The sequence below is a fragment of the Halichoerus grypus genome, chromosome X, assembly GCF_964656455.1.
Source record: "Halichoerus grypus chromosome X, mHalGry1.hap1.1, whole genome shotgun sequence".
Taxonomy (NCBI): domain Eukaryota; kingdom Metazoa; phylum Chordata; class Mammalia; order Carnivora; family Phocidae; genus Halichoerus; species Halichoerus grypus.
Window position 1 is genome coordinate 62126341 of NC_135727.1, and position 144179 is coordinate 62270519.

Below are 144179 nucleotides of genomic sequence, written 5' to 3' on the forward strand. Positions count from 1 at the left end.
AAATACCCAGTAATGCAATTGCTGGGTCATAGGGTAGCTCTATTTTCAATTTTTTTAGGAACTTCCATACTGTTTTCCAGTGTGGCTGTAACAGCTTGCATTCCCACCAACAGTGTAAGAGGGATACCCTTTCTCCCCATTCTCACTAACATTTATTGTTCTTGTCTTAATTTTAGCCATTCTGACTGGTGTGAGGTGCTATCTCATTGTGGTTTTTGGTTTGTATTTGCCTGATGGCTAGTAATGTTGAAATTTTTTCATGTGTCTGTTAGCCATTTGTATGTCTTCTTTGGAGAAGTGTCTGTTCGTGTCTTCTGACCATTTCTTGACTGGATTATTTGTTCTTTGGGTGTTGAGTTTGATAAGTTTTTTTATTGATCTTGGATACTAACCCTTTATGTGATATGTCATTTGCAAATATCTTGTCCTATTATGTAGGCTGCCTTTTAGTTTCATTGATTGTTTCCTTCACTGTGCAGAAGCTTTTTATCTTGATGAAGTCCCAATTGTTCATTTTACTTTTGTTTCCCTTGCCTTTAGAGACATGTCTAGTGAGAAGTTGCTATGGCCAATGCCAAAGAGGCTGCTGCCTGTGTTCTCCTCTAGATTTTGATGGATTCCTATCTCGCATTTAGGTCATTTCTCCATTTTGAGTTTATCTTTGTGTATGATGTAAGAAAATTGTCCAGTTTCATTCTTCTACATGTGGCTGTCCAATTTTCCCAGCACAATTTATTGAAGAGACTGTCCTTTTCCATTGGATGCACTTTTCTGCTTTGTCAAAGTTTAGTTGACCATAGAGTTGAAGGTCCATTTCTGGGTTCTCCATTCTCTTCCATTGATCCATGCATCTGTTTTTGTGCCAGTACCATACTGTCTTGATGATTACACCTTTGTAATATACCTTGAAGTCTGGAATTGTGATGCCAGCAGATTTGGTTTTCTTTTTCAACATTCCTCTGGCAATTCAGAGTCTTTTGTGGTTCCATACAAATTTTAGGATTGTTTGTTCCAGCTCATGGAAAAATATCTAAGGTATTTTGATAGGGATTGAATTGAATGTATAGGTTGCTCTGGGTAGCATAGACATTTTCACAATATTTATTCTTCCAATCCATGAGCATGGAATGTTTTTGCATTTCTTAGTGTCTTCCTCAATTTCTTTCATAAGTGTTCTATAGTTTTTAGAGTACAGATCCTTTACCTTTTTGGTTAGGTTTATTTCTATGTATCTTATGAGTTTTGGTGCAATTGTAAATGGGATCGATTCCTTAATTTCTCTTTCTTCAATATCATTTTAGTGTATAGAAGCACAACTGATTTTGGTGCATTGATTTTATATCCTGCCACGTTGTTGAATTCCTGTATGAGTTCTAGCAATTTTTGGGTGGAGTCTTTTGGATTTGTCACATAAAGTATGTTATCTGTGAAGAGTGAGAGCTTGGCTTCTTCTTTGCCAAATTGAATGCATTTTATTTCTTTGTTTTTTGTCTCATAGCTGAGGCTAGGACTTCTAGTACTATGTTAAACAACAGTGGTGAGAGTGGGCATCCCTGTCTTGTTCCTGATCTTAAGGGAAAAGCTCTCAGTTTTTTTTTCCCATTGAGAATGATATTCACTGTGGGCTTTTCATAGATGGCTTTTATGATATTGAGGTATGTTCCCTCTATCTCTACACTGTGGAGGGTTTTAATCAAGAAACAATGCTATATTTTGTCAAACGCTTTTTCTGCATCAGTTGAGAGGATCATATGGTTCTTGTTCCTTTCTTTTTAATATGATGCATCACATTGATTGATTTGCAATATTGAATCACACTTGCAGCCCAGGAATAAATCTCACTTGGTCGTGGTGAATAAGTCTTTCAATGTACTGTTGGATCCTATTGGCTAGTATCTTGGTGAGAATTTTGGCATCCATATTCATCAGAACTAGGGGTCTGTAATTCTCCTTTTTGATGGGGTCTTTCTCTGGTTTGGGAACAAGGTAATGCTGGCCTCCAAACAAGTTTGGAAGTTTTCCTTCCCTTTCTATTTTTTGAAATAGCTTCAGAAGAATAGGTACTAGTTATTTTAAAAATGTTTGGTAGAATTCCCCTGGGAAGCCATCTGGCCCTGGACTCTTGTTTGTTGGGAGATTTTTGATTACTGCTTCAACTTCCTTGCTGGTTATGGGTCTGTTCTGGTTTTCTATTTCTCCCTGTTTCAGTTTTAGTGGTTTATATATTTCCATTTCTTCCAGATTGCCTAATTTGTTGGCATATATTTGCTCAAAAAGTGTTCTTAAAATTGTTTGTATTTCTTTGGTGTTGGTCGTGATCTGTCCTCTTTCATTCATGATTTTATTAATTTGGGTCCTTTCTCTTTTCTTTTGGATAAGTCTGGCTAAGGGTTTATTGATCTTATTAATTCTTTCAAAAGAATCATCTTCTAGTTTTGTTGATCTGTTCTATACTGTTCTTCTGGTTTCTATTTCATTGATTTCTGCTCTAATCTTTATAATTTCTCTTCTCCTGCTTGGTTTAGGCTTTATTTCCCTTTCTTTCTCCAGCTCCTTTAGGTGTAAGTTTAGCTTGTGTATTTGAGACTTACCTAATTTTTTGAGAGAGACTTGTATTGCTCTGTTCCTCCCTGTTTCTGTAGAATTTCTCTGTTTCTTTCTGATCTATGTTAGTTTTGGGGTCTCTCTTTGCTTAGACTATCCCCTTTAATATTTCTTGCATGGCTGGTTACATGGTCACATAGTCTTTTAGTTTCTGTTTCTCCTGGAAGCTCTTTATCTCTCCTTCCATTCTGAATGACAGCCTTGCTAGATAAAGTATTCTTGGCTGCATGAATTTCTCATTTAGTACACTGAATATATCATGTTAGCCCTTTCTGGCCTACCAGGTCTCTGTGAATAGGTCTGCTGCCAGTCTAATATTCCTACCCCTGTAGGTTAAGAACCTCTTGTCTGGAGCTGCTTTCAGGATTTTCTCTTTATCTCTGAAATTTGCAAGCTTCTCTATTATATGTTGATCTATTTTTTGTTTGTTTGTTTATTTGTTTGTTTTCAGATTGGTCCTCTCTACCTCTTGAACTTGAATGCCTTTTTCCTTCCCCAGATTACAGTTCTCAGCTCTTGTTTGCTCAAATATACCTTCTGTCCCTCTCTCTTTCTTCTTTCTCTGGGACCCCAATAATTCTAATATTGTTTCATTGTATGGTATTGCTGATTTCTCAAAGCCTCCACTTATGGTCCATTAGTTGTTTTTCTCTCTTTTCTTCAACTTCCTTCCTTTCCATCAACTTGTCTTTTATGTCACTTACTCTCTCTTCTGCCTCATTTTTCCTAGCTCCTAGAGCTTCCAATTTAGACATCTCAGTTAGAGCATTTTTAGTTTTGGCCTGATTGGATTTCATTTATATACTAAGAGATTCTCTAGTGTCTTTAATGTTTTGTTTTTTTTTTCAAGTCCAGCTAGTAACTTTGTAATTGTTATTCTGAACTGCAGCTCCAACATTTTACTTATATCCATGTTGATTAGATCTGTTGCAGAGGGTATTACCTCTGGTTCTTTCTTTTGTTGTGAATTCCTCCTTCTAGTCATTTTGCCCAGAGAAGAATGGATGAACTAGTGAACAAAATAAAAAATATCACCCACAATCCAAGCAAAATACACACTAGATAAATCCGAAGAGATCAGAAACAACAACAACAATAACAACAAACAAACAAACAAAAAAAAAAGTTAGGGGTGGAAAGAAAGAATATAATCTCCCAGGTGGACAAAACAGGGAAGCCCACTTGGTCCTGGGAGTATTTTGTTCTGTTTGTTAGAAGACACTAAATCCCAAAATTGTAAAGAAAGCAAAACTTATATACATACAAAAATTAAAATTGAATATAGTGAAAGGAAGCCAAAAATGAAGAATATATCTATAAATGCAAATGTAAAAAATGAAAGTTAAAAAATACTTAAAAACAAAAAGTTGATAAAATAAGATACTGGTTGAAAAGGAAAAAAATAAGAAAAGGAAAATTTTAAACTGAAAGATAAATCAAATCATGAGGAAAACAATGTTGAATTCTATACAGTATTTTCCCCTAGCCCTGGAGTTTTGCAGTCCTGTGTGTTCTGTAAACTTTGTGTTCACCTGTTGTTTCTGCTGGTCTTCTGAGGGAGGGACCTGCTGTGCTGATTCTCAGGTGTCTTTGCTTGGACAGAGTTGCATTGTCCCTTGCCAGGAGGCTGGGCTCAGTGTGAGCTGCTACAGGTTGCTCAATGTGGGTTTTGTTCCCTGCAGGCCTTCAGGGCATCTCTAGAGGATGGAAACAAAAATGGCCTCACCCCATCTTGAGCCCCCCAGAGCCAAGAGACCACAGTCCCCTTTCTTCAGCAAACCCTCAGGGACAAGTGTCTTCACTTTTGTGTGTCCCAAACTCTGCAGACTCCTGTGGTGTGCACCCACATGGATCCTCCCATGGGAAACTAGAGGTTCCCTTTGTAGCCCCCCTGCCCCTGCACAGAGAGTGGTCACCTGTTTGGGCATGTTCCCATGCCTCCCCTCCCGGGGAAGGCAGAGGGCCACTGCTTTTCTGTCCTTTGCAGTACACCCACACTCTGAATGGTTTCCTGCCATGCACATTCTCCTGCCGCTTCTCCTGGGGGAAAGGTGGAGGGCCTAGCTTTTCTGCCTTTGCAGGACCCTTCCAAGAAAACTGTTACCTGATTATGTTGTAGTTCATGTTTTATGGTGAGCTGAGCTGAGAGCCCCCTCCCAGGATCTGTGACCCTCTCTGGTATCCCCTCTCCAATGTTTGGGAACTCTGCTGGCTCAGACACCCTGTCTTTCTGTGACCCAGGGATCCTGAGACCACAGTTTCCCACCTAGAATTCTGCCCTGCTTCACCAACTGAGCATGTTTCAGGCAGGTACATCTCTCCCTGGAGCAGATTTCTAAAGGTTCCCATATTTCGCTCTGGGGCTATATCACTTTCTGTAGCTGGTTTACAAAGGCTTCCTCCCCTGCCAATTATCTTCCAATATATCCCCTCAGGTTCACTTCTCCACACCTCATACCTTGCAAAAAGTGGTCGCTTTTCTATTTGTAAAATTCCAGCAATTCTTTTCTTACATCTCAGTTTGAATTCATAGGTGTTCAAAATGATTTGATGATTATCTATCTAAATTCATGTGACCAGATTAAATCATGTCCCCTACTCTTCCACCATCTTGCCTCCCTCCTCTCTACCAGACATTTTAAGAAGAATTAATACCTATTCTCAAACTATTCCAAAAATACAACAGGAAGGAATGCATCCAAATACATTTTACAAGGCTAGAATTACTCTGATACCAAAACCAGATAAGGAGACTACAAAAAAAGAAAACTACAGGCCAATATTTCTGATGGACATAGATGCAAATTCCTCAACAAAATATTAGCAAACCAGATACAACAATACATTAAAAAGATCATTCACCATGATTAAGTGGGATTTATTCCTGGGATGCAAGGATGGTTCAGTATTTGCAAATCAATCAACATCATATAATACATCAACAAAATGAAGGATAAAAATCATATGGTCATCTCAATAAATTCAGAGAAAACATTTGACAAGATTTGACATCCATTCATGATAAAAACTCAACAAAATGGTGTTAGAGGTAATATATCTCAACATAATAAAGGCTATATATGAAAAACCCACAAATAACCTCATCTTCAATGGTGAAAAACTGAGAACTTTCCATCTAAGGTCAGGAACAAGACAAGAATGTCCACTCTTGCCACTTTTATTCAACATAGTATCGGAAATCCTAGTCACAGCAATCAGACAAGAAAAATAAACTAGAGACATCCACATTGGCAAATAAGAAGTTAAACTATCACTATTTGCAGATGACATGATACTATACATAGAAAATTCTAAGGACTCCACTAGAAAACTACTAAAACTAATAAATGAATAAACTAATAAATAAATTCAGTAAAGTGGCAGGATACAAATTAATACCCAGAAACCAGGAGTGTTTCTATACACTAACAACAAAGTCACAGAAAGAGAAATTAAAAACAAAACAAAACAAAACAAAAACACCACTTACAATTGAACCAAAAGAATAAAATACCCAGGAATAAACTTAAGCAAAGAAGTGAAAGATTTGTATTCTGAAAACTATAAAATGCTGATGAAAGTAATTGATGATGACACAAACAAATGGAAAGATATTCCATGCTCATGGATTGGAAGTATTAATATTGTTCAAAATGTCCATATTACCCATGCAATCTACAATTCAATGCAAGCCCTATCAAAATACCAACAGCATTTTTCATAAAAGTAGAAAAAAAATGCTAAAATATGTGTGGAACCACAGAAGACCCTGAATAGCTAAAGCAACCAAGTTGGAGGTATCACAATTCAAGATTTAAAGATATACTACAAATTTTTAGTAATCAAAACAGTATGTTACTGACACAAAAATAGACACATTGATCAATAAGGACCCAAAAATTAAACCTACGTTTATATGGTCAATTAATTTATGACAAAGGAAGCAAGAATATACAATGGAGAAATCACAGTCTTTTCAAAAAATAGTGCTGGGAAAATAGGACAGCTACATGTGAAAGAATCAAACTGGACTACTTTTGAACACCATACACAAAAATAAACTCAAAATGTGTTAAAGACCTAAATGTGAGCCTGGAAATCATAAAAATCTTAGAAAAGGACACAGGCAGTAATTTCTCTGACATTAACCATAGCAGCATTTTTCTAGATATGTCCCTTAAGGTAAGGGAAACAAAGACAAAAATAAATTATTCGGACTACAACAAAATAAAAAGCTTTGTACAGTGGAGGAAACCAACAAGAGAACAAAAAGACAACCTACTTTGACATAGGAGAAATAGGGAAAGATATTTGCAATGATATAGTTGTTAAGGTGTTAGTATCCAAAATATATAGAGAACTTACACAACAAAACACCTAAAAAGCAAACAATCCAATTAAAAATAGACAGAGAACCTGAATAGACATTTTTCCCAAAAGACATACAGATGGGCAACAGACACATGAAAAGAACTCAACCTCACAAATTATCAGGGATAAACACATCAAAACCGCAATGAGATATCACCTCACATTTGTCAGAACAGCTAAAACCAAAAAGACAAGAAACAAGTTTTGGTGAGGGTGTGGAAAAAAGAAACCTTTCTGTGTTGTTGGTATTGCCACTGTGGAAAACAGTATGGGGGTTCCTCAAAATATTAAAAATAGAAATACCATATGATCCAACAATTCTACTACTGGGATTTACCCAGAGACAAAAAAAAACCCACTAACTTAAAAAGATATATTCAGCCCTATGTTTATTGCATCATTTTTTATAATAGCCAAGACATGGAAGCAACCTAAGTGTTCACCAATAGACAAATAAATAAGGAAAGTGTGGTCTATATACAAAATATTACACACCCATAAAAAAGGATGTGATTGTGCCATTTGAGACAATACGGATGGATCTAGAGGCTATTATGCTAAGTGAAATAAGTCTGATGAGAAAGACAAATACCATATGATTCCACTCACAAATGAAATCTAAAGAAAACAAAAACAAATAAACAAACAAAAAGCAGAATCAGAACTATAAGTACAGGGGCACCTGAGTGGCTCAGTCAGTTAAGCAGTTGCCTTTGGCTCAGGTCATAATCCCAGGGTCCTGGGATTGAGCCCCATGTCGGATTCTCTGCTCATCAGGGACTCTCCTTCTTCTCCCTCTCCCTCTGCCTGCCACTCCCCCTGCTTGTGGTCTCTCTGTCAAATAAATTTTAAAAATCTTTAAAAAAAAGAACTATAAATACAGAGAAAAAACTGATGGTTGCTAGAGGGGAAGGAGGTGGGGTGTTGGGCAAAATGGGTAAAGAAAAGAGGCCTCTAGTGATAGAATGAGTCAGTCTTGGGAATACAAATCAGAATGCAGGTAATACAGTCAATGATATTGCAATAGTGATGGCACAGACTGTAGCTATACTTGTGGTGAACATAGCATAATGCATAAATGTGTCAAATCACTAAGTTGTACAAGTGAAACTAATGTAATATTGTGTGTCAACTCTACTCAAATTAAAACCAAGAAAAAGAAAATCATAAAGAAGAGAAAAAAGTTTTTAAATTCCGTTTCCCCCTACACTAAGATTCCCTAAGAAATGTTGACATTGAACAATATAATCAAGAACCAATTTGCATTGTTTGGTGAAAAATGGAAATCTTCATGAAGGTTATATATTCCTAAGGGTAAATCAGCTCTAAAATGGAAAATAAATTAGCAGGTATGATTCACAAACAAAAAGATACCAAAATAATGTAACAAGTAGCAAGGATTATATTTTCCAGGCAGATTTCATGGAAACTCTTTATAAAGCTCGCCTTAGTATTCAGACTTTTACTTGCTTTTCTTGTATCTACAGGCATATAGTGCTAAACTGACAAAATGAAAGATTTCAATTTAGGAAGATTTAATCCAACATTTTACTTTAAATATATATACATTTATAATTTATAATTTTATATATTTATATTATATAAATATATATAATTTTATATATATAAAATATTTTATATTGTGTAATATAGCTAATATTTCATAGTATATATATAAAATATATATTTATTATAAGGTAGTCTAGTAGATATAAACACCTCAAAAATATCATTTACTTTTTTTTCAATTTTTTATTTTCTAGTTAGTTAACATATAGTGTGATAGTGATTTCAGGAATAGAATTTAGTGATTCATCACTTACATATAACACCCAGTGTTCATCATAACAAGTGCCCTCCTTAATGCCCATCACCCATTTAGCCAATCCCCCACCCACCTCCCTCCAGCAACCATCAATTTGTTCTCTATCTTTACAAATCTCATGGTTTGAAACTTGGCTGACGAAGTCTGTAGAACATGCAACTCGTGATCTTGGGGTTGTGAGTTCGAACCCCATGTTGGGTGTAGAGAGAATTTAAAAATAAAATATTCTAAAAAAAAAGAGTCTCATGATTTGTTTCCCTTTCTCCTTCATTTTTCCTTTCCATATGTTCATCTGTTCTATTTCTTAAATTCCATATATGAGTGAAATTATATGGTACTTGTATTTCTCTGAATTAATTATTTTGCTTAGCATAATACATTCTAGCCATATTCATGTCATTGCAAATAGCAAGATTTCATTCATTTTGATGGCTGAGTAATATTCCATTATATATATAACACATCTGCTCTATCCATTCATCACTCAATGGACATTGGGGCCCTTTCCACAGTTTGGCTACTGTTGATAATACTGCTTTAACATTGGGGTGCCTGTACCCCTTTGAATTTGTATTTTTGTATCCTTTGGATAAACACCTAGTAGTGCAATTGCTGGGTCATAGGGTAGTTCTATTTGTAACTTTTTGAAGAACTTTCATACTTTCCAGAGTGGCTGTACCAGTTTGCATTCCCACCAACAGTGTAAGAGGGCTCCCTGTTCTTGGCATCCTTGCCAAAATCTGTTGTTTCCTGTGTTGTTAATTTTGGCCATTCTCAATGGTGTGAGGTGGTAACTTACTATGGTTTTGATTTTGATTTCCCTGATGATGAGTGATGTCGAGCATCTCTTCATGTGTCTGCCAGCCATCTGTACGTCTTCACTGGAAAAATGTCTGTTCATGTCTTCTACCCATTTTTTAACTGGATTACTTGTTTTTTGGGTGTTGAGTTTGGTAAGTTCTTTATAGATTTTGGATACCAACCCTTTATCAAATTTGTCATTTGCAACTATCTTTTCCCATTCTGTAGGCTGCCTTTTAGTTTTGTTGACTGTTTCTTTCATTGTGCAGAAGGTTTTTTATCTTGATGAAGTCCCAATTGTTCATTTTTCCTTTCATTTTCCTTGCCTCTGGGATTGTGTGTAGTAAGAAGTTGCTGTGGCCGTGGTCAAAGAGGTTGCTGCCTGTGATCTCCTCTAGGATTTTGATGGGTTCCTAACACACATTTAGGTCTTTCACCCATTTCAAATTTATTTTTGTGTATGGTATAAGATAGTGGTCCAGTTTCATTCTTCTTCATATTGCTGTCCAGTTTTCCCAACAGTATTTGTTGAAGAGACTGTCTTTTTTCCACTGGATATTCATTCCTGCTTTGTTGAAGATTACTTGACCATATAGCTGTGAGTTTATTTCTGGGTTTTCTGCACTGTTCCATCGATCCATGTGTCTGTTTTTGTGCCAATACCATACTGTCTTGATGACTACAGTTTTGTAATATAGCTTGAAGTCCAGAATCGTGATGCCTCCAGGTTTGCTTTTCTTTTCCAGGAATGCTTTGACTATTTGGAGTCTTTTGTGGTCCCATACAAATATTAGGATTGTTTGCTAAAGCTCTGTGAAAAATGCTGTTGATATTTTGATAGGGATTGCTTTGAGTGTGTAGATTGCTTTAGGTAGCATAGACATTTTAACAATGTTTGTTCTTCCAACCCATAAGCATGGAATCCTTTTCCATTTCTTTGTGTCCTCTTCAATTTCTTTTTTAAGTTTTCTATAGTTTTCAGATTACACATCTTTTACTTGTTTGGTTAGATTTATTCCTAGGGATTTTATGGTTTTTGGTGCAACTCTAAATGGGATCAATTCCTTGATTTCTTTTTTCTTTTTTTTGCTTCTTCGTTATTGGTGTATAAAAATGCAAGAAATTTCTGTACATCGATTTTATATCCTGCAACTTTGCTGAATGCATACATTAGTTCTCATAATTTTTGGGTGGAGTCTTTCAGGTTTTCTACACAGAGTATCATGTTGTCTGCAATGTATGAACGTTTGACTTCTTCCTTGCTGGTTTGGATACCTTTCATTTCATTTTGTTGTCTGATTGTTGAGGCTAGGACTTCTAGTACTATGTTAAAGAGTAATAGTGAGAGTGGACACCTCTGTCTTGTTCCTGACTGTAGATGAAAAACTCTATTTTTCCCCATCGAGAATGATATTAGCTGTGGGGCTTTTGTATATGGCCTTTATGATGTTGAGGTATGTTCCATGTATCCCTACTTTCTTAAGGGTTTTTATTAAGAATGGACACTGTATGTTGTTAAATGCTTTCTCTGCTTCTATTAAGAAGATCATATGGTTCTTATCCTTTTATTAATTTGACGTATCACATTGATTGATTTTTGAATATTGAACCACCCCTCCAGTCCAGTCCAGGAAGAAATCCCACTTGATTGTGGTATATAATAATTTTAACGTGGGACGCCTGGTTGGCTCAGTCGTTAAGCGGCTGCCTTCAGCTCAGGTCATGATTCCAGGGTCCTGGGATCGAGTCCCACATTGGGCTCCCTGCTCCGCGGGAAGCCTGCTTCTCCCTCTCCCACTCCCGCTGCTTATGTTCCTGCTCTCGCTATCTCTGTCTCTCTCAAATAAATAAATAAAATCTTTAAAAAAAATAATTTTAACGTAATTTGAATTCAATTCACTAATATTTTATTGAGAATTTTTGCATCCATATTCTTCAGGGATGTTGGCCTGTAATTCTCCTTTTCAGTGGGGTCTTTGTCTGGTTTTGGAATCAAGGTCATGCTGGCCTCTTAGAAGAAGTTTGGAATTTTCCTTCCCTATAAATATTTTGGAACACTTTGAGAAGAATAGGTATTGACTCTTTTTTAATTGTCTGGAAGAATTCTCTTGGGGAGCCTGATATCTGGCCCTGGACTTCTGTTTGTTGGGAGATTTTTGATTACTGTTTTAATTTCTTTGCTGGTTATAGGTCTGTTCAAATTTTCTACTTCTTCCTGTTTCACTGTTGGTAGTTTGTATGTTTTCAGGTATTTATGCATTTCTTCCATATTTCCCAAATTGTTGGCATATAATTTCTCATAATATTCTCTTATAATTGCTTGTATTTCTGTGGTGTTGGTTGTGATCTGTCCTTTTTCATTTGTGATTTCATTTATTTAGGTCCTTTCTCTTTCTCTTTTCTTTTTGGTAAGGCTGGCTAAGGATTTATCAATTTTATTAATTCTTTCAAAGAACCAGCTCTTAGTTTTGTTGATCTGTTCCACTGTTTTGTTTTTTTTTTTTTCTGTATCATTTATTTTTGCTCTAATCTTTATTATTTCCCTTCTGCTGGCTTTAGGCTTTATTTGTTGTTCCTTTTCTAGTTCCTTTAGGTGTAAGGTTAGGTTGTGTATTTGAGACTTTTCTAGCTTCTTGAGGTAAGCCTGTATTGATATATACCTCCCTCTTAGGATCTCCTTTTATGCATCCCAAAGGTTTTGGACCATGGTGTTTTCATTTTCATTTGCTTCCATGTATTTATATTATTATTATTATTTCTTCTTTAATATCCTAGTTAACACATTCATTCTTTGTTAGAATGCCCTTTGACTTCCATGTATTTATGGTCTTTCCAAATTTTTTCTTATGGTTGACTTCAACTTTCATAGCATTGTGGTCTGAAAATACGCATGATATTATTTTGATCTTTTTGTAATTGTTGAGGGTTGATTTGTGGCCCAGTATGTGATCATTCTGGGGAATGATCCATGTGCACTTGAAAAGAATTTGTTTTCTGCTGCTTTAGGATAAAGTGTTTTAAATATATCTGTTAGTTCATCTGGTCTAGTTTGTCATTCAAATCCATTGTTTCCTTGTTGATTTTCTGCTTAGATGGTCTGTTCATTGCTGTGAGTGGGGTGTTAAAGTCCCCTACTACTATTGCACTATTGTAAATGAGTTTCCTTATGTTTATTTTAATTGATTTATATATATTTGTGTGCTCCCAAATTGGGGGCATAACTATTTACAATTGTTAGATCTTCTTGATGGATAGATCCCTTAATTTTGATATAGTACCCTTCTTCATCTTTTGTTACAGACTTTGTTTTAAAATCTAGTTTGTCTGATATAAGTATGGCTACTCCATCTTTCTTTTGATGGCCTTTAGCATGTTAGATGGTTTTCTATCCCCTCACTTTCAAGCTGCAGATATATTTAGGTCTGAAATGAGTCTCTTGTAGGCAGTATATAGATGGGTCCTGTGTGTGTGTGTGTGTGTGTGTGTGTGTGCATGCATGTGTGTGTTTTATCCATTCTGTTACCATATGTCTTTTGATTGGAACATTTAGTCTACTTACATTCAGAGTGATTATCGATATATATGAATTTAGTACCATTGTATTACCTGTAAATTTGGTGCTTCTGGTGATGTTCTCTGTTACTTTCAAGTCTTTGTTGCTTTTGGTCTTCTTTCCCACTCAGAATGTCCCCTTTAATATTTCTTGGAGGACTGGTTTAGTGGTCACAAATTCCTTTAGTTTTTGTTTGTCTGGAAAACTCTTTATCTCTCCTCTATTCTGAATGACAGCCTTGTTGGGTAAAGTATTCTTGATTGCATTTTTTTTCCCATTCAGCACATTTAATATATTATGCCACTGTCTTCTGGCCTGCCACGTGTCTGTGGAAAGATCTGCTGTTATCCTTATTTATCCTCCCTTGTAGGATAAGGACTTTTTTTCCCTGCTGCTTTCAGGATGCTTTCCTTGTCTTTGTACTTTGTGAATTTGACTAGGCTATGTCTTGGTGTGTGCTTGCTTTTGTTGAATGTGATATGAATTCTTTGTGCCTCTTGGGTTTTGATGTCTGTTTCCTTTCCCAGATTCAAGAAGTTTTCAGCTATAATTTGTTCAAATAAACCTTGTGCTCTTTTTTTTCCCTCTTCTTCTGGGATTCCTATGATATGAATATTATTACATTTTAATATGTTGCTGAGTTCCCAAGTCTACCTTCATGGTCCATTACCTTTCTTTCCCTCTTCCTTTCAGTTTCATTATTTTACATAATTTTATCTTCTATATCACTGATTTGCTCCTCTACTTTGTCCATCCTCATTGTGTTTGCATCCAGTCAGCTTTGCATCTCAGTTATAGCATTTTTAATTTCAGCCTGACTAGGTTTTAGTTCTTTTATCTCTGCAGGAAGGGATTCTTTAGCATGTTCTAAGCTGTTCTGAAGCCCAGCTAGTGTCCTTATGATTGTTATTTTAAATTCTGGTTCCAGCATCTTACTTATATGTTTTTTCTAAGTCCCTGGTCATTACTTCTTACCATTCTTTTTTTGGGGATGAATTCCTCCATCTTGTCATTTTGTATGAATCACTGTGTGTGTGTGTGTGTGTGTGTGTGTGTGTATGTTAGAAAAGCCTGTTATATTCCTGCTTCTGAGAGTAATGGCTATATTTAGAAGAGGTCCTATACTGTCCTGGGCCTGCTGCTTGATGAAGTGTTTCAGAGCGTGCACTCTGCTTTTGTGTTTTGGTTACTCCTTCCCTCAGGTCAATCTTCTGCACAGTTTCTCCTTGCCTGCAGTGGGGAGTGTTTGGACCTTTTCCACTGTCTGGCAAATTTTACCTAGGTGTCTTTTGGTCTGCTTGTTAAAAGAAGCTTGATCCTGGGGCCCTTGGGTGGCTCAGTCATTTAATTGTCTGCCTTCAGCTCAGGTCATGATCCCTGGGTCCTGGGATCAAGCCCCACATTGGGTTCTCTGCTCAGCGGGGAGCCTGCTTCTCCCTCTCCCTCTGCCTGCCGCTCCTCCTGCTTGTGCTCTTTCTCTCTGTTAAATAAATAAATAAATACATAAATAACTAACTAAATAAATAAAATCTTTAAAAAACATTTTGAAAAAAGAAGCTTGATCTTATTTCCCCTAGAGCTGAAGCTTTGCAGCACTCTACCATCCATAGATTTGGTGTGTGCAAGGGGTTTGTGCTGGTCTTCTGGGGAAGGGTCCTGCTGTGTCGATTTCTCAGGTTGACTTGCTCTAGTGGAGATATACCTGCAGGGCACAGGGTGGGTGGTTTGTGTAAGTGGCTCTAGCCTCCACTGGGGGCTCTGTGTTGCTCACTGAAGTTGGTTGGTGCTGATGGGGGAGATGCAATGTCTTGTTCTCTCAGTCTCATAGTGGGGAGTTCACTCCTGCCCCTCTTCATGAAACCCTCAGAGAAGAACAAACTATCTCCCCTCTAGTGTCCTTAGCTTCCATCAGATCCCTACCTTCACCCTGTGTCCAAGCTCACTGTCTTCTAGGCAGCACAGTATCCCTGTGTTTTATCTCAGGTCCATGGCTTCAAAACTCCAAATTTTAAGGACCTGCATGACACGGACTCACAATGATCCTCTAGGAGAAGGTCTCACCACACTGTGTCTGGTGCTGGTCTGTCCCAGAAAAGCAGTCACATGACCATGCAGGGGTTCAGAATTTATGGTACATTGCAGCAAAAAATGCTGGCACCAAGATTTGCTGCTATTAGTAGGTGTCTCTGTTCCTATGGTAGTGAGCAGGGCAGTACATGGGCTCCTGCCAGCTCTTTTGTCCCCAGAGAGACCATGCCACCACTCCCAAATGCACTCCAAGACGGGGAACTGTTCCTCCTTGTGGGACCCAGAGGATCCTCAGATGACATTGTCTGCTCCTGGGCCTCAGCCCTCCTTCCCCCTTAGCAGGTGTACTGCTAAGCCCACCAGGCACAACCTTGGCAATGGTGTAGACTTCTAAAACTTCAGACTTTGAGCTCTGTTGGGTTATAAACTTGCAGTAAGTAGTCAGCCACTCTCTTTTTCCCAGTCAATGGTTTTGGGAAAGAGTTTTTCTTGAGCAATCCCCTGTATGCTTTCACTTTCTCTCTCTCTTTTTTACTCTTCTCTCTGTGATTAGGACTCCCTCTTCTCTGCAGCACCCACAATTATTTTCTCCCCCAAATGAACTCTGCACAGCTCCTACCTTTCACAATGTGACCATTTTTCTACCCCTAGATATGCAGTTTGTTCTGTCAGTCCTCAGATGGATTTCTTGAGTGTTCAGAATAATTTGATATTTATCTAGCTGTGTTTGAGGGATGAAGCAACCTTATGGTCCCCTACTCCTCCACCATCTTAACTCTGAAGCCAAAAATGTCATTTACTTTGGACAGATTCTGTTTTTGACATTGTTAACTTATTTGATAGTAAAAAAAAATCCAGTGTAGTAAACATCGTGTCGTATTGGTTTTAGGTGTACAATGTATCAATTCAACAATTTCATATATTTCTCAATGCTCATCAAGATACGTGTGAAAGATGCTTTTTAACACTATAATTCATAGGTCTGTATATATAGTATGTAGATCCTTATATTTTGAAACTATTTATATAGAACAGAAAATATGTTTTGATTTTTCAAAATTTCATAGTAGCAATATTATGAGATTTATTTCTCATATGAGAAAACACACCAATGAAAGTATAATTCCAAAGATATTATAGTATCTTATTTCATCTTGTGAAAATTTGGATTGAATGGAAAATAGATTATTTATTTATTTATTTATTTATTTTTTAAAGATTTTATTTATTTATTTGAGAGAGAGAATGAGATAGAGAGAGAGCATGAGAGGGGGGAGGGTCAGAGAGCGAAGCAGGCTCCCCGCTGAGCAGGGAGCCCGATGCGGGACTCGATCCCGGGACTCCAGGATCATGACCTGAGCTGAAGGCAGTGGCTTAACCAACTGAGCCACCCAGGTGCCCTGGAAAATAGATTATTAAAGACAAACTATAGAATGCTTCACCGGAAGGGAACCTGGGTGGCCCAGTCAGTTAACTGTCTACCTTCAGCTCAGGCCATGATCCCAGGGCCCTGGGATTGAGCCTGGCATCTGGCTCCCTGCTCAGCGGGAAGTCTGCTTCTCCTTCTCCCTCTGCAGCTCCCCTGGTTTCTGCTCTCTCTCTCTTTCTGTCTCTCAAATAAATAAATAAATAAAAACTTTAAAAAAATGTTTCATTGGAGACAAGGTAAACTTGAAGGATGAAAAGTGGGTTGACATTGTTTTCAATAATCCACAGTCATTATTTTTTTTATTTTTTTTTAAAGATTTTATTTATTTATTTGACAGAGACACAGCGAGAGGGGGAACACAAGCAGGGGGAGTGGGAGAGGGAGAAGCAGGCTTCCCGCAGAGCAGGGAGCCTGATGTGGGGCTCGATCCCAGGACCTTGGGATCATGACCTGAGCCGAAGGCAGACGCTTAATGACTGAGCCACCCAGGCGTCCCTCCACAGTCATTATTCTGAGCATGTAATAAAACTATAATATTGTATTAAACAACTGAATTAAATGTTAATTTCTTTCTCTTGTTGCATTTCCATGTCATGAATAGCAATGTTTTCAAAAATTATAAGGGAGGTATTTATAAGACTATGAACTGCTGGAAGAATGATTCACTTTTCATGTTGGTAGTATTATGTCTCACACTCCCATTTATAATATCAAAATAATTCACCATGATTAATGTTAGGATAGTGAGCCAACAACAGCAATAGTGATTTGCCACTTATTATTTGTTATTATCATTTAAGAACATTGCAATTTAGTACTATTACTTTTCTCACAATTTAAATGAACTGAAATATAATTTTTGGATGAGTAAGTATAAAAAAAGTCCACATAGAATTTTGCAAGTAGCATCATCAGCATTTAATAAAGCTCAGGAAAAGATATTGACAATTTTTTTTTTTTCGCATTTTCCAGAATCTATTACAAGGCATCCTGTTTTCTGTAGAGTGCCCCATGGCCTATTTTTGTAGACAAAACAACAGAATAGGTCTTTGTGCTATTCTAGTGTGTGTAACAAAATTTAGAATCCTAAAAAGGAAATTTAGAAATTGCATTCAAATTATTTTCTTTCTGTTATTTTTTCTTTTCTCCTTTCACACCTTCTAAAACATGTATTATTCATCTAAAATTACTATTATACCATTTAGATACTCTAGGAACACATAAATTATGTTTCTAAAAGGACTGAATTTATTTTAAAGCATTGCATCAAGTTTGACTCTCAGTAAACAAAGCCGTGTTCATTATATGTTGATTTTGGCAAAGAGCACAGACTTGCATATATCAAATGATATGATAAAGTAATTTTAATTAAAACTTTTTTTAAGTTTTAGTGTGGCATTAAAGTACAATATGTATATCTTCTGGGTAAGGAATTTAGGCCATAATGTTTCTTGTTTTCTTAGAAGTTTTCATAATTAAAATTTTAAAAATGGACCCTTTTATCTGATACTTGTGCTATTCACTCGAATAGAAGCATAGAAAAGATTCTCTCTGCTTAGATTAATGAAGTCACACAATATATGATTAAACTGAAACGAACATATCAAATATCTAAGAGGTAGTGACATTCATGATCACAAGTTGTATTAAAAGGGGGAACTGCTAAGATTTTTTTAGCAAAGACCCTACAAAAACCAGTCTTGGGCACTGAGTGCTGACCTATCTTATAGCAGTTAGTTAAAAGTCTGAGCTCTTTGCAAAAGGATGCCATTTTAAACTTACATGCTAGCCTACATTCATAACATATATATGCATGTTTCACTGGGGCAAGCAACTTAGAAACATGATTGCATCATAGCTGTGTAGTTAAGCAAGGAAGTTGTCAACTGAATGCATCTACTTTTTGTAGGAGGTCATCTGTTCTGATCACTGAAATGTATAATGAAAGGCTACATTTAGAAGCCTAGAAAACCTGTGGTTTACTACATAGAAGTTTCAATTACAAAATAATGGGAATGTTATAATTACCATAAGAAATTACAGTGTCTAACATATCATAATCTTTACCTGCAGCTACTTTTTAATCACAATAACATCACATCAAAAGGGTACATATTTTTGTTAATTAAAATTAATGAGGCAATTTAGGAACAAGAGACAGATTCTTTCTTTCACTCTGTGTTTTAAATTCTTCAACATAAAGCTACAGATATACTTAAGTTGTGATAATAATACCAAAAAAGGGACAGATCTTTGCTTTCTAAAATCACTGAAGTACATAAAATGCCTTGGAAGATAAAAATACTATTCCATGACATCTAAAAATTTTATGTGCACCTCCCATTCTCCTCATTGTAATATTCATACTTTAATTATGTATTCATTTTGATTGTTTGCATGTGAAAAACCAACTAGTCTATTATTTCAACATTAAGCTGATTTCTCTTGAAACCAAGATAATTTTAAAAACAATAGAGACTCCTTTTTCGGGATGCTTAAGGCAGAATGCTTAAGGTTCATGCTTGCTGCTTTGCCTGAGCTTCTGCTTCCTGAAATGAAAAACAAACAAAACAGATATATTTATATATCATGAAGTGGACATCTATGTACATTTTGGATAAATTATATTAGTTCAAATTATTAAGAATATTCAAAAGCAAGGGTGCCTGGGTGGCTCAGTCTGTTGAGCATCCGACTCTTGACTTCCACTCAGGTCATAGTCTCAGGGTCCTGGGATCTAGTAAATCCTGTGGCTGGCTCTGCGCTCAGGGGGGAGACAGCTTCTCTCCCTCTCTCTCCCTTTTCCTCTGCCCCTCCCACCACTCATGTGTTCTCTGTCTCTCTTTAACATAAATAAATCTTTAAAAAAAGAATATTCAAAGACCTGGCAGGCCAAAAAGGACTGGCATGATATATTCAGAGCACTAAATGAGAAAAATATGCAGCCAAGAATACTATATCCAGCTAGGCTGTCATTGAAAATAGAAGGAGAGATAAAAAGCTTCCAGGACAAACAAAAACTAAAGGAATTTGCAAACATGAAACAAGCCCTACAAGAAATATTGAAAGGGGTCCTCTAAGCAAAGAGCGAGCCAAAAGCAACCTAGATCAGAAAGGAACACAGACAATATACAGTAACAGTCACCTTACAGGCAATACAATGACACTAAATTCATATCTTTCAATAGCTACCCTGAATGTAAATGGGTTAAATGCCCCAATCAAAAGACACAGGCTATCAGATTGGATAAAAAAACAAGACCCATCGATATGCTGTCTGTAAGAGACTCATTTTAGACCCAAAGACACCCCCAGATTTAAAGTGAAGGGGTGGAAAACCATTTACCATGCTAATGGACACCAAAAGAAACCTGGGGTGGCAATCCTTATATCAGACAAATTAGATTTTAAACCAAAGACTGTAATAAGAGATGAGGAAGGACACTATATCTACTTAAAGGGTCTATCCAACAAGAAGATCTAACAATTGTAAATATCTATGCCCCTAACATGGGAGCAGCCAATTATATAAGGCAATTAATAACAAAAGCAAAGAAACACATCGACAACAATACAATAATAATGGGGGACTTTAACACCGCCCCTCACTGAAATGGACAGATCATCTAAGCAAAAGATCAACAAGGAAATAAAGACTTTATTTTTTTTTTTATTTTTTTTATTATTATTTTTTTTTTCACAAACCCTTGTGTCGAGGGCTGACTTTCAATAGATCGCAGCGAGGGAGCTGCTCTGCTACGTACGAAACCCCGAACCAGAAGCAGGTCGTCTACGAATGGTTTAGCACCAGGTTCCCCACGAACGTGCGTTGCGTGACGGGCGAGGGGGCGGCCCCCTTTCCGGCCGCGCCCCATTTCCTGGGACGAGGGGCTCTCCACACCGGACCCCGGTCCCGACGCACGGCGGGGCACGCCACGCCACGCGGGGCGCACGCGGCGGCCCGCCGGCGGGGACGGCGGGGGACCGGCTATCCGAGGCCAACCGAGGCTCCGCGGCGCTGCCGTATCGTTCCGCCTGGGCGGGATTCTGACTTAGAGGCGTTCAGTCATAATCCCACAGATGGTAGCTTCGCCCCATTGGCTCCTCAGCCAAGCACATACACCAAATGGATATAAAGACTTTAAATGACACACTGGACCAAATGGACTTCACAGATCTATTCAGAACATTCCATCCCAAAGCAACAGAATACACATTCTTCTCTAGTGCCCATGGAACATTCTCTAGAATAGATCACATCCTAGGTCACAAATCAGGTCTCAACCAGTACCAAAAGATTGGGATCATTCCCTGCATATTTTTGGACCACAATGCTTTGAAACTAGAACTCAATCACAGGAGGAAAGTCAGAAAGAACTCAAATACATGGAAGCTAAAGAGCATCCTACTAAAGAATGAATGGGTCAACCAGGAAATTAAAGAAGAATTAAAAAATTTCATGGAAACAAATGAAAATGAAAACAAAACTGTTCAAAATCTTTGGGATACAGCAAAGGCAGTCCTAAGAGGAAAGTATATAGCAATACAAGCCTTTCTCAAGAAACAAGAAAGGTCTCAAATACACAACCTAACCCTACACCTAAAGGAGCTGGAGAAAGAACAGCAAATAAAGCCTAAACCCAGCAGGAAAAGAGAAATAATAAAGATCAGAGCAGAAACCAATGAAATAGAAACCAAAAGAACAGTAGAACAGATCAATGAAACTAGGAGCTGGTTCTTTGAAAGAATTAACAAGATTGATAAACCCCTAGCCAGACTTATCAAAAAGAAAAGAGAAATGACTCAAATAAACAAAATCATGAATGAAAGAGGAGAGATCACAACCAACACCAAAGAAATACAAAGAATTAAAAGAACATATTATGAGCAAATACATGCTAGCAAATTAGATAATCTGGAAGAAATGGATGCATTTCTAGAGATGTATCAGCTACCAAAACTGAACCAGGAAGAAATAGAAAACCTGGACAGACTTATAACCACTGAGGAAATTGAAGTAGTAATCAAAAATCTCCCAACAAAAAAAGCCCAGGGCCAGATGGCTTCCCAGGGGAATTCTACCAAATATTTAAAGAATTAATACCTATTCTTCTGAAACTGTTCCAAAAAATAGAAATGGAGGGAAAACTTCCAAACTCGTTTTATGAGGCCACCATTACCTTGATCCCCAAACCAGACAAAGACCCCATCCCAAAGGAGAATTACAGACCAATATCCTTGATGAACATGGATGCAAAAGTTCTCACCAAAATACTAGCCAATAGGATCCAACAGTACATTAAAAGGATTATTCACCATGACCAAGTGGGATTTATCCCTGGGCTGCAAGGTTGGTTCAACATCCACAAATCAATCAATGTGATACAATACATTAATGAAAGAAAGAGCAAGAACCATATCATCCTCTCAATAGATGCAGAAAAAGCATTTGACAAACTACAGCATCCTTTCTTGATCAAAACTCTTCAGAGTATAGGGATAGAGGGTACATACGTCAATATCATAAAAGCCATCTATGAAAAACCCAGAGCGAATATCATTCTCAATGGGGAAAAACTGAGAGCTTTCCCCCTAAGGTCAGGAACACGGCAGGGATGTCCACTATCACCACTGCTATTCAAAACAGTATTAGAAGTCCTAGCCACAGCTATCAGACAACAAAAAGAAATCAAAGGCATCCAAATCGGCAAAGAAGAAGTCAAACTCTCACTCTTTGCAGATGATATGATACTTTATGTGGAAAACCCAAAAGACTCCACCCCAAAACTGCTAGAACTCATACAGCAATTCAGTAAAGTGGCAGGATATAAAATCAATGCACAGAAATCAGTGGCATTCCTATACACCAACAACAAGACAGAAGAAAGAGCATTTAAGGAGTTGATCCGATTTACAATTGCACCCAAAACCATAAGATACCTAGGAATAAATCTAACCAAAGAGGCAAAGGATCTGTACTCAGAAAACTATAAAATACTCATGAAAGAAATTGAGGAAGACACCAAGAAATGGAAAAATGTTCCATGCTCATGGATTGGAAGAACAAATATTGTGAAGATGTCAATGCTACCTAGAGCAATCTACACATTCAATGCAATCCCCATCAAAATACCATCCACTTTTTTCAAAGAAATGGAACAAATAATCCTAAAATTTGTATGGAACCAGAAAAGACCTCGAATAGCCAGAAGAATGTTGAAAAAGAAAAGCAAAGCTGGTGGCATCACAATTCCGGACTTCAAGCTCTATTACAAAGCTGTAATCATCAAGACAGTATGGTACTGGCACAAAATCAGACACATAGATCAATGGAACAGAATAGAGAGCCCAGAAATGGACCCTCAACTCTATGGTCAACTAATCTTCGACAAAGCAGGAAAGAATGTCCAATGGAAAAAAGACAGTCTCTTTAACAAATGGTGTTGGGAAAATTGGACAGCCACATGCAGAAGAATGAAACTGGACCATTTCCTTACACCACACACAAAAATAGACTCAAAATGGTTGAAAGACCTAAATGTGAGACAGGAGTCCATTAAAATCCTAAAGGAGAACACAGGCAGCAACCTCTTCGACCTCAGCCACAGCAACTTCTTCCTAGAAACATCGCCAAAGGCAAGGGCAAAAATGAACTATTGGAACCTCATCAAGATAAAATCTTTTGCACAGAAAAGGAAACAGTTAACAAAACCAAAAGACAACAGACAGAATTGGAGAAGATATTTGCAAATGACATATCAGATAAAGGGCTAGTATCCAAAATCTATAAAGAACTTATCAAACTCAACACCCAAAGAACAAATGATCCAATCAAGAAATGGGCAGAAGACATGAACAGACATTTTTCCAAAGAAGACATCCAAATGGCCAAGAGACACATGAAAAAGTGCTCAACATCGCTTGGCATCAGGGAATTCCAAATCAAAACCTCAATGAGATATCACCTCACACCAGTCAGAATGGCTAAAATTAACAAGTCAGGAAACGACAGATGTTGGCAGGGATGCGGAAAAAGGGGAACCCTCCTACACTGTTGGTGGTAATGCAAGCTGGTGCAGCCACTCTGGAAAACAGTATGGAGATTCTTCAAAAAGTTGAAAATAGAGCTACCATACGATCTAGCAATTGCACTACTTGGTATTTACCCCAAAGATACAAATGTAGGGATCCGAAGGGGTATGTGCACCCTGATGTTTATAGCAGCAATGTCCACAATAGCCAAACTATGGAAAGAGCCCAGATGTCCATTGACAGATGAATGGATAAAGAAGATGTGGTATATATATATACAATGCAATATATGCAGCCATTCAAAGGTATGAAATCTTGCCATTTGCAATGACGTGGGTGGAACTGGAGAGTGTTATGCTGAGCGAAATAAGTCAATCAGAGAAAGACATGTATCATATGACCTCACTGATATGAGGAATTCTTAATCTCAGGAAACAAACTGAGGGTTGCTGGAGTGGTGGGGGATGGGTGGGATGGGGCGGCTGGGTGATAGACATTCAGGAGCGTATGTGCTATGGTGAGTGCTGTGAATTGTGCAAGACTGTTGAATCACAGATCTGTACCTCTGAAACAAATGATACATTATATGTTAAAAAAAAAAAGAAGAAGAAGAAGATAGCAGGAAGGGAAGAATGAAGGGGGGGAATATGAGGGGGAGATGAACCAGGAGAGACGATGGACTCTGAAAAACAAACTGAGGGTTCTAGAGGGGAGGGGGGTGGGAGGATGGGTTAGCCTGGTGATGGGTATTAAAGAGGGCACGTTCTGCATGGAGCACTGTGTGTTGTACGTGAATAATGAATCATGGAACACTGCATCAAAAACTAATGATGTAATGTATGGTGATATAACATAATAATAAAAAAATAAAAAAATTTGTAATAAAATAAAAAATGACTTAAAGAAAAAAAAAGAAAATTCTGATATTATAACCAATCCCTGTGAAAAATAAACCATCAGTGCTTTCTCACTATATAAGGCTGCTTTATAACTATAGACTCCTGAGCCTCATTCTATGCTTCAGTTTGAGTGCTCCCAGTTTGCAAACTGTCTTTTTGGTGTATGCACAATAAACTTTGACTGATTAAAAAAAAAAAAAAAGGAATATTCAAAAACAAACAAACAAAATGGCTCCCAGAGAAGACTGTTTAAAAATTCTTAATAGAAAAACTATAAAGTGTACCTGGGTGGCTCAGTCAGTTAAGGTCTGCCTTAGGTTTGGGTTATGGTCCCAGGGTCCTGTGATTGAGCCCCGCATCGGGTTCCCTGCTCAGTGGGGAGTCTACTTCTCTCTCTCACTCTCCCTCTGTGTTTATGCCCCCTCTCTCTCTCTCTAGCTCTCACTCTCTCTCAAATAAATAAATAAAATCTTAAAAAAAGAAAAAACTATAAAGTAGAAACTTATGTTTAGAAGCAGATATAATAAAAGGCTGCTTAATCATTACTAATTGTTTGAAAGAATTCCATAAAAGCAAGAGATTTACAAGTATATTTCATATTTTATTTAAAAGTAAATGATTTCCTTTCTGTGTGATTTTTCACCAAAATTGAGTGTTCAAAAATATTGTCACCTAAAGTTAATTGTTTTGTTTAATTAAATTTGAAATTACTTGGAAAATGTACTATTTGTTAAAATATCATTGCTTTTAAATTTTACAACGTTAGGCAGGAAAAGAGATCAAGGTGTTTTTCTTCTCCTCTGGGCAATGAGTATCTCTAGCATAGGAACTCTGACCTATTGATGTTCTCTGGCACCTACCAAACATAGTACTTGACATAAAATACACTTCAAGGAAAGTTTGCGGAACTAAAGATGGGTGGTAAAAGTGAGTTTGGTGAAAGAAATTTCAGCGTTAGATTGTAGAATTCATGTATATTAGACAATATCATTCTAAACATGTGTCATAAGTTGAATACTTGATAGTCTCAGGACATGTGTGAACAGTTGAATACTCCAAAATGAGCCTCTGATACTATGCCCAAAAAAAGGGGGAAAAGCAAAAAAAAAAAAAAAAATGATGTTAGATTTTTACAAGACAAAAAAGGTAGAAATGAAAGAAAGAAGGTCACTGAAATTCATTTTTAATACATTTTTAACAAAACAGATGTAAAATACTATTGACTTACCTTCTAAAAACCTTCAGAAAAGAAAAAAAAAAAAAAACCCTAAGCTCTTTTAAAACTTGAAACTTAGTGTTTGGCTGTCAAAATGAATATATCTTAGACCCACATTAGACATTTTCTTTCATTTTATGAAACAAGATTCCAAGAATTTCCTCACACAGAGAATGAATTTTACACTAAGACTCCTCAAAGGTCTAGCACATATAGTTGGGGAAGTAGTTATATAAAAATGTGAATATGCCCTAATGTGAAGTCCTTTTTCTTATGCACATCTAATGCCTCTGAGTAACTAGTATTTTGGAGACAGCCTAATTCCCTAAAGTCACATCCTATCAACCTTTGCTGTAATTAGTCATAAACCTTTAGTTCTCAGTTATCCCTTTTAATGGAAGAAATTATTAGCACAGACATCCAAAACAAAAAGGCAATTCAAAATTCTTTATGATTTATCTTTATAATACATCATATTTAAAGTAAATTATTTACTTTTCTAATTACATTTTATCCATCAAATATGTAAATTGTGCTAAAATATTTGTCACTACACAGATGTAAGTAGCCAATATTTATAGTTCATGGATTATCTAACCAACCAGAGAGATTTGGAAACAGGCATATGAGGTATCCTCCCCCTCTATTCCTAATATAAACATCATTCTATAAATACACTGATTTTGAGTCAGATAATCCTGGGTTCAAATTCCAGCTCTGCTACTCAATTATTATGTAACCTTGGAAAAATTACTTAAAATATCTGAGCATCAGTTTCCTCCTCTGTAAAATGCCATTGAGGACACCTAGCTCATAAAGATGGTATAAGGATAAAATGAGATGTATGTGAAGTGTCTAGCTCAGTGCTTGGCTCATTGCAGGCATTCATTCTCCTTTCCTGCTTTTCTCCTCTCCACTTTTTGCCTAATACCTAGGACCGACACCACAGCTAAGTGATATTAATATAAAATTTCTGTTGGAGATGTAGTAAAATAGGATGGGCTTAGTGGAAATAAGAATGCTTCAAATCTCACAGCAGAGGCAGATTCCATTGCTCCTCCCTAAAGCAGGGTGGTTCAACCAAAACAAATGAGGACATTTCTCTAACCAGCATTCTCTACTCCCTCAACATACTAGTGAATACGGATTAATGATTTTTCTCTCAACATGAACATCACCAGATTTTTACTTTTTAGTATAAATACATTATTTTCTTTCATATCTGAAAATTGTCAACTCCACTATAAAGAAATGCTAGTGCTAAGGAATGATCTTTTGTATTAATAAGAGAGAGTAATTAGTAAATAAAAATATGCCCTATTTTCAATTCATCCAATATACAAAATAATATAAAAATTGTCTTCCACAGGAGGATTCCTTGTTTTATGGAAATATTTGTCATAAGGTACTTTTAAATATCAAGTTCTCCACTGTACTGGTTTCGAATAATTTTTAAATGTAAAGAGAATGTATGCTAATTATTTGGAAAGTGAAGAAAGGAGAAAAATATTCACGTTTAGCTATGGTTAAGCTCAGTCTCCTAACATAATTAGAATATTAATTATACAGTAAAAACAACTATGTACCTCATTATAATGTATCTTTATACCAACTCATTTTTTATTTTTTGAAAATTTCTTTAAAAAATGTATTTATTTATTTGACAGAGAGAGCGCGCACAAGCAGGGAGAGCTGCAGGCAGAGGGAAGAGGGGGAAGCAGGCTCTCCACTGAGCAAGGAGCCTGATGTGGGGCTCAATCCCAGGACCCTGGGATCATGACCTGAGCTGGAGGCAGATGCTTAACTGAATGAGCAACCCAGGCACCCTTACAAACTCATTTTTTAATGAAAGCACTAGTTCATTCAGTGAATAAACCATTTTTTTTGACCCTATGGACGTTTAACTTGTTTTCAAAGTTTCAAGATTATATAACACACTGAAACATACTTTTATCCATAAAGTTCATTCAGTATTGAATTATTTTGGTTGACCATACTGTTAGACATTTAACTTGCTTCTAAAGTTTTAGGATTGCAAATAATATTTTGATATATGTTTTTATCCATAAAGCTTTTTCCATGCATAGAATTGTTTCATTAGACTACAATACCCAATGTAAAATTACTGGGTGAAGGTCCTTGATACCTATTTGCCATTTCGGTTTTCAAAAGGGAACACTAACTCATACTACCACCAGTACTATGTGAGAGCATCTATTTCGATGCATCCTTCTTAGCATTGAGTGTTATCATCTTGTTTTATCTTTGCTAATTTCACAGATGAAAATTGAATCTCATTTTATCACATGTCCTTATTTTCAGTGCATTTTTCCAATGTGGGTTAACTAGTTGCATTTCTTATTTTGTATTCACCAGTTCTTCCTGGAAAGCTTATTGTCCTGTTAAATTAAAGGGGAAAAAAAAAACTCTGAAAGCTTAGCTGAAGAATAGAAAAATCATTCTGTTATCAAATTTATCACTTTTCATCTTGGCAAAAACCTATTAAGTACTAACATTCAAAATCTCCTTATCACCAAATAAAAGGCACAGCATAGGGAATATAGTCAGTGATATTGTAATAGTGTTGCATGGTGACAGATGATAGCTACACTTGTGAGCTTAACATAACTTATAGAGAAGTTGAATCACTATATTGTATACCTGAAACTAATGTAACATTGCGTGTCAACTATACTTAAGTAAAATAAATGAGACAAAACAAAACGAAATCTCCCTATCACCAATCTACCCTTCAACTCCACTGTCAATTCCAAATCTCTTATTATCCCAGTCTATCCACTCTCTCTTTGATAACATCTATTGTTCTTTTACTTTATTCCTACTCCTAGGCTTAAACAAGGATGGGGAAAAAAAAAACAAAACACTATAACCAAGCTGACTGGCTCCACTATGAACTCATCAACTCTAACTTTAGCTGGACCTTCTATTTTGCCCATACTTCCATTCTCATTCTTAACCTACTGTTTAGCATATTTTCAACAACTGAATCCATTCAATTTCCTTAAAGTTCTAATATCTTAAATTTCCCATCACTCCTAGCATATGACCTTACACTAAAGATATGGCATTTTCAAATGTGACCTTCTCTAACCTCCCCACATATTAAAATTTCTGTTTTTATCCTTCTCTCCTCATTCTCTCCAGTCTCAGAAAAACCTGCATGTCTTCTTCTTTTCAAGACTAACTCCTCCCTTCAATCACTCACTTTTTTTTCCTCCATGGCATTTGTTTTATTTCACAGTCACTCAGGTTAGAAGCCCTAGAGATAGCTTCTTTACGTCCACAAACATCTCATAAGTTGCTATGTCTTATCATACATGAGTTTTCTAGATCTCCTAAATTCATCTTTTCCTTTCCATGGTTGCTGTCCCACTTTAGGCCCTCTCCATTACTTTTCTGGACTCTTAAGGTACCCTCTAACAGGTTGGCTTATCTCTAATATCTCATTTCTCCAATGTTTTACAATCCATACTACTGCCAATTTTCTTAAGACATAGATCAAACCACATCTTAAAAATGCAGAGATAATCTTATAATTGTATTCCCCCATTTCCTATCGTGGCTTTTGGATACCTAGAGGATAAAGCTGAAAGTACCTAATACAGCATTCATAATTTAGTCCAAACTTACCTAGCCAATCTCACATCCTCTATTTAATATACCCTATTCTGGAGACATGCTGCACTACATTCTGCTCCCTGAACATACCATCATGTGAAGCTACATCCCAATGCAGTGGTTTCTGTTGCTGCCTCTGTGAAAGACATCTTAGTGTCATTTCAGTATTTTTGAATCCCTAACAGCTCAAATGTCATTTCCTCTGTGAAACTTTTCCCAAATTCCTTATAATAATTTATTATTATTTCCTTTGGACACCTACAACACTTTATTCGGGACATACAGAATTTACCATAATATGTGTTGGATTATAATTATCTGTAGACATATTTGAGGTAGAATTATTGTATACTTTTCCTTCACTAGGTTAAAAACACTTTGAAGGTAGTGACTATGCTTCATTCTCCGTATTTGTCCCACCATTAATGTCAAGTTAGTGCTTGACAATCAATACTTGCTGAATGAATAAGTGAATGAATAACTCCTAATTTTAACTGAAGGAGAGGGAGTAATCAGTCACAGAAAATAGATTATCCTTCCTTTCATACTTCCTCTTATATGCACTGAAATCAATGACTTAACTTGGGTTTTCCTAACTTGATAAAACAAAAATGTTTTACCTAACATATCTTATAACTCAAATTAGACAAAGCCTAAAATAAGACATTTTATCCATGGGAAAAGAAATTCCAGCAAGGAAGCAGAATTACACAGTGACTCAGAAAACAATGCTAGTAAATGTTCTCTGCTGAAAACATGAGCAATAACAGACTCTCAAAATTGGAGAAGGAGCTGGAGTTCAAAGAATCTTTTTAACATAAAATTAGTTGCTAAGAGCAAAAGATAAAATGATAGAACAGGGACATACATTCTGATAAGCCAGCCTGTGTAGAAAAGATCTATGGTAAAAGGCAAAGATACATTTAATGCCCACAGCTTTGAGATATTTTATTAAATAGGCAATTTAATTTTTGATTCTTTTCTTTATATGGTCTCCCCTGGAAACACTTCCACTTGAAAAATTAATTTGTTGTTGGCAGGGAGAAAGCCCCAAATTTAGCCAGCAATTTAGTGACCAATTTTGAAACTCAAATGCTTTTAGTTAAAGCATTTGCTTTCACACAAGGACAATAGATGCTGCCAAGAAGATTACTATGAACTAAGATGAGTTCTGTTGCTGTAAAACCATGCATGACAGCTGAAATAATGGAGTCTTTAAAATTGGTAACCACTTATTTATGAATGGGTCAATGAGAAATTTGCTGCTTTGGGTAACTTGATGGGAAAGTCACTCCACCTACCTCCTACTCACATACTTTATGTATTTGATTATGCACATCTGTCTGCCCTACCTGGGATTAAGTGCATGCAGAGAAGGAGGATTTCCTTTCAGCTATATTACACTGCCTCTAGCTTAACCTGAATACTTAATAAATGTAGAAATCTCACTGACTAAAAAAACCCAGCGCAATAAAATGGCTTATAATGCAGGAAAAAAAAAAAGGAATCATACCTTTGAACCAGGTGGGGCTGTCAAGCCTAAAAAGGCATAAACTGCATTATTCTCTCTGGCTTCAAAGAAGGCGTCATAGTCCTTAATGAAAAGAAGGCAATAAGAATTAGCAATATGCAAACAGCAAAGGAAATAAAAGAGTAAATTTATTCAAAATGAACTCATTGGTCAACTTTTTCGGGGTCATACAGGCTATCTAACTTCCAAAATGCTAGAAACTTGGAAAGAGTAGTAAAGAGGCAAGACATATTAGATCCCATTTAATGCGGGTTAGAATATATGCTGTTCTGTGAGGCAGAAACTGCAAAATGACTTATTCCATATCACATAGCATTTAAATCTGTCTGAGGCCAAGTAGCTTTCTCCACAGCCCAAAGCAACCAACTATTTGCCAGTAAGAGGTTGGTTATTTTTGGTAGGAGATTGTTGTTCCTGTTTCCCATTATTTCTCTTTCATTATTGATTAAGGTAGAGATATTCTCAGAACCTACAGCACACCAGATATTAGCTAGGCCATGAGAGTAATAAATCTGTACTGTTTTTGGAGGAAGGGAATGAGATTTTCATGAAATATGATCAGAAGAACAAACAAACCACTAAGATGTTTCAATTCAGGGATCCAAGAAAAACCTCACATGACTAAATTTGGTTAGGCTTCCCACTGTCATCCTCTAAGTCACCAAGCATACTTTAGAAGTAACAAATAGAATTGCCTAAATTTAACTATGACATATAATCAATAGCAAATGTACTTAGAAAACACAGCCATTCGCCTGGGTGCTCAGTTGGTTAAGCATCTGCCTTCAGCTCAGGTCATGATCCCAGGGTCCTGGGTTCGAGCCCCACGTCGGGCTCCCAGCTCGGTGGGGAGCCTGCTTCTCCCTCTCCCTCTGCCTGCTGCTCTGCCTACTTGTGCTCTCTATCTCTCTGTCAAATAAATAAATAAAATCTAAAAAAAGAAAAGAAAAGAAAAGAAAACATAGCCATTGCCTATACTTTGTTTAATTTAAAACACACAGAAACAAGTTTGGCATTTTGGCTGATTTACTGGAGGTGAAAAGCACTCATAATTTGCTGGTTTCTCTAGAGATCGTCTCACCAATAGATTTTTATCAATTACAGGGTTAAGTCCTGGCACTTGGAGGATCTAGAAATATAAAGTTTAGGTATATGTATGATTTCTGGTACTTGGAGGATTTCTCAAGCCATTGATGACCCTAAATTGGAACCTCACCCCAAGAAACATCAGTTTCTCTTTTATTTAGGGATTCTTTTAGCACAGTCAGAATTGTTTGGCACCACTTGAATCTCCCCAAGGATTGACTCAAAGCATCTTAGTGTGTTCCCTACATGTTGGCAAAGGAATAAACCCTAGATTGCGGGCATTTATGAACAGCCTTCTATGAGCTTATTCCTCAAAAGTGAAACTAATCGGATCTTGATAACAATTTCATACCAAGACACATGAGACCTATAAACTACTCAAAGTAAACAAACAATATACATCATTTCTACACTCAACCACTTGGAAGTAATCTCAAAATGCTAGTTGAAAGAGTTCAACAGTCACAGAAGAGGTATTTCTTACCTCTTGTTCAAAGTAACAAAAATAACTCTTTAAATTCATGTGAAAGAAAGCAGGTTTCAACTACATTGAAATCTGATCATAAAATGCTACTCTACTGATCATAAAATGTAACTCTAGTCTATTTCAAGTGTTTTGGGATCAAAGTACATTATCACTTTTTGGCCCTGGACTTAGAAAATACAAACAGGTTTGTAACTCTGAGACAAAAGAACATCATCAGTTTCTTAATTAAGCCAGATTAATTAACTTAATGAGCAAATATGTATTGAGCACCTACTACATACCAATCTTTTTTGGTGCTAAGAATACAAGAGTAAACAAAACATTAAAATCTTCATATCTATACATGGCTCAATCCTAGGGAATGCAAATTTAAAATATTTACAAAGAGTAAACAAAATAGGTTGTGACATAGTCTGCTTCTTCTATAGGAATTCACTTGAGGAAAAAATAAAGATATTTTGTTTACACCTCTGGGATTCCAATAACATTAATCCAGAATGTATTCTACCATATATTGGTATCATATTAATTATTAATTCATGAAAATGCTCTAGTTCTTCATATATATAGCATAAGCTCTTTTGGAACCAAGATTATCCTTATAAATGTTGTATCTACTATAACAGAGCCTCATCTATGTAGTGGTCACATTCCAGTCTAGAAATAAGGACGTAAGTCATAGTTCAGTGGTTCTCAACAGGATGTAATTCCCCACCCTACCCCCTGGGACATCTGGCAAAGTCTGGAGATATTTTTGGTTTTTCACAATTGGGAGGGTGCTACTGGCGCTCACAGACAGAAGCCAGGGATGCTGCTAAACATCCTACAATGCACAGGGCAGCCCCCAACAACAAAGAATTGTCCAACCCAATATGTCAGTTGTGCCAAGATTGAGAAACTTTGAGATATTTTAAACAAGAGAATTTAATATGAAGAATTTATTTACAAAGGAACTGATGAAAGGCAAACAGGAAATGGCAAGGCAACCCAAAGATTAGCAATAGCAAGGAGCTGCTACCACAGCTATAGGGCTAAAGGAAAAAGTGCAGAAGATGATATTACAGAACCCAGGAGCTGGGATACTTGGTACCACAAAAGAGACACAGCCACTGTCAATGGACACCTCCAGAAGCAGGAAGGAGGAGAATACCTTGGCTTTTCCTCTCCTCTATCCTCCACTCTTCCAACCAGTTCTATTATTGGTCAAACCTAATAGGTAGCCAGTAGGCAATAGAGACTGGGAAATGTAATTTACTGAGGTCAGCCCCAACCCCTGCCAAAATACAGAATGTAGGAAGAAAAGAATAAGATGGGATCTTTGTATAAATAGGAAAATGAAATATATGGTGGTTTAACAGAAAAAGTAAGAGCTTTAGAATAAAACAGATTTAGCAAGTCAGTTAACCTTTTTCTAGGCCTCAATTTCTTCATCCATAATACAGGAATAACAATACTTACCTCATGGGATTAGTATGAGAACTAATATAATACACATAAAACATGTAGTACAATAATTGACATATCATATGTTTTCTATGAATGTTTACTATATACCCTTCTCCCTAAGAGTCTGTATAGGGACAAATCTTAATTTTTATTGTTATTAAACTCCTAACTTAGTGCTTGGTACACAGCAGGTATTCAATAAAAATTGGATTCTTTTTCCATTAACAAATATTTGTTTAGTTAATTCTCACCTCCTGCCCCTTCCTTTCCAGCTCCCTATTTCTCAGTGATACCTGATTTCTAGAACTTTTTCCATTCCCTTACAGTGTGTCTTCTGAAGGAGAAATAAACCAGGTCAATGGGGTTTCTGAAATGTTACCCTTATAACCTAAAATGTGTTTGTTTTTAAAGCCAGATGAATTAAAATTTCTGCTTCAAAAGAAAGTTAAGACAATATATGTTGGCTTATATTGGGCTGGATGGCCTCTGAGGCTTCTTCCAGCTCCTGGGATACAGCATTTGCAGAAATTTCAATTACAGAGGCATGGAGGTTTCATCATCTAAATGAATAGCCTAATTGCCTTTTCCTTATCTGCAGAGTACGTCATTACACATTGGTCCTGTTAGCAACAACAGATGAAATCTTCAGGACCCTCCTCAGAATTGAAAAATTCAGTTCACAGAGAAAATATTTTGTGCCAATAAAATTCTCAATTTTTCCATGCTCCCTCCCCTAAATTTTCAGAATTGGCACACAAAAAAAGATTTCCACCAAAACGTGTCCTCTTACTTCCATATAAACCTATGAACTAGAAGATTTGGATTGCTGGCTCTAATACATTTGTTCCTCAGTCATGCTAATTCTGAGGACATAGCAGTGCAAACAGTTCTTTACTGGAAATTCGTATAACCCTCACATATGCTTTCTGTATTGTCTCAGCACGTAGATATGGATTCATAATCACACTCCAATAGTTTCAGGTGTCTGTGATTCTTTCCACACCTCATTCCCAACCAGCTCCTTAAGAGAAAAAAACTTTTATTTATACTTGTACTTGCCATGGTATCTAGAAAGGCCATAGGCTGCAAATGTTAAATATACAGTGACAGAAGATTAAAGGAAACTACCCTATGGTTTAAATAAAGACTAAAGATGGCATACTTGAAAGCACCGGTCACAAAGCAAAAGCCCATTTTTGTTTCCCTTGTTGCTTACATGAGTTCAATTAGGTAACTTAACATTTTCTAAAAATTCATTAATAATGCCAAAATAAATGTATTACTGGTTTCAAGTAGGAAATAAGATATTACTCTTTTTAACTATTTTTAATCCAAATAAGCAGTTGACCTCTCAGAAGCTTCTTCATGGACATAGCAGAAACACCACAATTGCTCTAGATAGAATTAAGATGAAGAAATGGAAAGGCAGGGTGCCTGGCTGGCTTAGTTGATAAAGCATGCAACTCTTGATCTTGGGGTTGTGAATTCGATTCACAGACTGGGTGTAGACATTACTTAAAAATAAAATCATAAAAAAAAGAAGAAATGGAAAGGTAGCTATCTGTTCAAGGTCTGTATTTATGCATTTACAGGAAATTTGGCGGGGGAATGACTCATCCATTTGCTTTCTAGTAGAAATATCTCAGCTGCCTAGGATGGATGAAGAGATGAATAGGAGAAATGGCTGTATGCAAATTTGGGGGTGGGGTGAAAGGGATAGGATGGATTTGAGGTGATCCATTTGATAAAACAAGAGTTTAAATTGGTTTCTTACCCCACGATACTGGCTTTCATTGAAAATCTGAGGTGGCAGCGGGTATCCTGTGGCTGGTCGACTGTTTTCAGGTACATTTTCTCTCATCCACTTCCGATTCTCTTCATTGGCTGCAATGTCTTTTTCTTCAAATCCTATTTTGTTAGCTTCTAAAAAACCAAGCACGTCTTGCTGTTTCTTCTTGATCTAGAACCCAAAGGACAAAGAAACTATGTTGTTGAACAAACAGATTTTGTTGTTTTTATTTTTCAAATGAAACTAAAGTCAGTGTTTGTGAACTAGCAGAAATGAATTCAGACAGGGATCAAGAGTTGTGGTTTCACAGAAGATATGTAGTTTTTCCACTTTATTATTTTGCTGTTAATGATGTCTCATAAGTAGATTGAATAGCTCTCAGTCTACAGATCCTTTTATCAACCTGACTACTTTTTTCTTTTTCCTTGAAAACTCCATATCTAATGATATAGAAGTAAGGCTAGCTAATGCATATCAATAACCTAAAAGACAGTTAAATCAAAACTGAGTAGTGGGAAGCTGTGCTTTCTGATTATCTATATGCCTCTCTTAGTTTCAGCCCTTGTAGAAAATCTTTCCAAATGATTCAAGTCTGTAAGGTGTTTTTATTTATTTTTTTGCCTTAAATTGTATCCTTCATTTTTTTTTATTTTTACATTTTTTAAATTTTATTTTATTATGTTAATCACCATACATTACATCATTAGTTTTTGATGTCATGTTCCATGATTCATTGTTTGCGTATAACACCCAGTGCTCCATGCAGTACATGCCCTCTTTAATACCCATCACCAGGCTAACCCATCCCCCACCCCCCTCCCCTCTAGAACCCTCAGTTTTTTTCTCAGAGTCCATAGTCTCTCAGAGTCCATAGTCTCATAGTCCAATCGTCTCCCCCTCCAATTCCCCCCCTTCATTTTTCCCTTCCTGCTATCTTCTTTTTTTTTTTTTTTTTTTAACACATAATGTATTATTTGTTTCAGAGGTACAGGTCTGTGATTCAATTTAAAAACTTCATAATTATTATAGCTTCTAAGTGCTTTTAGATCTACCTCATAGCAGAATAATTCTTAAGAAACATACCTATCATTTCTTCCAGTCCTTTTTTTATTTAACTTATTTTACTCCCAGTGTATTTAACATACAGTGTTATATTAGTTTTAGATGTAAAATATAGTGATTCAACAGTTCCTCATGGCACCCAGTGCTCATCACAAGTTCACTCTTTAATCCCCATCACCTATTTCACCCATCCCCCCACCCACCTCCCATATGGTAACCATCAGTTCTCTCTCTATAGTCAAGAGTCTGTTTCTTAGTTTGTCTCTCTTCCTTTTTCATTTGCTCAATTGTTTTGTTTATTAAATTCCACATATGATTGAAATCATATGGTATTTGTCTTTCTCTGACATATTTTGCTTAACATAATACTTTCTAGCTTCATCCACGTCCTTGCAAATAGCAAGGATTCTGTTCTTTTTTATAGCTGAATAATGTTCAATTTTGTATATATATCATATCTTATTTATCCTTTTATCTATCAGTGCACACTTGGGCTGCTTCCATAATTTGGCTATTGTATGTAATGCTGCAATAAACATGGGGGGTGCATGTATCCCTTTGAATTAGTGTTTTTGTATTTTGGAGTAAATACTCAGTAGTGCAATTACTGGATCATGAGGTAGTTCTATTTATAAATTTTTGAGGAAACTCCATCCTGTTTTCTGCAGTGGGTGCACGAATTTGCATTTCCACCAATATTACAAGAAGGTTTCCTTTTCTTCACATCCTTACCAACAGTCGTTTCTTGTGTTTTTCATTTTAGACAATCTGATAGGTGTGAGGTGATTTCTCAATGTGGTTTTAAATTGCATTTCTCGGGGTTTCTGGGTGACTCAGTCAGTTAAAACTCTGTCTTTAGCTTGGGTCATGATCTTGGGGTCCTGGGATCATGCCCCTCATCTGGCTCCCTGCTCAGCAGGGAGTCTGCTTCTCCTTCTCCCTCTACCCCTCCCCCCTACTTATGCACTCTTCTCTCTCTCTTTCTTTGTCGCTCTCTCTCTCTCAAATAAATAAATAAATTTTTTTTAAAAAATAAAATAAATTGCATTTTTCTGATGATGAGTAATGTGGAGCATTTTCTCATGGGTCTTTTGGCCATCTATATACCTTTTATTTTCTTTTATTTCAAATTTTAATTTAATTCTAGTTAGTTAACATATAGTGTAATGTTGCTTTCAGGAGTAGAATTTAGTGATTCAACACTTACATATAACACCCAGTGCTTATTATAACAAGTGCCATCCTTAATACCCATCACCCATTTAGCCCATCCCCCACCCACCTCCCTTCATCAACCATCAACAGTTTGTTCTCTATCGTTTAGAGTCTCTTATGGTTTGCTTCCCTCTCTCTTTTTTTTCCCCCTTCACACATATCATTGAAATCATAATTGTCTTTCTCTGACTGACTTATTTTGCTTAACATGGTACAATCTAGATCCATCCACATCATTGCAAATGGCATGATCTCATTCCTTTTGATGGCTGAGTAAGATTCCATATATATATATATATATATATATATATATATATATATACACACACACACACACACACACACACACACATATACATATATATCACATCTTCCTTACCCATTCATCAGTTGATGGACACTAGGGCTTTTTCCATATTTCAGCTAATATTGATAATGCTGCCATAAACATCAGGGTGCATGTACCCCTTCAAATCTGTATTTTTGTACCCTTTGGGTAAACACCTAGTAGTGCAATTGCTGGATCACAGGGTACTTCTATTTTTAACTTTTTGAGGAACCTCCATAATATTTACAAAATAACTGCACCAGTTTGCATTCCACCAACAGTGAAAGAGGGTTCCCCTTTCTCTGCATCCTCACCAACAGCTGTTGTTTCCTGTATTATTTACTTTAGCCATTCTGACAGAAGCGAGGTGATATCTCATCATAGTTTTGATTTGTATTTCCCTGATGATGAGTGGTGTTGAGCATCATTTCATGTGTCTGTTAGCCATCTGGATGTTTTCATTGGAAAAATTACTTTTCATGTCTTCTGCCCATTTTAAAAATAGATTAATTATTTTTTGGGTGTTGAGTTTGATAAGTTCTTTATAGATTTTGGATACTAACCCTTTATCAGATATGTCACTTGCAAATATCTTCTCCCATTTGGTAAGCTGCCTTTTAGTTTTGATTGTTTCCTTCACTGTGTAGAAGCTTTTTATCTTGATGAAGTCCCAAGAGTTCATTTTTGCTTTTGTTTCCCTTGCCTCCAGTGACATGTCTAGTAAGAAGTTGCTATGGCCAATGTCAAAGAAGATACTGCTTGTGTTCTCCTTTAGGATTTTGATGGTTTCCCATCTTTCATTTAGGTCTATCATTCTTTTTTTTTTTTTTCTTTCAAGATTCTGTTTAAATTCAAGTTAGTTTAGGGGCACCTGAGTGGTGCAGTTGGTTAAGATCTGACTCTTGGTTTCAGCTCAGGTCATGATCTCAGGGTCATGACATCAAGCCCTGCGTCAGGCTCTGCACTCAGCACAAAGTCTGCTTAAGACTCTCCCTCTCCCTTTGTTCTTCCCTACTGTGCACTCTCTATCTCACTCTCTCTCTGTAAGATAAATAAATCTTAAAAAAAATGAATACAAGTTAGTTCACATATAGTGTAGTATTAGTTTGAGGCGTAGAATTTAATGATTGATCAGTTGCATATAACACCAAGTGCCCATTACATCAAGCACCCTCCTTAATGCCCATTATCCAATTACCCCATCGCCCCACCAACCTCCCCTCCAGCAACCCTCAGTTTGTTCCCTATATTTAAGAGTCTCTTATGTTTTGCCTCCCTCTGTCTTTATCTTATTATCTTTTCCTTGCTTTTCCCTATATTTATCTCTTTTGTTTCTTAAATTCCACATATGGGTGAAATCATATGGTATTTGTCTCTCTGACTGATTTATTTCACTTAGCGTAATATGCTTTAGTTCCATCCATGTCATTGCAAATGGCAAGATTTCATTCTTTCTGATGGCTGAGTAATATTCCATTGTGTGTGTGTGTGTGTGTGTGTGTGTGTGTGTGTGTGTATCAGTTATTTATGCATTCATCAGTTGATGGACATCTGGGCATTTTCCATGTTTTGGCTATTGCAGATAGTGCTGCTATAAACATTGGGCTGCATGTGCCCCTTCAAATCACTGTTTTTGTATCCTTTGGATAAATACCTAGTAGTTCAACTGCTGGGTCATAGGGTAGTTCTATTTTTTAACTTTTTAAGGAACATCCATACTGTTTACCAGAGTGGCTGCACCCAGTTTGCCTTCCCACCAACAGTATAAGAGGGTTCCTTTCTCCACATACTTGCCAACATCTGTTGTTTCCTGAGTTGTTAATTTTAGTCATTCTGACCAGTATGAGTGGTATCTCATTGTGATTTTGATTTGTATTTCTCTGATGATAAGTGATAATGAGCATTTTTTTGTCTGTCTGTTAGCCATTTGTATTTCTTCTTTGGAGAAACGTCTGTTCATATCTTCGGTCCATTTCTTAACTGATTTTTTTTTTTTTTTTGGGGGGTATTGAGTTTGTTAAGTTCTTTATGGATACTAGCCCTTCATCTGATATGTTATTTGCAAATATCTTCTCCCATTCCATGTGTTGCCTTTTAGTTATCTTGATTGTTTCCTTTCCTGAAAAGCAGTTTTCCATTTTGAATTTATTTTTGTGTATGGTGTAACAAAGTAGTACAGTTTCATTCTTCTGCATGTTGCTGTCCAATTTTCCCAACACCATTTGTTGAAGAGACTGTCTTCTTTCCATTGGATATTCTTTTCTGCTCTGTTGAAGATTAGTTGACCATATAGTTGTGGATCCATTTCTGGGTTTTTTACACTGTTCCATTGGTCTATGTGTCTGTTTTTGTGCCAGTACCATAATGCCTTGATGACTACAGCTTTGTAATATAGCTTAAAGTCCAGAATAATGATCCTTCCAGCTTTGCTTTTCTTCTCCAGGATTGCTTTGACTATTCAGTGTCTTTTGTGGTTCCATACAAATATTAAGATTGTTTGTTCTAGCTCTGTGAAAAATGTTGGTATTTTGATAGGGATAGCATTAAATGTGTAGATTGCTTTGGGTAAAGTAAACATTTTAACAATATTCTCCCAATCCAAGAGCTTGGAATATTTTTCCATTTTTTTGTGTCTTTCTCATTTTCTTTTATAAATGTACTATAGTTTTAATATTACACATCTTTTACCTCTTTGGTTAGGCTTATTCCTAGGTATCTTATTATTTTTGACCCAATTATAAATGGGATCAATTTCTTTTTCTGCTGCTTTGTTGTTGGTATATAGAAATGCAACAGATTTCTGTACATTGATTTTTTTATGCCACAACTTTACTGAATTCCTGTATCTTTTCTAGAAAGTTTTTGGTAGAGTCATTTGGGTTTTCTACAGAGAGTATCATGTCTTCTGTAAAAAGTGAAAGTTTGGCTTCATTCTTGCTGATTTGGATGCCATTTTCTTTTTATTGTCTGATTGCTGAAGCTAAGACTTCCAGTACTGTGTTAAATAGTAATGGTGAGAATGGACATCCCTATATCGTTTCTGACCAGAGGAAAACCTCTCAGTTTTCCCCCATTGAGGATGATATTAGCTGTGGGTCTTTTGTATATGGCCTTTATGATGTTGAGGGATGTTCCATCTATAACTACTTTTTTGAGGGTTTTTATCAAGAATGGATGCTGTATGTTGCCAAGTGTTTTTTCTGCATCTATTGAGAAGATCATATGGTTCTTATCCTTTCTTTTATTAATGTGGTGTATCATATTGATTAATTTGCAAATATTGAACCATCCTTGCAGCCCAGTAATAAATCTGACTTGATTATGGTGAATAATTCTTTTCATGTACTGTTAGATTCCATCTGCTCATATCGTAAGAACTTTTTGCATCCATGTTCATCAGGGGTATTGGTCTATAATTCTCCTTTTTAGTGGGGTCTTTGGTTTTGGAACCAAGGTATTGCTGGTTTTGTAGAATGAGTTTGGAAGTTTTCTATTTTTTGGAATAGTTTGAGAAGAATAGGTATTAATTCTTTTTTAAAATGTCTGGTAGAATTCCCCTGGGAAGCCATCTGACCCTGGACTTTTGTTTGCTGGGAGATTTTTGATTACTGATTCAATTTCTTTGCTGGTTATGGCTCTCTTCTAATTTTCTATTTCTTCCTGTTTCAGTTTTGGTAGTTTGTAGGTTTGTAGGGATTTGTCCATTTCTTCCAGGTTGCCCAGTTTGTTGGCATATTATTTTTCATAATATTCTCTTATAATTGTTTGTGTTTCTGTGGCTTTTGTTGAGATCTCTCCTCTTTCATTCATGATATTATTTATTTGGGTCCTTTCTATTTTCTTTTTGGTAAATCTGGCTAGGGGTTTATCAATTTTGTTAATTCTTTCAAAGAACCAGCTCTTGGTTCATTTGTTCTGTTCCACTGTTTTTTTTTTTTTTTTTTTTTTTTTTAGTTTTATCATGTTATTTTAATCACCATACATTACATCATTAGTTTTTGATGTAGTGCTCCATGATTCATTGTTTGCGTATAACACCCAGTGCTCCATTCAGTACGTGAGGGGAGGGGGGTGGGGGGATGGGCTAGCCTGGTGATGGGTGTTCTACTGTTTTTTGTTTGTTTGTTTCTATATTGTTTATTTCTGCTCTAATCTTTATTTCCCTTCTTCTGTTGGCTTTCGGCTTTATTTGCTGTTCCTTTTCTAGATCCTTTAAGTGTAAGTTTAGGTTGTGTATTTGAGACTTGTTTGCTTCTTGAGGTAGGCCTGTAATGTAATATACTTCCCTCTTCGTACCACCTTTGCTGTATCCCAAAGGTTTTGGACTGTCATATTTTCATTTTCATTTGCTTTCAAGTTTTTTTTTTTTTTAATTTCTTCTTTAAGCTCCTGGTTAACCTATTCATTCTTTAGTAGGATGTTCTTTAATCCCAATGTATTTGTGGTCTTTCCAATTTTTTTTTTTTTTTTTTTTTTTTTTGTGGTTGACTTCAACTTTCATCGTGTTGTTGTCTGAAAATATGAATGGTATGACCTCACTCTTTTTGTACTGGTTGAGGGCTGATTTCTGACCCAGTATGTGATCTATTCTGGAAAATGTTCCATGTGCATTTGAAAAGAATGTATAACCTCCTGCTTTAGGATGAAATGTTTTGAATATATCTGTTATGTTCATCTGGTCTAAAATCAGAGAGGGAGACAAACCATAAGAGACTCTTAACTAAAGGAAACAAATTGAGGTTTGCTGGAGGGGAGGTGAGTGGGAGGATGTGGTAACTGGGTGATGGGCATTAAGGAGGGCACTTGATATAATGAGCACTGGGTGTTATATGCAACTGATAAATCACTAAACTTTACCTCTGAAAGTAATAATACGCTATATGTTAATTAATTGAATTTAAATTAAAAAATAAAGTAAAATAAAAATAAATAAAAAGGAAAAAAGTTCATCTGGTCTAGTTTGTCATTCAAATCCATTGTTTCCTTTATGATTTTTTTGCTTAGATGATCCGTCTATTGATGTAAGTGGATGTTATAGTCCCCCTACTATTACTGCATTATTATCAATGAGTTTTTTTTATGTTTATTATTTATTTATTTATATATTTGTGTGCTCCCGAGTTGGGGGCATAAATATTTACAGTTGTTAGATCATCTAGTTGGATAGTCCCCATTATTATGATAAAGTGCCCTTCTTCATCTCTTGTTACAGGCTTTGCTTTAAAAACTAGTTTGTCTAAGTATGGGTACTCCAGCTTTCTTCTGGCATCCATTAGCATGACTGATCATTCTTCATCCCCTCACTTTCAATTTGCAGGCATCTTTAGGTCTAAAATGAATCTCTTGTAGGCAGCATATAGATGGGTCTTTTTAAAAATCCATTCTTATACCCTATGTCTCTTGATTGGAGCACTTAGTCCACTTATATTCAGAGTGATTATTGATATATATGAATTTAATGCCATTGTGTTACCTGTAAAGTTGGTATTTCTGGTGATGTTCTCTGTTCTTTTCTAGTCTTTGTTGCCTATCGTCTTTTCTCACCTTTCATAGAGTCTCCTTCAATATTTCTTGCAGGATTGGTTTAGTGGTCATGAACTCCTTTAATTTTTGTTTGGGAAAATTTTTCTCTCTCCTATGCTGAAGGACAGCCTTGCTGGATAAAGTATTCTTGGCTGCATGTTTTTCCAGTTCAGCACATTGAATGTATCATGCCATTCTCTTCTGGCCTGCCAAATTTCTGGGGACAGATATGTTTTTAACTTTGTCTTCCCTTGTAGGTTAAGGACTTTCTTTTCCTTGATGTTTCCAGGACTCTTTCTTTGTCTGTGTATTTTGTGATTTTGACTATGATATTTCTTGGTGATGGCCATTATTTATGGAATTATTGAATTTGATGGGAGTTCTCTGTGGTTCTTGGATTTGAGGTCTGTGTCCTTCTCCAGACTATAACTTTTCAGCTATAATTTGCTCAAATAAACCTTCTGCTCCTTTTTTTTTTTTTTGCCTTCTGGGACTCCTATAATATGAATGTCTTTATTACACTTTAAGGAATCATTGAATTCCTTTAGTCTACACTCATGATCCAATATCTTTCTTTCCTTCTTGTTTTTAGCTTTATTATTTTCCATAATTTTTTTTATTTTCTCTATCACTGATTTGTTCCTCTGCTTCATCCATTCTCATTGCCATTACATCCATTTAGTTTTGCATCTCGGTTATAGCAGTTTTTTTTTTTTTTTTTCAGCCTAACTAGTTCTTAGTTCTTTTATCTCTGTAGAAAGGGATTTTCTAGTGTCTTTTATGCTTTTCTCAAGCCCAGCTAATTTCCTTATGATTATTGTTTTAAAATCTGGTTCAGACTTCTTGTATCTGTATTGATTAAATCCCAGCTATGACTTTTTCCTGTTCTTTCTTTGGGGCGAACTTTTCATCTTGTCATTTTGTCTGGATCACTGTATTTTTGTATGTGATTGTTGGAAACCTTGAGATATTCCTGCTATTGAGAGTAATGGTTATATTAAGAAGAGATTTAAAAAAAAAAAAAAAAGGAAGCTAGATCCTATTTCCCCTAGAGCTGAAACTTTGCAGCCCTCTATGATCAGTAGACTTGTGTGTGAGGGGTTTGTGAAGGTCTTCTGGGGGAGGGGCCTGCTGTGCTGATTCTCAGGTGGACTTGCCTTAGTGGAGAGGCACCTGCGGGACACTTGGGGGCGGGGCTTAGTGTAAGCAACTGCAGCCTCCACTGGGTGACGCTGTTTTGCTCACTGAGGTGGGTCAGGGATGATGGCAGGTGTGGGAACATGGTGTTGCCCCACTCTCTCTCCCTGGAGTGGGAAAGTAGTGCTCATCACTCTTCAGGAAGCCCTCACAGAAGAACAAAGAATCACCCCATCTGTGTCCCTGCTTCCATCAGATTCCTGCCTTCACCCTGCCTACCTCCAATCTATCTGCTTGCCAGGCCACGTGGTACTCCTTTGTTTCATTTCAGGCACACAGCTGGGCTTCAAAACTCCAAATTTTAGAGAACTCCCGGGTGCCGACTGGCACTGATCCTCTGGGGGAGGGCATTGCAGCACTGTGTCTGGTGTCGGTTTGTCCTGGAAATTGGTCACACAATCATGCAGTGGTTTGGAGTTTATGGTAAAGCACAGCCAGAACCTAGCACCAAGATTTGCTGCCCTCAGCTGGTGTCTCTGTTCCTTTGTCAGTGAATAGGGTAGCATGTTGGTGTCTGCTGGGTTTTTTGCCCCTGGAGAGGCTGTGCTACTTCTCCCAAATGCACTCCAAACAGGGGAACTGTTTCTCCCAGTGCAGCCCAGCAGATCATCAGACCACGTTGCCCACTCCTAGGTCTCTGCCCTCCTTCCCCACCGGAGCACTGCCAAGCCTGCCAGGCACCACCCTGGCAATGGCACCGACCTCTAAAATTTCAGACTTTGGACTCTGCTGCTTATAAAAACTTGCAATGGTCAGCCCCTCTTATTTCCCAGTCAGTGGTTTTGGGGAAGAGTTCTTCCTGTGTAATCCCCTGCACATGCTTTCAAACTCTCTCTCTCTCTCTTTTTCCTCTCTCTTCTCTCTGTGATCAGGGATCCCTCCCCTTTGCAGCACCTGCAGTTCTTTTCTGTCCCAAATCAACACCCCACAGCTCCTAGCTTCCATGATGTGGCTGCTTTTCTACCTCCAGCTTTGCAGTTTTGCTCTCTCAGTCCCCAGATTGCTTATTGTGTGCTCAAAAATAATTTGATATTCATTTAGCTGTGTTCAAGGGACAATGCAAGCTCAGGGTCCCCCTACTCCTCCACCATCCTCCATCTATATGTCTTCTTCGGAGAAATGTCTGTTCATGTCTTCTGCCCATATTTTAGTTGGATTATTTGTTTTTGGGGGGTATTGAGTTGCATTAGTCTTTTATATATCTTAGATACTAACCCTTTATCAGATATGTCATTTGTAAATATCTGCTCCCATTCAGTAGGATGTCTTTTGGTTTTCTTGATTGTTCCCTTCACTGTGTGGAAGCTTTTATTTTGATGTAGTCCCAATAGTCCATTTTTTGCCTTTGTTTCCCTTGCCTCAGAACATATATCCAGAAAAATGTTGTTATGTCTGAGGTCGAAGACAGTAGTCTGTGCTCTCTTTTAGGATTTTTATGGTTTCAGGCCTCACATTTAAGTCTTTAATCCATTTTGGATTTATTATTGTGTATGGTGTAAGAAAGTGGTCCAGTTTCACTATTTTGCATGTAGCTGACCAGTTTTCACAATACCATTTATTGAGGAGACTCTCTTTATCCATGGGATACTCTTTCCTACTTTGTCAAAGATTAATTGCCCATATAATTGTGGGTTCATTTTTAGGTTTTTTATTCTGTTCTATGGATCTACATGTCTATTTTTGTGGCAGTACCATACTGTTATGGTCACTACATTTTTGTTAACATAACTTGAAACCCAGAATTGTGATGCCTCCAGCTTTGCATTTCTTTTTCAAGATTGCATTGGCTACTCAGGATCTTTTGGGTTCCATACAAATTTTGGATTGTTTCTTTCTAGTTCTGTGAAACATGTTGTTGGCATTTTGATAGGGATTGCATTAAATGTGTAGGTTGCTTTGGGTAGTATAGACATTTTCACAATATTTGCTCTTCTAATCCATGAGCATGGAATGTCTTTCCATTTCCTTGTGTCTTCTTTAATTTTTCACTAATGTTTTATAGTTTTCAGAACACAGATTTTTTCACCTCTTTGGTTAAGTTTATTCCTGCGTATTTTATTGTTTTTCGTGCAATTGTAATTGGGATTGATTTCTTAATTTCACTTTCTGCTTCTTCATTATTAGTGTATAGAAATGCAACAGATTTCTGTATGTTGATTTTGTATCCTGTGACTACTGAATTGATTTAGGAGTTCTAATAATCATTTTGGTGGAGTCTTTAGGGTTTTCTATATATAGTATGTCACCTGAAAATAGTGAAAGTTTTATATCTTCCTTGCCGATTTGGATTCCTTTATTTCTCTTTGTTATGTGATTGTTGTGGCTTGGACTTCCAGTACTATGTTGAATAAAAGTGGTGAGAGTGGACATCCTTGTTCTGTTCCTGACCTTAGAGGAAAAGCTTTCAGTTTTTCACCATTGAGTATGATGTTCACCATGGGTTTTTCATTTATGGACTTTAGTATGTTGAGGTATGTTCCCTCTCAACCTAGTGTGTTGAGGGCTTTTATCATGAATGCATGTTGTTCTTTGACAAATGCTTTTTCTGTATCTATTGAAATGGTCATATGGTTTTCATATTTTCTCTTATTGATGGGATGTATCACATTGATTGATTTATGAATATTGAACCACCATTGCATCCTCAGAAAAAGTACCCAATTGATTGTGGTGAGCAGATGCTTAACTGACCAAGCCACTCAGGAGCCCTGGTTTTAGGTTTTGTTTTTTTCTTCTTTTTCTAGCTCCTTTAGGTGTAAGGTTAGGTTGTTTGAGATTTTTCTTGCTTCTTGAGGTAAGCTTATATTGGTATAAACCTTTGCTGCATACCAATGGTTTGGATTATTGTGTTTATTTTCATTTTCATTTTTTCCACATAATTTTTTGTTTCTTCTTTGATTTCTGGGTTGACCCATTTATTATTTAATAGCATTTTGTTTAACCTCCATGTATTTGTGGTCTTTTCAGACTTTTCCTTGTGATCAATTTCTAGTTTCATAGTTTTGTGGTCAGAAAGGGTGCATGGTATGACTTCAATCTTTTTTTAATTTTTTGAGACCTGACCTATGGCTAATATGTAGTCTATTATTATCTATATTCTAGAGAATGTTCCATATGCACTTGAATAGAATGTGTATTTTGCTGTTTTAGAATGCAATGTTCTTTTTTTTAAGATTTTATTTTATTTATTTGACAGAAAGAGAGAATGCGAGAGAGGGAACACAAGCAGAGGGAGTGGGAGAGGGGGAAACAGGCTTCCCGCTGAGCAGGCAGTGCGATGTGGGGCTTGATCCCAGGACCCTGGGATCATGACCTGAGTCAAAGGCAGAGGCTTAATGACTGAGCCACCCAGGCGCCCCAGAATGCAATGTTCTGAATATATCTGTTAAATCCATCTGGTCCAGTGTGTCATACAAAGCCACTGTTTCCTTGTTGATTTTCTGTTTGGTTGATTTACCCATTTATGTAAATGGGGCGTTAAAGTCCCCTACTAATTTGTATTACTTCAATTATCTCCTTTCTGTTTGTTATTCACTGTTTTATGTATTTGGGTGCTCCCATGTTGGGTGCATACATATTTACAATCATTATATCTTCTTGTTGGATTGTCCCCTTTATAGTGACTTTCTTTCTCTCTCGTTACAGTCTTTGTTTTAAAGTCTATTTTTTCCAATATAAGTATTGTTGTCCTGGCTCTCTTTTGACATCCATTTGCATAATAGATGTTTCTCCATCCTCTTACTTTCTTTTTTTTTTAAAGATTTTATTTATTTATTTGAGAGAGAGAGAGACAGAGACAGAGATAGAGAGAACACAAACATGGAGGAGAGGGAGAAGCAAGCTTCCTGCTGAGCAGGGAGCCCGATGTGGGGCTCGATCCCAGGACTCTGGGATCATGACCTGAGCTGAAGGCAGATGCTTAACCAACTGAGTCACCCAGGCATCCCTTCATCCCCTCACTTTCAATCTGCAAGTGTCTTTAGGTCTGAAACAAGTCTCTTATAGACAGCATATAGATGAATCTTGTTTTTTTATTTTGTTTTGTTTTTGATGAGTTTTTTTGTTGTTGTTGTTCATTCTGTCACCCTACATCTTTTGATTGGAGTGTTTAGCCCACTTACATTTAAAGTAATCACTGGTAGATATGTATTTATTACCATTTTGTTATTGTTTTGTGATTGTTTCTATTGTTTTCTCTGATCCTTTCTTCTCTTGGTCTCTTTCATTGTTTGATGGTTTTCTTTGATTCCTTTCTCTTTATACTTCCTGTCCTAATAAGCATCCTAAAACAAACAGAAATGAATCTTTCCTTGACCATGTTACAAGTCAGAGTTACTCTGCATTCAATTTTCATTGTTTAGAACAGAAATTGGATAAGAATATATGAACTAAGCCTGCCTGTATATGAGGTTTGTAATATACTTGTACAACTCATGAGCCATTAACATGTGCTGCTAAGGTTATGTTTCATTTGTTTGTGCTACTTCTTTGATAAAAGATTTGAAATCCTTACCTTCTCACCCTGTGACACTGGAAAAAGTTTGGTCATGTTTCAATCACATTTTCTTTCCTCAAACTATTTCTTATTATTAAAGATTTTATTTATATTTCAGAGAACGAGAGCGAGCACAAGTAGGGCGAGTAGCAGACAGAGGGAGAAGCAGGCTCCCCACTGAGCAGAGAGCCCCATGTGGGGCTCGATCCCAGGATCCTGGGGTCATGACCTGAGCCGAAGGCAGCTGCCCAACTGACTGAGCCATCCAGGCATCCCTGTCCTCAAACTATTTCTTATTCTTTCTTTTCCAACACTGGTCAAACATAATACTGATGAAACTAATAAGAAAATGCCAGCATTTCTACCTGATGTTTTAACAATATTTGGGGGGATGTAGATTAACCCATTAAAATACAAAGTTTACATTTGATTTCTATGTTACTTCTTTAGATTACCAAGTAAAGATAATACACTTATTTTGTCTCCTAATCATACCTAGGAGAGAGCTTTAAAATAGTAAAATTAAGATTTTTTAGATAAGCTTTTTCTCCACTGATTTTTTTTTTAGAACTTTAATTCACACATCTATGGTAATTTGCCTAAATTTAAAAGTATTACTTAACATTTTTGAGCTGCAGAGCCCAATCAATAAAAGTTTCTTAGTGGAATCCCACTGAAAATTTACATGGAGCAGAAGCATCAGAAATATAAAATCAACAGAAGCACTTATTCCAAAGGATATAATAATGCAAAACAAAAACAAAAACACAACAAACTTCTCTACAGTCAAGGCCTCTCTGGATTTGTACCCCACATACACATACATGCATACATACTCATACATGCATACATAGACAGAGGTTGTATTTTTGTCCTTCTAACATGCTTGTGACTGTGAGTAAACAACTTTCTCTTTCATCACATAACCTCAGGAAAAATAATTCTCTTCTTTAAAGATGCATTACAATCCAACAAAATTTGCAACAAGATACTTTTTATCAGGAATTCTATTTGCTTATTAGCTTATAATGTCAAACTTTTACTCCTAAATGTAACATATAGGCTTTTATGAATTTTGAGGAAAATCAATGTAAAAATCAGTAAATAATCAGGAATGAGTATCTAGTGGACTAATGCATTTAATGGAAGATTCAATTAAATCAGTGGTTTTCAATCTTCATGATATAATAGGTGTTCAGTTAGTGTGAAGTGTGTAATTTGTCAATCATGTGCATAAGTTTTATATAAAGATGATACATAAATATGGTACTTTCAGGAACTTATGTTAATAGATATCTTTTTTTAAAGATTTATTTATTTTATTTTAGAGAGAGAGAGAGAGCGTATGTGCATGAGCACATGAGTGTTGGAGGGGTATAAGAAGAGGGAGAGAGAGAATCTTAAGCAGACTCCCCACTGAGCACAGAGCTGAACATGGGACTCAATCCCAGGACTCTGAGACCATGACCTGAGCTGAAATCAAGAGTCAGACACTTAAACAACTGAGCCAACCAGGCACCCCTAACAGATATTTTTGAATAAATGAAGAGTTAATGTTATAGCTCACATGCTAAGTATTACACATGGCCCTGGGTAAATGTCATTTGTTTTGTCTGTGTGAGAGACAAAAGGCACAGAATCTGTAAGATTAATCTTTGAGGCCTTTCCCTCTTTACTGAATGTTATGCTGAGAACACTGTACACTGTGCTAAGATGGTGGTTAAGCCTAGTATCACTGGGCATTATAGCATATGTTCACTGATATCTTTATCCTTCAACCATTACCTGCAGACTGAAAATATTTCTCCCATGCTCTGGAACTACCTGACAATGAGTATACAAGCTTCCCAGAGTGTTTACATCACTGTAAGTCTGAACAGAATGGGCCATAATAACACTTTAAGTAGGTTTTGCCCTGTCAAATGCTAAGCTTTGAATCTTTAGGGTATGTGAAAATTTCCCCTAATTTAATCATATATGTGAGTCTAAATTTTCACATACCAAGTTTATTTCCAACTTCATTAGGTTCTCTAAAACATCTAAAGAAAGATAGCAGATTCCCTTCCAAGATTACAATCTAATGGAAAGGATTAAATATACTAAAAAGTATACAACATGGTACTTAAATATGAAGTTAAGACAACCAAACATGCAACGTGGTGAGAGGGGCCAAGTGAATGGCAAAGCCAATGAGTGCAAGGAACTCAGAAGAGAGAGCAAGTGCTTATGGCTATTACTGATGTCACTTAGACTAAACTTAATAATAGCACAAATGCTATATACTACATCTATCTATATTGCATGCAATCTATAATTTCAGTGAAAAGATGCTGTACTTAGTAAAGTTTAATATAACTAGCCTGCTGTGAAAACTAAGCTTACAAATGTTATAGCATATTGCACTAGAACAAAAAAGGTATAATATTGCAAAATAAACTTAGAAACTTTCTAAAAGGATGTTTCACAATTTCTATGACTAAATGTTTATGCATAATTAAACTCTATAAATGAAAAAAAATTGTGTGGGTGTGTATTTTGTCTTTTTTAAACAGGTTAAAATTTGTGACCCAATCAACTTCTGCAAAGAGGAATACACAGATTCCCTCCAATTGTTTCTGTTGATTTTAAATGCTGCCCTAAGAAGGGCCACTCTACTTTGTAGAAAAATAGTAAGACTGTATTTGCCTAGCCTGTGCCTAAAGATTTAACAGTGGAGTGAAGAAGGAGTGAACAAATAACATTTAAATCTGCCAATCTACTTACAAAATACATCCAAAAAGAAAATCAAATCTGAATTACCAATTAGTTTGTTTGACGCTGGACCACTGCCATGTTACCACTGTGTAGTTGTTCAGTAACCAGAGATCTGTGTGCATTTTAAATGAATACTGTCATAAGTCCTTAAGCCACTCTTTCTATCCCTTAATATAATGATACAACCACAGCAAGACACTTATTTACATGTTGTCTGTTTTGCGATAATTTCAAAAATGCTTTGGTCACAATCAGCCGTGTAAAATTTGTAATCCATGTCTCTTTGCCAACAAGTCCACAACAAGTCTGGATTAATATGACTGTTAAGAGTTTTCTTGCTGATCTCCCCCCTCCACCCCTAACTCCCTGGAATTCTGAAAGATGTCCTAAGATGTGGCAACATAAAAGCACAATCTAAGGTTTGTTATTTTACTGCTACCAAAAGAAAAAAAAAATTACTGTTATTATTTTCCTTTTTAGTTGTACTTCTACCACATCATGTCTACACAGATATTAAGGCCCAAGTAGTATTAAAAACAGGACCTAGTGTAGGGGCGCCTGGGTGGCTCAGTCGTTAAGCGTCTGCCTTCGGCTCAGGTCACGATCCCAGGGTCCTGGGATCGAGTCCCACATCGGGCTCCCTGCTCCGCGGGAAGCCTGCTTCTCCCTCTGCCGCTCCCTGCCACTCTGCCTGCTTGTGATTCCTCTCTCTCTCTCTCTCTGTGTCAAATAAATAAATAAAATCTTTAAAAAAAAAAAATAGGACCTAGTGTGAAAAGAAGAAAGTAGATATTTAAAGTAGTTTCTCAGAAACAGCTATTTCTCAAGGTGGTCACAGTAAGGAAAGTAGAGTCACTGGCACTTTTTTCTGTCTTTTTTTCCCCAGAATCAGAAGGATTAAGCTTATAAGCTTCACAATATTTAGAGTATGTGGGCTCACAGAAGCTATGGGTTCAGCTAGCATAGAGGGACATTTTGAGGTATTAGAAGGTGTTTAGTAATTATTCTCAAATTCACAGGAATTTCAAGTTGTGGTTGTGTTCAGACAAGACTGGGAGACAGATATTGTCTTCTTATTATTTATACCAATCAATCACAACTACCATTCATAGAAGGCCAATTAAGTGACAGCAGCCAAGATAAGTGTTTTTTATATGCTATTTCATTTAATATTTATAATAGCCCTATAAGGTAGATATTATTACCTCCATTTTACAAATCAGAATACTGAAGCTAAAAGAGGTTAAGTAAATTCACCCAAAGTCACAAAGCTTGTAGGTGGCAGGGCTGGCATTCAAACCTAGGTATCTCTAACTCCAAAGCTTAAATTTGTTCCACTACATTTCCCTGTCCAGCTTCCTGATTATCTTATATAGATTTTTTAATTATATAAGATTGACAATCTCTTACAAAGAGCAGTAATACTTTTTGATGTGTTCTTACTATATAATTCAATGTTAAATTCTACTTACCAGACTATAATTTTGCTTCCATTATCATCCAAATGAGTGTGTACACAATTTAATCAGTCTCACATCATTATGAACAAAAAGCAACTAGAATACACAATTCCAACTCTGGGATCCTTTACTGCTAGAAAAAGATTAGTGCTGGACCCCTGCCTAGGTAATATTAGGGGCTACCATTCAATCAAGAATGATAGCTACACTTGTGGTGAGCATAGCATAATGTATAGAGAAGTTGAACCACTATGTTGTACACCTGAAAATAATGTAATATTGTGTGTCAACTATAATCAAATAAAAATATTATAAAAATAATATAGTTTCTAAGTACACACTGGGCCTCCAGGCCATTATTCTTGCCCTGATACAAGTAAAAATAAAATAAAATAGATATTATTTATGGTCTCAAGGAATTTATAAATTATAATTATAGGATTATAAATACCATACTAGCAGATAATTTAAGCAATGGAATCTAGGCAGCCCTTAATCAAAGTCTGGCCTCTTTCTGCTGCATGGAAGTGGGTGGATTAGGACTGAGGTAATAAGGAGAAACAAAAGAACACAGAATCCACATTGGGGTATGCTAACAATGTGCTGCAGAATTTTATATGTACCAGGTCCCTGTCTGCATTGCACCAAATGTAATCTAACTCTAAAGTTTAATATAGTAATTATTATTTATTAAGGTTTTTTTTTAATGGGCCAGGCATTATACTAAGCCCTTTACATGCTTATCTTTTCCCCCCCACATACTTATCTTATTTGGTTTCCACAACAGTGTTATGAGGCAGCTGCTATTATTTTCATTCCAGATTCATAGATGAAGAAACTAATGCTCAAATGAATTAGAAACTTCCTTCAAAGCACACACCTGCTCAAGATCTGTCAGAGTGAAAAGCACCACTTAAACACTAAGCATAATGAATAATGGAATAATGCACTACTATGCTTGTTATCTCATGGTAAATTGCACTGTCAACTTAATGATGGCTCTTTGAGTGCAGATATGGTTCATAATTCTTTTGTATCATTCTTAATTCCAAACCTTGGCTTAAAGTAAGAGCAAGAAAACCCATTAATTGTTTTAAAGGTTTTATACACAGGGTAGATTTTTCTGGATAACTCCTTTAGTCCTTTCCCACTCTGAAGTTCTATGATAATGAAACAGACATACCACAAGTAATAAAGGCCTTCTGGCACTTTAAGACTTGGTAAGAAAAAAGTTACAGTGAAGAAGCAGACGTTCATATGAATCTCACTGCCTTTATATATTTTTAAAAGTCTCCATTTAAAACTGTCATATATTTGAACAAATAAAGTGTGAAGTTAAGAACATTTCTAAGTGCTTCCACAAAAGTGTTAGTCACTTGTGGCCATAGGTGGCTACAGGAAATTAGTGCTAACAGAGAAATAGGGCAACAAGTATTTTTGGCTGTTCTGGCTGCTTTGGGAATGCCCTTAAAACAAAAACTTTCCTTGAAACAAATCATGCTGTTACAAATATCAAAGCTAAATATTTGTGACAAGTGCTAGTTTAACATATATGTGGATCTTATGTTCCAGAAAAATTCAGGCTAAGTTTGCACTAAGAATTTAAAAATAAACAAACCAATTTATTCCAGGCTTCACCTCCCTGCTCTAACCACTTAAATCATTATCAACTCAGTACAATGAGTTTCTATACAGATTTCAATCTTTAGGAGAACTTTCTTGTAATAGAATAAAGGAAATTTTGTATATGAAGAGGTATAAAAGGCTGGTGATTTTATAGTTAGCAAAGATGTTCTCCAATTCAGTATCTCTTTATGAAACAAATTCTGGCAGTATAGAAACTTAATTACACAAACTGAGGCTTCTTCCTAAAACCACACTTCCTGCAAATGCTGTGGGTTTCTAATTCTGGTCAGACAGATTCTCCAGGCAGCCTTCCCATATAAGGATAAGCAAAAACACAGGAATCCTCCAACAGGCTAATGTAAGGTCACAGGGCAGGCATATGAAAACCAAATATGGTAGCTAAATTCTCCAGCTCACAACAGATACCAAAAAAAAGGGGGGGGGGACTGTAACCACGGACTCCAAACTATCAGTTCTTGAATCATAAGAAAAGTAAGCAACAATCTGTTCTTATTAGTGTTAACCAGATGACAAATACGAGCCAATCTACCATGTATTAAATTAGCTCTGCCTTTTTCTTCTTTTCCTTTTCAACTCTGATAAACGCTACCATGAAATGTGCTGCTAACATAGACACTTTCAACAACAGGGTACTGCATTTGAAGAAATAAATTAGTCAAATCTGCCCCTGTACAGAAGAAAATATAGATTTCTCAAGTATCTCATGTGAATAGTTTCTGCTCCATTGTAGGGAAGGCACTGTCTTACACTAATGACCAAGAAAAATATGAGTTTAAGTAACATCCTTTGGTATTAAGAATAAGATCTGAGGGAATCCTTTTCCTCACCTGAACTCCAGGATAGAACAACATCCCGAGATCTGGTCCATGCCCATAAAGAGAAGACAATTTCCCCTATTTCTCACTATCCAAACCCCATAATTAAGAACAGTTAAGTTACTGTCTTTCTTTCCTGGGATCATAGAGTTTCAATTAGCATTATAATATGCCTTTGCAATTTTGAAGCCTGGTTAATTCAGTCAAAGTCCAATAAAATTAGAAGCATTTTGAGAGTGTGCATGAAGAACCATGGAAACATTCAAGTTCCTTGATCCAGTAATTTCACTTCTAGATTCCTAGTTTAAGTAAATAATCCAAAAGAGGCCTAAAGACATTATGCAATATATTGGTGTGTTTTTATTGTTGTTGTCATTTATTTGTTTGGTCTTTTAGCAGTGGAGGACTGAAAGTTGTCTGTATCCAACCATTTGGACTTGGTCAAGTAAACAGTGGTGTGGTCATTCAAAAGATTGCTGAGTACAATTGAAACTGACAACTGTATGATTATGTGGCAACAAGGAAAACTTTTATGGTAAAAAGAGTGAAAAAGAAAGTCTAGAGAATCATGTATTTGCTATGAATCCAACTTATGAAAAGGAAAAAATTTTTAAAAATCAGACAGAAATTCAAACACAATTATTATGAGTGCTTATATAGATAGCAGGAGTGTTATCTCTTAGCACCTCGCTCAGGAGACAGCAGTGTTGGGATCATGAGACTATGGGGATTTCCCCCCAACCTTTTTTTTTTTTTTTTTTTTAAGAGAGAGAAAGCTTGCACATGTAATGGGGGGCGGGGCAGAGGGAGACGGAGAGAGAGAATCTTAAGCAGGCTTCACTCCCAGCATGGAGCCCAAGACAGAACTTGATCTCACAACCCTGAGATCATGACCTAAAGTGGAAATCAAAAGTCGATGTTTAACCGAAGAGCCACCCAGGTGCCCCCTCACCAAACTTCTTTAGTAGTGTTATATTGCTTTACACAATTTTTAAGAATATTTCAAAAATCAATTTATGTATATTGAGCTCTTAATAGAATCAGCTTAGTATAGTGCAAAGACCATAGATTACGGAACCTGTGGCAAACATATTGTCATGGAGCGCCCCCATGATCCTCACCTCCTGGTATTCATGCCCTTCTATAATACCTTCCCCTGGAGTGTGGAAATAACCTGTTATTTGTTTCCAAGTAATAGAATATGGCAAAGGTGATGGGATACATCTATAGTGATAATGTTGTAAGGCTTTATCTTTCTAGCCGATCCACACTAGAGTTTCTCTCTCCTTTGTTGGAAATGATAAAGCAAACTGCCATGAGTACTACAGCCTCAAGGAAATGAATTCTGCCAACAACCACATGAGCTTGAAAATAGATTCTTCCATTTGGATCCTCTAAATGACAAGCTAGTCTTGGTTGACACTATGATTACAGCCTTGTAGAGAATCCAGCTAATCTATGCCAGATTTCTTGACCCACCGACACTGTGATATAATAAATGTATATTGTTTTAAGCCACAAAATTTATAGTATTTTGTTACACAACATAGAAAATTAATACAGAACACAACTGACTTGGGTTTGAATTTATATCCTCCACTTATTATCTGTGTGACTGAGCAAATTAATTAACTATGCTGAGTCTCAAATTCCTCGTTTATTAGTTGGAGTAATAGCACTCACCTCCCAGAATGATTACAGAGAAAATTATAGATAAGAGAAGCAATGTACCTCTCACATTGTCTGCCACAAAGCAGGTTAGATTGTAAATTATAAGCTCTTTCATGGCTGGAACCTTGTTTATTTTGCTCATGATTTTATCCAGTGCCCATTATCATATCTTAGCCATAGCAGGTGTTCTTTTTTTTTTTTTAAACATTGTATTTATTTATTTGGGGGCGGGGAAGGAGAGAGAGAGAGTGCACACAAGTGGGGGGAGGGGCAGAAAGAGGGAGAAGCTGACTCCCCACTGAGCAGGGAGCCCAATGCAGGGCTCGATCCCAGGACCTCAGGATCATGACCTGAGGCAAAAGCAAATGTTTAATGGACTGAGACACCCATGTGTCCCTGTTGAATACTTTTTGCAATTTAAAAAGTGATCTGTTTTGAAGGTGAAAGTCACAAGTCTTGAAATTAAAAAGGCAAAATGCATATAGGAGGTCTAACCGACTGAGCCACCTAGGTGCCCCATATAGCAGGTGTTCTATAAATAAATGAAAATAAGCTCTCAAGGAATAGTAGCTACTATTTTAAATATGCATAAAGAACCCCTATTCTCAAGTTATTAAAAACAATGAATTACACCATAGAGCATCAATCGTAATACAGGACAGTCTTTCCAGAGCAGTATGATAGTGAGGGTAGGCAGATGAAGGACCAGACTCTGGAATCAAACTTAAAAATATTGTATCTGCACAATTCAATGTAAGTTTTTGATAAGCAGCCATCAATATCAATAGAAATTGCACATGAGGATGCTAAAGAGGCATTTAAAGCAAGCAGTGTAGTCCCTAGGTAGTCACGATAGGGCAAGTCATTTGTAAAGTATTGGGCTGATGCCTAAACATTCAAAAAGTCTGTGACTTTCCTCACTCACTTCCTGGGGCTCTGAGAAACAAGATGGGCTGTCAAGCACACCAAGCAAATGTTTGAAGGACCACTCAGAGACTGTAAAATTCTTCCTAAGAAACCTTAAAAAGATGAAACCGTTTACTGCATTACAGTAAGATTCCAAAAGTGTTGTGCTTAGAAAAAGTGTCGATCAAAGTAAGAAATTTTATCCTGATACTAGTCTATAAAAAGGTGCTTCTAATGTAAGAGAATCTAATAGAAAGTTGGCTGGCAGTTAGGTATTGTCAAATAATACATTTCTTGAGCCCTAGAGTCAATTTCCATTAAAAACATACTGCCAAGGGGGCACCTGGGTGACTCAGTCAGTTAAACCTCCAACTCTTGGTCATGATCTCAGGGTCATGGGATTAAGCCCCACTTTGGGCTCTGTGCTCAACGCAGAGTCTGCTTGTCCCTCTCTTCCCCCCCACCCCTCTCTCGCTCTCAAATGAATGAATGAATGAATAAATGAATAAATAAATAAAATCTTTTAAAAATATATTTTTAAAAAAACATACTGCCAAGAGTATGTTGGCTGGCTCAGTTGGTAGAGCATGCAACTCCTGATCTTGGGGTCATGAGTTCAAGCCCCACACTGGGCATAGAGCTTACTTAAAAAAAGTACTGTCAAATCATAAAATTGCTCTTTTTCGTAGATTGGTTACTTTATCTGGCATCTATTAAACTGCTCCAAATGCAAAATAATTACCACTCTCAACTGAGATAAATCTGAAGCAGTAGAAAAAAATTCCAAAGTTAACAAACTCTATACTCACAACACTTAGCTAGTGTTCACCGTAAAAATCCACTAACATTTGTCACTGTTAAAAGGGGAAGACCAAAAACATTGTGAAACAATGAGTAGGGAAGTCATTGACCTAATCTCTGAAAGTCCCCCAAATCATTCTATGAAGAAGACCAATAATACTCTCAAAAAGACACATACACATTCTCAGAAATGCAATTCCTAATAACTGTAGGTTGAAAGAAAATGACTTCTCCATTTCCTTTTACTTTTTCAAAGGGAAAGGAAAATGTTTTTGCTTATGTCCTACTACCTTTTTAACCCAGTAAAACATCTTTTTGCTATAACCAAATTCTGTCTCAGTACAATAAAAACATTTTAAGGCAATGGCTTTTTCAATTAAGAGTGGTATTGTGGTAGCAACAGAAAGAAGGAGAATGAAACAGAATTATTCAGGAAGGTTTGACCTATTGCTAATGACATTAGTCAAATAGCGAGAGAATCTCCATTGCCCACAATGAAGCAAAACATCAAATGCAAGAAAAGACCATAATCCTTTCGCATGTTGATCAAATCCATGGAAATGGCACAAAATACCCCAATTCAACTTACTCAAATTCAATTTAAAAATTACCATTCTATCAAATACTTAACAAGAGGTATCAAATTTTTGTACACATTATCTAACTGGATAACTTTCACAAATAATTCTGCCAGATTTTTAGATCACAGGGTCAGCTTTCCAAACAATAAAAACCTTGTCTAACTAAATAGCATGGTTTATTAATGTAATGTAAATATAATGAGAGAATTAGGCATGAATTTTTTACACACTGAAAACGAACAGCCACCCAATTTAAAGAAAACCCTCAGTCTATTCAAGGTAAAGGATTTCAAGTGGCCTTACACAAACATATAATGATTTCAACTTTTTTTTTCTTTTTAAAGGAACTTTTAAGAATCTTTACAAAGAAATGCAAATTACTAAATGCTGTTTAACAATCTATAAGTTGTTTGTATGAATATTTATTTAAGGTGTACAGGCTCAGGTGTAGACAATTCTTTGTCCGATTACCTTCAAACACACATAAAAAGCATGTCTCTTCCTGATCACCCTCTCTAGACCCTCCTGGGAAAATAACTGCTAACCATATCCAGCTGATGTGGGTCCATAGCATAAACTTGACACTTAAAGTGCTGCCTATGACTTCAGAAACCAAACACAAAAAAGTAAACACTACCCTTTCAGACCACCTTAGCTGAAGTGCTAATTTCGTCCTTCATGATTGGTGAAGTGATAACATTACAAATGAAATTAAATACTTTCCTTTCAAGGGGGCATGGCAACATAGAGAATTCTGTATCCTGGACAAAACTAATTTATTTGTCATAGGAAAAATAACTAGTCTGAAGCCTTAGCTGACCAGTGTGTCCCACGTGAACATTCCAGAGAACACTATGAATGTATTCCCAGATTCAAGCCAATATAAAGCGTGTTCCAAACTGACCAGCTGAGAATAACTATATGTTACCTAATTAGTTAAATAAGACCAGGATCAAATGGTTCAAGAAGTTAACCAACTAGTAAACTAACAAAAGAGGCCTGGATCATGCCATTCTGTGGGCTCATCAGTGAGTTTCTGTGCAATTTAATTGTTACCATTTTTATTTGGACTATGACCATCAAGAACAACAGCATGAACATCAGTAAGAATTACTGTCAAGAATTGTGAAAGATCTGATATTCTTACCCTACTTGCAAACTAACAAGTAAACCTGACAGAGTTTTAAGAATGGTGGCAGAAAGCATGAGACTTCTAAGTCACAACAACAGTAGTATCCAGCTTATCAGCATTTTCTTGTACCTTTTCCCTGTTTCTCAATTCCTTTATGGTGACACAGGAAGCCAGGTTAGGGAACCCAGATATTTTATACTGAACCATACACAAATCTTCCCTTCACTTTAGAGAGAGACACTGTCTCCTATTTCAAGGCTGGCTGCATCCTTGAAAAGATAATACAGAACAAAGGTACTCAGTGCCTTTGCTCACAAGATGTGCACAAATGCAAGAGGGAGAACTGTCTGCCAACATCTACTATTTACAACTTATTTGGCTATTATAAGGTTCTCAAGTCTTCTAGGTTTCTGAAGAAGAAGCTAGTCTGAACATCAAATGTAGTTTTGGGTGATGAAATCCTATAATTTCACCACCTGGTTGAACAGAAAATTGTGGGAGTTTGGTTGTACAGAAATGATGATTCTTGAAGAATTCATCAACCCAGACTGAACTCTTATTCCCCCAGGGATAACACATTTATTCATCATTCCCTCATAAGTTAGGTTGTTTATTTGTAAAATCAATTCTTGTGACCAATGTTACATCTTTAACTTTTCTCACTCAAAAACCAAATATCCATATGTGTGCCAAAAGACAAAAAGTGAATCATGACCTCATTTTGAAGTCTAGATGAGCTGCACAGCATTTATTCTCTGTAAACATGAGTTTGCCTTAAGGATTTTGATCCTGATTCAGGAAATGATTTTTTGAAATAAATCTAATACTAGTCAAGTTTAAAAAAGAAAAAAAAAAAAAACAAAACAACCCTGGTAGTTATCACTACAAAATTCTTATTGAAAGTAAATTCTATGAAAAAAGGACTGTAATGTCAATGTTACTATTAAAATGTTATATAAACAGCATTGCTTTTATAGTTTGTTTTGATTTTAATCAATATTAGAAGTAAGCATACACTATGGGGAATAAAATTACAAAAATTAAAATACTGGGGCGCCTGGGTGGCTCAGTCGTTAAGCGTCTGCCTTCGGCTCAGGTCATGATCCCAGGGTCCTGGGATCGAGCCCCGCCCACATCGGGCTCCCTGCTCTGCGGGAAGCCTGCTTCTCCCTCTCCCACTCCCCCTGCTTGTGTTCCCTCTCTCGCTGTGTCTCTCTCTGTCAAATAAATAAATAAAATCTAAAAAAAAAAAAAAAAAATTAAAATACTAATTTTACCTTATGATTTTTAGAAGTGTTTCACTGTTACAGCAAATGTAGCTAAAACCTGTGAAGAATCCAAGGATAGTTCAAATACTGAAAACTCAGGGTCAATTATAGACCAGTTTCCATGGTGAGCCAGTAAGATATATTCTCTTCGTTAAGATTCATATGCACAAGGGGAATAAATTATTCTAGGTCATCATCTAGTGACTGGACAGTAGATAATTTTTGGAAATATATCTAAATGCCCTGAGCATCTGATTCACTCAGATTATAGCAAAGAATCATAAGAATAATTAACAGAAAACAGTTATCAAATCCATGCCTATCATGGCCTTTATAAAATTTGAATGTTACTGATTAACTGTGCAATCTACCAAAGCAGTAACATCTCATAATATCTGTTTGTTGGTTGGTAAATATGCAGTTTCCTTAAACATTTATGGAACTTATAAAGATCTACATGATACATATTTGTTAATGATTCTTCATTATAGAATCCTGCCACTTTTTAACATTAGGCTTGAGACTCACAAACATTTCAGTGACTAGTTTTGTAGGGCAACAGGGAATAATTACTAAATATTCCCAGCCTTCCAGAATGTGTGGAATTCTATTTTTGGGGCATAAAAACAAGTAAAATGGTGAAAAATAAAGAGATTCATTGTTATACTGTACTTAATTAAAATATTTTTTTAATTAACATTTTTTTCTACTTTCTTCAATCCATGCTTATACCTTGGTAAAGAAATCCACCCTTCCCCCCAATCCTGTAGATTAATTCTTGTTCTACAGCCTAACTCTTCAGGGAGCATAAAAGGACAAAACACTATTTCTGTTCTACAAAAGTTTAAAATTAAGGACGCTAAATTCAATTTTCCAAACTTCAGCAAAATACTTATGATAGTTATATATTTTAAATACTTATGTCATGTGCTAAATAACACAATAAGCACTTTACATGCATTATCTCATTTTAATAGGTCAGAAAACAGTTCTTAGAGCAGTTAACCTTGTCCAAGAAGACACAGCTAGGAAACAGTGGAACAGAGAATCAAAGTAAGCAGCCTTTAATTTTTTTTTTTTCTAGTTCCAAGTTTTTATTTAAACTCCAGTTAGTTGGGGGTGCCTGAGTGACTCAGTTGGTTAAGCATCTGCCCTTGGCCCAGGTCATGATCTCAGGGTCCTGGGATGGAGCCCCACGTTGGGCTCCCTGCTCAGCAGGGAGTCTCCTTCTCCCTCTCCCTCTGCACCTTCCTTAGCTTGTGCTCTTTCTTTCCTTCTCTCTCTCTCAAATAAATAAATAAAATCTTTTTAAAAAATTCCAGATAGTTGGGATGCCTGGGTGGTTAAGCATCTGCCTTCAACTCAGGTCATGATCTCAGGGTCCTGGGATCAAGTCCCGCATTGGGCTCCTTGCTGAGAGGGGAGCCTGCTTCTCCCTCTCCCTCTGCTGCTCCCCCTGCTTGTGCTCTCATTCTCTCGCCCTCTCTGACACATAAATAAATAAAACCTTTAAAAAATTAAAAATGAATAAATTCCAGTTAACATACAGTGTAATAGTTTCAGGAGTAGAATTTAGTGATTCATCACTTACATTCAACACCCAGTGTAAGCAGCTTTTAATTATTTTTTTAATGGAGACATAGTTGACATAATATTACATTAGTTTCTGGTGTACAATATAGTGATTTGGCATTTATTTTTTTAAGAATTTTTTTTATTTATTTGAGAGAGAGTGCACAAGCAGGGAGAGGGGCAGAGAGAGAAGCAGACTCCCTGTTGAGCAGGAAGCCCAACAACGAGGAGCTTGATCCCAGGACGCTGGGATCATGACCTGAGCTGAAGGCCGATGCTTAATGACTGAGCCACCCAGGTGTCCCGTAATTTGACATTTATGTACATTACAAAATGCTCACCAGGATAAGTGTGGTTATCATCTGTCACCACACAAAATTATCACAATATTATTGACCATAATCCTTATGCTGTACTTTTCATCCCCATGATTTACCTATTTTATTAGTGGAAATTTGTACTCTTAATCCCCTTCACCTATATTACCTATTCCCCCACCTCCCTCACCTCTGGCAACCAGCTTGACTTCAGCTGCATGAATCCATGATCTTCTCCACCACATTATACAAATAGAAGTTAAGTAATTAAATAAGCTATAAGGAAATAATACCAGTAATTTATTTAAAAGTTTGGAATTTTTTTATTCTAAAAATTGAAAAGGGGCTAACCAGTCAAGCCAATGAAAAGACCAATGTATTTTAATTAATAAAAGGAAAACTACTGGAATAAAATACAAAATTATTTTAAGACTTTAAAAAACATACTTTAAGGAGTTATTTCCATTTAAATACATACTTTTTTCCAATACATTTTCCTAGCATTCATTACTTTTCAAGTGTAAAACTGAAGTTAAAAATGGATTTAAAATGCTATTGCATAAAATCCATTAAAAAGCAAGCAATGATCATACAGTTTATTAGATTGCCCAACTTAGTTTATGATTATTAAGAGAGCTGTGCTTTTGCTTTGGGAAAGTCTTAGGAAATTTCTTTAATTATGTAGTGTCCGTTTAAAACTGCAGGCTTTTTTTTTTTTTTAAATATCAGATATTTAGATTGGGATCGATGGTATAAGTTAAAATTGTATTTTTCCTACTCTTTACCAGATGATATGTTATCAAATATATTTTCCTTGAGGCTATACTAAATACAGTTGTTTCCTCAGTAAACACGGTGGTTGAATAGTTCACAGAATGAGTCTTGTCACAAATTCTGGTCAATATGATCTGTCTGGTTCATCTACATGAAAATGTGATTAGTGAAAGACTGGAAATTCTGGTCTTTTTTTCTTTTATCATACCACTGTGTAGTCAGTTTGACTAAAAGTTAAGACTGGAATATTTCTTGTAACCACCACATGTGCAGACACAGAATGTAAAAATTTCCCATTGAAAGGATAGTTGCAATTATTTTGACCTTTTCTATCAAGATATCTGGTATATCAGAGTAATTTTCCCATCTAGCCTTGCACAGAGTAGAAGCCTCACCAAACCCTCCCTGGCAGCTGAGAACTTATTTCCATGGAATGATCTGGTCTGGAAAGGAGATGCCCATAATTTCTGTTTACTTGGCAGGGCAACAGAACACAGAATGAAGGTCTCTAGCTCCTCCATCCAGCAGAGGATACATTCAGATATATTCAATACACGCTTAATTCTCATAAACTTACTAGTACAATTGAACAAAATGCCTTATGCCTGTTTTTTGAACACCATTTAGGGAGGGAAAAAAAAAGTTTAAACTAAGGTCTAAATCTGGCCTTTTTTAAAGTACATATAGCTCCTCCTATAGAACCAGAATGTGGCCCTGAAAATTTGTTTTCTTATTTTTTATTTTTGGGGTTTTTTAGAGAGAGAGAGAGGGAGAGGGACAAAGAGTGCATGTGTGCAGGGTGGGAGGGGCAGAGGGAGAGGGAGAGAGAGAATCTTAAGCAGGCTCCATGTTCAGCATGGAGCTCAATGAGGACCTCAACCCCATAACCCTGAGATCATGACCTGAGCTGAAATCAAGAGTTGGACACTTAACAGACTGAGCCACCCAGAAGCATGGAAAATTTGTTCTTTAAATGAGAAAACAAAATAGTTGAAAAAAAAGAAAAAATAGTCGAAGTTGGTAGACTTTACATAAATTAAATTAAGCTATTGCATACCAATGAATGTATATTTTCACCAACCATACTAATTTATTTTAAAGAAAGAGTGAAAAAGAGAAGTACAACACCAAACTTGAATTATAGAAGGTATTATGCCTTAGATTAAGAAAGAAAATAATCACAATTCCATAATTCTAAAATATAGAGGCCAGATACCATTTAGTAGATAGAGTAAAAAAAAAAAAAAAGTTGAAATCTTCACTATATTAAGAATATTTTAGGGGTGCCTGGCTGGCTCAGTTGGTGGAGTATGCAACTCTTGATCTTGGGGTTGTGAGTTCAAGCCCCATGTTGAGTGTAAAGATTATTTAAAAATTAAAAAATAAACTTTAAAAATTATTTTACATTTATTTTTATACACTGTGAAATTTACTCTTTGGGTATACAATTCTATGAATTCTGAAACATGCATAAAGTCATGTAACCACCAGCACAATCAAAATAGTTCTCTTACTCCCCGCAAAATTTTCTGGTTCTGTCTCCTTGTAGCATTAGTTTTTATAACTAAAATTTCAGTTCACAGATATTCTTCTTAACTATCATTGCATAGTTACTTGCTGGTTTCTTTCAACCTTTAGCTGAATAAGAATTTAGTATTTTTTCACAGAAACACAAATGTGATAAGGGTCTGTATGTCAGGTCAGAAATACGTGTTCTGAGCTCAGCATTGCATTAAATATTCTGGGGACTAAAGTAAGAGAAGATAAAAATAGTACATAGGAAGGGAGGTCACAGGCATGTGAAACTTTATAACAATATGATACTTTATATAATGAAATGTTTAATTGTGATTCACATTATGAAAGGGATTCTTTCTCTAAAATGTGTATGTGTATATCTTTGAGAGGAGGCTCCAGTGTTTTCATCAGGCTATCAAGATGATTAAAGTGGAAGGTCCATAGGTGTTTTATAAAGGAAGTAAGAACAGAGAAATAGGGTGGAAATAATTGCTGGTAATCTTATAATCCAATAAGCAACAGAAAGACCTAACCTTCACACAGCACTTTAAGCTTTCATATTCATTTCTTTCATTTAGACCAAGAAGCATTTAGGGAAGATTCTTAAGTAATGAAATAAAGGATACTGTGAGGAAAATTAGTACAGCAGTAATATGCAGAATGGGTTGAAAAAAAGACTGAAGGTTTAGGTCTAAAGGGACAAGGGATCAATTGGAAGGTGTGAGCTATAGAAGTGTGGAGGGAGTAGAAAATCTAAGAAACGTTATTAAATGAAAAACTGATAGGATTTGTTGGGAAATATTAGGATTAGGATTTTTAAAATCAATCACTCATTTATTTATTTATTTTTAAGATTTTATTTTTATTTATTTTTTAGAGAGAGAGTGTGTGTGTGAGCCAGGGGAGGGAGAGAGACAAGTAGACTCCACGCTGAGCATGGAGCCTGATGTGGGCTCCATCCCAGGACCCCAAGTCCATGACCTGAGCCAAAACCAAGAGTTGGACACTCAACCGACTGAGCCACCCAGGTGCCCCTAAAATCAATCACTCATTTAATAAGTATTTACTGAGCTGAACCTATTAGGTTCTTGGCACTTGTAAGGAACAGAGATAAGAGCAATAAACAAGACAGACAAGGAAGGTCCCTGCCTCTACAGAGTTTATAATCTGATGAGGAGAAGCAGACGATAAACAGGAAAACAAATTAACAAATAGATGAAATAATTTCAGATATTAATTAATTGATACATGTTAGTGATACATGTTACATGAGAAGTGAACAAAAAATACTTGTTAGCTAGAACACTGTACAACACTAGAACACAGTAAGGAGTGATAACACCCCAGTGGTCTCAGGGGAAAAGATGGCTAGTTACACAACTACCTAAATGAGTTTATGCAGTTGGGATTGGCTATATAGTAACAAGGAGGAAATAAGGGAGGGAGGGAGATAACAGCAGAGTTGGCAGTGACACATGAGAAGAGTAGAAGCCTTGGGTATATTTAATAAGTGGCAAAATAGGGATTTTAACCCAGATCAACCTAATTTCACTATACTAGTGGATTTTCAGAACTTAGTGTGACTTGGAATATAGTTCAGGAAGTCTAGACATGGGCTCAGAAATCTGCATTAAAAAAAAAAAAAACCCTCAAGGTGCAGGTGGGCAGTATGTAGATCATATGTGAGAAACAGCGAACTATCGCTTTTCAGTTTGCTTGAGGCACTATTTTTCTCCCTCTCCTTATATCTATGTTGGCCTTTCAGGCTAGCAAGCCCAAGCATTAAAAAGATAAGTTCACTGAACTCTTTCCTCTTTTTCCCATCTTTGCAAGGCCGGGGTTCTTAAAATTAGACTTCTTTAAACTTTCCAAAATATAAGGACAACTACCTTTCTGAGACAGCCTGGTAGTGGTATCTGCCAGACATATTAGATCCCGAACCCTTAAGCTCATAAATGCATGTTTTCTTTGTTAAAATTAAATATCATCATCATCATCATCAATCATCATCATCATCATCATCACCAACATCATCATAATGATACCTTACATTTTGTCAAGTACCCAATATGTGCTAGGCATGGTGTAAAGCATATCATATTCTCTCTTAATCTTTAAAAGAAAACTGTAACGTTGATAGTATTATTTTTATTTGACAGAAACAGAAATAGAGCCTTTGAGAGGGAAAAGTTAAGTAACCTACTCCGGATAACCAGCAGTAAATGGTGGTTTAAACCACTACATGGAATTTGAACCCATACAGTCTGAATCTAAACTCTGTGCTCTTAATTGATCAACTCGATAGCCTGTGGAAACTCAGATATTTCATGACTACTTACCAGCTCATAATTATCTGCACTAACTACTGGCACAAGTCAAAGACACTGCCACAAAATTTTTAAAGGAAAACAAAAGGACTTAATCCAAAGCCCAGAATTATAATCCTTCATGATATTAGAACATGCCTGGTAAACCCCTACTACCAAGCTCATACAGTCATGATCAAGTATTTGTGTGCCTCAAGCTCCAGAGAGGTTTAATGATTTTAGAGAGAGACAGAATTGGAAAAAAAAAAAAAAAAAAAAAAAGATGAGTAACTCCAGTTAAGCTGCATCTAAGAACTTTTAATTTCCATAATGTTTAATGTTATGTCAAATATCACACATCTTCTCACAACAGAAGAAAGTTTTTTCCATGTTATAGGAAAAATACTCAATGGAGAACATTTTGTTGTAACATAGGTCATAAAACTGTAATCAACAAGCACATCTACTGGCTGTCTTTGGACACAAAATAATCAACAATATTGGAAGAAAAGAATCATTAAAATTTTTAAAAGGAAAAGTTGCATTGAACTGTTCATAAATGCACTTTATAAAATTCATCAAAGACAACTAAAGAGAAAGTGAAGAAAACTATTTCCTCATGCATAATACAGAACTGATTTTATAATGTTCACTCTATTATTTTCAGCAAGTGAGCAAGTGAAGGGTATTGCCACTTTGGTGCAACCTATTTATAATAGGAACCTACTTCTTCACATGCAATTTGAGGAATTTAGAAAGGGCCAATCAAGTGACCACCTATGTTTTTGTGACCTGCTTCAAATGGCCTATGAAAAATAGATTATTCTGGATCATGGAAAGAGTCTAGGCAGTAGAGTTAAACATTAATAGTAAAGTCAATCAAAAATGAAATAATCTCTTCAATGATGGTCTAGAAACAGCATAAGCTTTCTCAACAGGATATTCAAAACATATTGGGGTAATTAAGATGGGCCTGCTAAATGAGGAAGTGCAAAAGCAAACCACTGCTATAATTTCTGTGGAGTCCAAGCTTAAAATTTCAAATTCACTTTCTTTACCAACATTAACAGTAGCTGGCTTTTGTACTTCTTATTAGAATAATGCTAAGGTAAAATCCAGGGTATGGATCCTGGCTATGCAAATTTACTGGCTGTAAGACCTCAGCCAAGTTACTAAATACATTGAGACTTTGTTTTCTTATGTGTAAAATGGATATAATACACCTTCTTCACAGGGATGTTAGGAGTAAATGAAAGGATGAATATAAGGTGCCTGGCTTTGAGCCTGGCACCCCCAAAACACTCAATAAATAGAAAGTCTTTCCACATCCTTCTCCTCCTTTTCTTCTTTTCTTTTTTCTTTCAAGATTTTATTTAAATTCAAGTTAGTTAAAATATGGGGCAGTATTAATTTTAGGGGTAGAATTCAGTGATTCATCACTTGCATATAAACACCCAGTGCTTACTACAAGTGCCCTCCTTAATGCCCATCACCCAGTCACCCCATCCCCCCACCTACCTCCACTCCAGCAACCCTGTTTGTTCCCTATGGTTAAAAGTCTCTTATGATTTGCCTCCCTGTTTTTATCTTATTTTATTTTTTTCCCTTCTCCTATGTTCATCTGTTTGTTTCTTAAATTCCAGATATGAATAAAATCATATAGTATTTGTCTTTCTCTAACTTATTTCGCTTAGCATAAAACACTCTAGTTCCATCCACATGATTGCAAATAGCAAGATTTCATTCTTCTTGATGGCTAATATTTCATTGTATATATATACCACCTCTTCTTTATCCACTCATCAGTTGATGGACATTTGGGCTCCTTCCATATTTTGGCTATTATGGATAGTGCTGCTATAAACACTGGGGTGCATGTGCCCCTTAGACACTATTTTTGTATCCGTTGGATAAATACCTAGTAGTGCAATTGCTGGATCATAGGGTACTTCTAGTTTTAACTTTTTAAGGGACATCCATACTGTTTTCCAGAGTGGCTGCTTCAGTTTACATTCCCACCAACAGTGCAAAAGGGTTCCCCTTTCTCCACATCCTTATCAATATTTGTTGTTTCCTGAGCTGTTAATTTTAGTGATTCTGACCATTGTGAGGTTTATCTCATTGTGGTTTTGATTTGTATTTCCCTGATGCTGAGTGATGTTGAGCATTTTTTCATGTGTCTGTTGGCCATTTGGATGTCTTCTTTGGAGAAATGTCTGTTCATGTCTTCTGCCCACTTCTGAACTGGATTTTTTAAAAATTTTTGGGTGTTGAGTTTGATAAGTTCTTTATATATTTTGGATACTAGCCTTTTATCTGATATATCATTTGCAAATATCTTCTCCCATTCTGTCGGTTGTATTTTGGTTTTGTTGACTGTTTCCTTTGCTGTGCAAAGGCTTTTTATCTTGATGAAGTCCCAATAGTTCTTTCTGCTTTTGTTTCCCTTGCCTCTGGAGACGTGCCTAGCAAGAAGTTGCTGCAGCTGAGGTGGAAGAGGTTGCTGCCTGTGTTCTTCTCCAGGATTTTGATGGATTCCTGTCTCACATTTAGGTCTTTCATCCATTTTGAATTTATCTTTGTGTATGGTGTAAGAAAGTGGTTCAGATTCATTCTTCTGCATGTTCTTGTCCAATTTCCCCAACACCATTTGTTGAAGACACTGTCTTTTTTTCCATTTGATATTCTTTCCTGCTTTGTCGAAGATTAGTTGACCATATAGTTGTGGGTCAATTTGGGGGTTCTCTATTCTGTTCCATTCATCTATGTGTCTGTTTTTGTGCCAGAAACATACAGTCTTGATGATTACAGTTTTCTAATACTGCTTGAAGTCTGGAATTGGAATGCCTTCAGCTTTGGTTTTCTTTTTCAACATTCCTTTGGCTATTTGGGGTCTTTTCTGGTTCCATACAAATTTGAGAATTATTTGTTCTAGCTCTGTTTAAAATGCTGGGGATATTTTGATAGGGATTGCATGGAATGTGTAGATTGCTTTGGGTAGTATAGACATTTTAACAATATTTGGTCCCAACCCATGAGCATGGAATGTTTTTCCATTTCTTTGTGTCTTTCTCAATTTCTTTCATAAGTGTTCTATACTTTTCAGATTACACATCTTTTACCTCTTTGGTTAGGTTTTCCTAGGTATCATTGTTTTGGTGCAATTGTAAATGGGATCGATTCCTTGATTTCTCTTTCTGCTGCTTCGTTATTGGTGTATAGAAATGCAATAGATTTCTGTTGATTTTATATCTTGAGACTTTGCTCTATTCCTGTATTAGTTCTAACACTTTTTGGTGGAGTTGTTTGGTTTTTATACATTGAGTATCATCTCATCTGCGAAGGGTGAAAGTTTGACTTCTTCCTTGTTGATTTGGATGCTTTTTATTTCTTTTTGTTGTTTCATCCTGAGGCTAGGTCGTCCAGTACTATATTGAACAACAATGGTGAGAATGGACATCCCTGTTGTGTTTCTGACCTTAGGGGAAAAGCTCTCAGTTTTCCCCATTGAGGATATTAGCTGTGGGTCTTTCGTATATGGCTTTTATGATATTGAGGCATGTTCCACCGATCTTTACTTTCTTTTTTCTTTTTAAAGATTTAATTTATTTATTTGTCAGATAGAGAGAGAGAGAGAGCACAAGCAGGGGCAGCAGCAGGCAGAGGGAGAAGCAAGCTCCCCACCGAGCAAGGAGCCCGATGCCGAACTCGATCCCAAGACCCTGGGATCATGACCTGAATTGAAGGCAGACCCTTAGCCAACTGAGCCACCCAAGTGCCACTTCACTAGGATGTTCTTAAACCTCCATGTATTTGCGCTTTTTCCATTTTTTTTTCTTACGGTTGACTTCAAATTTCATAGTGTTTTGGTTACTCCTTCCCTCACATCAATCCTCTGCACAGTTTCTCCTTGCCTGCAGTAGAGAGTGTTCGGACCTTTTCCACTGTCTGGCAAGTTTTACCTAGGTGTGTTTTGGTCTGCTTGTTAAAAGAAGCTTGATCCTGGGGCCCCTGATGGCATCCCTATCCCTATTTTCTTGAGGGTTTTTATCAAGAAAGATGCTGTATTTTGTTAAATGCTTTTTCTGCATCTATTGAGAGGATCATATGGTTCTTATCCTTTCTTTTATTTATTTTTTAAAGATTTTATTTATTATTTTGACAGAGAGAGAGAGACAGTGAGAGAGGGAACACAAGCAGTGGGAGTGGGAGCAGAAAGCCCGACGTGGGGCTTGATCCCAAGACCCTGGGATCATGACCTGAGCTGAAGGCAGATGCTTAACGGCTGAGCCACCCAGGCACTCCTATCCTTTCTTTTATTAATGTGATGTGTCATATTGATTTATTTGTGCATATTAAGCCACCCCTACAGCCCAGGAATAAATCCCACTAGGTCATGGTGTATAATCCTTTCAATGTACTGTTGGATTCAATTAGCTAGTATCTTGTTGAGAATTTTTCATCCATGTTCATCAGGGATATTGGTCTGTAATTCTCCTTTTTATTGGGGCCTTTGTCTGGTTTTCGAATCAAGGTAATGCTGGCCTTATAGAATGAGTTTGGAAGTTTTCCTTCCATTCCAATTTTTTGGAACAGTTTCAGAAGAATAGGTATAAATTCTTCTTTAAATGTTAGGTAAAATTCCCCTGGGCAGCCATCTGGCCCTGGACTTTTGTTCATTGGGAAACTTTTGATTATTGATTCAATTTTTTTGCTGGTTATGGGTCTGTTCAGATTTTTTATTTCTTCCTGATTCAGTTTTGGTCATTTATATGTTTCTAGGAATTTATCCATTTCTTCCAGATTGCCTAATTTGTTGATGTATAATTACTTCTAATATTCTCTTAAAATTGTATTTCTGTGGTGTTGGTAGTAATCTCTCCTCTTTCATTCATGGTTTTATTTATTTGGGTCCTTTCTCTTTTCTTTTTAATAAGTCTGTTTGGGGTTTATCAAATTTGTTAATTACTTGAAAGAACTGGCTGCTAGTTTTGTTGATCTGTTCTGTTTTTTGTTTTGTTTTGTTTCGTTTCTATATCATTGACTTCTGCTCTAATCTTTATTATTTCCCTTCTCCTGCTGGACTTAGGCTTCATTTTCTGTTCTTTTCCCAGCTCCTACAGGTGTAAGGTTAGGTTGTGTATTTGAGACTTTTCTTGCTTCTTGGGGAAGGTTTGTATTACTATATACTTCCCTCTCAGGACCACCTTTGCCATATCCCAAAGGTTTTGGACTGTTGTGTTTTCATTTTCATTTGCACGCATGTATGTTTTGATTTCTTCTTTAATTTCCTGAATAACCAATTTATTTTTTAGTAGGATGTTCTTAACCTCCATGTATTTGTGTTATTTCCAAAATTTTTCTTGTGGCTGACTTCCAAGTTTCATAGCATTATGGTCTGAAAATATGCATGGTATGATCTCAATCTTTTTGTACTGGTTGAGTCCTGGTTTGTGACCCAGTATGTGATCTATTCTGGAGAATATTCCATGTGCACTCAAAAAGAATGTGTATTCTCCTGCTTTAGGATGAAATGTTCTGAATATATCTATTAAGTCTATCTGGTCCAGTGTGTCATTTAAAGCCATTGTTTCCTTGTTGACCTTCTGCTTAAATGATCTGTCCATTGCTGTGAGTAGGGTGTTAAAGTCCTCTACTGTTATTGTATTATTATCAGTGAATTTCTGTATGTTTGTTATTAATTGATTTATATATTTGGCTGCTCCCAAGTTAAGGGCATAAATATTTACAATTGTTAGATCTTGTTGTTCGATAGATCCCTTTATTATGATATAGTGTCTGTGGTGCAGAGAGGTTTTCATCTTGTGTGAACCCAATGCTGCACTCTCTTGACTCCTCTTTCTCTCCCTTTTCTCTCTCTGTGGAAAGGTTTCCTCTCCTCAGTGGTGCCACAGTATTTCTCTCCCCCAGTTCACTTCCACGCACCTTGCATCTGCCACACTGTCTCCCTCCAACTGTGGAGATCCTTCTCCCAGTCCTCAGATCGATTTCCTGGGTGTTCCATGTGATCTGACTTCATTACAGCTGTGTTTGAGGGACAAGGAAAACCCAAGGTCCCCCTTTTTCTCTGCCATCCTAACTCCTCCACCACCTCCTCCTTTTCTTCTACTCATTCTTCAAACTCAGGCCAAAGTTCTACCTTTCCTAGAATATATTTTAGGCACACTGATTTTCCTTATTTAATATGAATTCTTATAGCAGTGGTTTCTGATCTGTGGTCAAGAGATCGCTGTGAGGAGGGAAGCACAGAGTTATTACTGTAAATGACTTACAAAGCTCTAAGTACAGGAAGCATTTTCTAGAGATTGAAAGAATAAGTCTTGCATTGAAACATATGACTATGTTTTCCAATATGTATAGAAACTCTCGTGTAAAATACAAATTCATTTCAAAGTGTTACCAAATTCATGGTAGCTTTTGTTATTACTTATTTTCTTAATCAATGGATAGTAAAAATCCAAATACTATTAGGATGTATTTCCATATTTATATTCTGAAAAGCTGTATCCCAATATCACAAGTGGCTCTATAGTTGTATGATGTTCTCCAGTTGTTTAGAGCAGACCTGGACTAGGGTGAATGATGTGAGGCACTCACCTAGAGTAAAAATTTAAGGGGCTCCAAAAAGCTCAATAATCAAGATAAATAATATTTTAAAGAAATTTTTAAAATAAAAATTAACGCAAAACATATATGATGAACAAAATATCAAAATTTTAAATGAAGACATGATCCGACAAGGCCAAATTTATGGTAATGTGAGTTAGGTGAATCAGACAAGTGCAGGGTCAGATGCTAGTTCAGAAACAGAGAATTTGACCCTATATGTCTAAAGAAAAAGGAAATACTCGATCATTATTTCACAATATGAAAACTGTTTTATAAAGTATTCAGCTAGATCTCTGAAAGCGTAAGCTAATCTATGCCATGAGTGCTTTCCCAAAACAGCTACCTTTAGCATGCAAAAACCAGATCAATCATAGGATAAAGAATGAGAGGAGAAAGAGATGGGTATGCATTTGAAAGTCTGAATTTAGTAATAGGAAAAACAGTTCTGGGTCAGTATCAATTAAGCAGTAAAAGTCTTTCTGTTCAAAAGGGCTGACAGTCTACACTTATTTTCCACGGGGCAGGCAAATCATTTTCTTTATCATCATTATCATCATCACTACTATTTATTGAATACTTACTGTATGCCAAGCATTACATTGAGAGCTTTACCTTGTTTAGTCATCACAATGATTCTGTGATGTTTATGCAGTCCTATTACCCCCATTTTATAAAATGAGTTTCAGAGGGGATTAAATGACTTGTATACAATGCTGTACCTAGTAAAGGATTTTATGGACAATATGAATTTATCCAATTATATGTGTAATAATAATAATTAATAATAACAAAAGCAACAATATTATCAAATGACATTGAATAATTACTGCTTTAAGCACTGTACTAAATATATATTATCTCATTTAAACTTTATAACAGCCAAGTAAGGTAGGTATTATTATCTCTGTCTTACTGAGGCTTAGAGGTGCATGTACATGCATGTGTGCATGTGTGTGTGTGTGTGTGTATTTATTTGTAATAAATTTCTAAGCACAAGATGGAGCCACTCCTAATTGGGGTGCCATGTTAGGAAACTAAAATTTAGATATTTTTATGTTCCTATAATGTTGCACTTGGTCAGAAACACAGTATATCCAGTCAGCCAATCTCAAAATACCAGGCCAACTCTGGGCCTTCTCACCCCAAACAAGTTTTACTATGTGGCCCCAACCAACTAGGTATTTTCTATTTTTCTCTTCCTTGTTCTTTTTTCTATAAAAGCTTCCTGCCTTTCACCCCATTTTGTAGTTCTCTAAATGAAGACTGCCTGCTTCATGACATGTTAAAAGAAGTTTGTTTGTATTACCTAAATTGTTTAATCATTTTTTAAAATACGCACATATATACATATGATATATGGACATACATATATTTTTAGCATTTACTATGTGCCAGGTGTTATGCTAAATACCACACACATTATCTTAGTTAATTTAATTTGCTAGTGCCTAGAGAATATTGCTACTGTAGCCTTGTACCCAAAGCTGCCACTTTTATAACTGGGGTTTTCTAATAGCTTGGCATTAGTGTTTATGTGGCTGAGTTTCATATACTATAAGCCTCTGAAAGTTCTTCTGGAGACATTACTGGTATCACTTATGAAAGCTAATAAATGTTACAAAACAAGAACCAAAGAAGACTATTGGAATTTAAATGTAAAATATTCACATTTTAATCTCAAAACAAACTGGCATGCTTATGTGGTTTTTCTGACAACCATGTGCTATTTTTCTACATTAATAATCAATTTTCCAATTCTCTGAAGCAAAGTGAGTGTCTAACAATACAATTCTGACACTATCTGCAGTTAGATAAGATCCCACAAATTAGAGGGCTTAGTCCTAGGACTGCCCTCAATTCAGATGCCAGCCACAAGTGGGTATCCCAGGAAGCCCACACTTCTACTTACAAATTCAAGGGTTTCCACAACCGACCCCCCTCAAGATCACTAGAACAACTCATAGAACTTAGGAAAGTTCTAGAAAAAAAGAACAACTCTACTTACTATTAGTTTATTGTGAAGGACAGAAATGAGCAGCCAGATAAAAAGTTACATAGAGTGAGGTTTGGAAGAATCCCAAGTGCAGGAACTTTTGTCTTTGTTGAATCAGGGTACACCATTCTCCTGGAACGTGGATATATTCACCAACTTGGAAGTTCCCCAAACCCTGTCATTTTGGGGTTTTTATGAAGATTTCATTATGTAGGGAAGATTGATTAAAACACTTGTCACTAGTGATTGAACTCAATCTTCAGCCCTTCTCCATTCCCTAGGGGTGGGGATGAAAGTCCCAACCCTCTAATCATTTGATTGTTTTTCCTGGAGATCAGCTCTCATTCTGAAGCTATTTAGATGCCACTAAATCAAGTGTGGTCATTATGTATAACAAAAAGCACTCCTATCATTCAGGAAACTCCAAGGGTTTAAGAGTTCTGTACCAGGAACCAGACAAAGACCAAATATATAATATATATATATAATACATAATTATATGTATAATTAAAATGCATATATATTTTAATTAATTAATTTTAATTTATTTATTTATTATACCACAATGGTATTCTAAAACTTAAATGACAAATCATTATGAAAACTGTCAACACATTTTGCACAAATTGAAATTGAATATTCTGTTTTGAACTTAACTACACTTAACTTTTCAGCAAAAATTTGACAAGTTCATCACAAAATTGATTATAGAATCACCATTTAACAGAAAGCAATTCAGTTAAATTAGTAACTGCTAGCAGTTGGTAAGAGTTAGGAATCCCCCTTCCAGTCAGCTATAGCCACAAGTCAACTGCTTTCCCATAGAACAGTTTACCACTTTATTTAGATCCCTAGTTTCACATGGAAATGATTAAAAAAAGAAAGTGTCCAAAACTATAACCTAATTTGTCTATTCTAAAAATGACAAACAACGGAGACTGATATCTTCAAAGGCCAATAATATGTACAGAATGAAATTCAGTTTTCCTCATTAAAAAAGCCTAATGTCACGGAGTTAGGAGTAATGAGTATTCACTTGACCTCAAAGGTACAAACAGAACTTCATCTGCAAGTGCATTTTTTTTAGGTATATGACCGGCGAAATGTGTCATTCTCTTGGGCAGAAAACTATTTTCCTGAAAGAATAAGAGTGAACAATGCTTGTATTCACAGGCTTCTTACTAAAATTATATTTAAACTTATTTCTACATGAAAAATTTTCAAGAGCAATCCAACACGGTATTTCTGGCTTCTCTCCCTATAGAGCCACAGACTACCAAGTAGTGAATGCATGTGCCTTCAATGTATCAGCATACAGTTCTCAAGAGCCCTGACCTGGAAGTCAGGTAACCTGGAGTTTAGTTCCTGAGCTGTAGCTCTCTCTCTCTCTCTCTCTCTCTCTCTCTCTCTCTATATATATATATATATATATAGTGAATACTCATTACTCCTAACTCCGTGACATTAGGCTTTTTTAATGAGGAAAACTGAATTTCATTCTGTACATATTATTGGCCTTTGAAGATATCAGTCTCCGTTGTTTGTCATTTTTAGAATAGACAAATTAGGTTATAGTTTTGGACACTTTCTTTTATTCTTTTATTATATATATATATATATATAATCAGGGATTTAAAATAGCTAATTTCTAAGGAAGCTTCCTCCTCTGCTATACTGTTGTTTCAAGTCTTCCACTTTGACAGATAACCCAGGTATAAATAAGTGATGTCCAATTCTCCCTGAATCTTTATCTCCTCTAGAAACTAGTTGGAAAAATGAGTCCTTACTTCTCCTAAAGAGTGTTAAATAAAGAAGTATGCCTTCTAGTGACCACTCTCTCAGTAAAATAGTTCTCTACTTAGTTTACAGGGATGAAATTGTTGGCGTTAGAAGTGCAAACAGCTAAAACTCCTCAACCTACTGTGACCTAATTAGGAACTCCAAGAGACCAATAATTTCATTTGGGGGAAAGTAACTATAGAAGACACCTAGCATACTTTTGATCTTAAGGCAAATGAGGGAAACCCAGCTTTCATCCCATTTGGCTCAGAGTCAAAGCTGAAATACAGAAATCCACAGGCTTGTCCACTTAGGTTAGGGCCACACATTACAGGGATGAAAGAACTCGGGGTTATTATGTTGAAAATAGTAGTGCCAATAATATTATCACCACTTTAAACTTATAGAGGATTTTAGAGTTTATAAAGTTTACCATCATGTTCTCAAGGCTCTATTTAATGTATCTTCTGACTGCTATCTCAGTTTTATCTCAGAATATCTCAGAAAGTTGCTATTATTCCTCCTGAAATGTTCTTTTTCTTGCATGTCATCTAACTTGTTCTTCCTTCTTTCCTTTAGAACTAAACTTAATTATCACCTCCACAGTGGGACCTTCCCTGACCACACTACCTGAAGTAAGTCTCTTGCTATGCTCTCATACTAAACCCTAACCTCTTCCTTCATGGCACTTATCACAAGTTGCAATTACATATTTACGTGTTTACTTTCTTAGTATCTGCATTTTCCATTATAATGTAAGCTTAATGAAAGCAAGGGCTTTGTCAATCTTGTTCATTGCTGAATCCCCAGGGCCTAGCACAGAGCCAAGCAACATAGAAAATGCTCCAAATGTACTTAATGAATGAATAAATAAATTAATATATATTCACTCATTCTTTACAACAACCTCATGGAATAGGTAGAGCAAGTACTAGTATACTCATTTTCTAGCTGAGGTCACTGAGGTTCACAGAAACTAAATGACCTATAACACAGCTATGAATGGTGGAACTAAAACTCAACCTCTGAATTTCCTACTCCAAATCCAATGTACTTTTCACTATACCCCATGTCTAGTAAATCCCTAATTACTAGTAATACCATTTCATTTAATCATTGACACCTCCTCCATAGCCTCTGGAAATGAATTCTAGGCACCAGAGATGAATATGCATCACAGACTTCCTTAAAAAAGAGTTACCCAGGGGCGCCTGGGTGGCTCAGTCAGTTAAGCGTCTGCCTTCGTCTCAGGTCGTGACCCCAGGGTCCTGGGATTGAACACCGCTTCAGACTCCCTGCTCAGCGGGGAGTCTGCTTCTCCCTCTCCATCTGTCCACCCCCAGTCGTGCTCTTTCTCCCTCAAATAAATAAATAAAACCTTTAAAAAAATAAGAGCTATCAAATTATATATGTTCTTTTCAAAAGCAGACCTCCTTTTCATCCAGGACACTCAGGATTCCCAAACTTCAATAATAGTGAATCTCAAAACCTCTAAGTCCTATATGTAATTTACAAGCTATAGCTCATGTGTCACACTATGTCATTTTGTTGAATAAAAGAATTTAGAGTTATATATCCAAAAAATATGAACAAAGTAAAGTGGATTAACTATATACTATAGTTTAAAATGGACTGTTCTCCTTGTAAACATATTAATAATAACTACCACTAAGAAAGTCAATACGTATTCATGGGCAATCACTGTAACCATATTTTCTAGAGCCCTAGTATCTTAAATTGCTTCTTGATAAAATATATAAAAGAATGAAGCTACATGGCCACAGTTTATTTTGTAATAATTTCTGTAAATTAGAGAGTGAAGAAAATCAAGAAATTAGTGAAGTATGTTATCATGTGAGTTAACATTCCAGACATTAGTTCATGATTTATTGTAGTCAGCCCACTCTTGGTTTAGGCTATGTAACAACATGCCCGCTTACAAGAACTGGAAAAAAAAAAAAGACAATTTATTTTTAATTCCATGATTTAAAGAGTATTTGTAATTAAAAGGTTATTATTACTTTTAAAAAGCAAATGAAGTTACTGTGCCTTTAAGACTTAACTACGACAGCAAGTAAAAACTAAGTCCTTTGTAAAGCAAAAGTAAAAATTGGTTTCATTTTTGCTAGAAAGCTGTCAACAGTTCCATCTGATAGTTTGTTCAAGAATTTTTGTGCACTCTTCATATAAACTCAAGTCCCAAAGGTTTTGCAAGCAATGAGGCAGGTTCTCCGTGTTCTGAAATAAATCTAGCTACTAAGGGCATATGGTGGTGGGAAATGTACAGAAGAAAACATTTTGGTTGTTTTTAGGTAGAAAAATAAAATGGAACTCTTAAATGAGAGACTAATTAATTGCTTTAGCAATGTCTCTAGCGATCTCCTTCAGATCAGAATAAAATATGGCAGTTTTAAATCCACGAAGTACCTAAAAAATTTGCACCACATTTTTAATTGGTTTGGGAGTCTAACAAGCAATTATTCAACATTTGGCTTTTGGCCCTCCATTTTTCACAACGATATCATTGTAGTGAAAAGCCCAAAGCATTTATTTCAGGTACTTTACAAATTTCCTCATGACAGGCTTGAGAGATCTGTAATACAGGCTATGTTAAACCCAACATTACCTAAAAGGAACAAAAGTAGTGACAGAATTAAATGAATTGGCCAAGAATACATGATTTAAGAAAGGCAGAGCAGGGAATTCTATTTGTTTCCTGTTGTCACAATAACAAATTATTACAAATTTAGTGGCTTCAATCAACACAAATTTGTTCACTTACAACTCTGGAGGTCAGAGTTTGAAATTAGCCTAATGGGGCTAAAATTAAGATGGTGGCAAGGCTGGTTCCTTCGAAGGGTTCTAGGCAGAATTCCATTTTCCTAGCCTCTTCTAGTTTCTAGAGGCTGCACTTCTTGGCTTGTGACCCCTTCCTTGCCTCACTCTAACCTCTTATATCCATCATTATATCTCCTATTTCCCCTTCTGTCATCAAATCTTCCTTTGCTTCCTTCTTTTTTTTTTCTTTTATTATGTTATGTTAGTCACCATATGGTACATCATTAGTTTTTGATGTAGTGTTCCATGATTCATTGTTTGTGTATAACACCCAGTGCTCCATGCAATATGTGCCCTCCTTAATACCCATCACCAGGCTAACCCATCCCCCCTCTGAAACCCTCAGTTTGTTTCCCGGAGTCCATAGTCTTTCATGGTTCGTCTCCCCCTCTGATTTCCCCCTCTTCATTTTTCCCTTCCTTCTCCTAATGTCCTCCATGCTATCCCTTATGTTCCACATATAAGTGAAACCATATGATAATTGTCTTTCTCTGCTTGACTTATTTCACTTAACATAATCCCTTCCAGTTCCATCCATGTCAATGCAAATGTTGGGTAGTCATCCTTTCTGATGGCTGAGTAATATTCCATTGTATATATGCTTCCTTCTTATAAGGACCCTTGTAATTACATTTAGGGCCCACCTAGATAATCTCCTCATTTCAAGATCATTAATTTAATTATACCAGCAAAGTCCCTTTTGCCATATAAGGTAATATTAACAGGTCCCAGAGATTAGGACCTGAATATCTTTGGGGGCTAAATTCAGCCTACCTCAGGAATAAAATCGAATCCAAACACATTCAAGTTTCATCCACTAAACCAAGGATGACTTGCTCATGGCAATATGGCCACCATGAGTTGTTACTGGTTTTCTGTGTGATCCTGGGATTCTGGCAAAAGAAATAACTCATTCTCTCTCTTCTCTCTCTCTCTCTCATATTTATATATTGTTAAAACAGATTATCAATGTAATTTAAAATAAAAATTTTTAACAAACATACAATAATAATAAAAATATAAAGAAATATTTGAGTTGAATATTTTCAACAAAGCAAAACATTTTCATAGTAAAAACAAAAACAAAAACAAATTGTTAAATTCTAGCTTTAAGACTGTCAACAGTAGACCAAGATGTAGAGTAAAAGCCTATATACCAACATCTGAAAAAGATGGCTGGTAATTATCTAGTGAGTTCAAGTATTGCAAATGAAAAAACTGTAGATAAACTAGATAATTCCTAACCCTCCCTCACCCCATCCCACCCCCAAAATATTTTTACCTCTATAGATAAAAAAAATTCCTGGATATTACATCTGAATTATGAAGATTAATTTTGACATCAGCAATTTATATAAAACCACATGTGTTCTCCCAGTGAACTCACTGGTGAGCTCTGTGACCTTGATCAAATCTTTTCATCCTTCTGAAACTCAGTTTTATGTGTGAAATAAGTTTAAACAGGATGAAATTAAAATTTCCTTTTAGATCAAAAGTTACTACCATGAATGACATAAATCACCAACTAGAATGGATGTCCTTATTATAGTGAAATACAGAGCAATCTAAAAATACTAATTGAAACCAATAAAATCCTAATCCTCACTCTGCTACCACTTCTTTAAGAATTCCAAGACTAGTCATTTAATATTATCATACCTTAGGTTTCTGCCATTCACTAATGCTTAGCAACTTTCATATAAATTAAAGATTCTATTGTTTGTTATCTTCACAAAACTTTGAGAAGAACTAATTAAGAATTATGTTGCATGTTAACTGTCTTTAATATAAGAGATATGACCCATTTGTTTAGTCATAAAGATCTTAGACATATAAAAGCAGGGAAACTTGCTTAAAATCTCTCTTGAGGAAGAAAAATTGGGGGATTAGACATTAAAATAGGCCTGTGTTTCGCTCCTTCTGCCAGGCTCTCTCCATAACTCTCTAGATTATATAGTCAGAAAGTGTTCATAAGGAGATTAAATTATATTGACAATCTATAACATACTGACTCTGCTCACAGTGATATGTCTTTCTTAACAAAACAGGCAGGCAGGCAGGCACAATTCTTGTGGTGCCAGATTAGACAGTTCAGGGCTCTGATCATAGTTCCATACAGACAATTATGAAATGACCAGATCACTGGAAAAATGCTCAATTGTTCCGTACAGAAATCTCACCCTACTCCTTCATTACTGACAATATTCTGGAACCTCCTATTTTCAATTCTTTATACTATGTCAAGGGAAACTGGGACCATTTAATTTAAACATTGGTTTATTCACTTCTGTAACAAATTACCACAAATTTAATGGCTTAAACTAACACATACTTATTATCTTAAATTTCTGGAGGTCAGAAATCCAACATGTCTCAATGGGCTAAAATCAAGGTGTTGGGAAGGCTGCATTCTCTTCTGGAGACTCTAGGAGAGAATCCATTTTGTTGCTCCTTCCAGCTTCTAGAGGCTGTCTGCATTCCTTGGCTCATGGCCCATTCCTCCATCTTCAATCCAGAAATGCCTGTCAAATTGTTCTCATGACCTCAATCTGACACTGACTGTCCTGTCCCCATCTTTCACTTATAACAAACCTTGTGATGACATCAGTCCCTTCTGGATAATCCAAGATAATCTCCCATCTCAAAATCTTTAATCACATCTGCAAAGTCCCTTTTGCCATGTAAGGTAATATAGTCACAGGTTCCAAAGATTAGGATGTGGATATCTTTGGGAGGCCATTACTCTGCCTACCACAACTGGTCCTAACACTAATAATTAATCCACTGTGATTGTATGCAGGCATTCATCTATGTAAATTCACCCAATGAATTCACCCAATAAATATAGCCAGAGTAGTCCAGTGATCATAAAAATGGCGCTCTTCAATTTGCCCTAATAGAAAAGAGGAGATTTGAAAATTACTTTTCCACTTAACTATAAAACATAACCACAGCTCTTATCTCTATCACATTTATTCCAAGTGTTGTTGCCATCAGAGTCTCTCTCAGTCACAAGGACAACCTGAACACATCATTCATCTTAATATGCTTTTATTAAAATGTATTAAATTTCTCAGAAATATAACTATATATATCCAAAACTACATTGAACACTTACACCAAGTTTTCAAGATTAAAAACTTTAAAGATAATTAGCAAGACTTAAATTAGAAAGTGGCAGCCAGGATGGTAAAAATATAAAATACATACATTATATGGAATACATGAAAGAACTAAGAATGCTCAGTCTGGAGACAGATATTCAAAAACTATTTTCAAAAAACTACAAGAAGTCATGATGTGGGTCTTACCTTAGGTGAAGGGCTCTAATATCAAAAAGAGGATTTAGTTCCAAATTTAAAAAAAATCAGACCACCAGGTTGAAGTTATAATGTACCATATTTTGGCTTAATTTAAAATTACTTTTTAAAAAAATTTATTTATTTGAGAGAGAGAGAGAGAATGAGTGGGGGGAGGAGCAGAGGGAGAAGCAGGCTCCCCACTGAGGGGGATGCCTGATGTGGGGCTCAATTCCAGGACTCTGGGATCATGACCCCAGCCAAAAGCAGATGCTTAACCAACTGAGCCACCCAGGTGCCCCTAAAATTACTTTTGATAACTGGAGCTGTCGAATAATGAGACGACCTATTTGGGTTTTCTTAAGATTTTGTATTTATTCATTTGAGAGAGACAGAGAGAGCGAGCAAGAGCAAGGGGGAGAGTCAGAGGGAGAGGCAGACTCTTTGCTGAGCAGAGTGGCCAATGCGGGGCTCAATCCCAGGACCCTAGGATCATGACCTGAGCCGAAGGCAGATGCTTAACCAAATGAGCCACCCAGGCACCCCTGAAACAACCTATTTGAATAGTTAGTAGAAGTTGTATTTATTATTTTAGTAGTTAATAGTAGTAGATATGAATAGTTACTAGTTAGTAGTAGAAGTTAACCAGAGTTGTTTAACAATGAAACAATCTGTTTGAAGAATTACTAGAAGTATCAATGGAGAAGGAAATATATTAAAAGGCTATAGGGGCGCCTGAGTGGCTCAGTTGGTTAAGCGTCTGTCTCTGGCTCAGGTCATGATCCCAGGGTCCTGGCATCAAGCCCCGCATCAGGCTCCCTGCTCAGCGGGGAGCCTGCTTCTTCCTCCCCCTCTGCTTGCTGCTCCCCCTGCTTGTGCGTGCGCTCCCTCTCTCTCTGTCAAATAAATAAATAATTTTTTAAATAAAAAAATAAAAAGGCTGTAAAAAAAAAGATGTTTGCATTAAATAAAATGTGAGACAGATTGAGCTGTAGGTCCAGTTTACCTAAAAGATTCTATGAGTCTAGAATTAGGCTTTGCCAATAGATACAATTTCTTCCACATAAAATCTTATGCTAATGTTGCTTACTTTATTAAAGTAGCAACATTATTAATAAAAGTAAAGCAACTAATCAACAAGCATTTACTGAATATATCCTATGGTCTAGGGATTGAAGACATATATGACACAGTCCTTATCCTCAGAGAGTTTAATGGAGTGATCAGATCATAGCCATAAAAAGGCAATAGACAATATGATGAGCATCCTCGTGAAACACATAGACAATAAATGCTAAAGGAGTTTAGATGTAGAGAGAACTACCTTACTTTAAATATACAGGAAAGACTTCATTTGTGAAAAGGGGTAATGAATGGGTAAGACCAAAGCCTGTGAAATGAGTGGAGAAAGATAATTCAGGTGGAGGGAACACGGGGCAAAGTCACAGAAGTGAGAATATATCTGGCACATTCAGGAAGTAGTAAATCCAGTTGTCTGGCCCAAAGAATGTCACTAGTACAATGCTTTCTACTGATTGCACACAAGATGATTTTTAATACATGAATGGAAATGTTTATTTAATTGTATGTATTTATACTAATGTGTAATAGAAAAAATAGATAATTAGCACATTAAATCCATGATTCCACAGATACTATTGTTTGGGATAAATTAAGTGTTTTATTCATGCATGCATTCATTCATACATTCATTGATTCCATAAGCAAGTATTCATTACATACTTTCTGGTGACTGGGCCCTGTGATATAGTCTGAGAACACAACAGAGATAAACAAAGCAAAGACCTTGAGCCCAAGGAGGACACAGTCTTGTAAGGAAGATAAATATAAGTGGGAAATTATAATACAATATGCAATGATATAAAAATATGCACAAGGTGTTACTGGAAATGTATAAACTTTTAATGGATGTGGAGATTCCTAAGTCATGACCTATTTCTCATGTTAAACATTATCAACATAACCACATTCATGGGACGCCTGGGTGGCTCAGTCGGTTAAGCGTCTGCCTTCAGCTCAGGCCATGATCCCAGGGTGCTGGGATCGAGTTCCGCATCGGGCTCCTTTCTTAGTGGGGAGCCTGCTTTTCCCTCTGCCTGCTTCTCCCCCCTGCTTGTGTTCTCTCTCTCTCTCTCTCTCTGACAAATAAATAAATAAATAAAATCTTAAAAAAAAACACGTAGCTCCATTCATAATGAAGAAAAAAAAAAAAGCTTTCATAGGAGCAAAAGTTCAGCTAATGTTTGGAAATCCAAAGGATTCACCGAAGAATATCCAAAGGAACCTTGGGCTGAATTTAGGTGTCTAAAAATCTGACAAAATCCTAATTAAAAGAAAAAAAAGCTTTCATTTTTTTCAGAAAAAAAATAATTCACTACCCACACTTAGGTTAAGGCACAGCATTTCTTTTTTCTGAGGACTTGAATTTATTTACAGTATAATTTGTAGTGACCCATAACTCTGGCTAACAGTCCAACTAGGATTGGATTATTGTATTTCCTTAGTCTTAATCATATAAAATTAGGATCATTGTACTTCCTTAGTCTTAGTCATATAAAATTGGTATTGGGGAGTTATAGAACATACCCCAGGCTCAAAAGGCTTGAAAAAAGGCCTGGGATTTGAGTGAAATATAGTCTCTACTTGTACAGGGCTTTTATGAGGAAGTCAGCTTTACTTAGTTCTGCATACCATTTATCAGGTCATTATGTGATCCACTGTCTTATTTAGAAAAGACTGAAGTTGAGTCAACCTTAAAACAGCAATCTCTAAGAAGAAACTGTAATAACACCTCTCACATGGTTTCTCTAATTACATAGAAAAACAAAATCTGTTTTTAATCCCAGAGTTGAAGAAAAAGAAATAAAAAAGACAAATGACCAAAAAAAAAAAAAAAAAAAAAAGACTGAACAAAGAATAATTAGTGGTCCTTTTATTATACTATGTAAAAAAAAATGGAGTTTAAGGAAAATAGAGTGGGATCATAAGGTAGATTCAAAATAAGCCTTTTGGGGGTGCCTGGGTGGTTCAGTTGGTTAAGCGTCTGCCTTGGGCTCAGGTCATGATCCCAGAGTCCCTAGATCGAGCCCAGCATCAGGCTCTCTGCTCAGCGGAGAGTCTGCTTCTCCCTCTCCCACTCCCCCTGCTTATGCTCTCTCTCTCTCTCAAATAAATAAAATCTTTAAAAAACTAAGCCTTTTGTATAAAATGAAGTTAATAAATATATAACATCTTAATCTCAGATTGTCACAGATTAATTATGACCTGAAATAATGTCTTCTAATATCTATTCTTGATTAACTCTCAGTCTTGCCTCCATCTATGTGGTTTTGGTTTAAGCACATAACCTGTGCTTTAGCTCATCTTCCTGATTCATAAATGTTTTTTTTAAAGAAGTCTTATTTGGGGTATATATGTTAGGGATTCACGAAATTTGTTTATAATTTAGGATGGTCTTGAGACTGGAACCTACTGCAAATTTGACTGAAATAGATGAAAAATACTCAGACTAGATTTTTAATATTTTACACTTAAGTATATAAGAGGTACTAAGAGATTCAGAAGAAACTGAGGGTGGGGAGGAAATTATCCAAAAAAAGAAAGATTATTAATGAGAAGAATGTGATCATTTTCAATAGCATGGGATTCTCTTTCCAGAACACAATAATAAATATACAAAAGTATATGTGACAACTTTAATTTGGAAATGTGAAAGTAACAAGCAGCATTATTAGCCTATTTCCTAGAGTTGAAGGTCTTGTATGAACTTTTCTTAGTACCCTTTTCCTTGCTTAAAATACAACTTCTTTGGGACACAACTTTGTTATTAAAAACATGCTAAACAAACTGCAAATCACTGTGCATTCTTATGAGGGCATAGAAAAGAACCAGAGAGAGAGAGAGAGGAAAAGAGGGAGGGAGAAAGAGAAAGGAGATAAATTGAGAGGACAGAAAAGTCTACAATATTTCTTCTTAAAAGAAGAGTTCATTTTTCAATGGAAAAAGAATAAGAGGGAGGATTGTCTTCTGTGCCAATATTAGGATTTCAAAATAAAACAAGGAGCTAACATTTTCTTGAAACCTAATTTTGAACTAGTAAAAACAAACATACAATTCTAAGTTATAAAAGAAAAATAGAAAGGCCATTCTGCCTTAACAGTTTTAACAAATTATTTTGGGCTGCTAATGAAAAATTATTTTCTTTCAAAGGAACTCAGAGTACTTGCTTTTAATCACATTTTTTAAAAATCTAACTAACATTCATGGGAAGTAGGGATAAGGTCATTTCTTCTATTTTACAGTGGGGGAAAAATCAGAGATTAACAAAATATTCCTTTTTTAAAAAAGTTTTTTATTTATTTGACAGAGAGAGAGACAGCAAGAGAGGGAACACAAACAGGGGGAGTGGGAGAGGGAGAAGCAGGCTTCCTGCAGAGCAGGCAGCCTGATGCGGGGCTCGATCCCAGGACCCTGGGATCATGGCCTGAGCTGAAGGCAGACGCTCAACGACTGAGCCACCCAGGCGCCCCTGGATTTGTCTTGATAAAAAACATTCATTGGACATTTCAACAAATAATATAAAAATGTTTATTTGGTTTCATTGTTTTCTAATTACAAATACTCATCTTTCTCTGTCATTTCTAAAATTCTAATTCTTGAATATTTCAGCCACTAACAATTGAGTTAGTTTAAAGTTGATTCTACAATGAAATAAAAAAACCCAACAATGTTCTTATAAATATAGGCTGGGAAAACTGACAAATAGGACTTTTCAGGCAAAATTCCAGTTCACTTAGTTTTGTTCTATTTTAATAGCTCTAAAATAATGTTATTTTGATTCTTTTCAACTATCTTTTTTCCTTTTATCAAACTACTCAAATAGTCTACCTACTCACCTCTTCCTCATTATATAATGCATTTCTTTACACTTTCTAAACAGGTTTCTGTCCTCACCATTCCACTGAAACTGCTATTGCCAAAATCATTACTGATTTCTTTATTTTGAATTCAATAACCTTTTTAAATCGGTACTCCAGTTTCTACTAAAGGACGCCACTCTGATCTCTCTTAATGAATCTTCCTGTTTCCTGTTGCAACTGCTTCCTTTCACACCATCCTAAATGTGAATATCCACTAATATACTGTCCATGTTCTCAGCCCTCTTCTCATTTCACTCTATAATTCCTCCCTTCAAGTGAGCTCATTCTTTCCTATGGCTTCAAGTGCTTCTTTCTGAATGAGTCTAAAATCTATTCTCCAGCCACCATCTTTCTCAAGTTCTAGTCACACATTTCCCACTAGTAACTGCAGATCTCCATTTGAATGACATGTTTGAACATGAATTTAAACATGTCATCCATTCATACATCAACAAATATTTATTTGGAAACTTACCATGTATGAGCATATTCTGGACAGTAAGAAGCTCATGATCTGGTGGAGAAAGTAGGTAAGTTGTTATCTCCGTTGAATTTTCCATAATTTAGCTAGCGCAGATAATGCTGCTGTAAACATTGGGGTACATGTATCCCTTTGAATTAGTATTTTTATATTCTTTGGGTAAATACCTAGTAGTGCAATTGCTGGGTCATAGGATAGCTCTATTTTTAACTTTTTGAGGAACCTCCATACTGTTTTCCAGAGTGGCTGTACCAGCTTGCATTCCCACCAACAGTGTAAGAGGATTCGCCTTTCAATGCATCCTGTTTTCCTAATAGGCCCATCATTCTGAGAGGAGGAAAGCTAAGACATAAACTGTAAAAACACTGACTTGGCCTCAAAATCTGTTCTTTTATGTACAAAAACCCACCTTGTATGACTTAAAACAATTACTGTGGTAGAGACAATCTTTATAGATTGAGAAAAATGTTTAGAAAAGAAGTTTAATCCTATTTTATACAACAACATGCCATCTGTCATTTTTATCATATGCTTTTAAACAGAATAAGGGCTCATTGTTAATCATATGAAATGAAGGTTGCCAAATAATCCTAAAATTTGTATGGAACCAGAAAAGACCCCGAATAGCCAGAAGAATGTTGAAAAAGAAAACCAAAGCTGGTGGCATCACAATACTGGACTTCAAGCTATATTACAAAGTTGTAATCATCAAGATACTTTGCTATTGGAACAAAAACAGACACATAGATCAATGAAAGAGAATAGAGAACCCAGATATGGACCCTCAACTCTATGGTCAACTAATCTCTGACAAAGGAGGAAAGAATATCCAATGGAAAAAAGACAGTCACTTCAACAAATGGTTTTGGGAAAACTGGACGGCCCATGTAGAAGAATGAAACTGGTCCATTTTCTCACACCACATGCAAAGATAAACTCAAAATGGATAGGACCTAAATGTGAGACAGGAATCTATCAAAATCTTATAGGAGAACACAGACAGCAACCTGTTCCACTTCAGCCACAGCAACTTCTTGTTAGACACATCTCCAGAGGCAAGGGAAACAAAAGTAAAATGACCTATTGGGATTTCATCAAGATAAAAAGCTTCTGCACAGCAAAGGAAACAGTCAACAAATCTAAGAGGCAACCTAAGGAATGGGAGAAGATGTTTGCAAATGGCATATCAGATAAAGGGCTAGTATCCACGATCTATAAAGAAAGACATACAAATGGCCAACAGACACATGAAAAAATGCTCCATATCCCTTGGCATCAGTGAAATACAGATCAAAACCACAATGAGATACCACATCACAGCAGTCAGAATGGCTAAAATTAACAAGTCAGGAAACAACAAATGTTGGCGAAGATGCAGAGAAAGGGGAACCCTCTTAAACTGTTGGTGGGAATGCAAGCTCATACAGCCACTCTGGAAAACAGTATGGAGGTTTCTCAAGAAGTTAAAAATGGAGCTACCCAGGACCCAGCAATTGCACTACTAGGTATTTACCTCAAAGATACAAATGTAGTGATCCAAAGGGGCACCTATACCCTAATGTTTATAGCAGCAATGTCCACAATAGCTAATCTGTGGAAAGAGCCCAGATGTCCATCAATAAATGAATGAAAAAAGAAGATGTGGTATATATATACAATGGAATATTACTCAGCCATCAGAAAGGATGAATACCCACCATTTGCACTGACATGGATGGAACTGGAGGGGATTATGCTGAGCGAAATAAGTCAACCAGAGAAAGAAAATTATCATATGATTTCACTCATATGTAGAATACAAGAAACAGTGCAGAAGATCATAGGGTAAGAGAGGGAAAACTATACGGGAAGTCATCAGAGAGGGAGAAAAACCATGAGAAACTCTTAACTGTAGGAAACAAACTGAGGGTTGCTGGAGGGGAGGTGGGTGGGGGATGGGTAATTGGGTGATGGGCATTAAGGAGGGCATGTAATGTTATGAGCAATGGGTGTTATACACAACTGATGAATTACTGAACTCTACATCTTGAAACTAATGATGTACTATATGTTGGATAATTGAATTTAAACTTTAAAAAAAGTTGCTATACATTTTTATGAAAACAAAAGCAAAGTAGGCACATAAATTAATGCCTACCCTTCCAACTTCAAATATTTTCAAGAAAACTTCTAATGGTATCAAATGATAGTCCTTTTTGCAAGTGTGGGTATAGAATTAAGTCATAATTTCTCACTCATTAAGAGACAGTCTACCTACTTTTCCTTATGATTGTTTGTTGGAGCAATTCATGTTTTGACAACCCAAGAATTCAGATTTTGCTTTTTTGTTCCCCCAGAATCTCTTAACATGAGCTACTGCACAATAAGGTATCTAATTGTTGTATCAGTAGCCCCTTTTTAAATGTTCTCTATATATTCCAAGCAATAATATACTTATGTACTGTTTCCCTAGTTTTACACATTATCCTAAAAGTATAATTCTAATATTTCTTTATCCAACCCCATTATGTATTAAAAAAATCAAATCCATCCTTATAAATGAGTGATTTTCAAAAAGTAATTTGATATTAATTTATAAAAAATCTACTTGGTCATCTAGACATAAATTATTTAGATAAGATTGTGTTAGATGTTTTGTGTTTTAAAGCATCATATAGTGCATTACTTCTCATGAAATCTAGAGTCACTGACTTTCAAAAGTACACACATACTGTGTGGCTGGTGGGATCTCTCCAGAACAGTCCCTGACATTTGGGCAGTATAAGATTTCCCTGGGTTGTATAGTTTTAGTTGTTGAGGTCAACATTTTGGTAGAATCAGATTGAATTCCAAGTGAGATATATAAACTCTCTTAAAGCCCCCATGCAGAGTCTGATCATAACCATACCATTTTTAAGGGGATATAAAACACATACCAAACAAATATTATTATTTAATTTAAACTTCAAAATGTAATCGTAAGTCCTAATGCAACTGGACAATAAGTCGATGTTTAGTCACAGTTTCCTCATAGTATTTTTGTTTTTGCCTTTCAACAAGCTTTTCTTTTAAAAAATTCACATAAATTCCAACTCTGGTATAGAATTGGCCTTATTCTGGATCTTGACACACTTCCTACTTATTTCCTTTAAAATTTACCAGGTCTTTGTCTTGTCACCTGGCCGACTCTCTATATTACCACCACCACCCCTGATTGTCCTCTCAACATTTCTTAGAAGATTTAAATTTAATATTCCTAAATTTTTAAGTAGAAATTTACTGAAAAAGCCTTACCCCAACCACTGCATATTTTGAGTTCAAAATAGCTGATTCACAAGACCAATTATGTTTAGGTTTCTGGAAGTGTGAAATCAAATTCTGTAATTTTCAGTAATAGATTTCTAAAACAACACTTATAGAAGCTTTCTTCCATGATACTCTCATTTTATGTCATTTATATTCCATTTGTGAGGGTTACGAGAAGCAAAGAAAGGTTTAGTGACCTACAGATCACATAGGCAACAAGCAATTACACATGCCACACCCTAAGGTTACATGCTGTAGCTAAAAGCTTAAAACCCCTTCTAAAAACAGTTTGTCTCATCTACTATTAGTTAGACTGCCTTATGCAAGTATTTTTCTTATATTGGGATAAAAGCACATATTCTGCATTCTAAGTAATAGTATATATTGAGCTATTATGACTTTGATTGTCTGCTCTGAAGAACTTTTTTTTTTAGATAGGGAGAGAGGTGGGGGGTTGGCAGAGGAAGAGGGAGAGAGAGACACTTAAGCAGGCTCCACATCCAGTGCAGAGTCGGATGCAGGGCTCAATCTCACAACTCTGAGATCATGACCTGAGCCAAAATCAAGAGTCCAAACACTTAACTGACTAAGCCACCCAGGTGCCCCTGAAGAGTTCTAAGTTCTCTACATGATATACTAGGCCACTGGAATTATTCTTGTTAACAGCTATAAAACAATTAAGAAGTACTTTTCATGATTTTCCAAGTTTATCAGAAAAGCAATTTTGCAATGACTTTTAAATTAGTTTCAGAGCCACATTCACAAGTGGATAATCAAGAAATATCAACCAGAAGGTCAAAGAGCGTAATTGTTAAGGCTCTGGCATCAGACAAACCTGGGGGGGGGGTGCTTTGTTAGCTCTCTGAGTCTGTTTCCTCTTCTTAAAAATGGACAGAGCAAGATTACTGAATTCATTCACAAGAATTCAGTGATATATGTAAAGTTCTTACCACTATCCCTGCTCACTGACAAAGTATTTGCCTGAGAAATTAAAGTGAGATGATTTATCATATTTTTAATATATTATGTAATTGTCTATGCTCATCTTCCTTCTAAATCAACTTTGAAATATCACGCTGCACAGAATGGTTTGTGATATCATGCAGCTACTATTTTTTCATGCAACTACTATTAAGTATGTATTTACTTTTAATTTTAACATCGAGAAATATGCTGCACTTAATGATGAAAATAATTGGCTAAGTGGTAGTGGTAAAATAGACAAAATTTTCTCATATTATAACTGTTAACTGAGATAAATATTCTCTGGTATTTAAAAGGTAAAGTACTATTTGTCTTGACTCACTGTTGGAAATCCCCGAAGCAAAAATGTATGGCTTTAATTCCAACTCTGATAAGGTCTCATTTCCAGAAAGGACTAAGCCAAAGGGACAGAACTCAAAGACTAGAATCCAAGTCATAGCAGTACTGCCTTACTAATGAATTTAGAAGATTTACAGAATCATGAAAAGCCACCTTTGAATTGTGTTGGCCTATAGCAACATCAAAATACTTTTCAGGGAAGAGAATCAAAGTCATAAGAGTTCAATACATAGCACACATGCTATTTAAAAATCTGCCCTTGGTTAGGCAATTTTATTAACAAAAAAAGAACTAAAATATATCTGAAATTGATGCTACTAACCACCCCACTTACTTTCCCCAGTTCCACCTAACTCTCATGTACAGATTATGGATGAAGACACATTTGCCTGGTTAGGCATCATCTAGTCTTTTTCTTTCTTTTCAGGCATCATCCAGTTTTAAATGGCAATTATAGTTTCACAGTCACATGACAATATTTTAATGTACTACTGACATAATTCTTGTTTAATACCTATACACTATGCAGATGTGTAAATAACACAGTTTAGGAGTAGACTCTGGAGTCAGAACAACTTGGGTTCTTTCTTTCTTTTTTCTTTTTAAGCAGGCTCCACACTCCACATGGAGCCCAACATGGAGCTTGAACTCATGACCCTGAGATCAAAACCTGAGCTGAGATCAAGAACTGAGCCATCCAGGTGCCCCCAGAACAACTTGGGTTCTAATCCCAGTACTGTCATTTGTAACTCTTTGGTCTTGAGCAGTAATGTTTCTGGGTCTTAGAGATCTCCCTCCAATTTAATGAAATAGATCTAATAATAGTACTTATATCACAGTGTTAATATAAAGATTAAGCTAATTAAGATAATGTACATAAAGCACTGGGCACAGTGCCTGGTATACATATGATGCATAAATAAATGTTAGCTTTTACTATTACTGGAGTCAAATCTTGATTAATCATGTTAATGAATGAGTAATAAAACAAAAATATTTAACAACACCGACACTAAATACTTTTAAATATACAATCTTTGAATTTGTCATGATATTTTTTAACTTATATTTAACCTTTGCCTTATGTTCTGGCATCTGCAAAACTTAAAACAACCTGATAAAGCCAAAATGTGAGGGACTGGGCTAGCAAATAATCCCTTTGCTTAGAATTTTGCTAAACTGTCCAAGTGTAAAATGTCAGCTTTGCCTCTCATATTAATAAAAACAGTCATCATAAGTGAACTGCCCCTTCTCTCTAATTATACATTTGTTTAATCTTGGTCTGGATTGGAGGAAGTCATTAAGTACTAGGTTTAAAAGGCCTTCCGGTGGACTACAAAGCAGAACTGAAAGCAAACAGATGGTCATAGTAACCAACAGATTCTCAATATGTTTATCAGTAAGGAATGAAATATTACATTCACCCTTGATAATTCGGTTAATTAGCAGAAAATATTTCTCTAAAAGATATATGTTTGTGCAATGTGTATTTTAGAGAATTTATTTTTTTTATTTTTTTAAAGATTTATTTATTTATTTATTTGACAGAGAGAGACACAGCAAGAGAGGAAACACAAGCAGGGGGAGTGGGAGAGGGAGAAGCAGGCTTCCCGCAGAGCAGGCAGCCCGATGCGGGGCTCGATCCCAGGACCCTGGGATCATGACCTGAGCCGAAGGCAGATGCTTAACGACTGAGCCACCCAGGCACCCCTAGAGAAGAATTTAGAGATTAACTACAGAGAATTAGAACATTTGACCTAAATGTGTCTGGGGCTTCAATTTATTTTTTTTTTCCCAGGCCAATCCAGGGGAGAACTGACCTTATGGTGTATTGATCAAAACTCCTCCTCAATAGAGAAACTAGTCTTTGAGCTAGAGATAAATCCATCTTATCTTTCTCTTCTACCAGATCATAAATCTAAATTTATACTAAATTTCCAAAATACATTCTTCCTTAAAACCATTTGACTTTTATTTTTTTTTTTTAAAGATTTTATTTATTTGACAGAGAGAGACAGAGTAAGAGAGGGAACACAAGCAGGGGGAGTGGGAGAGGGAGAAGCAGGCTTCCCGCTGAGCAGGGAGCCCGATGCGGAGCTCGATCCCAGGACCCTGGGATCATGACCTGAGCCGAAGGCAGACACTTAATGACTGAGCCACCCAGGTGCCCCAACCATTTGACTTTTAAATGCTCAAGAATCATCATTGCTGATAATTGTGTTTTCCAAGCCTCTTTAAGTTGGGCCAAATTATTCCAGAAACTTTGCCATTGTTGCTGTGAAATTTAGGAAGTTGGTCATCAAATATAAGGCAGCAAGTTGAAAGCACTGATATTGAGTTCCTGCATTTGCCAAGTGAATGCTGTCATTTTCCACTGTTCAGAGCATAAAAAAGTATGTCCAAACATTCATATGATGAACAGTTTCTGATTTTGTTCTTTTAAGTAGTTTATGAATACCTTTAAACAGCATCCGAACAAATCTTGACAGCTATAACAAAGACCATAGCATACATCAAATCAATGTTCAATTTATAAATGCAGAGTAGGAGCAGCAAAATACTCTGTCACCTAAAAAACAATGACTTGAGAATCTTATATGAAGAACTGTAGTTTATTATTCCACATCTATATTATCCAAATGAAAAAAAAAAATACTGTGACTAGTGACTCATGCTTTGACAATCACAAGCATTTATTTACTTGTTTTTATAACTTGTGTAGTGAATACAGCCATAAAGAAAAATTATATATATTTCATTTCTTACATGGATAATAATTTATGTTTTAGCAGTCATAAAAGAGATCATTTTTAAAAAATCACTTCATAAGTAAAACCCTCAGAAACCATCTATCTACCACATTCTTAACATTTCTACACCAAGCATACCTAGAATGCATAGAGACCATAAAATGGAGATTGTTATGGGTCCAGGGAAAAGAAGTATGAGAAAAAATCCTCCCAAACCAGTCAAAATTTTCCAAGCAATCATCACTCTAGCAATTCTCATCAAAGGCCAATGTTGATTTGTGTTAAAAGTTATTGAAATTTATTAAGTTACACAGGGTCTGTGTTTACTATTCCTTTTCCATTAAATATAAATTTATAGGGCATTACAATCTCAACCAAAAAAACTGTATACTTCTGTGTTACAGTCGGTCAAGACATGCACAAACAGTTCTGAACAGGCAGAAGTCATCTCCTTTAGACAGACAACTTTGGAATTGCATTCCTGCTAAATGGTTTCCATAAAAAGAAACAGTATTAAGGCCTGAATTTCTATACCTTGACCTATAAAAAACAGTTCCAAATGGGCATGTCTCTATCTCATTCTCTATCTCACCGGCCTTGAGTGAACAATCATTTACCCCAATTACTGACATTCAACTTTAGACATACTATCCCTCTTCGACATAAACTCCTCATTTTTCTAATCCCTGTATATGTATATGCTCAGGCAATTCTTCCACATACAGGGCATAATCATTTCTGTACCTCTCACCTCATGTTCACATTTATCTTCTCATGCCTCCTTTACCTGAATCACTGGGACAATGTATTTCTTGGTGGTTAAATACATGTTACTGTATTCAAACAGCTTGTGTTGGGTTCAAGTTCTGTGGCTTCCAAGTTATGTGACCTTGAGAAAGTTGTTTAACCTTTCTGAACTTGTATTTCCTTATCTTAAAAACAGAGATAATCATAAAACTTAATTCACAGGACTAGAAATTGTCAAGAAAAAAAATGAGATAGTACCTGATACACTTAAGTGTCCCTATTATTATTATTATTATTATTATTACTTTCAATAAATCCATTGCAAAAACCAACCTACTTGCTTTCATTTCTAAACTTTTGAGAAGAAAGGGCTACCTGTATTGGGGCAGAGTTGAGTAAACACTTGAAAACTTTTTTTTTTTTTTTTTTAAATCAGGCTATGAGGGAAAAGGAGTCTTGAAATAAAAACAGAATAAGTTAATATTGTTTTGGACTTATCATAGATTCTCCTCTGCCTGATAAAACATCTAATATTGGTTATTTTTATAACAACCATTAGAAGGGGTCAGAAAACAGTGAGAGATTAAAAATCCAAAACCAAAAGCTTTCTTTTAAATGCTCTTCAGAGAACTGCACTTAGTAACTTATAAGACTATCTCACTTTGAGCAATTGTTGGGTTCCCATTAAGATTTTTGCCCCCAAATTTCTAAATCCTGTGTTAAAAACTCTATGGTAGCAATCTTAATGAAAAAAATTTAGTATTGCAAACTGAATAGTCCTTATTTATGTTATAAATGAAGTATATTCACTTTATACTGTTTTAGTACTATTCAAAAGTACCCATGCTTTTTTTTAAAAATAAGTATTTTGGCAATATGTATAATTTTGATAACATACTTATAAAAACTATAATTACTGAAACAACACACAAATCTCTAATTACTCATAAGAAAAAATTGAAATAAAACAAAAATAGCATAAATATTCCCTATTTGTATAGTCTTCAGCAATCCAGTCCAACAACGTACATAATAAGAGACAGCAGTCATTTTTTTAAGGCTCTTAGAAACTTAAGTCTTAACAAAGAGAGAGGTACAATTGTTCATTAATAGAAATTCTGAAAGGAGTTTCTTTTTTAATCTGCTTTTGGGGGAGGGGTGGGAGAGCAAGAAAGCAAAGAATAAATAGTAGTATCGGAATTGCATATCACCCAAAATGAAACTAACTTCCTGATCTGTTCAGTCTAATTAGGAATTTAACTAAAGTTATTAAGCTGGTCTTTAAAATTTTACAATTACTGTGTTGGACTTGAGACTCTGAGCAACTCAAATATTACTTTGAAATATCAGAATTAATATATGTGGATAATAATAAGGCAAGTAGCTCATGAAGTAAGGTTCAAAGGCAATGTGAAAAGTTTTATGTTTTCAAACTAAACTTGCTCAAAAAATATAAAGTATTCTGTAGGAAAACTGTTTAAATACACCCACACATGGTGTCCAGAGAAGACAAAGTTCAAAGTTCAAGGTCCTTGTGATTTCACATAACCTTCAGTTTTATCCCAAACCCACTTAAGGGGTAAATAAAACAAAACAAACAGTAAAAACATGGACTAGCTGCTGCTCTAAAGCTCAGAAGATGAGGCGGTTACTATGTCCTACATCCGGAAGTCACATATTCTACTCCTGCTACTGTTAGCTTTTCTCTTGAGTTGTGAAAAACAGGCACTTTCATTTATCATGGATATACACTCAGGTTTCACTCCACTTTATCCTATTGTCTCCCACAGCTTCTGAAGAATTGTTACTTTAAATTAAAAGCACATGAATCCAGAGGGGAAATGTCCTATCATTTGAAGAAGCAGCAACTGGAGTTTGCCACTACACAAGAAGCCATTTACTTGTTAGTTGCCTTTTTAGTTCTCAATATATCTGAAGCAGTTAGAAACTGTTAGAAGTAAAATCTTTGGGGGAAAAAAAGAAAAAGTCAAAATAAGGGACACTATGGAAAGAAAAAACAGGTCCCTTGTCACGTTTTTAAAAAACCCCGCAACTTTGCATCATTGTTCCCCAATTCCCCTCCCATTCAGTCTAGTTCTAACACTCTTTAGGCTGAATTTGAACACCCTCTCCTACACACTGGCAAAATAACTCTAATTAAAGGGGGCCTCACTTCAAAAATAATCACAATGCCTAGTAGGCCTCCACTCAATTGTCATCAGTTAGCACATGTTTTACATCCTTACAGAAGTGCACGCCTGCCCTTCGTCTCATACCTAGAGCACAAATGTCAAATTTTCCACTCCTGAAACTCACCAGTGTGTGATTTTACTTCACTTCTTCCACAACCTTAAAGACCTTATACCACCATCTCCCATCTACCAAAACTCAGTAGCTTTTTTTCTCCTTCCGAGAAGAAATGTGATCTTAACATCATAAGGCAAACAAAAGGCTAAACTCCATGGGAAAATGAAATCGAAGCAACAAAGGAAAGAAAGAGAAGGGGAGGACGGATGGAAGACGCGTGTGCCTTCTGAGGTAGCAGCTGCCCAGATGAACTTCTGCAATTTAAGGGTTCTGGGGCAGCAGGAGATTGGTGTGTAGGAAAACAAAGGTGGTCTCCCCACCCTCCTTACCGCTGTAGAACCAGAGGAAGATGCAATATACACACGGATCACCATCCTGGGAACAAAGGCCGCTGTTGTTTGGGTCCTGCAAAGGGCTAGAGGCTAGAGAGCAGCTGCAGCAAAGGCTGAAATCCAGCTAGAGGTGGAAGAGAGGTGGGAAGAGAAGGGTGGGGGAAGGTGGAAGGGGAACTCGCCGGAGTCCCGCCTCCTCCCTTGACTGCTTTCACTGAGCTCAGAACACTGCAGTCCCAGCCCCAAAGCCTGGAAAACACAGGCTGCTTTGCATCATTTCTATTTTTTTTAAATAGGGAATCTCGAATAGCACCGCGAGATCTGTTGAAACATTTATTTTTGACTATTCTCTCCCCAAGAAGAGGTAGAGGAGAAAGAAAAAGCAAAAGGGAGCACTGAATTAAATTATATTAGAATGAAGGACATATTCCCACAGAAACTGAAAGTTCTGCGCATAACTTCCTGCTCAGAAATGTATGCAAATAAGAAGGCAGATCTTCCTTGAAAGAAGACTATGGTGAATCCAAACACTAGTAAGAAAGCCCATGCCTTCAAAGCCTTGTGCATTTTAAGACTCCTATTATGTAATGATTATTCTGATGTTAGTTGGTAGCAGAAATTAGGCACTGAAGAAGTGAGCAATGCCACAGAAGATTTAAGTAAATTTTCAGGTCTCCCTAAGCCCAGAAACGGCAGGACTGGTTTTCTTTTTGAGTTTTACTTTTTGTTATGATAGGGAATCCTGTCTCTGTGAAAATTTTCAGGAGACCTGACTGGCAAACTCAATAATGGAGGAAGAAATTGCAAACAATAAAAAATTGAAAATACAGTATAGAAAGTGAATGATTTTTGTTTTGTTTTATTTGTTTTTTAACTGACTGAAGAAAGGGAGTTTGAATTATACATTGCAGGGATGTTGAAATGATGAACAGATCCTATACTTCAGAGTGTAATTTCATTTTCCCAGATTATGTCAAATGAACAGAAATAAGAAACTTTCAGGATGAATGAGAGTGAAGTTATGGAGTCAGTCACCTGTCCTACTTCTTTACTTTTACTTTGCAGTTTTCCCTCCCTTTCCATTCTTGTGGTGTAATCACCTTTGTCTAGGTTCAATAATTGTAATACCTTCTTGACTGTTCTCTGTTCACAGGTTCTCCCTTCTTCAATCTATGTGATTCATACAACAACCTTGAGAGATGTATGTTATTACAACAATTTTACAGATGAAGAAACTGAGACTCAGGAAAATAAGTAATTTTCCCAATGTCTTATAGCTGGTAAATTCCAGAGTCAGGACTCTACCTCAAGTCCAACCAACTTCAAAGGCTACCCTCTTAACCATCACTGTTTCACATTGCCTGGAACAGGGAAAGTACTCAATAATTGTTAGCTATTTTTCCTCATAAAACATTACTTTCATATATCATTAAAGACAATGTAGTCTGAAATACTTTGGATAACTCTTCATTGACTATAAAACCAAACCAAAATTATGATTCTAAGGATCTCCTTCCATGATTCTACCCTACACTATCCATAGTCTTACCCATTGATCCTCCAAGCTAACTCCCCTGCATAATCATTATTGACTCTCCATTGCAATCACCATATTTATTCTCATTTTCATGCCTTTGCTCTTTCTGTCTCATTCTTCACTTTCCCCCCACATCCTTATACCCTAGGCACTCTTATTTTGGAAACACCACTACACAGTGTATCAAAATTAAAAAAAATTCAAATGTACCCATCCTCTACTTATAAATGTTAAATAAAATATTATTAATATTTTATAACTTTTTTTAAAGTTCAAAATTACTTAGCGCCAAGTAATTCATTAAATCATGCTTGATAGTGATTTCTCTGCAACCATTATATATATTTGGGAATTCTGCTACTGTAGAAGAAAAGTCTAAATTCCAAATTGTTTTCAAGTGAACCCCCAGTGAGTATAGTAAAAAGGATTGGGTGGAAGGAAATACGGAAATTGAAAGTGAGGTAGAATTTCTGATTGGGAGATGTCTTCTAGCCCTTATCCTATGCAATATGTATGACCCATATCTACCAGAAATTATTAGACTCTTGTTATGGAACTCTTCCATGTGACAGATAGACTCAATTCTGTCTTATTCTATCTGTTCACCTGTTCCTACACCATATACCCCAATTCTACCACTGTATGTACAGCTCAATGAAGCTGTCTTATACCCTCCAGCTCAGAAGTTGGCCTAAAAATTTAAAACAGGGAACCAAGATGTATATTTTAAGTAGAGCTGTACTTATTCTGACACCATTATCAGTATGAGTACCTGGCCCAGCAAAGGGTATATGGGAGAGAGAAGCATTTGTAAGGACTTACCTGCCATATCAGAAAAGTGCTAAACATTAGGGACTTATATCAGGAAAATCAGTGAGGGAGGAGAGGGGAGTAAAACCTGCTAAGAACTGGGGCGCCTGGGTGGCTCAGTTGGTTAAGCGACTGCCTTCGGCTCAGGTCATGATCCTGGAGTCCTGGGATCGAGTCCCACATCGGGCTCCCTGCTCAGCAGGGAGTCTGCTTCTCTCTCTGACCCTCCTCCCTCTCGTGCTCTCTTTCATTCTCTCTCTCGCAAATAAAAAAAAAAAAAAAACCTGCTAAGAACTGTCCTTAGACTCTATTATCTACAAACATTATCATAAAAATCTCCACTCATACCTCCATAGCCCCATTCTTGTGACTGGGGTAACATCAGATAGTTCCTCAAGGAAATCAACATGCCTTTCCAGTCTAGACCAGGGCAATGCTGGGCTCAAATTATAACATTGTGACAATAGGTTGGAGTGCCTATCTAGTATGCCAGCAATTCCACATCTAGGAATTTTTTCTGAAAAAAATTATTAGAGATGTGGGCAAAAATTTATTGATAAACATATATTGTAGTGTTAACTACAATGTAGAATAAGTAAAAAAAAAAAAAAAAGCAACATGGCCAATAATGCAGAACTGGTTAAATAACTTTTGGAATGTCTATAAAATGGAATCATCTAAAACCATTGAAAATCATATAGAATAACATTTCCTGACATGGGATAATTTTTAAAATATATTCTAAGTGAAAAACAGTCATTTACAAAATAGTATGTATCTTATGATAAATTTTTAAAATATATTTACGTTTTTCCTCCCTGTCACTTCTCTCAACCCTTCATACCCACTCTCATCTATCTCTGACTAGGTTTAGAAGGGGTTATATCAATGTATTAAAAGTGGTATCTTTGAATCATTTATTCTTTACAATGTTTGCTAAGTTTTCTGAACACAGCATGCATTTATTTTATAATATTTGAAAAATTTTAACATTTGGTTAATAAATAAGTAGATTTCCTATGGCAATATGTCACAAATATGATCTGAAAATTCTTTGATCCATCTGCTTTAATCAGGCCTTAATCTTTCCAGTCAAATTATATTAAAAAATGATTTTAGGAACTGCTTTATATAAGATTAAAATGAAGCAAAAAATGACTATTCTAGAATACACATTCCAGGGATGGTTGAATATAGTAAGGAGCAAGTTTAATATAATCTATAATATTAATTTCTAGGATAAAAATACTGGTAAAGTTGGCTCCCTCATGTATACAAAGTGTTGTCAATAAGGGCCAACAGATTGTGTTTATACATAAATTGATTGGGGAAATTTTCATTTAGAGTAATACCTCTGAATTAAAATAAATACCAAGAACCATCTTCTCATTCCTGAGAGTTTCAGATAAGGTCCATTGAACTCATTACTTATTCTGCCATCCAGTTAACTACAGATGTAAATTCTATTATATGGGAATATAGAATAAATAAAGAGTTTTTCTTTTTTCCCCTTTATTTATTTTTTTCAATTTAAAAGAGGACATGGGTCCAAATAGAATGTGTTGACCACTAAGAGGCAGGAGGATTGGCTGTATATGTATTTGGCAAATTATGCCCATTTTGCCAAATCAAAACCTGAAGGAAGATTTTCCTGTCCTGTGGACTGGGAACCACAGTAACATTCACCCTGAAATTAACAATGATGAAGGTAGCTTATCATCCTGACTTATTTCTGCCTGATCATTTGTATAATGATCCTAAGTTGTACCTAGAAAATGTAAGAGGCCAACTTCTGAGCTGGAGGGTATAAGACAGTTTCATTGAGCTGTACATACAGTGGTAGAATTGGGGTATATGGTGTAGGAACAAGTGAACAGATAGAATAAGACAGAATTGAGTCTATCTGTCACATGGAAGAGTTCCATAACAAGAGTCTAATAATTTCTGGTAGTTATGGGTCATACATATTGCATAGGATAAGGGCTAGAAGACATCTCCCAATCAGAAATTCTACCTCACTTTCAATCTCCATATTTCCTTCCACCCAATCCTTTTTTACTATACTCACTGGGGGTTCTGTTTATGATGAGAAAAATCTCCTGTATCTTCAACCTTTTCTCTGTTCTTTCTACCTCCTTGCCTTAACTGATACTTGTTTCTTCAGAACAGCACTTTCCCCTCTCAAGTGGAGACTGCTTATGCTCTCACAACCCACTCAGAGTTAGGAGTCTCCAGGTGGGTTATCTTCAAAAGAGAAGGTCTGCCTAGAAGCTTCATTTTCTTGCTCAGCAAATGGCCCCTGGGCAAAAGCAGTTCTAATTTACCACTGAGTCTTATGGAGTTGTAATCCATCCCCATTTCTTACACTGGTAATTCCTTACTTTCTTCCTAGGTCTTTGATATTTTCTAAAATTTTAAATTGCCTTTAGCAAAAAGGTTGTTCCAGATCACCCAGTCCATTATTGCTAGAAGCAGAAATATTTCCTATTTTTAAACTGTTGAGAAATTAAAAGTATTATTTACCCCATAATAGAAAAAGACTACAAAATCACAATTAAGAAATGCTTAATTAGAGGTTGAGGAAAGATGGCGGAGGAGTAGGGGACCCTATTTCAACTGGTCCCCGGAATTGAGCTGGATATCTACCAGACCACTCTGAGCACCCACGAAATCAGCCTGAGATGTAAGAAGATCTGGATCTCTACAAACAGAATATCGCAGGCGGTTGGTTTCGAGGTACGAAGCGGGGAGCCGTGATTCTGCGGGCAGATATCGGAGGATAAACAGCAGCAGGAGGGAGCCTGTCCATGGGGATCCTACACCGCCGGTGAGCAACAGCCTTGCTCACTGGGGACCGGGCACAGACTTGCAGACTGGTAGCGGCGGGGAAAGGACTTTAGGGCAGCCCCCGGGGTGGAAACCCAGAGCAGCAGGGTCGCCCATGCAAACTGGGAGTGGCTGGTGGTTTTAGAAGCACAAAGGGCAGAGATGTGCCCCGACCTGGAGGCAGGACTGGGAGTGCTGCGGAGGGGTGCACAACCCAGGACGCTGCAGTTTATTGCAGCACAGAAAGAAACAGAGAGAGTGTGGCCTGGAGCACTTACTGAACAACAGATTGCGATCTCTCTGCTCTGAAGCAGAGGGTTGGAAATGGTCTATTCTGCTCTGACTCACAGAAGAGACATGGAAAGCCACCAGGGAAAGCCACCAGAGAACAAAAACCACAAAAACTGATTCCCACTGAGCCCATCCCCCACCACACGGGGGCAGGGCAACTCCACCCAAACAGGATTGCCTGAGTTAACAGCACGGCAGGCCCCTCCCCCAGAAGTCAGGCTGGGAAAATAAGAGGCCAGCAACCCTAAGGTCCCTAGAAAACAGGTGCATCTTGCTTGGGTTCTGGTCAATAATTTGGACTCTATACATTCCCTCAACCACCCATCAACAGAATGACTAGGAGGAGGAACCCCCAAAATAGAAAAGACTCAGAGATTACGACTTATGCAGCAGATTTATAAATGGATGCAGATATAACCAAGATATCGGAGATAGAACTCAAGCTAGCAATTGTGAAGACAATAGCTAGAATGGAGAAATCAATTAATGGCAACATAGAGTCTCTAAGGGCAGAAATGAAAGCTGAATTGGCAGAAATTAACAATGCTATCAATGAGATCCAATCCAATCTAGATAATATAACAGCTAGGGTAATTGAGGCAGAAGAACGAATAAGCGACCTGGAAGACAATATAATCGATAAAAAGGGAAAAGAGGACGCCAGGGAAAAACAACTCAGAATCCATGAAAATAGGATCAGAGAAATAAGTGACACCATGAAGCGTTCCAATGTCAGAATAATTGGAATCCCAGAGGGAGTGGAGAGAGAGAGAGGACTAGAAGATGTATTTGAGCAAATCGTAGCTGAGAACTTCCCTAATCTGGGGAATGAAACAAACATTCGTGTCCTAGAGGCAGAGAGGACCCCTCCCAAGATCAAGGAAAACAGGCCAACACCCCGGCATGTAATAGTAAAACTTGCAAATCTTAGAACCAAGGAAACCATCTTAAGGGCAGTTAGGGGGAAGAGATTCCTTCCGTACAGAGGGAGGGACATCAAAATAACATCAGACCTATCCGCAGAGACCTGGCAAGCCAGAAAGGCCTGGCAAGACATATTCAGGGTACTAAATGAGAAGAACATGCAGCCAAGAATACTTTCTCTGGCAAGGCTGTCATTTAGAATGGATGGAGAGATGCAGAGCTTCCAAGACCAGCAGAAAATGAAAGAATATGTAACCACTAAGCTGGCCCTGCAAGAAATATTAAAGGGGGTTCTATAAAAGGAGAAAGACCCCAAGAGTGATATACAACAGAAATTTACAGGGACAATCTATAAAAACAAGGTCTTCACAGGCAACATGATGACAATTAATTCATATCTTTCAATAATCACTCTCAACGTGAATGGCCTAAATGCTTCCATAAAATGGCACAGGGTTGCAAATTGGATAAAAAGACAGGACCCATCCATATGCTGCCTACAAGAGAATCATTTTGAACCTAAAGATACATCCAGACTGAAAGTGAAGTGATGGAGATCCATCTTCCATGCCAGCAGACCTCAAAAGAAAGCTGGGGTAGCAATTCTTATATCAGAAAAATTAGATTTTAAAATAAGTCTGTAATTAGAGACACAGAAGGACACTATATCATTCTTAAAGGGTCTATCTAACAAGAAGATCTAAAAATTGTAAATATCTATGCCCCCAACATAGGAGCAGCCATCTACATAAGCCAACTGTTTTTTTTCTTTTTCATAAGCCAACTGTTAACCAAAATAAAGAGTCATATTGATAACAATACGTTAATTGTAGGAGACCTCAATACTCCACTCTCAGCAATGGACAGATCATCTAAGCAGAAAATCAACAAGAAAACAAAAGCTTTGAATGATACATTGGACCAGATGGACCTCATAGATATATACAGAACATTCCACCCTAAAACAACAGAATACTCCTTCTTCTCGAGTGCACATGGAACTTTCTCCAGATTAGACCACATACTGGGTCACAAATCAGGTCTCAACCGATACCAAAAGATTGACATTATTTTCTGTATATTCTCAGACTACAGTGCTTTAAAACTGGAACTCAATCACAAGAAAAAATTTGGTAGAAATTCAAACACTTGGAAGCTAAAGACCACTCTGCACAAGAACGTTTGGGTCAACCAGGAAATCAAAGAAAAACTTAAACAATTCATGGAAATCAATGAGAACGAAAACACATCGGTCCAAAACCTATGGGATACTGCAAAGGCAGTCCTAAGGGGGAAATACGTAGCCATCCAAGCCTTGCTCAAAAAAAATAGAAAAATCCCAAATTCACCAACTAACTCTACACCTTAAAGAACTAGAGAAAAAGCAACAAACAATGTCTAAGCCATGCATTAGAACAAAAATAATTAAAATTAGAGCAGAGATCAATGAATTAGAAGCCAGAAACACAGTAGATCAGATCAACGAAACTAGAAGTTGGTTCTTTGAAAGAATTCATAAGATCGATAAACCACTGGCCAGACTTATCCAAAAGAAAAGAGAAAGGACCCAAATTAATAAAATGATGAATGAGAGAGGAGAGATCACGACTAACACCAAGGAAATAGAAACAATTATTAGAAATTATTATCAACAGCTATATGCCAATAAGCTGAGCAATCTGGATGAAATGGAGGCCTTCCTGGAAACGTATAAGCTGCCAAGACTGAAACAGGAAGAAATTGACAACCTGAATAGGCCAATAACCAGTAACGAGATTGAAGCAGTGATCAAAAACCTGCGAAAAACCAAGAGTCCAGGGCCTGATGGATTCCCTGGGGAATTCTATCAAACATTCAAAGAAGAAATAATACCTATTCTCCTGAAGCTGTTTCAAAAAATAGAAACAGAAGGAAAACTTCCAAACACATTCTATGAGGCCAGCATTATCTTAATCCCCAAACCAGGCAAAGACCCCTTCAAAAAGGAGAATTTCAGACCGATATCCTTGAGGAATATGGATTCCAAAATCCTCAACAAAATCCTAGCTAATAGGATCCAACAATACATTAAAAGGATCATCCACCACGACCAAGTGGGATTATCCTCGGGATGCAAGGGTGGTTCAACATTCACAAATCAATCAATGTGATAGAACACATTAATAAGAAGAGGGAGAAGAAACATATGGTCCTCTCAATTGATGCAGAAAAAGCATTTGACAAAATACAACATCCTTTCCTGATTAAAACTCTTCAGAGTATAGGGATAGAGGGAACATTCCTCAAGTTCATAAAATCCATCTATGAAAATCCCACAGTGAATATCATCCTCAGTGGGGAAAAGCTGAGAGCCTTTCCCTTAAGATCAGGAAAACGTCAAGGATGCCCACTCTCACCACTATTGTTCAGCATAGTACTAGAAGTCCTAGCAACAGCAATCAGAAAACAAAAAGAAATAAAATGTATTCAAATTGGCAAAGAAGAAGTCAAACTCTCTCTTTTTGCAGACGACATGATACTTTATGTGGAAAACCCAAAAGACTCCACCCCAAAATTACTAGAACTCATCCAGCAATTCAGTAATGTGGCAGGATACAAAATCAATGCACAGAAATCAGTTGCTTTCTTATACACTAGCAACGCAACTGTAGAAAGAGAAATTAGGGAAATGATTCCATTTACAATAGCCCCAAAAACCATAAGATACCTCAGAATAAACCTAACCAAAGAGGTAAAGGATCTATACTCTAGGAACTACAGAACACTCATGAAAGAAATTGAAGAAGACACAAAAAGATGGAAAAATATTCCATGCTCATGGTTCGGAAGAATAAACATTGTTAAAATGTCTATGCTACCCAATCTATACCTTCAATTCCATCCTGATCAAAATTCCAATGACATTTTTCAAAGTGCTGGAACAAACAATCCTAAAATTTGTATGGAATCAGAAAAGACTCCGAATCGCCAAGAAATGTTGAAAAAGAAAAACAAAGCTGGAGGCATCACGTTGCCCCATTTCAAGCTGTATTACAAAGCTGTGATCACCAAGACAGCATGGTACTGGCACAAAAGCAGACATATAGACCAATGGAACAGAATAGAGAACCCAGATATGGACCCTCAACTCTATGGTCAAATAATCTTTGACAAAGCAGGAAAAAACATGCAATGGAAAAAAGACAGTCTCTTCAAAAAATGGTGCTGGGAAAACTGGACAGCCACATGCAGAAGAATGAAACTCGACCATTCTCTAACACCATACACAAAGATAAACTCAAAATGGATGAAAGACCTCAATATGAGACAGGAATTCATCAAAATCCTAGAGGAGAACATAGGCAGTAACCTCTTTGACATCGCCCACAGCCACTTCTTTCAAGATACATCTCCAAAAGCTAGTGAAACGAAAGCAAAAATGAACTCTTGGGACTTCATCAAGATAAAAAGCTTCTGCACAGCAAAGGAAACAGTCAACAAAACAAAGAGGCTACCCAGAGAATGGGAGAAGATATTTGCAAATGACACTACAGATAAAGGGCTGGTATCCAAGATCTATAAAGAACTTCTCAAACTGAACACCCAAAAAACAAATAATCAAGTCAAAAAATGGGCAGAAGATATGAAAAGACACTTCTTTAAAGAAGACATACAAATGGCTAACAGACACATGAAAAAATGTTTATCAGCATTAGCCATCAGGGAAATCAAATCAAAACCACATTGAGATACCACCTTACACCAGTTAGAAGGGCAAAAATGGACAGGGAAAGAAACAACAAATGTTGGAGAGGTTGTGGAGAAAGAGGAACCCTCTTACACTGTTGGTGGGAATGCAAGTTGGTACAGCCTCTTTGGAAAACAGTGTGGAGGTTCCTCAAAAAATTAAAAATAGATGTACCCTATGACCCAGCAATTGCACTCCTGGGTATTTACCCCAAAGACATAGGTGTAGTGAAAAGAAGGGCCTTATGCACCCCAATGTTCATAGCAGCAATGTCTGCAATAGCCAAACTGTGGAAAGAGCTGAAATGCCCTTCAACGAATGAATGGATAAAGAAGATGTGGTCCATATATACAATGGAATATTACTCAGCCATCAGAAAGGATGAATACCCTACTTTTGCATCAACATGGATGGGACTGGAGGAGATTATGCTAAGTGAAATAAGTCAAGCAGAGAAAGTCAATTATCATATGGTTTCACTTATTTGTGGAACATAAGGAATAGCATGGAGGACACTAGGAGAAGGAAGGGAAAAATGAGGCAGGGGAATTGGAGGGAGAGATGAACCATGAGAGACTATGGACTCTGAGAAACAAACAGGGTTTTAGAGGGGAGGGGGAAAGGGGCATTGGTTAGCCCGGTGATGGGTATTAAGGAGGGCACGTACTGCATGGAGCACTGGGTGTTACACAGAAATAATGGAACGTGGATCACCACATCAAAAACTAATGATGTATTGTATGGTGACTAAAATAACATAAAAAAAAGAAATGCTTAATTAAATATATACAAAACATGACCATGTCAACTTCTTTATATATTACATTTAGTATTCATCAATATTTCATTTCAATTAAAACAATTTGGAATTTAGATTTTTCTCCTACAGTAGCAGAAGTCCCAATGTATATATTTATTGGGTTATATATATAAAAGTGGCTATATATATATATATATATATATATATATATATATAACTAATATGTATGTATAACCAATATATATTATATATATAATGGTTGCAGAGAAATCACTGTCGAGTATGATTTAATGATTTACTTGGTTCTAATTTTGAATTTAAAAACAAAGTTTTAAAATATTAATAATATTATATTTAACATTTATATTTAAGTAAGAAGATAGGTACATTTGAATTTTTTAAAAATTTTGATACACTGTGTAGTGGTGTTTCCAAAATAAGAGTGCCTATATTTTTAATGGTGTTCAAAGAGCCTTGATTGTTGGATGAAACCACCAGCAATGTTATTCAGTGATGCTCTGGTATCCACACTTCTGTCTGCACTGGCAGATGAAAGACTAAGAACATAATATCTTTTCTCTATTAATAGACAACACATTAACACATATGTATCTAAATAAAAAAATACTGTACTTTGGAAGGCTTACTGTTGTTCTCTCCAAGTGTCACCATCAATGGCAGTATCTGCAATGGAAACAGAGTAGGTTAAACAAACAGAGCATTGTGCTTAGGAGATCTAAGCCTGTCTCAGTCACTGGGTACATAGTGATGTGCATCAGCAAGAAGCAACTTTAGGACTTGCTGCCAGAAGGTGTCTTGGAGGTGCTGGGTCCAGAGTTTTGATCTCATCCAAGATGTTATGTCCATAATTGCAGCAGCTACAAGGTGCCACACACCCATGGGAGATAAATGTTCTGTGCTTGAAAAAGCAACACTTAAAGATAAAATTTTTTATTAGCTCTGTACAGAATTCCAGCCAAGAAGTAGAACATTATTCTACCCATTGTCCCTAAGCAGTAACACAAAAAGGTCTCAGGGAACTGAACAGGACTCCAGGCAAGAACAACTATTTCTAAAACCTGCTGATACTTGCAATAAGGGCTACTGGCCCATTAATCTTTCACTGGGTGTCACTGATTCCAGAAGAGTATGAGTCAACCTCATACTCTTCAGTTATTATCAGAAAGAGGTGTAATGGGCTAGGTTGGAGGGTGATTTTCCAGGTATTAGTTCTTCCAAAACGAGGCCCGCTTTCAGACCCCTTTCTTACACACACACACACACACACACACACCATAATTCCACAATTTAAGGAGTCATAGGTCTGAAAAGGACCTTAGAGGTCATTCTAATCCCCTAGCTTCCTCCACACCCTAACAATAACACCACAAGTGGTCCTCCAGGCATTACTTGTGAACAGCTTCAATTACAGTGAACTCACAATTCCCGCGGCATCCCTATACTGTTTTTGTTCAGCATAAAATTTTAGAATTTTTTTTGAGGTTGAGCTGAGCACTGTTTCTTTTTATGTTTCTTTGATACTAATAATTCATATTCATAAACTCATTTCTGTTTTTGTGACGCATTTGCAATAGGAAGCCTTCTCTCCTCCAAGTTTATATTTCCAGTTTCTCTAACCAGTCTTTAAAAAAAAAAAAAAAACTAGTCTTAATAAGCTGTAATGTCCAAAGGTCTCTCCTCTAAATATGTTCCAGTTTGTCAATTTCTCTCTCCTGTGGAGGGTGGTCCTCAGAACTGAATGTCATGTTCCAAGTATTATATGACTAGCATCATGTAGAGTATTGCAGGATCCTCATTATGGACCATGTATTTCTCTTTTAGCTCTCCTACATGGTGAGGAATAGTTTTTCTCATTTTGATTTTAATTTGCATTTCTCTGCTTACTAAGAAGTTATACACATTTTGATATATCAATTGCTTTTTTGGATGTTTCATTTGGGGGAATATCTGTGCAAAACTTTTGCCCCATTTTTAAAAAATTTATTTATCTTGTCTCTATTCCAAATACCAGCCTTGTGACACGTAATTTTTTAAGTTTTAATTTAAATTCCACTGAGTTAACATACAGTATAATATTAGTTTCAGGTGTACAATAGAGTGATTCAACACTTCCATACAACACCCTGCACTCATCACAAGTGCCATTTTTAATCCCCATCACCTATTTAACCCATATCCATCAACCCCGCCTCTGGTAACCATCAGTTTGTTCTCTATAGTTAAAATTCTGTGTCTTGGTTTGCCCCCCCTCTCTTTTTTTTATCCCTTTGCTCATTTGTTTTGTTTCTCAAATTCCACATATGAGTGGAAACACATGGTATTTGTCTTTCTCTGACTGACATATTTTGCTTAGTTCCATCCATGTCATTGCAAATGGCAAGTTTTCATTCTATTCTATGCTGAGTAATAGTCTATGGTATATATATATATACCACATCTTCTTTATCCATTCATCTATGTATTGACACTTTGGGCTATTTCAATAATTTGACTCTTGTAGATAATGCTGCTATAAATACTGGGGTATATGTATCCCTGCAAATTAGTATTTTTGTATTCTTTGAGTAAATACCTAGTAGTGCAATTACTGGATCATAGGGTAGTTTTATTTTTAACTTTTTGAGGAAACTCCATACTGTTTTCCAGACTGGCTATACCACTTTGCTGTCCCACCAATGGTGCAAGAGAGTTCCCCATTCTCCAAACCTTTACCAACACCTTTTATTTTTTGTGTTTTTGATTTTAGCCAGTCTGACAGGTGTGAGGTGATATCTCATTGTAGTTTTAGATTTTCTTTCCCAGATGATCATTGATAATGAATATCTTTTCATGTGTCTGCTGATCATCTGTATGCCTTGGGATAATGTCTATTCCTGTCTTCTGCCCATATTTTAATTAGATTATTTGTTTTATTGCCTGTTGAGTGTTGTAAGTTCTTTATATATTTTGGTTACTAACTATTTATCAGATATGTCATTTGTAAATGCCTTCTCCCATTCTGTAGGTTGCCTTTTAGTTTTATTGATTGTTTTCTTTGCTGTGCAGAAGTTTTTATTTTGATCAAGTCCCACTAGTTTATTTTCCCTTGCCTCAGGAGACATATCTAGTAAGAAGTTGCTATGGCCCATGTCAAAGAGGTTACTGATTGTGTACTTCTCTGGGATTTTAATGGTTTCCTGTCTCACATTTAAGTCTTTCATCCATTTTGAATGCATTTTTTTGTATGGTGTAAGAAAGTGGTCTAATTTCATTCTTTTGCATATTGCTGTCCAGTTTTCCCAACACCAGTTGTTGAAGTGACTGTTTTTTTTTTCCCCCCACTGGATATTCTTCCCTGCTTTGTCAAAGATTACTTGACCATATAATTGTGGGTCCATTTCTGGGTTTTCTATTCTGTTCCATTGACCCATGTGTCTGTTTCTCTGCCAGTACCATACTGTCTTGATGACTACAGCTTTGTAATATAGCTTGAAATCTGGAATTGTGATGCCTCCAGGTTTGTTTTTGTTTTTCAGGATTACTTTGGCTATTCAGGGTCATTTGTGGTTCCATACAAATTTTAGAATTGTTTTTTCTAGCTCTGTGAAAAAATTGGTTGGAATTGTGATGCCTCCAGGTTTGTTTTTGTTTTTCAGGATTACTTTGGCTATTCAGGGTCATTTGTGGTTCCATACAAATTTTAGAATTGTTTTTTCTAGCTCTGTGAAAAAATTGGTTGGTATTTTCATAGTGATTGCATTAAATGTGTAGATTGCTTTGGGTAGTATAGCCATTGTAACAATATCTGTTCTTCCAATCCATGAGCATGGAATGTCTTTCCATTTCTTTGTGTCATCATCAATTACTTTCATCAGTGATTTATAGTTTTCAGAGTAGAGGATTTTCACCCCTTCTATTAGGTTTATTCCTAGGTATCTCATGGTTTTTGTGCAATTATAAGTGGGATTGATTCCTTGATTTATCTTTCTGCTGCTTTTTTATTGGTGTATAGAAATGAAAGATTTGTACATTGATTTTGTATCCTGTGACTTTACTGAATTCCATTATCAATTCTAACAGTTTTTTGGTGGGGTTTTTCAGGTTTTCTATATAGAGTATTATGTCATCTGCAAACAATGTAAGTTTTACTTCTTCCTTGCCAATTTGGATGCCTTTTATTTCTTTGTGTTGTCTGATTGCTGTGGTTAGAACTTTCAGTAATATGTTGAATAAAAGTGGTGAGAGTGGACATTCCTGTCTTGTTCCTGACCATAGAAGAAAAGCTCTCAGTTTTTACCTATTGAGGATGATATTAGCAGTGAGTTTTTCACATATTGCCTTTATTATGTTGTGGAATGGTCTCTCTAACCTTACTTTGGTGAGGGTTTTTTTTCTATCATGAATAGATGTTGTACTTTGTCAAATGTTATTTCTGCATCTACTGAAGTGATCATATGGTTCTTTTCTTTTATTAATGTGATGTATCACATTGATTGATTTGTGAATATTGATCCACATTTGCAACACAGGAGTAAATTCTGCTTGATCATGGTGAACGATTTTTGAGATACTGTTGGAGGAGATTATGCTAAGTGAAGTAAGTCAAGCACAGAAAGTCAATTATCATATGGTTTCACTTATTTGTGGAACATAAGGAATAGCATGGAGGACATTGGGAGAAGGAAGGGAAAAATGAAGGGGGGGAATCGGAGGGAGAGATGAACCATGAGAGACTATGGACTCTGAGAAACCAACTGAGGGTTTTAGAGGGGAGGAGGGTGGGGGGATGGGTTAACCCAGTGATGGGTATTAAGGAGCGCACGTACTGCATGGAGCACTGTGTGTTATACAAAAACAATAAATCATAGATCACTACATCAAAAACTAATGATGTATTGTATGGAGACTAACATAATAAAATAAAATTAAAAATAATATATATTGTTGGATTTAATTTGCTAGTATTTTGTTGAGAATTAGTTATCTTTTTAAAGTGCTGTCCTTATCTGGTTTGGTATCAGGGGAATGCTTGTCTCATAAAATGAATTTGGAAGTTTTCCTTCCATTTCTATTTCTTGGAATAGTTTGAGAAAAATAGGTATTAACTCTTCTTTAAATGTTTGGTGGAATTCACCTGTGAACCTCTCTTGTCCTGGACTTTTGTTTGTTGGGAGATTTTTGATTACTGATTCAATTTCTTTGCTGGTTATTAGTCTTTCCCTTTCAATTTGGTTAGGTTATATGTTTCTGGGAATTTATCCATTTCTTCCAGGTTGTCCAATTTGTCATATTGTTTTTCATTATATTCTCTTATAATTGTTTTTCTGTAGTGTTGGTTGTGATCTCTCCTCTTTCATTTGTGATTTTATTTATTTGGGTCCATTCTCTTTTCTTTTTGATGAGTCTGGCTAGGGGTTTAACAATTTCATTAATTTTTTTCAAGAACCAGCTCCTGGACCCATGGATCTGTTCTATTGTATTTTTTAAAATTTTCTATATTATTTATTTCTGCTCTAATCTTTATCATTTCCTTCCTTCTGCTGTCCTTAATTAGTTGTTCTTTTTCTAGTTGCTTTAAATGTAAGGCTAGTTTGTCTATTTGAAATTTTTCTTGCTTCCTTAGGTAGGTCTGTAATGCTATATACTTCCCTCTTTCGATGGCTTTTGCTCTATCCCAAAGGTTTTGGACTGTACTGTGTTAATTTTCATATGTTTCATGTACTTTTATATTTCTTTGATTTCTTGGTTGATCCATTCATTGTTTAGTAGCATGTTGTTTAACCTCCATGTATTTGTGGTCTTCCAGATTTTTTTTTTTTAATTGTTGATTTCTAGCTTCATAGCATTGTGGTCAGAAAAGGTTCATGGTATGATTTCAATCTTTATGTATCTGTTGGGGCTTATTTTATGACATAATATGTGATCTATTCTGGAGAATGTTCCATGTGCACTTGTAAACAATGTGTAGTCTGCTGTTTCAGGATGGAATATTCTCAATACATCTGTTAAGTCCATCTGGACAAGTGTGTCATTCATAGCTATTGTTTCCTTGTTGATTTTTTGTTTAAATGATGTGTCCATTGATGCAAGTGGCGTGCTAAACTTCCCTACTTTTACTGTATTATCAATTAGTTCCCCTAAGTTTATTATTAATAGTTTCATATATTTGTGGACTGCCATGTTGGGTGCATAAATATTTACAATTTTTATATCTTCTTGTTGGATTGTCCCCTTTGTTCTTATATAGTGTCCTTCATTGTCTCATTACATTCTCTGTTTTAAAGTCTAGTTTGTCCAATATAAGTATTGCTACTCTGGCTTTTGTTTCATATCCATTTGCATGATAAGTATTTCTCCATCCCCTCACTTTCAGTCTGCAGGTGTCCTTAGGTCTAAAATGAGTCTCTTATAGGCAGCATATAGATTGTGGTTGATGTCTTATCCATTCTGACACACTATGTCTTTTTTTATTTTCAAGATTTTATTTATTTATTTGAGAGAGAGAGCAAGCATGCAAGAGACGGAGAGAGAGAGAGCACAGACAGGGGGAGGGCAGAGGGAGAGGGAAAAGCAAACTGCCTGCTGAGCAGGGAGCCCAATGTGGGGCTTGATCCCAGGACCCTGGGATCATGACCTGAGCTGAAGGCAGACACTTAACTGACTGAGTCACCCAGGAGCCCATGTGCTGTGTCTTTTGATTGGAGCATTTAGTTTATTAGCATTCAAAGTAATTATTGATAGTCATGCATTTATTGCCATTTTATTACTTGTTTTGTAGTTGTTTCTTGAGATTTTCTGTGATCCTTTCTTGCCTTTCTCATGGTTTGCTCAGTTTCTTTAGTGACATACTTGGATTCCTTTCTCTTTACCTTTGTATGCTTATTAGTGGTTTTTGACATATGGTTACCAGTAGGTTTATATATAACCTCCTCTGAAAATTGCAGTCTATATTAAGTTGATGGTCATTTAAGTTTGAACCCATTCTTTTCTTCTCTTGTTCCCACATTTTTGGTATATGTTATTATATTTTATATCTTTTTTGTGAGTTCCTTGACTCATTTTTTAAAGAAATATTCACTTTTACTGCTTTTGTGTTTCCTGACTTTATACTGCCACTTTTGGACTCTCCTTTCCATTCAGTGTCCCCCTTAATATTTCTTGCAGGGCTGGTTTAGTGATCACAAACTCCTTTAGTTTTTGTTTGTCTGGGAAATGCTTTATCTCTCCTTCTATTCTGAATGAGAGCCATGCTGGACAGCGTATTCATGACTGCAGAATTTTCCCATTCAGCACTTGGAATATATCATGCCACTTTCTTCTGGCTTGCCATGTTTCTTTTGAAAATTCTCCAACTAGCCTTATGGGTTTTCCCTGGTAAGCTAATGACTTCTTTTGTCTTGCTGCTTTTAAGATTTTTTTCTTTATCACTATATTTTGCAAATTTAATTACAATATGTCTTGGTGTTGGCTGCTTTTGTTGATTTTTTTTTTAAGATTTTATTTATTTATTTGACACAGAGCGAGAGAGAGAGCGAGCAGGAACACAAGCAGGGGGAGTGGGAGAGGGATAAGCAGGCTTCCCACCGAGCAGGGAGCTCTATGTGGGGCTCAATCCCAGGACCCTGGGATCATGACCTGAGCCAAAGGCAGACACTTAACGGCTGAGCCACTCAGGCGCCCCTGCTTTTGTTGATTTTGATGAGAGTTCTCTGTGCCTCCTGGATCTGGATCTCTTTTTTCCCCATATTAAGGAAGTTGTCAACTATTATTTCTTCAAATAAGTTTTCTGCCCCCTTTTCTCTGCTTCTTCTGGGACTCCTGTAGTATGAAGGTTATTACTTTTGATGCAGCCACTGAGTTTCCTAACTCTATTCTCATTTTGCATAATTCTTTTTCTCTTTTGTTTGACTTCATTGTTTCCTTTACTTGTCCAATCTAGGTCATTAATTCATTCATCTACTTCTTCTAGCCTGCTGTTCATTACATCATGTGTGTTTCTAATCTCATTTATTGCACTCTTCATTTCTGATTGATTCTTTTTTAACTCTTATCTCTGTGGTAAGGGTCTCACTGATGTTTTCTATTATTTTCTGAAGCCCAGGGAGTATCCTTAATGATTGCTGCTTTAAATTCTCCATCGGACATGTTACTTATATATTTTTCACATAGATCTCTGACTGTGGTTTTCTCTTGTTCCTTCATTTGGGATAAATTTCTCTGTCTTCATATCTTGTCTAAGTCTCTGCTGCCTTCTTTGTGTTAGAAAAGCCGGTTATGTCTCCTGCTCCTGAAAATAATGGTGTTATGATGAAATGGTCATGTAGTGCCCAGGGCATGGTGCTTCAAGGAGTGTCTCTTCAGTGTGTGCTCTGTGTGCTCTGTTGTTGTCATCTTCTGGCTGCTCTATCCTTTAGGCCAGTCATCTGCGGAGGCTCTCCTTTCCTGTGTTTGGAATGTAGCAAGTTTTTACTGGGTGTGTTCTGGTCTGCTTGTGAAATGAAACTTGTCAGCATCTCCACTGGAACTGAAGCCCTGAAAAACACTCTGGTACAGAGAAGTGGTGTGGTCAGGAGTTTCTGCTGGTCTCTTGGGGGAGGGGCCCACAGCACTGGGACTGAGGTAAGCTTGACAGAGAAGGGCAGTTTTACTGGAGCTCAGGTGGGTGGGACTTGCTTTAAGCAAGTTAGGCAGTCAGCGTGGGCACTGCTGTGCTTCCTGCAGGTGGTTCTGTGTTTATGCTGAGGAACTAAGGAATGAAATAATGCCAGCCACCTTAGTTGTTCATGGAAATGTGTCTCCATGAAACCTGCTTCTCAGGGAGCATGCCAAGAATAGCAAATAATGTCCCCACTGTGTGCCCCAGGCACTCTTCAGATCACTGTTTCCATGATCTCTGCCCAGTGGTTGTTTGCCTGTTTTCTCTCCAAGAGCAGAAGAGTGCCCTCTGGGCTGTTTCCCAGTCAAGCCCACTGACATTTAAAACTCCAGGCTTTAAGCCCCGCTGGTTGCAAGAACTCACAAAATTTCTTTTTTTCTTTTTTTTTTAAAGATTTTATTTATTTAGTTGACAGAGAAAGACAGCGAGAGAGGGAACACAAGCAGGGGGAGTGGGATAGGGAGAAGCAGGCTTCCCGCCGAGCAGGGAGCCCGATGTGGGGCTCGATCCCAGAACCCTGGGATCATGACCTGAGCTGAAGGCAGACGCTTAATGACTGAGCCACCCAGGCGCCCCAAGAACTCACAAAATTTCAATCGCTCTCCTTTTCCAAGGCAATGGCTTTGGGGAAATGTTCTCTTTGTTCATTCCTCTATTTGTTCCTCTCTCTCTTGCCCTTCTCCATGACTACAGCTCTCTCCCTTCTGCAACACCTGCAATCTGTTTCTCCCCTAAACCACACCTCCACACTTCCTTCCTTCTTTGATGTTGCCTCTTCTCTCCCTATAGTTGTGGAGTTTTTTCTGTCGATCTTCAGGTCAATTTCTGGGGTATTTATGATGATTTTAGTTATCTAGTCATGTTCATGGGACGAGGGAAGCCTAGGGTCCTCCTACTCCACCATCTTCCTGCCTTTCCTTGTGACCATTATATTTATTATAAATATCTTCTTCCAGCCTGAGACGGGGCTTTTACTATTTTAACAGAGTCATTTTATAAACAGCAGTTCTTATTTGTAGATTGTTTAAATATATCAATCCTTTTCTTTCTAGTTAGTTTTATGTAAAACCTTTAAGAAATCTTCCCAGACCCTGCAGACATGAAGATGTTCTCTTATATTCATTTACAAAGCTTTATTATGATTCTTTTTACTTTTAGAAGCAGAATCCATCTGAGATTGCTTCACATGAAAGATTGGAGATAAGGATCAAATTTAATTTTTCCACATAGATATCCAATTGTTCTATCACTAGTAGTTGATAAAAACATCCATTTCCCAATGCTTTGCAATGCCACTTTTGTCAAAGATCAAGTGATCGTACATGCACAGATCCGTTTCTAGTACTTCTATTCCATTTGCCTGTCTACCCTTGCACCAATACCACACCATCTTAGTTAGTATCAACTTTAATATCTTGAAATCTGGTATAGCAAGTTCTCATGCTTTGGTTTTCTTCATTAAGACTTGACTATTTGTAGTCCTTTATATTTCCTCCTAAAAATTAGAATGGGGGAGGGGGACAAGATGGTGGCAGAGTAGGAGACCTCGTTTCATTTGGTCCCTCAAATTTAGCTGGATATCTAGCAAACTATTCTGAATATACACGAATTTAACCTGAGATGTAAGAAGATTTATCTGGATTTCAACAAGCAGAAAAATGACTACTTTTTGCAAGGTAGGAGGTGCCAAACTTTGAATCTTCAGGCGAAATATCCGAAGATAAGTGGAAAGGGGAGGGAGCCTCCATTAGCTGGCTGCCAGAAAGTGATATAATACCAGAGCAAAAAAATTGGGACCCTTGGAAATCTATTCTAGTGAGAGACACCCCCTTCTGAAAAGGACACAGGGAGTGAGTAGGGCAGAATTCTAGGTGGATCATTGTGCTCTCAGGATTCCAGGAGACTCAGAAAGAATGGGGGAGTCCAAAACTAATAGAGTGCCCAAGCAGTGGATCAGAGAGACTGGTTATGGTCAGGGAGCCCAGAAGGGACTTTCAGCTCCAGGCACCATAAATCACGAGCCAAGTGGGTAGGGAGACCGCCCTCTGCCTGACCACCCTGAAAAGGACTAGAAAGTGTGGGCTGTCATCTAACATCCTAGGGGAGATATAGAATGGCTTGCACCCACAACAGGGACAGCTCTCAGGGCGGTGTGGCCCACCAAGGGATGCTGGGGCAGCACCAGTATGACCTAAGAGCTGCAGAAGAGGGTGCACGAGCAAGCCCACAGCCGCTGGCAGTTACGGAATCACAAAGCACAGACACACCTGTGGGTCCCTATAAATCCCCTGGGAGAGGGGCAGCCAGATGGAGCGGCAGGATTCAGCGGTTTGGCACAAAAAGAGCCTATGCCCACAACTGGGCAACAACTCTCAGGGCATTGTGACCCTCAAAAGACATTGGGGCAGCACCCAGAGTGGCTTGGAAGCTGCAGAAGAGGGTGCACACTGAGCCCATGACGGCTAGCAATTGCAAAGTCACAAAGCACAGAGATGCTTATGGGTCCCCATGACTCCCCCCCAGGAGAGGTGCAGGGGGCATGAATTGCATGAATCTGTGGAGTCTGGTATGTGCAGAGGTGGAGACAGTTTGAACTGGAGGATTTGTGGGGAGGGGGGGAACCACTATATTATGGCTCTGGGCCTGAGATACCCACACGGCCATGTTTGCTGACCCTCTAAAGAGAAGCTGAAAGACACCAGGGAACAAAAGCCACAGAGCCAACCAGCTGACATTAAGCCCATCCCCCTGACAAGTGATGGGGCAACTTCCCCCAAGCAAAGACACCTGAGAAGCCAAGCAGCAGGCCCTTCCCCGAGAAGACAGACTGGAAGAACAGGGGAATGATAGGCTTATTTCCCACAGGACTGTAAAACTCCAGCACCAGGGGAAAAGAATATAGGGAGTTCCAGGTGTTCCCTCAGGACTTGCTTATACGTCAGACTAAAATTTTGCATTTCTGTTTTAGTTTATTTTCTTATTATTTTTTTAACCCTACTTCCATTTCAAACAGATTCATATTTCCCAACCTATGTTTTTAAGTCACTTCTTAACTTTTATTTTTTCACATATATGTTTTATAGATTTATGCCCCATACCAGCCCATTTTTCACTGTATTCAATTTTATATTGATACATATGTAAGTTCTGATTTCTTTGCAATTTGGGGATATAGTGTCTTCTAACACAGAGACCAAAAATCAAGCAGGAACAGGCAGATCACTCTGCTATGTCACCCTGAGAGATTATAATCTCTCTCCCTGCCCCCATCCTTTTTTTCTCTTTTCATTTTTATTTCTTTTTTATTGTTTTGGATCATCTTGGCTTTGGTGGTGTATCTATGCTAGCTTTTGACAACTTTGGATTTTTTCTAAGGTGCATTTTACTTACATATTTGTTGATATTTTGGACTCTGTATATTCCCTCAACCATCCCTCAACAGAATGACTAGGAGTAGGAACTCCCAACAAAGAAAAGAACCAGAGATAATGTCCTCTGCCACAGATCTAATGGATATCGATATAAGCAAGATGTCAGAGATAGACTTCAGGGTAGCAATCATAACGCCAATAACTAGGCTTGATAAAAGCATTAGTGAAAATATAGAATCTATAAGGGCAGATATGAGATCTAGTCAAGCTGAACTTACAAATGCTATGAATGAGATGCAGTCTAAACTGGATACTCTCACAGCCAGGGTAAATGAGGCAGAAGAACGAATTAGTGATCTAGAAGATACTGATAGAAAGGAAAGAAGCTGAGGAAGATAGGGATAGGCAGCTAGTAGCCCATGAAAATGGAATTAGAGAGATCAATGACACCATGAAATATTCCAATGTCAGAATTATTGGGATCCCTGAGAGTGTGGAGAGAGAGAGGACTAGAAGGTATATTTGAGCAACTCATACCTGAGAAATTCCTTAATCTGGGGAAAGAAACAAGCATTCATGTTCAAGAGGCAGAGAGGACCCCTCCAAAAATAATAAAAGAGATCAGCACCCTGACGTATAATAGGGAAGCTTGCATATCTTAGAGCCAAGGAAGCTATCCTGAGAGCAGCTAGGGGGGAAGAGATTTCTTACTATGGAGGAGAGACCTGGCATACAAGAAAGGGCTGGCAAGACGTATTCAGGGTACTAAATGAGAAGAACATGCAGCCAAGGATATTTTATCCAGCAAAGCTCTCATTCAGAATGGATGGAGAGATAAAGAACTTTCAGGACTGGCAGAAACTGAAAGAATATGTGACCACCAAGCCAGCACTGCAAGAAATATTAAGGGGGATTCTATAAAAGAAGAAAGACCCCAAAGGTAATGTAGACCAGAAATTAACAGAGACAACCTATAGAAACAGGTACCTTACAGGCAATACAATGTCACTAAATTTATATCTTTCAATAGTTAATCTCAACGTGAACGGGCTCACTGCTCCCATCAAAAGACACAGAGTTTCAGATTGGATAAAAAAGCAGGACCCATACATATGTTTTCTACAAGGGACTCATTTTGAACCTAAAGACACCTCCAGATTGAAAGTGACGAGGGAGAACAATTTACCATGTGAAGGGACTGCAAAAGAAAGTTGGGGTAACAAACCTCATATCAGACAAATTAGATTTTGAACCAAAGACAGTAGTAAGAGATGTAGAGGGACACCGTATCATATTTAAGGGGTCTATCCAACAAGAAAAATCTAACAATTATAAATATCTATGCCTCCCACAGGGGGAGCAGCCAATTATATAAACCAGCTAATAACCAAAATAAACATATTGATAATAATACATTAATAGTAGGAGACATCAACACCCCACTCACAATGGACAGATCATGTAAACAGAAGATCAACACAGAAGAGTTTTGAATGACACATTGGACCAGAGGGACTTCATAGATATATACAGAACTTTCCATCCAAAAAAAAAAATCCCAGAATACTCATTCTTCTCAAATGCACACAGAAGTTTCTCCAGAATAGATCACATACTGAGTCACAAATCAGGTCTCAACTGATACAAAAAGATTGAAATTATTATTTGATTATCCAATCAAAACAACAACCTCTTCTGCAAATGGTGCAGGGCAAATTGTACAAGGATATGGATGCAGCAAAAAGAAGGTACACATACACCCCAGTGTTCATAGCAGTATTGTCTATAATAGCCAAACTCTGGAAGGAAATGAGATGTCCTTCAACAGATGAATGGATAAAGAAGATGTGGTTCATATATACCATGGAATACTACTCGGCCTTCAGAAAGGATGAATACCTACAATTTGCATCAACATAGATGGAATTAGAGGGTATTATGTTAAGTGAAATAAGTGAAGCAGAGAAAGACAATTTTCATATGGTTTAACTCATATGTACAATATAAGGAATAGCATGGAGGACCATGGGGGAAGGGAGGGAAAAGTGAATGGGAAGAAATCAGAGAGGGAGACAAACCATGAAAGACTCTGGAATCCGGGAACAAACTGAGGGTTACAGAAGGGAGGGGGGTGGAGGGATGGGGTAACTGAGTGATGGGTATTAAGGAGGGCATGTGTAGTGATGAACTTTGGGTGTTATATGCAACTAACGAATCACTGAACACAACATCAAAAACTGATGATGTATTATATGTTGGCTAATTAAACATAATAAAAAATAATAATATTTTCCATAGTGGTTGCACCAATTTACATTTCCTCCAATAGTTCATGAAAGTTTCCATTTCTCCATAACCCCCTAACACTCATTTCTTCTTTTTTTGATAATAGCCATTCTAACAGGTGAGAGGTGATATATCATTGCATTTCCCTGATGAGTTACATGACTTCTTTATATATTTTGGATAATATCCCTTTATTGGATATATGCTTTGCAAATATTTTCTCCCATTCTTTAGGCTGCCCTTTCATTTTGTTGATGGTATTCTTTGCTGTGCAGAAGATTTTTAATTTGATGTAGACCCACTTGTTTGTTTTTGCTTTGGTTGCCTTGCTTTTAGAATCAGAAACAAAAAAAAAAGATTGATGTCAAAAAGTTTACTGCCCTTCTTTTGAGGAGCCTTATGATTTCAGGGCTTACAGTCAAGTCTTTAATTCATTTTGAGTTAATTTTTGTGTATGGTGTAAGATAGTAGTTAGTTTCATTCTTTTGTATGCTGTCATCATATGATCCAGCAATTTCTGGGTATTTATTAGAAGAAAACAAAAACACTGCTTCAAAAAGCCAATATATGGAAGTAATGTATGTACTCATCAGTGGATGAATGTATAAAAAACACATGGCCTATATTTTATCTATCCATCTATCATCTATCTATCTATCTATCTATCTATCATCTATCTATCTATCATCTATCTATGAGATGGAATACTGCTGAGCCACAAGAAACAATGAATGAAATCTTTCTATCTGTGACAACATAAATAGACCTTGAGGGTATCATGCTGAGTGAAATAAGCCAGGTAGAAAAAGACAAATATCATATAATCTCACTTATATGTGGAATCTAAAAAAGCAAAATGAATGAAGAAACTAAACTAAACTCATGGATACAGAAAACAGAGTGGTGGTTGTCAAGATAGGGGAGGTGGTGGCTGAGTGAAATTGGCAAAGGGGGTCAGGAGATAAAGACTTCCAGTTGTGAAATGAATAGGTCATAGGATTTTTGTCATGGTGACTATGGATAATTAATTTTTGACAAAACAAGAAAGAATATCCAATGGAAAAAAGATAGCATCTTCAACAATTAGTGTTGGAAAAACTGAACAATAACATTCAAAAGAATGAAAATGGGTTACTTTCTTACACCATGCACAAAAATAAATTTAAAATGGATGAAATACCTAAATGTGAAACAGGAAACAATAAAAATCTTAGAAGAACACACAGACAGTAACTTCTTTGAGATTAGCTGTAGCAACTTCTTTCTAGATACGTCTCTTGAGGTGAGGGAAACAAAAGCAAAAAGAAACTATTGGGACTTCATCAAAATAAAAAGCTTCTGCACAGCAAAGGAAACAACAACAAAAAAAAGTAAAAAGCAACCTATGGGATGAGAGAAGATATTTGCAAATGACATATCTGAAAAAGACTTAGTACTGAAAATATATAGAGAACTTACAAAACTCATCATCCAACAAACAAATGATCCAGTTAAAAAATGGGCAGAAAGCACGAATAGACATTTTTCCAAAGAAGACATGCAGATGGCCAACAGAAACATGAAAAGATGCTCAACATCACTGATCATCAGGGAAATGCAAATCAAAACTACAATGACATATCATACTGGTCAGAATGGCTAAAATCAACAACACAAGAAACAACATGTGTTGGCGAAGATGTGGAGAAAGGGGATCTCTCTTGCACTGTTGGTGGGAATGCAAACTGGTGCAGCCACTGTAGAAAATAGGAAGGAGGTTCCTGAAAAAGTTAAAAATAAAACTACCCTACAATCCAGCAATTGAACTACTATGTATTTACCCAAAGAATACAAAACTACTAATTCAAAGGGACAAAGGCACCCCAAGGTTTATAGCAACATTATCTGTAAGAGGCAAATTATGGAAAGAGTCCAAGTGTCCATCTATAGGTGAATGAATAAAGATGATGTGGTGTGGATATATATATATATATATATATATATATATATATATATATATAAATAGATAGATATAGATATAGATATAGATATATAGATATAGATATAATACTCAGCCATAAAAAAGAATGAAATCTTTCCCTTTGCAATGGCATGGATGGAGCTAGAGAGTATTATGCTAAGTGAAATAAGTCATTCAGAGAAAGACAATAACATATAATTTCACTCATATGTGGAATTTAAGAAACAAAACAAACAACCAAAGGGGCGAAAAAGAGAGAGGCAAAGCACAAAACAGACTCTTAATTATAGAGAATAAACTGATGGTTACCAGAGGGGAGGTGGGGAACTGGGTTAAATAGGTGATGGTCATTAAGGAATGCACTTGCGATGAGCACTGGGTGTTGTCTGGAAGTGTTGAATCACTCTATTGTACACCTAAAACTAATATTACACTGTATGTTAACTCAGTGGAATTTAAATAAAAACTTAAGAAAAAAACAATTATATATTTTTTGGAATTTGAAATATATTTAAAATTAGAAGACATTAGGACATATAAATATAAATTAGATAAATGTAGTTCAAATGATCAAAGGTCATTATACTATTCATGAAGTGGTTACAGTGTGTGTGTGTGTGTGTGTGTGTGTGTGTGTGTGTGTAGAGAGAGAGAGTCAAGGACACAAGAGAGTGACTAAAAGAAAACTAAAGGAATATATAACTAATAACCTTAAGAAGCTAATAGAAGATTAAAATGGAATAAATAAAAATCAAACCAAAAGAAGAAAAGCCTGGAGAGAAAATAGGAACAGAGACAGATGAGACATTTAGTAGTAATAAGTTATTTATGTAAAATATATATGTCTGAAATACATTACATGTAAATAGAGTAACTAATCTAATTAAAAGATAAAGATTGTCAGACTGGATAAGCATAAAACCCAATTTTATCCCACCTGTAAGAGACACATATTATATCAAAAGATAGAGAAAAAAAAGAAATAAAGATGGAAAAATTGTACAACGCAAAAACTAACCAAAAGAAAGTTGGTATTGCTATATTAATATCAGAAAAATTAAACATTATGGCAAAAATTTACTAGAGGTAAAAAGGACATTTCATAATGGTAAAAAAGTTAATTTATTGTTGAAGATATAACTATTCTAAATTTGTATGTACATGGTCACATAGCATTAAAACATAAAACAAAAACAATGAATCGTGGATCACTACATCAAAAACTGATGATGTATTGCACAGTGACTAACATAATGAAATAAAATTTTAGAAAACACAAAACAAAGAGACAGAATTAGAAGGAGAAATAGACAAATATACAATTATAATGGGATATTTTAACAGGCTTCTTGCAGTAACTGATAAAAACAATGTAGGCCAGAATCAGTATAAAGGCATAAATGATGTAAAAAATACAATTAAGAAACTTGACCTACTAGACAAAAATGAAACATTGTCTCCATTGACTGTGAACATTTTTTTTTAAGTGCAAATGAAATATGGAAGGAGAGCTAAGATGATAGCATAGTAGGAGGACTCTAGGTTCATCTCTTCCCTCCAACACAACTAGATAACTATCAAATCATTCTGAATATCCATAAAATGGACCAAAGGACTGAAAGAACAAACTCCACAACTAGAAGGAAAGAAGAGGCTGCATTGAAAATGGTAGGATGTGCGAATTTGTGGTTTAGGAGAGAAACCTCACAAGTGCTGTGGAAGGGAGGGAGCCCTGGTGTCAAAGAAAGACGAGAAAGTGAAGAGTGCACAGGAGAATGCACAAGAAGAACACTTCCTCTAAAGCCTTTGGGTGGGAAAACAAGAGGAGCTGATTTTTGTGAGTTTTTGCAACCACCAGGACTCAAAGACTGGAATTTTAAAGGTTGGCAGGTGTTGCTGGGATAGAGCCCTAAGGGTGCTGCCCTACTCCTAAAAAGAAAGAAGGCAAGCAATGTAGGTGCAGATGGCACAATCAGAAGGGGGCTCAAAGGGGAGACATTGTTTGCTCTTCTCAGAGCACAACTGAGAGAGGTGGCATTCAGAGACTCTTCTCCAAGGACGAAAGAGCTGGCAGGCACCATTTCCCTCCCCTGCCCTTTGGCATAGATGCAGAAACACCAGCTGATGGCGGCTCACCACGAACCTGACTGCCTAGCCTGCTTGCTCCAAGTCCCATGCCCCTGCACTTTGGCACAACTGGCCTTCTCGGTTAAACTTGCATTAGTCCCAGCATGGTGAGACCCTCCTCAAGAAGACCAGTGCAGGTCTCTGCCACAGCATATCCCTAAATTTTGGAGTTTTAAAATCAGCAGGCTTGGCTGGGATAGAGCCCAAAGTGCACTGTGCTGTTCCCGGCAGGCAAACAAACTAGAGACAGACAGGGTGAAAATAGCAATATTAAAAACCCCTGGAATGCAAAGGGGGAGATTATTCACTCTTCTGGGAGTGCTTCCCTGAGAACAGCAAGCACAGAGACCCCTCTCGGGGCGGGGGGGAGGGGAAGGAGCTGGCTGGTACCATGACCGGTCCCTGTCCCTCAGCATAAACCAACTTCAGTAAACAATATAGTGCCAACACTGGCTGCATAATTTGCTTACATCAAGTCCTGCCTGCCTGCACTAGGTCAGTACTGCCTTTGTTCAACAAGTGTGCCTCAGTCCAAGTGCAGTGGACCTGTTCCCCAGAAAACCAGCAGAAACCTTGGCACACACTACAGCTCCTAACCACAGAGTTCTGCAAGGCTTCAGTTCTAGTGGGCAGTACCATCAAGTTTCTTAACAAGTCGACCAGAGCACACCTAGTTAAAACTCACCACACTCTGGCCAAGTTCCAAAAGCAAAGAGAACCTCTTGAGACAACTGGCCTGAAGGATAGAGCAGTCAAAATACAGCAGCAGAGTGCACGCAGCATACACCAGAGACATTCCCTGAAGCACTAGGCTGTGGACACTATATGAACTCTTCTTCATAAAGCCATTACTTTCAGCAACAGGAAATATAACAGGCTTTCCAAAAACACAGAAGATAGAGACCCAGACGAAATGCCAACATGGAGGAATTCAACCCAAAAGAAAGAACAAGAAAAGGTCACAGCAAGAGATCTAATTGAAGCAGATATAAATAATATGCCTGGTCCAGAATTTAAAGCAACAATTATAAGAATACTAGCTGGTGTGAGAAAAGCATGGAAGACATCAGGGAGAACTTTACCCCAGAGAAAAAAGAGCTAAAAAACAATCAGACTGAAATGAAAAATGCAATAACCTGATTCAAATTCAACTGGATGCAATGATCATAAGGATGGAAGAATCAAAGGAATGAATAAGTGATATAGAAGACAGAACTATGGAAAATAATGAAAGTGAACAAAAGAGAGAAAGAATTATGGATCAGGAGAGTACACCTAGGAAACTCAGTGACTACATCAAAAGTAGTAACATTATTATCATAGGAGACCCAGAAGAAGAAGAGAGAGAAAAGGGAGCAGAAAATTTATTTGATGAAATCATAGATGAAAACTTCCCAGATCTAGGGGAGGAAACAGACATTTAAACCCAGGAGGCACAGAGAGCTCCCATTAAAATCAACAAAAGCTGACCAACACTGAGACATATTGTAATTACATTTGCAAAATATAGCAATAATGAAAAAATACTAAATGTAGCAAGAAAAAAGAATTCCCAAACTTACAAAGGAAAACCCATAAAGCTAGTTGAGATCTCTCAACAAAAATTTGGCAGGCCAGAAGAGAGTGGGATGATATATTCAATGTGCTGAATGGGAAAAGTCTATAGGTAAGAATATTGTATTTAGGAAGGTTATTCTATTCTGTATACAGAATAGACGGTAAGATAGTTTCCCAGAAAAACAAAAATGAAAGGAGTTCATGACCACTAAACCAGCCCTGCAAGAAATATTAAAGGGCACACTTAAATGGTAAGGGAAGACCAAAAGTGACAAAGATTAGAAAGGAACAGAGAAAATCTCCAGGAACAAGAAAACAAGTAATAAAATGGCACTAAATACATATCTATCAATAATTACTCTGAATGGAAATGGACTAAATGCTCCAATCAAAAAGCATAAGGTGTCCGACTGGATTAAAAAAAAACAAAAAACAAAAAACAAGACCCATCTATATGCTGCCTACAAGAGACTCATTTGTGACCTAAAGACACATGCAGATTGAAAGTGAAGGGATGGAGATCCATTTATCATGCAAATGGAGGTCAAAAGAAAGCCAGAGTAGCAACACTTAGATCAGACAAACTAGATTTTAAACCAAAGGCTGTAATAAGAGATGAAGAAGGGTACTACATCATAATAAAGAGGACTGTCCAACAAGAAGATCTAACAATTGTAAATATTTATGCCCCCAACTTGGGAGCACCCAAATATATAAAACCTTAATAACAAACATAAAGGAACTCATAAATAATAATACAATAATAGTAGAGGACTTTAACACTCCACTTACATCAACAGACAGATAATCTAAGCAGAAATTCAACAAGGAGGGCGCCTGGGTGGCTCAGTCGTTAAGCGTCTGCCTTCGGCTCAGGTCATGATCCCAGGGTCCTGGGATCGAGTCCCACATCGGGCTCCCTGCTCAGCAGGAAGCCTGCTTCTCCCTCTCCCACTCCCCCTGCTTGTGTTCCTGAAATTCTCGCTGTCTCTGTCAAATAAATAAATAAAATCTTTAAAAAAAAAAAAAAAAGAAATTCAACAAGGAAACAATGGCTTTGAATGGCACACTGGGCCAGATAGACTTAACAGATATATTCAGAACATTTCAGCCTAAAGCAGGAGAATACATATTCTTTTCAAGTGCACATGGGACATTGTCCAGAATAGACCACATACCAGGTCACAAATCAGGTCTCCAAAAGTACAAAAAGATTGAGATCATACCATGCATAGTTTTGACCACAATGCAATGAAATGAAATCAACCACAAGAAAAATTTACAAAGACCAGAGATTTACATGGTGATTAAACAACATGCTAATAAAGAATGAATGGGTCAGCCAGGAAATCAAAGAAATAAAATAATACATGAAAACACAACTGCCCAAAACATTTAAGATGCAGCAAAAGCATTCCCAACAGGGAAGTATATTGCAATACAGGCCTACCTCAAGAAGCAAGAAAAATCTGAAACGACCTAAACTTATACCTCAAGGAGCTAGAAAAAGAACAGATGAAGCCTAGAGCCAGCAAAAAATGGAAATAATAAAGATTAGAGCAGAAATAAATTATATAGAAACAAACAAAAAAACCTGGTAGACCAGATTATTGAAATCAGGAGTTGTTTCTTTAAAAGAATTAATAAAATTGATGAACCCCTAGCCAGATTTATCAAAAAGAAAAGAGAAAGGACCCAAATAAATAAAATTGTAGCTGAGAGATGAGAAATAACCAACAGCACAGAAATACAAACAATTATAAGAGAATATTATGAAAAATATATGCCAACAAATTTGACAATCTGGAAGAAATGGATTAATTCCCAGAAACATAGAAACGACCAAAACTGAAACCATAAGAAATAAAATCTGAACAAACTGATAACCAGTGAAGAAATGGAATAAGTACTAAAAAATCTCCTAACAAACAAAAGTCCAGGGCCTGATGGCTTTACAGGTGAATTCTACCAAACATTTAAAGAATTAAAACCTATTCTTCTCAATGTCTTCTAAAAATAGATAAGGAAGGAAAACTTCTAAACTCATTCTATGAGGCCAGCATTACCCTGGTTCCAAAACCAGACAAAGATTCCACTTAAAAAGAGAACTATAGGCCCAAATCCGTGATGAATATGGATGCAAAAATTCTCAACAAAATACTAGCAAACCAAATCCAGCAGTACATTAAAAAAAAAAAAAATCATTCAGCTTGATCAGGTGGGATTTATTCCTGGGCTGCAAATATGGTTTAATAGTCAGAAATCAAGGAACATGATGTACCACATTAAAGAAAGTAAGTATAAGGATCATATGATCTTTCCAATAGATGTAGAAAAAGCATTTGACAAAGTACAACATGGATTCATGATAAAAACCTTCAGCAGAGTAGGTTTAGAGAACATGTCTCAACATCATAAAGCCCATATATGAAAAACCCATAGCTAATATCATCCTCAGTGGGGAAAGACTGAGAGCTTTTCCTATAGAGTTGGGAGCAAGATGGGGATTTCCACTCTCACCATTATTATTTAACATAGTGCTGGAATACCCAGTTTCAGCAATAAAACAAAAAGAAATAAAATGCATCCAAATCGGCAAGGAAGAAGTCAAACTTTCACTCTTTGCACCTGACAAGATACTCTATATAGAATTGCCAAAAGATTCCACCAAAAAATTGCTAGAACTCATACACAAATTCAGTAAAGTCAGAGTATAAAATCAACCTACAGAAATTTGTTGCATTCCTATACACTAATAATGAAGCAGCAGAAAGAGAAATAAAGGAATCAATCTCATTTACAATTGCACCAAATGATAAAATACCTAGGAAAAGCCCTAACCAAAAGATCTATATGAAATAAATTGAAAATGGTATAATAAATGGAAAAAACATTCCATGCTCATGGATTAGAAGAACAAATATTGTCAAATGGCTATACCACCCAAAGCAATCTACATATTAAAGTAATCCTTATCAAAATACCCACAGAATTTTTCACAGAGCTACAACAAACAATCCTAATATTTCCATGGAACCACTAAAGACCCCGAATAGCCAAAGCAACCTTGAAAAAGAAAAGCAAAGCTGGAGGCATCACAATTCCAGACTTCAAGTTCTATTACAAAGCTGTAGTGATCAATGCAGTATGGAACTGGCAAAAAAACAAAACAACAGCAACAACAACAACAACAACAAAACAGACACATAGATCAGTGGAACAGAATAGAAAACCTAGAAATGAACCCACAACTACGTGGTCAACAAATCCTTGACGAAGCAGGAAAGAATATCTAAAAGAAAAATGACAGTCTCTTCAACAAATGGTGTTGGGAAAACTGGACAGCAACATGCAGAAGAATAAAACTGGACCACTTTCTTACACCATGCACAAAAATAAATTCAAAATAGATGAAAATCCTTAATGTAAACCAGGAAACCATCAAAATCCCAGAAGAGAACACAGGCAGTAACCTCTTTGACATTGGCTGTAGCAACTTTTTACTAGATATGTCTCCCAAGGCAAGGGGAACAAAAGCAAAAATAAACCATTGGGACTTCATCAAGACTAAAAGTTTCTCCTGCACGGCCAAGGAAACAATCAACAAAACTAAAAGGCAACCTTCAAAATGGGAGAAGATATTTCTGAATGACATATCTGATAAAGGGTTAGTATCTAAAATATATAAAGAACTTATGAACTCAACACCCCAAATACAAATAATCCAGTTAAGAAATGGGTAGAAGATGTGAATAGACATTTTTCCAAAGAAGAAATTCAGATGGCCAACAGACACATGAAAAGTTGCTCAACATCACTTATCATCAGGGAAGTACAAATCAAGACTACAATGAGATATCACCCTATATCTTTCTGGATGGCTAAATTAACAACTCGGGAAACAATAGGTGTTGGCCAGGATGTGGAGAAATGGGAACCCTCTTACACTGCTATTGGGAATGCAAACTGATGCAGCCACTCTGGAGAACAGTTTGGAGGTTCCTTAAAAAGTTAAAAATAGAACTAGCCTACAATCCAGCAATTGCACTACTAAGTATTTACCCCAAGGATACAAAAATGTGGATCTGAAGGGACACATGTACCCTAATGTTTATAGCATCATTATCTATAATAGTCAAATTATTGAAAGATCCCAAATGTCTATTGACTGATGAATGGATAAAGAAGATATATATATATCTTCTTTATCCATCATATATATATCCATCATATATATATATATATATACATATATATATATATAATATATATATATACACACACACACACACAAACACACACACAGTGTGTTACTCAGCCATAAAAAAGAATGGATCTAGGTAAAGAGTATTATACAAAGTGAAATAAGTCAGTCAGAGAAAGACAAATACCATATGATTTCAGTCATATATGGAATTTTAAACACTAAACAAATGAACCCATTGAAATAAAAAGGAGACAAACCAAGAAACAGATGCCCAACTACAGAGAACAGACTGATCATTACTGGAGGGGAGGTGTGTGGCAAGGAATGGGTTAATATGTGATGGGCATTAAGAAGAGCTCTTGTGATTAGCACAGGGTGTTTTATATAACTGATGATTCACTAAATTCTAAACCTGACACTAGTGTTGTACTGTATGTTAACCAGTTGGAAATTAAAAACTTGGGACAAAAAAATGCACATGAATATTACAAAAATTAACACGTTGCACCACTTATTAAGTCGATCAATTTCAAAAGTGAAGTCATACAGAATATATTAATGTAGAAATCAATAACAAAAAGAAAACTAAATGTTTCCAGTATGTTTGTGGCAATTAAGCAACATACTTCTGAACAATCCATGAGTCAAAAAGAAAAATCCACTGTTGAAAATTTGAACTGAATGATGATGAAAATGCAACATACTAAAAGTTGTAATATGCAGCTAAGGACATATTTAGAAGGAAATTTATAACCAAGAAGAATTTTGAATGTTTTTATTCTAAGCATTCGTCTCAAAAAACATATTACACCCAAAGAAAATAAATGTAAAAAGGAAGGATATAATAAAGATAAGAGCAGAAATTACTGAAATAAATAAAACAGACAAATTTTCTTCTTCATAAATATTAACAGTATTCATAAACCCCCTGAGAGACTGAATTTAGCAAGTATGGGGAGGAGAGAAAGAGAAATTGCAATGTACTATCTCAGGAATAAAAAAGAGACATCACAAAATACCTAGTAGGATTCAGAAAACATTATAAATAATTTTATGCCAGTAAATGAGATGAAATGGGTCAAATTCCTAGAAACACTCAACTTCCTAAAATGTATACAGACTGGACTAAAAAGAAATAGTCCTATGACTACTACAAAAATTGTATATGTAATTTGAAACCTTCTCACAATCTAAACTACAGGCCCAGATAATTTCATTTGTCAATTGTACTAAAAATGTAAGGAATAAAGAATGTCAATATTATTTATATTTCTCCAGACAATAGATATTTCTCAATCATTTCAAGGCTAGTTTTGTATTCATTCCAAGATCTGATGGGTATATTTCAAGAAAAGAAACCCATAGACCACTCTTATTGTTGAAAAATGAAAGTAAAGGTACTAAACAAAATAGAATCAAACTAAATCCAGTAGTATATAAAAAGGATAATATTTTATGACCAAGTTGGGTTATTTTGAGAATTTAGTGTTAGCTCAATATTGGAAAAGCAATCAACATAATTCACCTCATTAATTGAATAAGGGAGAAAAATCATATCATTTAGATAAATGGAGGAAAGTAATTTGATAAATTCAACATCCCTTTTTAATTAAAACAAGAGCAAAGTAGGAATAAAAAAGAACTTTAATCTGATAAACTATGTACAGAAACACCTACATCAAATACCACACTTACTGGTAAAATAATATACATTTTCCTCTGATATTGGGAATGAAACATAGATACTATTACCTTTTCTACTCAAAATCATGCTAGATATTCTAGCCAATATAATAAGACAAGAAAAAAATAAAGGCATTATGATTACAAGGGAAGAAATTTAAATGTCATTATTTATAAATACTATATGTGTATTTAGAAAATAAAAAAAACTATAAATTATTTTAAATAATAAATTTATTTAGCAAGATAACTGGTTGCAAGATAAATATATAAATAGGGAAATTAACTCTTAAAAGATATATCACTTAAATAATATAAAATATCAAATTCCCAATAATAAATCATTCTTTCTTTTCCTCAAGTTTTTATTGGAATTCCAGTTAGTTAACATAGAGTATAACATTAATTTCAGGTGTAGAATCTATTGATTCATCACTTACATACAAAAGCCAGGGATCATTAGAAAAAGTGCCCTTGTAATACCCATCAGACATTTAAACCGTTCCCCCACCCACCTCCCGTCCAGTAACAGTTTGTTCTCTATAGTTAAGAGTCTTTTATGGTTTTCCTATCTCTTTTTCTTTTTCACCTACGTACATCTGTTTTGTTTCCTAAATTCCACATATGAGTGAATTCATATGGTATTTGTCCTTCTCTGGCTGACTTATTTCACTTAGTATAATACTCTCTAGCTCCATCCACGCTGTTGCAAATGGCAAGATTTCATTCTTATTTATGGCTGAGATTTTTCCATTGTATATGCATACCACTTCTTTTTTTCCCAAGCTTTTATTAAATTCTAGTTAGTCAACATACACTATAATATTTGTTTCAGGTGTAGTATTCAGTGATTCATCACTTACTTAACAACACCCAGTGCTCATCAGGAGTATCCTACTTAACCACTCACCTATTTAACACATCCTTGTGCCCACCTATCCCAGCACCCTCAGTTTGTTCTCTATAGTTGAGAGTCTGTTTCCTGGTTTGCCTCTATTTTCCCCCATGTTCATCTGTTTTGTTTCTTAAATTCCACATATGAATGAAGTCATATGGTATTTGTCTTTCTTCCACTAACTTACTTCGCTTAGCATAATACTCTATCTCCATCCACATCATTGCAAAATACAAGATTACATTTTTTTTATGGCTGAGAGATAGTCCACTGAATATTTATACCACTTATTTATCCATTCATCAGTCAAAGGACATTTGGGCTCTTTCCATAATTTGGCTATCCTTGACAATGCTGCTATAAACACTGGGATTGCTGGATCCCTTCAAATTAGTATTTTTGTACTATTTGGTTAAACACCTAGTAGTGCAATTGCTAGACGGTTGGGTAATTCTACTTTTAACATTCGAGGAATGTCCATACTCTTTTCCAGATGCCTGCATCAGTTTGCACTCCCACCAAGAGTGTGAGAGGGTTTCCCTTTCTCTGCATCCTCACCAACATCTGTTCTTTCTTGAGTCGTTAATTTTAGCCATTCTGACAGGCATGAGATGGTATTTCATTTTACTTTTGATTTGTATTTCCCAGATGATGAGTGATATTGAGCATCTTTTCATGTGTGTGTTAGCCATCTGAATGTCTTATTTGGGGAAATGTCTGTTCATGTCTTCTGCCCATTTTTAATCTGGATTATTTGCTTTTACACGTGTTGAGTTTTATAAGTTCTCTCTATATTTTGGATAGCAACCATTTATCAGCTACGTCATTCGCAAATATCTTCTCCAATTCCAAAGGATGTCTTCAGTTTTGTTGATTTTTTCCTATGATGGGCAAAAGTTTTTTGTCTTGATGAAGTCCCAATAGTTCATTTTTGCCTTTGTTTCCCTTGCCCCCAGCCAGTGTCTAGTAAGAAGTTGCTATGGCCGAGGTCAAAGAGGTTGCTGCCTGTGTTTTCCTCTAGGATTTTGATTGTTTCCTGTTTCCTGTTTAGGTCTTTCATCCATTTTGAATTTATTTTTGTGTATGGTGTAAGAAAGTAGTCCATTTTCATTCTTCTTCAGGTTGCTGTCCAGTATTCCCAACACTATTTGTTGAAGAGACTGTCATTTTTCCATTGGATGTTCTTTCCTGCTTTGTAGAGGATTAGCTGACCATCTAGTTGGGAGACATTTCTAGGTTTTCTATTTTGTTCCATTGATCTATGTGTCTGTTTTTGTGCCTGTACCACACTGTCTTGATCATTACAGTTTGCAATATATCTTGAAGACCAGAACCGTGATGCCTCCACCTTTGTTTTTCTTTTTAAGGTTGCTTTGACTGTCTGGGATCTTTTGTGGTTCCATACAAATTTTAGGATTGTTTGTTCTAGCTCTGTGAAAAATGCTGTTGTTATTTTGATAGGGATTGCATTAAATTTGTAGATTGACATTTGACAATATTTGTTCTTCCAATCCATGAGCATGGAATGTTTTTCCATTTCTTTGTGTCCTCTTTAATTTCTTTCATAAGTGTTCTATAGTTTTCAGAGTACACGTGCTTTACCTATTTGGATAGGTTTACTTGTAGGTATCTTATTGGTTTTGGGGCAATTGTAAATGGGATCGAGTACTTGGTTTCTCTTTCTGCTATGTCATTATTGGTGTGTAGAAATGCAAAAGACTTCTGTGCATTGATTTTATACCCTGCAACTTTGCTGAATTCATATACCAATTCTAGCAATTTTTTGGTTGAGTCTTTTGGCTTTTTACTTACAGTATCAATGCCTTCTGTGAGTAGTGAAACTTAGACTTTTTCCTTGCCAATTTGGATGCCTTTTATTTATTTTTGTTGTCTGATTGCTGAGTTTAGGACTTCCAGTACTATGTTAAATAACAGTCATGAGAGTGCACATTCCTGTCTTTTTCCTGACCTTAGAAGAAAAGCTTTCAGATTTTCCTCACTGAGGATGATTAGCTGTGGATCTTTGATATATGGCCTTTATGATGTTGAGGTACACTTCCTCTATCCCTACTTTGTTGAGGGTTTTTATCAAGAATGGATGCTGCATCTATTGAGAGGATCATACGGCTCTTATCCTTTCTTTTATTAATGTGTATCACATTCATTGATTTGTGAATATTGAACAACCTCTGCAGCCCAGGAATAAATCCCACTTGATTGTAGTGAATAATTCTTTTAATATATTGTTGGATTCTATTTGCTTGTATCTTGTTGAGATTTTTGCATCCATGTTCATCAGAGATATTAGTCTATATTTCTCCTTTTAGTGGGGTCTTTGTCTGGATTTGTTATCAAGGTAATGCTGGCCTTGTTGAATGAGTTTGGAAGTTTTCCTTTCTTTTTATTTTTTGGAACAGTTTGAGAAGAATAGATATTAACTCCTCTTTAAATGTTTAGTAGAATTCCCCTGAGAAGCCATCTGAGCCTGCACTTTTGTTTCTTGAGAGATTTTTGATTACTGATTCAATTTCTTTGCTGGTAATGGGTCTGTTTAAATTTTCTGTTTCTTCCTGTTTTAGTTTTGGTAGTTTCTGTGTTTCTAGAAATTTATCCATTTCTTCCAGATTGTACAATTTATTAGCATAAAATTTTTCATAATATTTTCTTATAATGGTTTGTATTTCTGTGGTGTTTGTTGTGATCTCTCCTCTTTCATCTGTGATTGTATTTATTTGGGTCCTTTCACTTTTCTTTTTGGTAAGTCTGGCTAGTGGTTTATCAATCTTATTAATTCTTTCAAATAACCATCTCTTAGTTTCGTTGTTCTGTTCTATTGTGTTTTTTTGTTTCTCTATAATTTATTTCTGCCCTAACCTTTATTATTTCTCTTCTTCTTCTGGCTTTAGACTTTATTGACTCTTCATTTCTAGTCTCCTTTAGGTGTAAGGTTAGATTGTGTATTTGAGACTTTTCTTGCTCCTTGAGGTAGGCTTGTATTGGTATATACATCCCTCTTATGACTGCCTTTGTTGCATCCCAAATGTTTTAGACTCTCATCTTGTCATTTTCATTTGCTTCCATGTATTTTTGTTTTTTTAGTTTTTCTTTAATTTCCTGGTTAAACCATTCACTTTTTAGTAGGATGTTTTTTAACCTCCATGTATTTGTGGTCTTTCCAATTTTTTTCTTGTGCTTGACTTCAAGTTTCTTAGCGTTGTGGTCAGAAGATATGCATGGTATGATCTCAAAATTTTTGTACTTGTTGAAGCCTGATTTGTGACTCAGTATGGGATCTATTCTGGAGAATATTCCATGTGCACTAAAAAAGAATGTGTATTTTGCTCCTTTAGGGTGAAATGTTCTGAATGTATCTATTAAGTTCATCTGGTCCAGTGTGTCATTTGAAGCCATTGTTTCCCTACTGATTTTCTGCCTTGATGGTCTGTCCATTGCTGTAAGTGGGGCTTTTTACAAATGATTTAATGTATTCATTTGCCAGAGAGAGAGAGAGCACAAGCAGGAGGAGTGGCAGGCAGAGGGAGAAGCAGACTCCCTGCTGAGCAAGGAGCCCAATGTGGGACTCAATCCCAGGACCCTGGGATCATGACCTGAGCCAAAGGCAGACACTTAGCCAACTGAGTCACCGAGGCATCCCTGTAAGTGGGGTTTTAATGTCCCCTACTACTATTTTATTATTATCAATGAGTTTCTTTATGTTATTGCTTTATATATTTGTGTGCTCACAAGTTGGTTTCATAAATATTTACAATTGTTAGATCCTCTTGAGGATAGACCCCTTAAGTATGTTATAGTGCCCTTCTTCATCTCTTATTACAGTCTTTGGTTAAAATCTACTTTCTCTGATATAGGTATGGCTATTTCAGATTCTTTTGACCTCAATTGGCATGATAAATGCTTCTCCATCCCCTCACTTTCTTTTGTTTTTTAAAAGATTTTATTTATTGGGGTAACTGGGTGGCTCAGTCAGTTAAGCGTCTGCCTTCAGCTCAGATCATGATCCCAGGGTCCTGGGATTGAGCCCCATGTCGGGCTCTCTGCTCATCAGGGAGCCTGCTTCTCCCTCCCTTCTGTCTGCAGCTCCGCCAGCTGGTGCTCTCATTCTCTCTCTATCAAATAAATAAAATCTTTAAACAAATAAAATAAAAAAATAAAATTTTATTTATTTGAGAGAAAGAGAGAGAGTGAGAGATCACAAGCAGAGGGGAGGGGCTGAGGGAGAAGGGACAATCAGACTCTCTGCCAAGGAGGCAGCTTGACACGGGGCTCTATCCCAGGACCCCATGATCATGACCCGAAATGAAACTTAGAGTCAGATGTTTAACCAACTGAGCCACCCAGGCTCCCCTCCATCCCCTCACTTTCAATCGACAGGTGTCTTTATGTCACAAATGACTCTCTTGTATGTAGCATAGAGATGAGTCTTTTTTTTTTTTAATCCATTCTGATACCCTATGCCTTTTGATTAGAGCACTTAGTACATTTACATTCAGAGTGATTATTGATAGATATGCATTTAGGGCCATTGTGTATCCTGTAAAGTCAGTGTTTCCAGAGATTTTCTCTGTTCCTTTCTAGCGTTTGTTCCTTTCGGTCTTTCTTTTTCACTCAGAGTGCCATTTAAAATTTCATGCAGGGGTGTTTACAAGTCATGAACTCCTTTCATTTTTGTTTGTATGGGAAACTGTTTAATCTCCTTCTTTTCTGAATGACAGCCTTGCTGGATAAAGTATTCTTGGCAGCATATTTTTCCCATTCAGCA

The 144179-nt window shown here is 36.5% G+C and overlaps 1 protein-coding gene across 1 annotated transcript; it reads right to left on the reverse strand.

Annotated features, from left to right (window-relative positions):
• Positions 1-17505: 17505 nt before the first annotated feature.
• On the reverse strand, positions 17506-102050 carry LOC118523887 (adapter SH3BGRL). Its single transcript, XM_078065093.1, has 4 exons — positions 101780-102050; positions 35722-35907; positions 30911-30991; positions 17506-19160 (listed from the first exon to the last, which is right to left on the reverse strand). The coding sequence occupies exons 1-4, from the start codon at positions 101822-101824 to the stop codon at positions 19128-19130; spliced, it is 345 nt and encodes a 114-aa protein (XP_077921219.1). The 5' UTR covers positions 101825-102050; the 3' UTR covers positions 17506-19127.
• Between the last annotated feature and the right edge of the window lie 42129 nt (positions 102051-144179).

Excerpts from the sequence above, each read along its gene's own strand:
- LOC118523887 (XM_078065093.1), bottom strand. The coding sequence starts at position 101,824 with ATGGTGATCCGTGTGTATATTGCATCTTCCTCTGGTTCTACAGCG. Across the intron at positions 30,992-35,721 it reads ATGAAAGCCAGTATCGTGGG|GACTATGACGCCTTCTTTGA; the intron begins GTAAGAAACCAA and ends CTTTTCATTAAG. Across the intron at positions 19,161-30,910 it reads CAGCCCCACCTGGTTCAAAG|GAAGCAGAAGCTCAGGCAAA; the intron begins GTATGATTCCTT and ends TTTTCATTTCAG.